Raw genomic sequence first — 144,179 nt, forward strand, 5'->3', positions numbered from 1 at the left:
AACCGATTCCAAAACTCGAAACCACAACTGATGAAAAAATTCATCACAATTTTAATTAAACTTGGAAATAGTGAAAAAACCAGCAATGGTAATGAACGGGTCATAATGCAGCACATGCACTGCAGAAAATCGTCACCCTAAAAGACTGCAGAGCGGTCGGTAGTTGATCGTGCATTCTGCTCGATAGCTATCCACAAACTGCCGAAAATGGAGGCTTTCTTCCTCCCTCCCTTCATCCCTCCCTTTCTCTATTCACCTACTGTGGGGGGGGGGGGGGAGGGGGGGAGGACAAAGGCTTCTTGAAATGGCCTGCTGCTTCGCCAATATCTCATAGTTTCTCTGCACCATCGCTGCCTGCCTTTGCTGACATCCTCTGCGGTCACTGACTGTACTCGGCTTTCCACCATCTGGCCACCATCTTGGGACAAAGCTCTTACACCAACTCAACAAAGTGCAACTTGTTCATCTAAAATATAGCGACAGAGCCCCCACGCACCACCCTTAGGCAGAGAGCAGCTGTGTCGACTGTCGCTCACAGCAGACACGCCCCCGCTGCCGCCCCCTTTGAGCCACTCACGATACGTGGCATGCCTTCTGGAAAGGCCCTTGACAACACAAAAGGGAACTTAAGTAGCACAACCCAGCACATCCAGAGAACATACGAAATGGCATGCAGCACTCCGCTTTCCACCATCTGGCCAACGCCTTAAACCTTAAAGCAACGCTTCTACGCCAACACAGTAGTATGTATAGTCAACTAAAAAATAGGGGAGAAAAGGATGGCTGCCTCAAGTGCAACTAGTTTGTCTAAAGTATAGTGACACAGTCGCTCCTGATGGTCAGCGAGCGCTCTTGTGGCGGTGACTTGACACAGACTCTCATTCTGCGATGGAAAACACTTTCATTTTACGTCAACACATCTATAATCAGGCATGTATTAAAAAAAGGAAAACACATTTCCGACAATAATAATGTCCTCCCTCCACGAAAATATACAAAGTCCATTTTGTTTTAGTTTTATGAGCAAATTCGACATAGATTTCAGGTTATAGTGCAGAAAAAAAATCGATATTAAGCAATATCTTTCAGCTTGTTGAACAAATTACATGATCTGCGAGCGTCTCTCGTGTTCAGTGTCTGTAAATAAACTGTCATGCATGTGGCTATTACAACATTTCATACAATCTTTCATGCCATATGCACACGTCAGAAAAAAACACATTGATTTTAGGGTTGACAACAAGAAGCTATAATTCAAGAGAACATAACTGTTTTGTACACTACGACAGGTCCCCTTACTAAACAAATCGTGAGAACCTGTCTCGTCCAGTGTCGGTGGGAGATTTCGTTAAAAGGTATCGCCGCAACGAAAAAAAAGAAACGGTTGTCAAGAATCATTCCGTGGCACCCTAGCCGTCTTTTCCACCCGCCAGGCGGCACGTCATTGATATCAATCTGATGGGCTAATTAATTAAATTGATCAAATGGTTAAATGGCTCTGAGCACTATGGGACTTAACTTCTGAGGTCATCAGTCCCCTAGGACTTGTTGTTGTTGTTGTGGTCTTCAGTCCTGAGACTGGTTTGATGCAGCTCTCCATGCTACTCTATCCTGTGCAAGCTTTTTCATCTCCCGGTACCTACTGCAACCTACATCCTTCTGAATCTGCTTAGTGTATTCATCTCTTGGTCTCCCCCTACGACTTTTACCCTCCACGCTGCCCTCCAATACTAAATTGGTGATCCCTTGATGCCTCAGAACATGTCCTACCAGCCGATCCCTTCTTCTGGTCAAGTTGTGCCACAAACTTCTCTTCTCCCCAATCCTATTCAATACTTCCTCATTAGTTATGTGAACTACCCATCTAATCTTCTGCATTCTTCTGTAGCACCACATTTCGAAAGCTTCTATTCTCTTCTTGTCCAAACTATTTATCGTCCATGTTTCACTTCCATACATGGCTACACTCCATACGAATACTTTCAGAAATGACTTCCTGACACTTAAATCAATACTGGATGTTAACAAATTTCTCTTCTTCAGAAACGCTTTCCTTGCCATTGCCAGCCTACATTTTATATCCTCTCTACTTCGACCATCATCAGTTATTTTGCTCCCCAAATAGCAAACCCCCTTTACTACTTTAAGTGCCTCATTTCCTAATCTAATTCCCTCAGCATCACCCGACTTAATTAGACTAAATTCCATTATCCTTGTTTTGCTTTTGTTGATGTTCATCTTATATCCTCCTTTCAAGACACTGTCCATTCCATTCAACTGCTCTTCCAAGTCCTTTGCTGTCTCTGACAGAATTACAATGTCATCGGCGAACCTCAAAGTTTTTATTTCTTCTCCATGAATTTTAATACCTACTCCGAATTTTTCTTTTGTTTCCTTTACTGCTTGCTCAATATACAGATTGAACAACATCGGGGACAGGCTACAACCCTGTCTTACTCCCTTCCCAACCACTGCTTCCCTTTCATGTCCCTCGACTCTTGTAACTGCCATCTGGTTTCTGTACAAATTGTAAATAGCCTTTCGCTCCCTGTATTTTACCCCTGCCACCTTTAGAATTTGAAAGAGAGTATTCCAGTCAACATTGTCAAAAGCTTTCTCTAAGTCTACAAATGCTAGAAACGTAGGTTTGCCTTTCCTTAATCTTTCTTCTAAGATAAGTCGTAAGGTCAGTGTTTCTACGGAATCCAAACTGTTCTTCCCCGAGGTTGGCTTCTACTAGTTTTTCCATTCGTCTGTAAAGAATTCGTGTTAGTATTTTGCAGCTGTGACTTATTAAGCTGATAGTTCGGTAATTTTCACATCTGTCAACACCTGCTTTCTTTGGGATTGGAATTATTATATTCTTCTTGAAGTCTGAGGGTATTTCGCTTGTTTCATACATCTTGTTCACCAGATGGTAGAGTTTTGTCAGGACTGGCTCTCCCACGGCCGTCAGTAGTTCCAATGGAATATTGTCTTCTCCGGAGGCCTTGTTTCGACTCAGGTCTTTCAGTGCTCTGTCAAACTCTTCACGCAGTATCGTATCTCCCATTTCATCTTCATCTACATCCTCTTCCATTTCCATAATATTGTCCTCAAGTACATCGCCCTTGTATAGACCCTCTATATACTCCTTCCACCTTTCTGCTTTCCCTTCTTTGCTTAGAACTGGGTTTCCATCTGAGCTCTTGATATTCATACAAGTCGTTCTCTTATCTCCAAAGGTCTCTTTAATTTTCCTGTAGGCGATATCTATCTTACCCCTAGTGAGATAGGCCTCTACATCCTTACATTTGTCCTCTAGCCATCCCTGCTTAGGCATTTTGCACTTCCTGTCGATCTCATTTTTGAGACGTTTGTATTCCTTTTTGCCTGCTTCATTTACTGCATTTTTATATTTTCTCCTTTCATCAATTAAATTCAATATTTCTTCTGTTACCCAAGGATTTCTACTAGCCCTCGTCTTTTTACCTACTTGATCCTCTGCTGCCTTCACTACTTCATCCCTCAAAGCTACCCATTCTTCTTCTACTGTATTTATTTCCCCCATTCCTGTCAATTGCTCCCTTATGCTCTCCCTGAATCTCTGTACAACCTCTGGTTCTTTTAGTTTATCCAGGTCCCATCTCCTTAAATTCCCACCTTTTTGCAGTTTCTTCAGTTTTAATCTACAGGTCATAACCAATAGATTGTGGTCAGAGTCCACATCTGCCCCTGGAAATGTCTTACAATTTAAAACCTGGTTCCTAAATCTCTGTCTTACCATTATATAATCTATCTGAAACCTTTTAGTATCTCCAGGGTTCTTCCATGTATACAACCTTCTTTCATGATTTTTAAACCAAGTGTTAGTTATGATTATGTTGTGCTCTGTGCAAAATTCTACCAGGCGGCTTCCTCTTTCATTTCTGTCCCCCAATCCATATTCACCTACTATGTTTCCTTCTCTCCCTTTTCCTACACTCGAATTCCAGTCACCCATGACTATTAAATTTTCGTCTCCCTTCACAATCTGAATAATTTCTTTTATTTCATCATACATTTCTTCAATTTCTTCCTCATCTGCAGAGCTAGTTGGCATATAAACTTGTACTACTGTAGTAGGTGTGGGCTTCGTATCTATCTTGGCCACAATAATGCGTTCACTATGCTGTTTGTAGTAGCTTACCCGCATTCCTATTTTCCTATTCATTATTAAACCTACTCCTGCATTACCCCTATTTGATTTTGTGTTTATAACCCTGTAGTCACCTGACCAGAAGTCTTGTTCCTCCTGCCACCGAGCTTCACTAATTCCCACTATATCTAACTTCAACCTATCCATTTCCCTTTTTAAATTTTCTAACCTACCTGCCCGATTAAGGGATCTGACATTCCACGCTCCGATCCGTAGAACGCCAGTTTTCTTTCTCTTGATAATGACATCCTCTTGAGTAGTCCCCGCCCGGAGATCCGAATGGGGGACTATTTTACCTCCGGAATATTTTACCCAAGAGGACGCCATCATCATGTAATCATACAGTAAAGCTGCATGCCCTCGGGAAAAATTACGGCTGTAGTTTCCCCTTGCTTTCAGCCGTTCGCAGTACCAGCACAGCAAGGCCGTTTTGGTTATTGTTACAAGGCCAGATCAGTCAATCATCCAGACTGTTGCCCTTGCAACTACTGAAAAGGCTGCTGCCCCTCTTCAGGAACCACACGTTTGTCTGGCCTCTCAACAGGTACCCCTCCGTTGTGGTTGCACCTACGGTACGGCTATCTGTATCGCTGAGGCACGCAAGCCTCCCCACCAACGGCAAGGTCCATGGTTCATGGGGGGGGGGGGGGGGCCCTAGGACTTAGAACTACGTAAACCTAACTAACCTAAGGACATCACACACATCCATCCCCAGGCAGGATTCGAACCTGCGACCGTAGCAGCTGCGTGGTTCCGGACTGAAGCCCCTAGAACCGTTCGGCCACAGCGGCCGGCTGCACGTTTGATGAGTCTACAGCGTAAGATAAGCAAGTCAATAACAGTTTTTCCTGTTTCCATAGTGCTAAAAATGGTTCAAATGGCTCTGAGCACTATGGGACGTAACTTCTGAGGTCATCAGTCCCCTAGAACTTTAGAACTACTTAAACCTAACTAACCTAAGGACATCACACACATCCATGCCCTAGGCAGGATTCGAACCTGAGACCGTAGCGGTCGCGCGGTTCCAGACAGTAGCGCCTAGAACAGCTCGGCCACTCCGACCGGCTAAATTGATCATGAGAGTCACTTTGTGTGGTGAGTAATTTTTTTTTTTCAGCAGTCGGATTACACCCGCCAAGTAGGACAACTGGAAATCCATGGAGGGAACACGATGTTCTTTTCGAAGAACACTGTTGAGAAATGACATCTGAAGTTGACCACAGAGGGATTCCACAATGCACAACATACATTTCATGTAAGGACTCGCTATTAAAAACACGATCATAACGCCATGTTACCATCAACCTACATAAAAGGTGGTCTTGAGTCTACAGGCACACACGGCCGCTAATAGTGTTATGCTTTCAGGCCGAAATGTTGCCCGAAATCCTGTCTGTAATTTGGAATCAAGTCTATCCTTACAACCACGTACCTGTGTTGGATCTTGTGCAGACGTCTTTTAATGATTCCAGCCACTGGTGAATCATATTCGTGCCACTCTCGTATCTGATGAAGATCACCTACACCAAAAACTCCAGCGCTGTTTTTAGACAGTCCCTCTGCATCTTGTAACTGCTCCTAAGCATCTGCCCTGCCCTCCCTGCAGCTTAGTCTATGTGACTGTCCCAATTTAAGTTTGACCTGTATGGAAGTCGGAGAGCGCAATATCTAAGAGATTCTGCTTCGTGTAGGGAAACGGGACGAGCTAAGTTAATGCGACACGAGCGCGTTTTGACCACTCGGAGAAAATGGGAACATGGTGTCATAGCTCCACCAACCATGTACAGTATGTTAGGCCAGCGCCAAACGAAGCTTTTCCCTGCAACACGAGGTAGTAGAAGAGATGGTGTTTCTTGTTGAGAAAATTAGGAAGGACGAAGATTTTGCTACTGCATTGCGACACACTCCAAACTACATACAGGCAGTTCAAAGGAGATCTATATCTTTCACGGTGCATTGATCTCTATCACCCATACATACGTGGGGGTCCTATTAAATATACAGGTATTGGTTCATTGGAGCGGGTGGTTCATGGTCGAAGTCGCTTCCACTGTCTGGTGTGAAGTTTCACCACTTGTACTGTAGGATGACCATATCCAACAAACTATCAATCACACGAAAGGGTTCATGTATTGTTCCTTCATAAGCTGTTTAATAGAGCGTTTTTCGGTTGTAAGATACCCAATCAGTGTACACACACTTTGCTTATTCTACCATAACTTACAGAGCTGTGTCAGCTGCTGCTAAATCTAAATTAACATGTTTCGATTCTCTGGCTCTCACATAAAACTGAACATCACATGGCGTAAACTACACAGCTACCACAACACAGGGTGGTAGAAATAAAACACAGAGGCGATGTTTCTCATTGGCAAAAATGTAGAAGACATCGCACCATATGGAAACTGGAAGAGTTTGCGGTATTGTAGAGTGCTTCCAATGTGATGACCTGTACTTCGACAGGGTAGCGGATGTCTCAGTGCTCCGTTTAGAAAAGCATTGTTCCTTCATTTTGCAGTCATATACGTGATTACTATTCCGATGTTCACCATCGCCAGACGGTGCTGTTCACAACACGCAAGAGGTAGCACAAATAAAAATAGGTAGTGTTATCTTATTGGTGAAAAAAATAAAATAAAAAATAAAAATAAAAACATGTGGAAGGCATTGCAGCATATGTAAATAGGATAAGTCTGTAGCAATGAGGAACGCTTCCAATCAACTGTATTAAGGTGATGACCTCTACATCTAATCCAGTGTTTCACAGCGACAAGTGGAAGATATCGAGTGTTCCTCCAAGGTTCCATCTCAGCGGAATGGTGCCAGTCAATCATTATGCAGTAATCAGCAGTGCATGCAGTATACAGTCGGGATGGGAATGACACCATTGATATGGAGTGATGTACAGTAATACACACCGCAGTTGATTGCGAGATCAATTTTAGCAATTTTACCCAGAAGTATGAGAGAGCAATGTCTACCACATTCTGCCACTTGTAAAGAAACAGTGAGTGGGAACATGTTGTTATAGCCCTGACACCCGTGTGCGATGTGTGACGTCAGCGCCAAATGAATCCTGCTCCTGCAACACGACATAGTAAAAAAGCTGAAAGAAATTGCTTAATATAGATTTTTTTCTGCTGCCGAACCTAAAAACTATACCGAGTTCGCTAATAAAGCTAAGAGATAATGGACTTTGCCTATTTTCGTGAAAGGAGGACATTTATCATTGGCGCAAGTGTGTTTTCCTTTTCTTAATACGTGCCTGATTATAGATGTATCGACGTCAAATGAAAGTGTTTTCCCACACAGAACGAGAGTTGGGCGGCCGTCTTTTTATCTCCTATTGTTGACTGTACACGCTACTGTCTTGGCGTAGGAGTGTCGCCTTATGCCTGCGGCCAGTTGATGGAAAGCTGAGTGCTGCGTGCCATCTGGTCCCTTCTCCAGATGGGCAGGGTTATGCTACTTAATTTCCATTTTGTGTTGTCTGTTACCGCCACCTGAGGGCATGCCACGTATTGTGAGTGGCTCATAGGTGGTGGCAGCGGGTGCGTGTCAGCTGTGAGTGACAGTGGACACTGCCGTTCTCTGCCTAGGGGCGGTGCATAGGGCACCGTCGCTATATTTTAGACGAACAGGTAGCACTTTATTGTGTTGGTGTAAGAGCATCGTCCCAAGATGGTGGCCAGATAGTTGAAAGCCGAGTGCGGCCAGCGACTGTGGAGGAGGTTCGAAATGGCTCTGAGCGGTATGGGACTTAACTTCTGAGGTCATCAGTCCCCTAGAACTTAGAACTACTTAAACCTAACTAACCTAAGGACATCACACACATCCATGCCCGAGGCAGGATTCGAACCTGCGACTGGTGCGGAGCGCCTAGAACCGCTCGGCCACCCCAGCCGGCTGTGGAGGAGGGGAGGATAGGGCAGGCAGTGAGGGCGAAGCAGCTGGCCGTTTCAGGAAGCCTGTGTTTCGCCCCGTAGTTGGATGGAGGGAGGGAGTCGTGGAGGGAGGGAGGGAGGGAGGAAGAGGGCCTCGATTTTCCACAGAACGCATGTACAACTACTGACCCCTCTGCAGTCTTTTAGGATGATTACTTTCGGTAGTGCATGAGCTGCATTATGACCCGTTCATTAAGAGTGCTGGTTTTTTCACAATTTCGAAGTTTAATTAAAACTATGACTCATTTTGTTTCCATCAGTTGTGGTACCGTGTTTAGGAATTGTTTACCTGGACTGTAGGTAGTTTTTGAGCAGGTGGCTGTGTAGAACTCTGACGTCAAACAATGATAGAAACTGTGTGTTACGTAATTACTATCGATCTTTGCGTCAGTTTCCCGACCAAATTAAATAAAGTACACTAACCTAAGCTTCCACTCCCACAACTGGACAGTTTCCATGTGTAAGGGGCTGCACTTGGGCATTACATCCAGTAGAATCAGGGTTCGAGTCCCGAAAAGGGCACAGCGATTTTTAATTTCCCAATAATTCCAAGCGTCTCTGGTGGTTTGTGTGAGGGGCTTACATGGGCTCTTTCTGCCCATGAGGAAGAGGGTTCGATTCCCGGAGAGGGTAAAAAATGGTTCAAATGGCTCTGAGCACTATGGGACTTAACATCTATGGTCATCAGTCTCCTAGAACTTAGAACTACTTAAACCGAACTAACCTGAGGACATCACATAACACCCAGCCATCACGAGGCAGAGAAAATCCCTGACCCCCCCCGGAGAGGGTACTGCCCCCATCAGCTCCGGGGCAGGTGGGGGTGCGGGGGGGGGGTGGGGTGGAGTGGGATTTTAGCACAGCCCTAGGACAAAGAAATTCCCGCCAAAATTCAAAATTCCCACCAAAATTCCCAATTCCCCCTAAAATTCAGAATTTCTACCAATAGTGTAGGATGGTGGAGGGGAAGGGTCGGGAGAAGGGAGGAGGTGGGGCTAGGGCATACGTTCAGCTGAGAAAAACACATGACGTCATCTGTGGGCAGGCGTGGGCGTGGTCGGGGGTGGGGATGGGGGTGGTAGGCGAGGGCGGGATTAATTAATTGATCAATTTAATTAATTTGCATATCAATTTGATATCAAAATTGCTGTCGTAACCGCACTATTCAACTACTAGCGTATTCTGTGTGACAGATTAGATATGTGGAGACACAAAAATGGTGAGCGTATAGATCTGTATAGAGACTTTAAATTCGTTGGAATAAAATGAATACGACCCAGACATGTTCCCAAATAATCTTCAGCTCGCAAATCATAAAAAGTTGTTTTTAACTGCTCTCGGCTTGTCAGCGTCACAGAAATATTGCAACATTTCGCGGGTATACCTTTTTTTTCTTATAGCAGCGAGACTTCTCATTGCTTAATGAGCAGTGGAAAGACACGTGTTGGGAATTACTAGAACAGACGTGAAAACAAATGAACCAGGGAACAGACTGAAGGGGAAGACGTAATTATGACAGTAAACTGAAGCTGGGTGGTTTACACAGTGAGGCGGCAGAATGACGCATGGAGCAAGGAAGTTCTTCACTGGACTTCCAGAGTTACGCAATACACAAGATGACGACCCAATTAAGTGTCCGTACATGACCTTACAAACAGGTAGAGGAACTCGTCGATTTTTGGATGTCGAATGGCTTATAAAATGTAAGCTATAATTAAGGTTTCAACAGACAATTTTTACTTCCCCGCCTCCCGAAAGGGCATTTATTTGTTCCACAAGCATTTGCAGCAAAATCAAGGCGTACTTTGTATTTCAGTTAACTGCTAAAAGCCTGAATGCTAATAACATTGCATAATGAGGTCATATTAACATACAATTGACACCAGAAAGGAACAAAGAACGTTCATACTCTAGTTCTCTTTCTGTAAATTAGAAAAATTTTGCGATTGTAAACGAATTCAACACTTTATTGTCTTAAGCGGGTTACAAATATTGAAGCAATGTAATATTCAGCAGAGATGAATTGGGTAACAGGAACTAGTGTTGGCTGATTTAGACGGCAAAGAGTGTTTTAACATAACGGATAACGCAGACTGATCACACGTTCACTTTGTATTACCTGACATATCAGAATGGTTGTAATATCAACAAAAGAAGAATTAAAAATCATTCAAGGCTCTGTGGCTCGGCGTCTTAGTGAGACACGTAAAATAACTTATTGCATAAACAAAATATCCATATATATATATATATATATATATATATATATATATATATATATATATATATATATATATATGTGTGTGTGTGTGTGTGTGTGTGGGGGGGGGGGGGGGGGGGTTGTTGGGTGCATATTACAACAGTCCTCCTCAGAGACAAGACCGATTTAAGCCAAACTTTATACACATACCGTGTTTTACGGACTATAACAGTCTGCGGACTATAAGCCAAACTTTAGTTTTTAAGTATTTTTTAAAATAACATTTTATCCATTTTATTATCAGACTAAAAATATTTTTAGTTTATAAAATCGAACTGACCCTTAAAATCCTTTAACATCGTCATCGTCTAATTTTGGCCTATTTGAATTCAGTCCTTTATTTCCATTTTTAGTCTTCCTCTTTTTTACAGTTATTCTTTACTAGTCCACCAATCGCGAATGGTTTTTTCTCTTACTATAGAGCAGAAATGCCGTTCAGCTGCTCTGTTTCCATGTTCTTCTGCAAATGTTATTACTTTCACTTTATAGCCCGCATCATATGAATACCATTTATTTTTTATCATCACAAAGCTAGCTACTAACAACAATATTGTACTGTTACCGATAACACAAATCACTTTGAGTCCAAGTTCACAGGCACCGTAGACTGCAATGATGCATCATATGCTAGACAGTTTTCTGTTTTTGTTATGGCGGGGTGGGAGGGAGACAGTGTTAGGAGGCTTCTGAATACCTTCATTTTCGTCGCATCAACGCAATGCTGCTGCCAGTTGAATCCAATGTCGACAGATTGAAATATGTTTCCCGTGGCATCGAATGTGAGACCATTTTTCAGACCAGCTTAATTTAGACTATAAGATGCACTGAATTTTGGAGACAATTTTCCGAAGAAAAAAGTGCGTCTTATATTCCGTAAAATACGATATCCCTTTCTGTCAGGTAATAATCACTGTGAGGAGAAGAACCACCTAACTATCATAGTTAAAAGATACACTATGTAATCAAAGGTATCCGAACACCTGGCAGAAAATGACTTACAAGTTCGTGGGGCCCTCCATAGGTAATGCTGGAATTCAATATGGTGTTGGCCCACCCTTAGCCTTGATGACAGCTTCCACTCTCGCAGGCATACGTTCAATCAGGTACTGGAATTTCTCTTGGTGAATGGCAGCCCGTTCTCCACGGAGTGCTCCACTGAGGAGAGGTGCCGGCCGCGGTTGCCGAGCGGTTCTGGGCGCTATAGTCTGGAACCGAGCGACCGCTACGGTCGCAGGTTCGAATCCTGCCTCGGGCATGACGTGTGTGACGTCCTTAGGTTAGTTAAGTTTCAGTAGTTCTAAGTTTTAGGGGACTAATGACCTCAGCAGTTAAGTCCCATAGTGCTCAGAGCCATTTGAACCATTTTGAGGAGAGGTATCGATGTTGGTCGGTGAGGCCTGGCACGAAGCCGGCGTTCCAAAACATCCAAAGGTGCTCGGTAGGACTCAGGTCAGGACTCTGCAGCCCAGTCTGTTACAGGGGTATTATTGTCGTGTAACCACTCCGCCATTGGCCGTGCATTATGAACAGGTCCTCGATCCTGTTGAAAGATGCAGTCGCCATCCCAGAATTCCTCTTCAACGATGGGAAGCAAGAAGGTGCTTGAAGGCTCAATTTAGGCCTGTGCTGTGAAAGTGCTACGCAAAACAACAAGGGGTGAAAGCCCCCTCCATGAAAAACACGTCCACAACATAACACCATCGCCTCCGAATTTTACTGTAGTATCTACACACGCTGACAGAAGACGTTCACCGGACATTCGCCAATCCCACACACTGTCATCGGATCACCACATTGTGTAGCGTGATTCGTCTGTCCACATAAAGTTTTTCCACTGTTCAATCGTATTGATGTGGGCTTATGAGCAACCGCACTACCATGAAATCCAGTTTTCTCACATCCCGCCTAACTATCATAGTACTTGCAGTGGATCTTGATGGAGTTTGGCATTCCTGTATGATGGCCTAGATACATGTCTATCTATTACACATTGCAACCTTCTTCAACTGTCGGCGATCTCTGTCAGTCAGCAGACGACGTCGGCCTGTACACTTTTGTGCTGTACGTGTCCCTTCACGTTTACACTTCTCTATCACACCGGGAACAGTGGGCCTAGGGATGTTTAGATTTGTGGAGATCTAGCGTACAGACGTATGGAACAAGTGACACCCAATCACCTGACCACGTTTGATGTCCATGAATTCGGCAGAGCGCCCCATTCTGCCCTCTCACGATATCTAATGATTACTGAGGTCGCTGATATGGAGTACCTGGCAGTAGGTGACAGCACAATATACCTAATATGAAAAACGTAAGTTTTTGGGGGTGTCCGGAAACATTTGATTACATAGCGTATGATGCCAAAAACAATAAAATGAGTGAAAAAACGCTGCATCGGGCGTAACATTTAAATTTGTTACTGCTGTGCTACTAACTGTATTCGCAACAAATTTTGCGTACATATCAAATATGCCGCTAAATGCGTCTACAAAATTATATTGTGGTAGCACGCATTGTCCATATGAAATGACGGCATTGACACTGAGATGCAAGAAAAACTGCCGTATTGCGCGTGACATTTAAATTCATTACGTCTTTGCTCATAACTATATTCTCAACATACTTACCAGACAGTTCGTGCGCAAATATATCATTATTGAGGCGATACGACGTCATAAGCACTGAGATACGGGAAAAAATGTTGAATCAAGCATGAAGTTTTAATACATTTATTCTTTACTACTAAGACACTCCTACATTCGAGTCAACTTACGAAAAATCGAGATGTCTGGCAGTGCTTTTAACAGTTTTCGTCTGCTAAGCACAAACAGCTGTAGGCGGAAACGATTTTATGATAAATACGTTTACTAAATCGTGCTGCAGTTTTGCGAAGCAGCTGTACCCAGCATACAGAAACTGTACGTTTCTAACTGGAAACCTGGAAAGTAAATGTTTGCTAAATGCTGTGTTGGTTAGCTAGTAACTTGTATGAAAATGAAATGTTATCTCAAATTTCAATGTGACGAAACCACCTCCAAGTAGGTAATATGCGTAATATATCATATAACCTTCGTACATGTATATGCATTGAGAGAGCGTTTTCCTTTTGATTTTTATGTAAGCTTAACATACGGATAAAAAAGCTTTAAGGATGTGTCATAACATTGAAAACTAAGACATATCTAGGTAAGTGGAATGTAAATAAGACAAGAACACATCAACACAGGAATGTGCAAGATATCTGCACATCTGCACAAAGGGTAGTACCATGCGTGTCATTTAGAAATGTAAGGGACCCCTTAGCTTTACGTATAGATATGATTATTTGCCGAAATGAAGCATGCTACAGACGAGTTTCTTCGTCCCGCTCTTCGGAGGGCTGATCGTCCAATGTCGGGTTCTCTGCAGCAAAACATTCCATATAAGCAGAATCAGTGTCCAATACGAGTGATTGGCAGAGCCAGAGCAAGTGTGCCGGCTTATTTATAGTTCTGTTTGAACCAAGTGGGAGACACACATCCTTCATTTTGAAATACGACGGTATTTACATCAAGATGATGACGTCTACAGCATAAAATGCACTTGGTATTCTAAAGTGTCCATATTATGCTGATAGGCCATTCTCCAAGAATAAGAACAGAACCAGCAGAGTGCTAGGGAACTACGACCTTCAATATCGTAATTCATCATTAGGAAGCAGCAAGCCTGGGTTGTAAGTATCCTTGGTCATCACTAATAAGGTATGGTTATAGTCCTCGAGAGCGATAACGATTTGGAAATTTCTATAGCTTTCTCGAGTCATATGGAATGCATAAATTCGTGTGGCTTCAAAATGAAATACTTTCCTTCCCCATCATTGTCCAACTGAGGTCCTATTCGACTCGAATGGCCGTTACATCGGTGGGAAATTGAGCTACAGCTTTCCTTCCTTCTCTTCTACTGGTAAACACAAGTCCCTGACACACTACCTTTCATACTTTCCAAACCACGGCGCTCCAATCACTTGACGTTGCAAACGAGAAGAACATTCCATTATTTTAGTTTACTTTCGTCTGAGCTACTTACTGTGTGCTGCCCACATTGCCCGTGAATACGTTCCTATGCTGCAATATATGAGTAGGTAGTTCGTGGATGGTGCTATTGCAGTAACAGAAGTCACAGCGCTAGGAAACTGTAGCAAAAACTACAAAACCAGCGGCAAACCGAAGCTTGGAGCAGGAATTGTTAGTCGACTATCGTTATAAACAAATGTAGCGTACAGTGCGTAAATATTCTGAAAATCCTTTATTTTTGAATTGACGATCACTTACTGCACACAACCTGAACAGTTGAATATGTTGACATATGCGTTCAAAAAATGGCTCTGAGCACTATGGGACTTAACATCTGAGGCCATCAGTCCCCTAGAACTTAGAACTACTTAAACCTAACTAACCTAAGGACATCATACACATTCATGCCCGAGGCAGGATTCGAACCTGCGACCGTAGCAGCAGCGCGGTTCCGGACTGCAGCGCCTAGAACCGCGTGGCCACCGCGGTCGGCGACATATGCGTCCAGAGAGGCTTAACGGGGAAGTGCTTCCGAAAAATTCACTTGATGCGGCTTACTGTAGTTAAGCCATGGTCTCTCTCTACAGTTTTAACCCCTCCCTTCACTTCCCTCCATCAATAAACCAACCATATCTTGATACCTCAGGATGTGCCCGATCAGTAAATCCTTGTTTTGCTTAATCTGTGCCATAAATATTGTTTCTCCTCTGGTCGATTTTCTTGTTCTTCAATCGTTGTCCCCTCTACTGATATAGTCTCCAGCATTATTCTGTGACGCATTTCAAAAGAATCTAGTCACTTGTCTGTACAGATTATCGTCCATGTTTTACTTCCGTACAAGGCTACACTCTAAATAGCTTTGTAAGAGACTTCCTAACTCTTTCATGTCAACACATTTCTCTTTTTCAGTAAAACTTTTCTTTTTATTGCCAGCCTGCATTTTATGTTTCTGTGTTTCTGCCATCACAGTTTAATTTTTTTTACAGGTAGCAAACTTCATGATTTAGTTCAGCTAAACTCAGTGATTCTTGTTTTACTTTTGTTGACGTTCATCTTTAAACCCCTTTTCACGAGGCCATTCTGTTCTCGTCTTGATTGTCCAAGTATGTTGCTGTCTCTGACAAAGTTCTAGTATCAATGAAAAATTTCAAATTCTTACCACTGTAAGGTGCAATATTTGTGGTTTACTTATTCTAGGGTTGAAGACAACTGTGTAAGTGTAAATGACGTGTTTAATGTCGAAATACTAGCACAAAAATACACGCTTTTACACGGTTTTCAATGTGACAATAAAAAACCAATTGTAAGGATAATGCATCTCGTCAACATCAAAAAGTGAAATAATGCTAAACACAACTATATTAAATATTAACTCTCAGAAGGTTAAATTATCCTAAACACTACAATATTAAAGTGTAACTAGAAGTTTCTACACTTACGTTATGATGTTGATCGGTGCTAGGAAAATCGTCCGATTCCGGTTCAAAGTTCGGTGCTATTTTTAAGATGACAGTTAAGTCTACGGTGGATAGTTAGATACGTGACAAATTGAGCAAAAGATTAACCAAGGTCACTCGAGTTTACATTGGATGCAAGCTGGTGAACCAACACGTTCACACCTCTGCACACGGTATTTACCTTAAGCTGCGATGAGCTGTCCTCTGATAGGCCGCTCCCTTCTGCTGAAATTCCTATACAACTAATCACACCTTTGCTGAATTTTTCCAGCAGAAATTTTCCCTATGTTTCTCGTTATGCGAGAGAACATATACACATCCCTAGTCTTAGATAATGGCGATATATACACGTGTGGTTGGAGCAGTAAGCATATTATAATGCCCCCTCAGTTCTCACAAGAACAATTAACTAATTGGCTGGTTCGTTTCTCCACAGTTGGAGCTAAGCGATGCTACAGCTGATTTCTAGCTGGATGTCAGCCGCTGTGAATGCAGTGTTCACACAAATCACTCCTCTTGTGTCGTACAGAGCTTTATGCGCTCCATCCTCCACTTGACGCCCATTCAGAGAGGAGTTCATGAAAATTTCCGTCTTGTCTTACTCATAGTCAAACTGTGTCCCCACGTGGGTTCTTTTGTTCTTTACGTCACGGCTTTTCTCGACCAATAGAAGCGTTCCTCTTACTTTGTGGAAACTGTATCTACCAATCACAAGGTCCCTACCATTAAATTTCGTCGAAACTTTCGCTCTTTTCTCTTTCCTAGCGCATTTCCACCAATCGGACGTTTTGTACCCGTTCCAGACGCCTAAATGCATACATTGATTCTCTCATGTGTGTAACACTCACTGGACACATCATCGAAAAAGCGTCACTGGTCTTGTTTAATATCCATTTGGAATTCTGAAATACAGTTTTTTAAAAGCTTTCTTTCCTGTCCTCCCTCAGGTAGGCCATTATACTCGCTCTCCCCATCTGATTCACCTGGTCGGTCATTGACTTTCCACCTGGGACACCCCTTTAAGTGGTTTCGGTGTTACCCCCAGTAGTGCAGCCTTTCCTCTGCCCTCGTTCCTCTGAATTCCAAACTAAAACGCCTCTCACTGCTTGTTTCACCTTTCACTCAAACATGTATTATAGGAACGGTGTGTTAATTGCTGTCGATTGCGTGTCATCCCTTTTTTGCATTACATACTGATAGGTAAATTTTCTCATTACTGCCGAGATAAATTAGGTGTCATATTCACCTTCCCATTGCGATGTATAAAGCTCTCATGTAAGTTGGGAATCTGTCCTTCATTTATTCTGCCACCTTACACCACATACGATTAATAAGAAAGAAAGTGAACATTTAAAGCATAGATCCACGTTTAATTTACTAAGAGTATTACTCTTGGTCAGTATCTGATTGTGGTACTTCTCACAAATCATATATGCTTCACTTATTCCCCAAAATATCTCCTCAATTATTTGTTCACCGTCCTCGACGGAACAAATTAAAAATGCCTATCTCCTTCCCACCTAATTAACTATTTCCCTTCTACTTCTTCACCTCGTTTCATCTACAAAAATCAACTTCATCCTCCTTCACACTAAATCTTTAAGAAGCAATCTACTACTACTATTTCGTCAAACTATGTTGATCTCTATTTTTCTCCTTACTTTAAACTCTTTCCTCAGAACACATTTAGTTTGTGGAAGAGTTACTTTAGTTCTTATTTTCCTGTCACTTCTTCATCATTCTCCATTTACCTTCCTAACAACTTTTATTTTATTTATTTAATTGAGATAAGTTCAAGTTAAAAGTTTTATCTGTGTGCATTTTGCTATCTTTCATACTCTTTGATTTCTGGGCATTTAATACCACTAAATTCTCGTGTGGATTTACTCTTTTTTCTTTTGTTTAACGTTTGTATACTCTTAAATGACTCACATGGTGCGAACCTAATGATTTCCCTGTTTTTGGATTAATCAATTCGACTGCATTATCATGGACTACTTTACTTACTTCCATGGGGCCTTTGTAAACAGAAAACAATTTATAGATCTGGTGTTTTTTCTTGCTAGAGAGATAGTGGGTTTTTACTAGTACCTTTTGTCCTAGTGAAAATACTAGTGTGCTTGCCGTTCTGTCTGTTCGGTTCTTTCTCTTTAATGTTGCAGCTTTTAAATGGTTCAGTGCTGATTTTACAAAATGTCGATGTTTTACTTTAGGTACTGGAGGGGCTTCACTTCTAACTTGCGTATTACTAATGGTCTTCGTACCGTTCATATCGTCTATTCTGTCTTTTACCTGGGTTTGATGGCCTCAACTCGACTTCTCCTACCGGTTCATTTCGCGTGTTTTGTCCCAATGAAGCTTGATTTCCCAACCTTTCTGTATTCTGGTCATGGCATTACCAACTGAATAACCTGGATTTTGCTGCTGAAAACCTCTAAACCCTTTGCCTTCGTTCGCACGGGGATTGTACTCAGGTCATAGTTACCACTATAGTTTCTAGGACCAAATCCACCATTGTAATTCCGCGGCCCACCAAAACCATAATTGTTATTTGCTCTCTGTGCGTTTCCAAAAGCATAATTATTATTTGTTATCCCTTGGGCGATTACCACTCCTTCCAAAACCATTACCTTTTCCTACGTTATTACTGGCATTGGAATTATTATTATTAAATCTAATTGGTTGCTGTTATGCCCCCTATTATTGTTTTCTCTGGTTGTACGATTTTTCTTTGCGTCATCTTCATTGAATATGAATTGAAGTTCTCTTAACATTCCTTCAAATGCTTGCATATTATCTCCTGCCCTACCAACCAATGGCTACTGATAGCGTAACGGTAACTTCATTGTGCACATTCGTATCAGTTCCCCATCACTGTATGGATTATCTAAACACTGATTCTTTTTTGTCATTTCCTCGAAAAATCTAACGGGTTTCTTTTCTCCTGAATTTTCGAACGACTCTTTCTGTAATAACTCATACTTTATTCTGTTTTGTGTTTCTGTGGACCAGTATCGCTCCAAGAATGCCGATTGAAATTGCTCATACGATTGACAGTTTACAGCTACTCTTTGCATGGATTCCGCTATTGCACCGTCCATATACTCACAAATGAAGTCACGTTTATGGCTAAGTGGTCAATGCTCTGGTAAACCGATCTGAAATTGATTTATAAATGTGCGTGGATGTAAGCCGTTCCCAGTTTCTTTGTAATGTTGGAATTTTCTGACTGTCAAAAAGTGATCATCGTCAAATATTTCTCTTTCACCATACGGCGTTTCTGTTTTGACAACATTACTCGTTCTCTTCGAAGTATCATGTTCTCTTGTACTCGTTGGGTCTAGGTATGACGTATTTATGTCTCATCTAGTATCTACGCAGTGGTGTGCAGTTATCTACACCGTACCGATCCTCGTTTATCGGACTGAAAGATTCGTTCACATTTCCCGTTACTGGTTCAGTGTTTTGCCTTTCCATTAGATTCGTATTAACTTGCTGTCTACAACCTGTTGTATTGTAACTTGGAAATTGCGGAATTTGTCGCCGTAACTTGCTCTGCTGTCGCGTCACACACGTACGTTGGGGCGGTCGGCTGCCGCTCTGTTGGAATGCGCGTATTTACCGTTTCTCGCTCCATTGTCTGCTGTGACCGTACTTTTCATGATTCGCTCAGCTGTGTTAACTGTTCTTTTCCTATCTGCCTTTGTTTCGCTTCCGTAATTATGGACGCAACCTCTTGTGAATATACGACTAGAATTTCATGACGTTTTTGTGTTTCCGCTACTGCTACGGAAGAATGCGGTACTGACTTATTTATTTCTGGATATCTGTCCATCACTATATCGGATGATACTACCGATTCCGTCACCTCGCTGCTGTTTTCTGTAAGATTTTCGATACACTGTTTCAGTTCTGTACGAAGGTCTTCATACTGTTTCTGATTTTTCGAAACCATGTTCTCAATGCGTGTGTCGAATCGTTTTCCTGCGGCTGGCGTGACACGTTTTCTGACATTGAGCTTTTCCATGTTTTGTTGCGCCTTAGCAGACGTCTTACGGGCTAACTTATCCACTCATTGATTAACATTAGACACTGCATCCTGCACCTGGTCAACGTCAGAACGCTTCTTTTTCTGGTCAGCCATTAACGATTGTATAAGCTCACGTGAGTCTCTCGCCTCTCTCCTGATTTCAGTAAACTGTTCATTGACTTCTGTTCGTAGTTTTTGCTGATCTTCACAGACTTTTTCGAACCCAGAATAATTTTCAAGTTGGAGACTATTTAATGCAGCATTTGTCTCTGTTTTTAAATTTGCTAACCCTGCATTTGTTTCTGCTTTTAAGTCTGCTAATCCAGCATCTGTTGCTATCTTTAAAATCGTTAACCCTGCATTTGTTTCAAATTTTAAATCTGCTGTTTCTGTTTTTAAGTCTGCTAACCCTGCACTTGTCTGCTTTACGACCAGCGTAAGTTGCTTCAGTATTGCGACCACACTGTCTGATTCTTCGCCATCGTCATCTGTCACCATTTGATGAAAATTTAGCCATTCGCGCCTTTCCCGTGGTGTCTCACCGACTTTTGTACACCGTGCGGACGCACTTACATTCTTCGTGTTGGAAACTCTCCCGTTTGGTTCAAAATTACTATATTTGGTTCAACATACATATGTTTCTCGCCCTCTGACTCTATTTCTGACCCACTACGTCCGTTATTTGTTTGTTCTCGTGCATTCTCTGACTGTGATACCAATCGTGAAGGTACTACCATTCCCTCTGCACTATCACTACGTTGTGTTCCGGGAGTCGCACTCGATGCTTTTTGTTCCACATCCATTTCTATCTTGTCAAGATCTTCAGTTTGACCTATCTGCGGCACTCTCCGTTCTTCCGCCATCTGTGATCGTCTCACTAAGCTACGCCTTTCTCGAACTCCGCGAGCTTGCGCTCTCGTCAACATCAAGTTATATGACCTTACATGTTCCCAGAATATCATAGAAAGTTTCCTAGATTATGTACGCATTATTAGCAACACTGTTCACTGTGTGTGGATTTTCCAACCCAATCCAACAACGCCGTGATTTGCACACAAGCTACTTTTACACAATGACAAATGTTCTTCTACTTGCTAATACAACTTTTCTACACTTTGGATCAAACATTTACTCTATTTTGTCCACTGTACATTTACATACATTGGCTAACCTCATCACAAAACAACACAATTTTTTTTTCAGAATTAAACATTTTTATTTTTCTTTCTAATCTGACTAATTGCCATCCAGGCAGACCAATTGCCATCCTAGCAGGATCGCCATTTGTAAGGTGCCATATTTGTGGTATACTTATTCTAAGTTGGTTGGTTGGTTTGGGGTAGGAGACCAGACAGCGTGGTCATCGGTCTCATCGGATTAGGGGAGGATTGGGGAGGAAGTCGGCCGTGCCCTTTCAGAGGAACCATCCCGGCATTTGCCTGGAGTGATTTAGGGAACTCACGGAAAACCTAAATCAGGATGGCCGGACGCGGGATTGAACCGTCGTCCTCCCGAATGCGAGTCCAGTGTCTAACCACTGCGCCACCCCGCTCGGTAAACTTATTCTAGGATTGAAGACAACTGTGTAAGTTGAAATGACTTGTTTAATGTTGCAATATTAGCACAAAAATACACGCTTTTACACAGTTTTCAATGTGACAACAAAAAAAAGTTGTCAGGGTAACGCATTTCGTCAATATCAAAAAGTGAAATAATCCTGAACATAACAATATTAAATATTAACTCTCAGATGCTGAAATTATCCTAAACATGACAATATCGAAGTTTGACTAGAAGTTTCTTTACAAAATTGTTCCTATACTTACGTTATGATGTGGGTCAGTACTACGAAAACCGTCCGATTCCGGTTCAAAGTTCGGTACTATTTTTAGGGTGACAATCGAGTCTATGGTGGATGGTTAGCTATGTGACAAATTGAGCAAAAGATTACCCATGTTCCCTCGAGTATACAGTGGACGCAAGCTGGTGAAACAACAAGTTTAGACCTCTGGATGCGATATTTACCTTAAGCTGTGATGACCTGTCGTCTACTAGGCTGCGCTCTTCCGTTGAAATTCCTATAAAACGAATTACACCTCTGCTGAATTTTCCTGCAGAAACTTTCCCTATGTTCCTCATTATGCGAAAGAACATGTACTCATCCCTAGTCTTAGCATGTGGCGATATACACTGTCTCCCCATGTGGGTTCTTTCGTTCTTCACATCACGGCTTTTTTCGACCAATAGGAGCGTTCCTATTATTTGGTGGAAACTCTCTCTACCAATCACAAGGGCTCTACCATTAAATTGCATTGAAACTTTGGGTCTTTTCTCCTTTCAAACGTGTTTCCGCCAATTGGACGTTTTGTGCCTGTTCCAGCACCCTAAATGCCTACATTGACTCTATGTGTACCACTTGCTGGACACATGATCGAAAATGCGTGACCGGTCTTGTTTCGTACCCATTTGGAATTCTGAAACGCAGTTTTCTAGAAGCTTTCGTTCCTGTCCTCCCTCAGATGGGCTGTTGTACACGCTTTCCCCGTCTGAGTCACCTGGTCGGTCATTGACTTTCCGCCTGGGACACCCCTGTAAGTGGTTTCGGTGGTACCACCTGTAGTGCGCCCTTACCTCTGCCCTTGTCCCTCTGAATTCCAAACTAAAGTGCCTCTCACTGCTTGTTTCACTTTTCACTCAAACATGTATTATAGGATCGATTGAGTGTCATCCTTTTTTGCATTAAAAACTGATAGGCAAATTTGCTCATTACCGCCGAATTAAGTTAGGTATCATATTCACCTTCCCGTTGCAATGTATAAAGCTCTCATGTAAGGTGCGAATCTGACCCTCATTTGTTCTGCCACCTTATATCACATCCGATTAATAAGAAAGAAAGTGAACATTCAAAGCATAGATTCACGTTTAATTTTCTAAGAGTATTACGAAGGCTCTTATTTGCTCTTGCAGCAATCGCTAGAGGAGAGGCTTTCTCGTGGAGAAACATGTCCTCGAAATTGATAGAGAGAGCATTCCAGAAAATTTAGAGTTTCAGTCATATGTAATGTACGCATTACCACAGATATTATGATGGGTTCCGAAAAATTCATGTGTGATGTAACGATTATTTATGTTGCAGATGTGTTTCGTTTTTATGTCAAGGACATCTAAAGCGGTTTTTGTTTCACACTTGTTACTAACCAATTAAATACTGTTCACACTACAGTTTTTACTTGAATGAAGTATTGTTTACAGTTACTCATCTGTTCTGCGTATCTCACATCTGCTCGTATGTTAGAGGGTGGACTTGACTTACAATAATTAGGCACATATTTGTGGGAAGTTCGTTTGGTTTTATTATTTCAACAACTCGTTTTCCACCAGCTAAATGACGTGTAACACTACTAATGTGGGACGAATTTCAGATTAAACTACGATGACGCGAAGATTTTTGATTTTTGTCATAACACTGTTCACTGTGTCATAACCCTGTTCAAGTCTTGTTTCTGTTTATAAGTGTTGGCAACCTATAGTCCGTTTCTGCATATCCTTTCTATCTCTTCGTGTGTGTGTTTGTGTGTGTGTGTGTGTGTGTGTGTGTGTGTGTGTGTGTGTTCTGCGAGCGCCTGTATGCGTGCGAGTCTAACATTAGAAAGGTAATGAAATGTTTTGTGTTGTATGTCACAGGGATATTAACATCACGCTAAGATACTTGAAAAATGGGATAGTCGATATCGTACGATAAGGGTTGAATTCCATTAAAAAATCAGAGTTCCGGTACTATTATCTGAAGTACTTGCTACATCAGAAGTATTTGACATAATGTAGCTAAAGACGAAGGAATTGTGGAAACAAGGAAATTGAGCGATCCCTACGCAGACATGTCCTGATTTTTCGTAAGTGAAGTTCTCTGTATTATTTGAGAAGAAAATCATTGGAATATGCCTATAACTTTAGAGCACGAAAAGCAACTGGGAAAAAAATATGTTGCTACAAGATAAAGGTCTTGGAATCTACTGCCAAAAATGACCTCTCCAACAAACTTATCATATTTCTGGAAAGCTAACATACTGACTGTGGACTGCACTGTTTATTACCATTTCCACAAGTGAAATTTCGATATTTAATTCATTTTCAGGAGGTTAAGCTGTAATTGGTAACGAATACTGAAGTTAGACGTTCCAGAGTGAAAAGCATACTTCTTCCACAGAAGAAACGTGTCAGTTATCAGTGTGGATTATTTCACAGCAAGAACATTGGCGCAGTGATAGCGCCGATTTCCGTTAGAACACACAGATAAGCGCTGGTGGGCTTGGCTCGCACTTGGATGGGTGACCGTCCGAGTCTAAGGTGTGCTGTTGGCGTGGGGACTGAACCCAGCCCTTGTAAAGCCAGCTGAGGAGCTACTCTAATGAGAAGCAGCGGCTTTGGTCACGAAACCTAACAACGACCGGGAGAGCGGTATTCTGACGACATATGTCTCCAGATCTGTGTCTGGTAACGCCTGTCGCCGGAGGATGAGACGGCGGTCGGTCGGTAGCATTGAGCCTTCCGACGCTTGTTCGGACGAAATTTGTTTGAGTTTGTTATTTCATGTGAGTTGAGTGAAACAAGTGTGTGTTCAGATTGGGGAATACCTAACTTGAGTCTTCTTCTTCTTGTGCTACTGCCGTTATCCCGCAGTGTGCGCAGGGTCGGCAGGGTTAAGTATGGAGTTGGCATGGCTAATTTTAAGGGGTGGTTGGATGTCCTTCCTGCCGCCATCCCATACCCTCTGGGATGGAAGTAGTGTACCCTAGCTGCCTGCGTCTAGTGTAAATCGTGAAATAGTGTGAATGAGTTGCAAATGCTTGCGAGTCGTGTAACTGAGGCGGGACGTGGGGACCAGCCCGGTATTCACCTAGTAGGACGTCGGTTTGCAGTAGGGTTTTGGAGCATATACTGTATTCAAACATTATGAATCACCTGGAAGGGAACGATCTATTGATATGTAATCAGCATGGTTTCAGAAAACATCGTTCTTGTGCAACGCAGCTAGCTCTTTATTCGCACGAAGTAATGGCCGCTATCGACAGGGGATCTCAAGTTGATTCCGTATTTCTAGATTTCCGGAAGGCTTTTGACACCGTTCCTCACAAGCGACTTCTAATCAAGCTGCGGGCCTATAGGATATCGTCTCAGTTGTGCGACTGGAGTCGTGATTTCCTGTCAGGAAGGTCGCAGTTCGTAGTAATAGACGAAAAATCATCGAGTAAAACTGAAGTGATATCAGGTGTTCCCCAGGGAAGCGTCCTGGGACCTCTGCTGTTCCTGATCTATATAAATGACCTGGGTGACAATCTGAGCAGTTCTCTTAGGTTGTTCGCAGATGATGCTGTAATTTACCGTCTAGTAAGGTCATCCGAAGACCAGTGTCAGTTGCAAAGCGATTTAGAAAAGATTGCTGTATGGTGTGGCAGGTGGCAGTTGACGCAAAATAACGAAAAGTGTGAGGTGATCCACATGAGTTCCAAAAGAAATCCGTTGGAATTGGATTACTCGAAAAATAGTACAATTCTCAAGGCTGTCAATTCAACTAAGTACCTGGGTGTTAAAATTACGAACAACTTCAGTTGGAAAGACCACATAGGTAATATTGTGGGGAAGGCGAGCCAAAGGTTGCGCTACGGTCGCAGGTTCGAATCCTGCCTCGGGCATGGATGTGTGTGATGTCCTTAGGTTAGTTAGGTTTAAGTAGTTCTAAGTTCTAGGGGACTGATGACCACAGATGTTAAGTTCCATAGTGCTCAGAGCCATTTGAGCCAAAGGTTGCGTTTCATTGGCAGGTCACTTAGAAGATGCAACAAGTCCACTAAAGAGACAGCTTACACTACACTCGTTCGTCCTCTGTTAGAATATTGCTGCGCGGTGTGGGATCCTTACCAGGTGAGATTGACGGAGGACATCGAAAGGGTGCAAAAAAGGGCAGCTCGTTTTGTATTATCACGTAAGAGGGGAGAGAGTGTGGCAGATATGATACGCGAGTTGGGATGGAAGTCATTAAAGCAAAGACGTTTTTCGTCGCGGCGAGATCTATTTATTCAGTCACCAACTTCCTCTTCCGAATGCGAAAATATTTTGTTGAGCCCAGCCTACATAGGTAGGAATGATCATCAAAATAAAAAAAGAGAAATCAGAGCTCGAACAGAAAGGTTTAGGTGTTCGTTTTTCCCGGGCGCTGTTCGGGAGTGGAATGGTAGAGAGATAGTATGATTGTGGTTCGATGAACCCTCTGCCAAGCACTTAAATGTGAACTGCAGAGTAATCATGTAGATGTATATGTAGATGTAGATGTGGAAAACCGCCTAAAGGCCACATCCAGGCTGGCCGGCACACCGGCTGTCGTCGTTAATCCGCCTGGCGGATTCGATCCGGGGCCGGCGCGCCTGCCCGAGTCCAGGAAGCAGCGGATTAGCGCTGTCGACTACCCTGGCGGGTGAATACCTAACTTGAGTATCTGTTAGTAACTGCAACTTCAGCACTTGAGAATGATTACAAGTCGCAACTGCTAGTGTAGAAATTATAACAAATGGTGCAGTCGACGGCGCAATTGCTGTTATGTTAAAATTTCAATAAGACTGTGAACCCGTAGCAAATACAATTCTGCAAACTGATCTTAAGTTCTTCGTATCACAGCAGGAGAAACAGGACGTGTTCCATTATTTTGACTCGTATTGTAACGTGAGTTTGTGGAGTGCACCGCGCCGCTGTCCGCAGGGGTATCCTCCACGCAAGGCGAGGAGCAGGACGAGGAGTCGGCGGAGGCGGCGGCGCGCGCCGTGATGGAGGCCATGGAGATGGCGCGTGGCAAGGGGCTGCTGCCCTCGCCCACCGAGCTCCACCTGGACACGGCCAAGACGTGCGCCACTCTGCCGCCGCTGCGCTGGCACCACTGGGGACACCAGCCCCACAAGATGAGGCTCACAAACACCGGCTGCACAGGTGCGACCGCCCCGACCTCCTCCCCCTATGCCAACCTCTTCAGCTCAGAGTAGCACTCATGCCCAGCGTTCTCGTTTATTTGTTGCATATATTCCAGTCGTAACCCTTATGGTCCTTGTTGCGCTTGGGTGACCTGCTTGCCTCAACGACACTGTTACTCGAAGCGTAGGTGCAACCACAACAGATGGGTGTTTGTGCAGTGGCCAGTAGAAAATTTGGTTCCTCGAGAGGGCCAGCCGCCTTTTTAGTAGCTGCAATGACAGCACTTCGGATGACTGACTGACTGAGCTTGTAACATTAGCCAAGATGACCTTGCTGTCCCAGTACTGCGAACGCCAGAATCAACAGAAAACTGCAGTCGTTACTTTAGTAACTAAGGGAAGACAGATGTCGCCAAATAGACCTTCGGAGGATGGGAAAACAGCTATATGAATATCAAGAGTTCAGATCGCAAACCAGGAGTAAGCAACGAAGGGAAAGCTGAGAGGGGGATGAATATATAGAATGCCTACACAAGAGAAATGAAGTTGAAGGCAAAATTATAAAAGCCAAGAGCAATTAGACAAAAATGGACTGATAGATACGATACTGCGAGAAGAATTTGACAGGGCGCTGAAAGACGTAAGTCAGATGAGGCCCCTGGAGGAGACGACATTCTCCTAGAAATATAGTGATGCTTGGGAGAGCCAGCCACGACTAAACAAATCCACCTAGTGTGCAAGATACATGAGACAGGCGAAATATCCTAAGACTTCAAGAAGAATGTAATAGTTCCAATTACAAATAGTGCAGTTTCTGATAGTTGTGAATATTAACGAACTACTGGTTTCATAAGTAAATTTATAAAATAATGGTACGATTTTAGTAAAGAAGAATGGAAAAAGAGGTAGAAGCTGAAGGGAAGGTCACTCTGGGTTCCGGAGGAATGTAGGAACACGCGAGGCAATAGTGACTCTGCAGCTAATCTTAGCAGATGTGTTAAAGTAAGGTAACGCTGCGCACTGTGAGCCTTCGGTCTAACGCACTGCTTTCCGGGCGGGAAGACGTGCCGGTCCCCGGCACGAATCCTCCCGGTGGATTAGTATCGAGGTCCGGTATGCCCACTAGTTTGTGGATGGTTTTTAAGGCGGTTTTCCATCAGCCTCGGCTAATGCGGGCTGGTTCCCCTTATTCCGCCTCTGTTACACTATGTAGGCAATTGCTGCGCAAACACTTTCTCCACGCACGCGTACACGGTAAGTACTCTACCACGCGAACATTGGTGTTACACTCGTCTGGTGTGAGATGTTCTCGGGGGGCCGAACCGCACAATAACCCTGGGTTCGATGTGGGGCGGCGGTGGGGTGAGTGGACTGCTGTAGCCTGTTGTGGGGTTGTGAACCACTGAGGGCTACGGCGGGTACAAAGCCGCTAGCCTCTCCGTCGTTTCTAGGTCTCCAGTTCGACACTAGTACAAATATAAGGTGATGTTACGTTTATAGCATTTTTTGATTGAGAGAGAAGCTTTTGACAAAATTGTATAGGCTAAACTCTTTGGAATTTTGAAATTAACCGAAATAAAACACAGGAAACGAAAGTTTATTTACAACGTCTGCACAAGCAACCTCATAGTTTTAAGAATCGAAGGAAATAAGAGGGAAACAGTGATTTAGAATGGAGTGATGCTGGCTTGCAGCCTGTTCCCAATGTTACTGTTTACTGAGGAAGCATTGTAGAAAACCAAGGAGGTATTTGAAGACGGAATTTAAATGCAGAAGGAAGATACAAAAAATTTGAGGTTTGCCGATGATATTGTAATTTCGTCAAAGACAACAAAGGACTTGGAAGTGCAGTTCAGTGCATTAGCTATTCTCTCGAAAAGAGTAAAACAAGGGTTATGAAATTAAATCAGGCAATGCTGAATGTATTATTTTATGAAATGACAAAGTAAAAGTAATAGCCTAGTTTTGATATTTCGATAGTAAAATAAATAATGGCATAAAATGCAGACGTGCGATGACAAGAAAGAAATTTCTGAAGAAGAGAAATTCATCTACATCGAATACAAATTTAAATGTTCCCTGAATGTGTTTGTCTGGAGAAAAAAAGTCAAACGTCGACTGTAAATAGATCAGACAATAAGAGAATTTAAGCTTTCGAAATGTGGTGCCACGGAAGAATACTGAAGATGACAGGGGTAGCTCGAGTAACTAAAGAGGAGGCACTGAATCAAATTGGGGAGAAAAGGTATTTCTGGCACCATTTTCCTAAAAGAAGGAACTGGTTAATAAGACGCTCCTTGAAGTATGTAGGAACCGTCAGTTTATAACTGTGTGGGGTAAAATTTGTAAAGGGTCCCAAGAGGTGAGAGTAGTAGATAGATTCAAATGGATGTTATTTTCAGTAGTTATTCGGAGGTGAAGAGACTCTCACAGGATAGAGTAGCGTGAAGAGTTGCGTCAAACGAGTCTTCGGACAGAAGACTACAACAACATATTCCAATTTTTGTCTTCCCGTACAGTTTTACCCTCTACGGCTCCTCGTACAATATAAGTCATTTCATAATGTCTTAACACATGTTCTATCAATCTGTCTCATTTCCTCATTTCTTACCATTTCAGTGAACTTGATTTTCAGTTTTCTTCAATAACAGCAAATTTCAAACGACTATATTTTCTTCTTTTTCAGTTTTCCTACATTCCATGATTCATTTCCATACAGTGCAGTGTTCAATACGTACATTCTCAGACATCTTACCCTTGAACTGAGGCACATGTTTGATACTAGTGGACTTCTTTCAATGATGAAAGCCTCCTTTCCGAGTGCTAATCTGCTTCTTACGTGTCTGCTTACATTTCGTAAATCAAATTAGACGTCTGAGTGGCCTCTTCTGAGTGGCCTCTTCTTCTCACAGCGGGACAACGTTTTGCGACGCTGTTATTTTGATCGAGTTCCACACGTGCTAATTCGTTGAAGTGAGATCCTAAGTATCTTTCTAAAGCCACACACACACACACGCACACACACTCACACACACACACACACACACACACACATATGGTGTGTAGTGGAAGATGTTTCAGGTAGGAATATCTGTCCTTTGCTGTGAGTGTGATGGTTATTCTGGGCTGAGCAGTTGTTTAAGAACAGACGATGGTCGGTGTATTCTTATGGTATATCTTTTCTATTTACACTTATACATGAGCATGCTTCAAATGGACTTTCTTTCCTTCACCCTCATGGTAGACACATATCGTGTTTGTATCAGTGTTTATAATGTATATGCAAGATAGATTGACAGGGGGGGGGGGGGACATAGGAAGTATTAAATGATATGCTGCATCATCGTCAGTGCTGCTGTCTATAGTTACGACTGATGCCTTTTTACTTTTAAAATGGCATGTGTCCTTGACTGAGGTCCCTATGAAAATAATATCGTTTTACAGAATCCAATAGAATGTACACGAAGTGACGGACTAATATCCCTCTGGCATCACTTTGCACTGTTAACTATGTAGTATCTAAAGCAATAGCAAAGTCGAATCACGAAAGCACGGATTGATTTCATTTTAAAAATATGAGATTAAGTTATGTATATGATGCTTTCCAACTGTCTGTGATGTAACCGTAGAAACAGGTTTCGCATGAAATGTGGAAAAAAATACTTTGTGCCTCATACTGAAATTGTTAATAGGCAGATTCATATTACTCATTAAATAAATTTCATAACATACCTCAAGGAAATCGCGGATGCTCGCCTCCAGTATGTTGCTGATGTGTCTGCAGTGATGGTGAGTGCTAAGTGGCGAGCGAAGGTGCGGGCCCATTTGACCGGCGGCCCCCTGCTGGGCCGCTACGTGTTCTCCCAGCTGCACTTCCACTGGGGACAGCAGGACACCGAGGGCAGCGAGCACACGCTGCAGGGCGACAGGTGAGTCGAGCGCGCGCCACTCCTTGTAGCCACAACTGTACGCGGGCTAGTCAGTAACTCGTAACTACCACTTCCAAGACAACAAGATGATCTTGTTACTCGTTCTCGGCATATTCACCCTGGAATGCAATACATTTTCCACAACGATGGATAGCTTGGCAAAGTCCTTGATTGTAGAAGTCTGCATTATGGCTGTTGAAGAAACATTTCATCCTGGAAACACCTCGTCGTCATTCTAGCAACGCCTTCCATACAGTGGTTGTTTCATCTGAGGACAGAGGATAACCTGCTCCTGGGTTCCCGGGTTCGATTCCCGCCGGGGTCAAGGATTTTCTCTGCCTCGTGATGACTGGGTGTTGTGTGATGTCCTTAGGTTAGTTAGGTTTAAGTAGTTCTAAGTTCTAGGGGACTGATTATCATAGATGTTAAGTCCCATAGTGCTCAGAGCCATTTGAACAGAGGAAGATGTCACTTTGTAGAAGCGAGAATATGTGGCATAAGACAAAATCTGATGGGCCAAAGAAGCGATATGTGTGACTGTTGCCTGTGCAGAATGAACTAGCGTTTCGTTGTGAAGCAAAAATACCCCGTTGGACAGCTTCTTGTGATGCTTCTTCGTCTTAACATCGTCCAATATCACCTATGGAGATTAAGAAATATGCTCTTTCGACATGCCCTTTCGACATGCTCTTTCGACAGCTTTTCACTTATTAGCGTAATGTGTCAGCACTACAACATGCCAGGGCCAAAAAATACTCACCATGACTTTGCCCGATGATGGTCGGGCCTTCACTTTTCTCGGAATTGACTAATCCTCGTGGCTTCACTATTTGATTTTTCCCTTTGTCTTGCAGTCATAGCGGCACACTTAGTTCTCGCCCATGGTGATGAGGCTGATAAGGAAGTACCATGTATGACTTGACCAAAAGGTAACGTAACATTCACTTTTCTCACTTACTGCGAAAGCAGTGCTCCAATCGGCCAGCAAGCTAGGCTTCTGAATGCGATATCGGATGAGAGGGAACAGTATCATTTAAATTGACTTCTAGCATAGTTCTTAGAGTAGGTCGTTTACACTGATTTCTAACATATTTCTTTCAAAAAAATGGTTCAAATGGCTCTGAGCACTATGGGACTCGTCTGCTGAGGTCATTAGTCCCCTAGAACTTAGAACTAGTTAAAGGTAACTAACCTAAGGACATCACAAACATCCATGCCAGAGGCAGGATTCGAACCTGCGACGTAGCGGTTATGCGGTTCCAGACTGCAGCGCCTTTAAGCGCACGGCTACTTCGACCGGCATAGTTCTTTCAATAGGGAGTGTGTGAAGTACCATAAAAAGCGATAATAACTAAAAAGTGACGCCATAATTGTCTTTCTTTAGTTCTCAAAGGGCTCCGTAAGGTTGGAAACAGTGCATGACAGCGTAGTCCCTTTACAGTTCACTTGTAATGTAGAGATATTTATTGAAGAATGTTGTTTTCTTTTAAGAACGAAAAATTGCTACTAAACGCTGGAGATCCTCAATTCGATTTTGAAGCAAAAGTAATGACATTTGCAAAAATATTCTTATATTAGAAAGTCGAGTCAAGTGTAAGAATGGGCGTATCATTAGACACTATAAATTTCTTTTACATGTCAAGAAAAGTGCCTATCATAATATGAACAACCAACAATAAAAATATATGCTTCCTATGCATGAAATGAAATGCTTCTTTGTATTTTATTGGTTTCAGCAGACTAAGCTGCAAGTATGCACATAGTCGGAAGTATTTCTTCATGAATATGTTATAGCTTAACGGTATGGTACTCAGTCAGTGATATTCCGCTGTCTTTACATTTATTTCACAGTAATCCATGTCTCTTGGTAATTTGGTAATGCATGAAACACAAGAATATAATAACTATTTTGTTGATTAAGTGGAAAAGTAATAAAGAACATACGCTATCCTTAAGACTCATGTCACTGCTTTCTCGCCGCTTGGAGCGCTAGTGTCGAGCCAACTGTCAAACGGAAACCACTTCCACAACAGAGTGGCGCGGCTTACGAATTTGTATGTATGAGACTGTGACTTGATACATTTGCAGCATCTCCACAGAAGCTTCGCTTCAGTGGTCTTACTGAATGGATATGGGCAATCACGGAACCCAGCGGGCGCTGACTAGTGTCATGATCAAAATGTAATGTAAAACGTTGAAAACTGATGCATGACTTGACTTACACATGACTTGATCTTCAATTTTTGTACTATTGCCTCGAGTGTAATACGCTGGTCTTCGAGAACAGAGATCTCTAACTCTCTTAAGATTCGCTGTTCTTCATAGAAGGGCAGTTGCCATTTCGTTCTTCTTGATTTACACTAGTTTGACTCTGGTGGAAGCGTTTGCTCCGTCTAACCACTGTGTCATAAGGTGGTGCATTTTAGCGTATACCTCCACCAACGCAGTTTAGATTGCTCCAGCGTTACTCCCCTTCAAATGCGGAAAACGATTTACCGCACGATACCCGACTTTATAAACAGGCTACGTTACCTACGTCACTATGCTTTTGCTTCACCAGCCGTCTGACATCGTACTGTGTGCCATTACTTCTTTCATGTAACTCGAAACAAACGCAAAAAATAATTGTGTAACTTTTACTTTTTTCGAGGTGGTTATTGAAACTTATGATTATCCTTGCTACACACACGCCGCTACAGGTTTACCTGTCAAGTCTGCCGCATGATTCTACTGTTGACAGACACACACAAGTCGAGTCAAGTGCAGTAAGCCCCAACCGTACTAAACCTCAAAAAATGGTTCAAATGGCTCTGAGCACTATGGGACTCAACTGCTGTGGTCATAAGTCCCCTAGAACTTAGAACTACTTAAACCTAACTAACCTAAGGACAGCACACAACACCCAGCCATCACGAGGCAGAGAAAATCCCTGACCCCGCCGGGAATCGAACCCGGGAACCCGGGCGTGGGAAGCGAGAACGCTACCGCACGACCACGAGATGCGGGCTACTAAACCTCAAGAAGCGTCTCAGATTAGCCGGTGAGTTCGTAGATGATGGTATAAGGGGCGTACCGTATAACTGGCAACGTTTTCACACCCGAGTTTTGTGGTAATGGAGCCAGTCCGACCATGAACTGACTCTCTGATCCGCCGTGTAGAAATTCTTCCTGCCTGTTACCTGCTCGCATAGTCTTACGTCCCATTTCAGAGTCGTAGTAGTGCCGTCGGATTCTGAAAGTGCAATACTACAGGCTGTGTTTTACTTAATGAAGCTGGAAGAATTTGTTTGTGCAAATAATTTTTGCACTGAATGACATTATCGTGCGTTTATTTAAGAAACACCGTAAAATGAATTTGTTCACACTGACTATAAACTAACTAATAACGGCACAAGAGCATGGTCTACCGCATGACTAGATCGAAAGGCATCCTATCGACGACTGCCGACTTTGGCGCACTGTCTGCAACTTGAGTGTACAATCGTTATTGTTCGTATAAGATCGTACATCTTCAGTTATGCGTTTATTTATTGATGTCAGGATTTCTTGGCATTGTAAAATTGCTTAAAGGAAGGTTTTATGACCCGTAGACTACTCCTAATGTCTCAGTAGCAAAAGACAACTTTTGTTACAAACATGTATTAATAAGTCACTTGATTCGTGCCAGAATAAAAGTACTTCCTCTGCGTATCTCTTTGCTGACGTTGCGAGCGGTTTCTGTATCGGTTCCTCGTCCCACTGGCTCTGAACGCGCCAGATGGCCAACCGCCTCTGCTAGCCAGCTCCTTATTCCATACATACTGCAGCGCCGATACATTCACTTCACTTCTCGTATGTGAAATAGCAAAACTGGAAATTACGTAAAATGCGCTGTTACCTGCAAATTAGGTTTACCTTACAAACGTGACAGTTTACCGGTTATCATGACTACAACAGACAGTGTTCTAGTCGCTGTAGGAGTAGTAATGATGAACGAAGAATCTTATAAGCGTCGGAAAAACGTTAAGTTCATCAGAAAAAAATGATAATCACCAGCTTAAAAGAGCACGTAGCTCGTTGTGAAGCGCTTCACTTGATGCGTAGTTGATAACAGGTGGTTGTGTGACCACTCACCATTGTCCTATCTCATAGCTGTCGAGTGGTGTTTACATTTCAGACGGTTGTAAAGAATCGAGCAATATGATCGATCGATGTGAAGAGGTGACAGAATAACAAGAAGGAGCTGCTATGTTTGGATGTGCCCATGGCCACTCAGTGAATGATTTTTCCCGACTTCTTAGTGTATCAATGCATGCTTCCCCAAGAACGATGTAGCTCCAGCAGCCATCTAACACAGTGTAAAAACAGTGCTCGTAAAAAGGTAATAATAGACTGGGACCAGAGAGGAGTGTCACGCTTTGTCAGTAACAGTCCGTTTGGTACCCGATAGAAATGACTGCAGTTAGTAATTATGGGGCCCATCTACCCAGTTTCTGAGCAAATATTGCGAAGGGAACTGCATGCTATGGACATTTGTTGTCGGATTTCTCACTGATCACTGCGGCACCGGAAACTCCACATCAGTGGGCCAAATACACTGATGCTGGTGACTAGAATCATTTAGGAGGTCGATGAGTTGCTGTTTTCCGTCCTTCAGAATGATGCAGGGCATCGAGTGCAGCGATGCCCATTGAGCATTTTAAACTGATGCATGTAGAAGGTGTTGTTCAAGCAGTAGGTGGCTCTTTGATATTTCCGGTGTTGCTTTCGCACAGTGTCGTGGCGTCTCAACTGCTGAGGTCATTAGTCCCCTAGAACTTAGAACTACTTAAACCTAACTAACCTAAGGACATCGTTCTCGCTTCCCGCGCCCGGGTTCGATTCCCGGCGGGGTCAGGGATTTTCTCTGCCTCGTGATGACTGGGTGTTGTGTGATGTCCTTAGGTTAGTTAGGTTTAAGTAGTTCTGAGTTCTAGGGGACTGATGCCCATAGCTGTTAAGTCCCATAGTGCTCAGAGCCATTTGAACCTAAGGACATCACACACATCCATGCCCGAGGCAGGACCGTAGCGGTCGTGCGGTTCCAGACTGAAGCGCCTAGAATCGCTCGGCCACAACGGCCGACTTTATTTGCGAATTCTAGTTCAACAAGTGTAGCTCTTTCTTGTATATTTTCATTATGAATATACTGTAGATACATTCGTCTTCTAAGGTGACCACAGCAGTGTTCAGAGCTGCTCGCAAAGCTTCCGGGCTCGACGAACACTCAACTCAGGCGGACCATCACATTTCGACTGGCCCACTAAAGTGGGGTAGTACATCATATTCACACAGATTAGACTAACCGGCCAATGATCTTCTTCAGTGCAGATGCACTCACATTACTCGAACTCTTACGGGAATCGGTGGATTGACTGCCGCGAGTGTGCAGGGGCACTATAAATGTAATGTGTGGACAGTAAATTGGGAATGTGGGTCTCACGGGGAGCGTGCCAGAGATAAGTCTCTGCAGTCACACTATGCTCTGTGTCCTCGGTAGCTCAGACGGATAGAGCGTCTGGCCTGTAAGCGGGAATTCCAGGTGCGAGTCCCGGTCGGCTAACACATTTTCAACTGTCCTTGTTGATATTTATCAACGCCTGTGAGCAGCTAAAAGTCTGGATTTCATTGTAATTTCAGGTCAAACAAATGGGAAAGGCATAATGTTGATTTTATTATTAACCGCCGCATAGACAGTTTGGTCAGCGTGAGTACCGGAGGCGTCGACGAGATGCTGCATCTGCAATATTAGCTCTGGCGTTTTCATATGCTTGGGCACCATTTCGCGGAGCACTTTTCAGTTCTTAGTCCAGCGTGTGTCGAATATTTCGGAATACGTAGCTAGTTGCCCAAACCTTTCTTTCAAAATTTTTGATACTGTGTCAACGACAGCGTAGAAAATATCAGCTTTGTATTCCTCATCTGGAAGTTGTGTCCCGCAACTCACGTCGTCACTTTCATAATCAAAATATTTCGTCGTCTTGCCAATTCTGTTTTCATGAAATTCTGGCTCGATCTGTAAACTTTCAACTATCTATTTCACAGTTGTCTGCACATTAACAAAACCTTCAACATTGAAATTATCAATAAACTTCAAGAAATTTACTTACGACTTTCCGTCCATGTTTTCTGTTTGAAGTGCCATACTTACCGCATTAAAATCGAAGAGAAGATCATGCCTTATGACAATGCCTACAGTAGACCCGAAGATTTCTAATTCGTTCACAGCAAGCGTGTGTGATTCGCTCTTTGTTTTCGATTCATCAGTGCTACTGCTCTCCTCAAGATGGGACATCTCTTACTTGTGTTGCTTGGTACGCTATAGTACTGACGCTCACTACCCTACTTTCTCGAATATCTGAAAGCTTCTTCACTATTAAAGCAGGTACCCCGTTCAATAAGATTTCCCATCTGTATCTGAGTGGATACACAAAAAATTATGTACGTTCTTTGAATTATACCAAAAAATGTCACTGCTTTTGCTGTAGGTTTTGCCGCATCTCATAAGATAACATTAAGACTGTGGTAGTATATGGTGTATAAAATGCTTTTGGATTAGACTTACGATTTGGGCTTGAACACATCTTCCATGACCTTTTATATTTGCGCCTTATCGGAGGCCTGGCGTCTGCAGTCATGAATATAGAGATGTAGTTGATATAGTTTCAACAAAAAGGTTTCAGTCAAACTTTCTCCTGTAGTTGAAGTGGCGTTCAGAATTCGAGAAAGTGTCCTTCTACAGTCATTGTGTCTTGTGATAAGTTTACAGGTCTAACAATCGGTGTCATTTGTTCATTATATTTACTTTCCTCTACAGGATTAACAATGCCGTACTTTACTCTTTGGCAAGGATTTTTATGAGTTTATTTTGGATGTTTCTTCCAAGATAATGGTCATGAAGTTGTTGAGTTTTTACCCGACTTAAATGCTCCTGCGGAACAAGGCCAAATTTCGATATCATTTCAACCAAAGCAAGAAATTACCTTCATCACCTTGATAGAGGGTGTCACTGGTTTCTCTATATTTCGAATACAGAACCCATTTTCGACCCATTTTTTCTACATTAGGTAAAGTTATTATATAAAAATGAGTTCGAAATTTTCTTCTGTTTTTATTGAAAGGTTAACCAAAACCTGCCTTTCTGCACAATTTCATCCATAATGGACGATGTTAACGCATAGGCCAAATGCTTGGGTCTAGATCTGTGTTTATGTCACGACCGTTATTAGTAGGCCTACGTGCAGTTGAAACTTCCTGACAGATTAAAACTGTGTGCCCGACCGAGACTCGAACTCGGTACCTTTGCTTTTCCCGAGCAAATGCTCTATCAACTTTTTTCTTTTTTTTATCTTCTGTTTATGTGAAAAAGAGAGGGTTTGTCTGCTTTATGGCAAAAACGATTACCGCATTGCTTCTACCTCTTGTATTCGGAATAAATTAAAAAGAAATGGATTGTTTTAGTACCACAGTCAGCGGCAGGCTGGAGGAGGCATGGCGGGGAGGGCTCGAATTCCGAGGCCTAGCCACGATGTCTCTCTCCTCCTACCACTTAAGCGAACTATCATCTTTTTCTTATAAGAAGCAACAAAAACAAGGGAGCCATACTCCAAAAAATATGCCGATAATGTGAACTAAAAAAGGGAATCTTGCCCGCTGGGCTCGCCTTACCGATGCGGGTGGCCAGTACGAGGCGGTAGTCATTGCAATGGATGTCAGCAGTCATCAGCCGTCGGAGCGTCCGGGGCCGCTGCACACAGTCAGAGACTGTTTCTGTTATCATAGGGGATACGTGGAGACACCACGTCTACAAGACAATATCTGCTCACACCCGGCACACCGCAGCTGGGCAGTGAGTGTATGAATGACGACCGAAAGTAGTTAGTTAACGTTCCGGTACTTCGTTCGGTTCGTTAAGACCAGGAACTCGTCGATCATGCATTGCCACAAATCGAGAACTTCATTTTCGCCGTCGCGGTAAATGTAGTGTATCGCTGTTCCTTGGACCCAACTGACCGCTTTCATACGGGTCATCTGTAAATAGCATCGGGATAAAAGGGGTGCAGGGGAGCAATCGAAACATAGGAGCGGTGTAGCAGGAAAGCCAGTATCTGGCGGATCAGTTTCCAGCACTCGCGTGCTGAGTCACATTCAGTCTGTGTTCGTCCGTATGTACCGTCGCGCAGCGAGAGCACTTAGGATCGTCATTTAGGTAAATATGTAGCCTTCGTCGGGTCGGAAATTTCTCGTATGTGACCACATACCACGTCGATCGCACTAAAGTTGACAGGAAGGGCGCGTGAATGGCTCAACCCGCGTCCAGTCGACCGTGGAGTGCCAACTGAGCTACCCAAGCAACACTCATGACCCGCCCTTACAGCTTTACTTCCGCCACTACTTCGTCTCCTACCTTCTAAACTTCACTTCTTCCTCCTGCAGCTATTTCGTGTTTTATACAGTATCTCGTACTACAAACACGGTTTTCCTGGCACTGAGTAACTGATGTAACATTAGGTAGTGATTGGAAAATTCATGCAGTAAGATCGGGAACAAATAAACAACTGACCGATCTGATGAGCACTTACTGAAAAGCTGAGGTGATGTCAGTGAGACATCTGCGGATATTCATGCTCGGTCGAGTTGCAGAACTTCGGTCGCAACAAAATTTTGTACAGGCATGTTAGTCATTGAAAAAATGTTGGAGGGTGAGGGCTCAAAAATACTGAAGTCGGCAAATAAGGGACACCCTACTGTACATAATTTCTGGCAGCGGTGGTCATGGGAATGTACGATCGCAAGAAACCCGGGCTCCGGACGGCCAAGTGGCACTACCGAAACGGAAGATATCGTGTTCGGCGTATGGCTCCAACGCATCGAACTGCATCTGCAGCAGCTATTCGAGCAGCAGTTGGCACTGTAGTACCACAACAAACTGTTACAAATCGATTACTTCAAGGATGCTCCGAGCAAGACCCTCTGTAGCGTGCGTTCCACTGACCCCAAACGACTGCCCTTTGCGACTTCCGTGGTGTCAAGCGAGAGCTCATTAGGTGGCTGGGTGGAGGTCTCTCGTGTTTACTGATGAAAGATGGTTCTGCCTCGGTGCCAGTGATGCCCTTGTGTTGGTTAGGAGGAGACCAGACGCACTGTACCTACACCTGCAGTATTGTCTGGGGTGCCCTCCGTGGTTATCACACGCATCCTGACTGCAAATTTTTACGTCAGTCCGGTGAATCTACCTGTTGTGCTGCCATTCATGAGCAGCCTTCCAGGGGGTGTTTTCAACAGGGTAACGTTAGCCCTCATACGTCTGTTGTAACCCAACACGCCCTACGGTGTGTCAGCAAGCTGCTTTGGCCTGCTCGATCACCAGATCTGTTTCCAACCGAGCACATATGGAACATCGTCTTATGATAACTCCAGTGTCATTCACAAGTAGAAGTAACCATCACTGTATCGAGCGGCCAAGTGTAACAAGCATGGAACTCCATCCCACAAACTGACATTAGGCACCTGTACAACACAATGTATTCACGTTTGCAAGCTTGCATTCAACATTTTGGCGGCCACACTAGCTGTTAATTTCCCAGCATTTCACATTTGCAGTGGCATATCTCGCGCTTACATTAACCTGTGATCTTGCAAAGTTAAGTACTTACATATGTCACCTAGACAGATTTATTCCCGAAATTATGTTACCCTACATTAATTAGTTTTTGGTGTTACGTTTTTTTTTTTTTTTTTTTTTTTCGTCAGCGTACGTTGATTATGAAGTGCAGCAGTATTATGTTTTCTGTAACTATGCTGGTTGTGATACATTGGTGTCCTGTCTGCTTGTAGTTTCCCGCTGGAGATGCATATGGTGCTCTTCAAGAGTCGCTACCTCACCCAGGAGGCCGCTCTCAAGGAGATGGACGGAGTTGTCGAAGTTGCCTACTTCTTTCAGGTGAGCGCAAGTTGACCATTCCGCATTCACATACGTTTCAGCATGTATTACACGCAACTGTCTGCATGGTCAAGCTTACCTTAAAAATGAAGAGATATTTTTGAGTGTATGATAAATATGATGAATAGCGCGGGAACTGTGTCCATGTGTTGGCTTTTCAATCCGCCTTCGGACAAAAGCGAATCGAAGCAAATACAAGGGAATGTGCATTCAAAGAAAATTCACCAGTGTTCTGTACCGCCTCGCGGGATTAGCCGAGCGGTCTGGGGCGCTGCAGTCATGGACTGTGCGGCTGGTCTCGGCGGAGGTTCGAGTCCTCTCTCGGGCATGGGTGTGTGTGTGTTTGTCCTTAGGATAATTTAGGTTAACTAGTGTGTAAGCTTAGGGACTGATGACCTTAGCAGTTGAGTCCAATAGATTTCACACACATTTGAACATTTTGTTCTGTACCATTCGATTGTATCTTGAACAAGCGTTTATGCTAGAGGCAACGGAAGAGACCACGAGATAACGAGCATAGCCCATGAACGCTACTTTGCTATTTTTTGGCGTTAACAAACGGCACCGAGCTACATGGCACAATAGTTAGCACACTGGAATCGGATTCAAACCTGCGTCCGGTCATCCTGATTTAGGTTTTCCGTGATTTTCCTAAATCACTTCCTACAAACGCCGGAATGGTTCCTTTGAAAAGGACACAGCCGACTTTCTTCCCCATCCTTGCCTAATCCGATGGGAACAATGACCTCGCTTTTTGGTCCCCTCCCCCAAATCCACCAACCAACCTAATAAACGGCACACAGAATACAGCACTGTATAGCCACGATGAAAAAGTTCAATATTCAGAGAGCATATTTTTGTATGTTTTTGGATTGGATTGGATTGTTTGGGGGAAGAGACCAAACTGCGAGGTCATCGGTCTCATCGGACTAGGGAAGGATGGGGAAGGAAGTCGGCCGTGCCCTTTCAAAGGAACCATCCCAGCATTTGCCTGGAGCGATTTAGGGAAATCACGGAAAACCTAAATCAGGATGGCCGGACGCGGGATTGAACCGTCGTCCTCCCGAATGCGAGTCCAGTGTGCTACCACTGCGCCACCTCGCTCGGTTTGTATGTTTTTGACGAAGATAATTTTTGGTGTCGGAATTTGTACGTATGTTTTAAATACGTGGAAGTGTAGTGCTTAACATTGTAGTGCAACTGCAGCTTCCGTAAACATCATTCCAAAACTTTTAACATTCTTGGTTGACTACTTTCTCTGGCTTCCCATTACAGGTGAGAAGGAAGGTTAAGAGTCGGTCACTGACTACTGACGACTAATTCAACCTGAAGAACTACGCTATGTGTATTAGTAATCGAAGACACGTTAATAATTGTTTCGTATTTCAGTAGCTGCTATATATCAGGAAGTTTCTAACGTCTGCAACAGCACATACGAAGCACTTAAGAGTTTTGTTAGTACGTATGAAGCCAGTAACACACGATTAATGAAATGTGAAATATGTATATGAGATGTCATATACGCTACTTGGTAAAATCTAATATATAGTTTGCTAGAGGGCAGGGAGCGTGTTCCCGGGTAAACCATTCTTTTGTCATAAAAAATCTTTTAACATTAAAGTGATGCATCAATTATGTGATTACAGCTACTATGTACGTAAGCATTGAGAATGATCAGGTCTTTCATATACTTTTAATTTTAATCAGCGAAATACGTACCTATCGGTTCGCTATTGTTTACCTTAAAGGAAATTTATTGTACATTATAAAGCTTGTTCTTAACCACTCCGTTCTCGACTCATGCTAGAATTTACTGAATTCATCGTCCCCAGTACCACCATCGAGTGCTTAGGCAATTTTCTACCAATCAACACTTCTTTTTATGTGGTATTTTTGCAGTGGGTCCTTTGGATCCCAGAAGCACGTACGGTATCTATATTTCTCTGTCAGCAATATTACACACTGTTTTGACCACCCTATCGCTCACGCAACTCATTTCAACGACAACAAAAGTGAACAAGACAGCAGACGAAAGCTGTTGGTGCCGACGTGAACATCCATTAATGGTTCGCTAAACGATCGTCAACCACGAGCTATAACAAGCGATTGCGAACCAAACGCGATTGAAGGCCGTCTGCCCGTAGTGTCTGAGCCAGAGAATTCTCGTTCGCTGTTGTGCTTTCGCTTGCGTTCCCTAGGACGCCCATGCTTTGTTTTCTAACTTGGATGCCTAAGGGGGGGGGGGGGAGGGGGGTTCGGCGAGCCCACAGGTATTAAATAAGTTTACTGACGAAAAATTACAACTTTAAAAGTGGTTTATGTATTTTATTAAGGCATCGGTTTATAAATGTTGTTAATTGTTATAAATATTGGATCGAGTGAATAAAAATGACATATTACAATACAAAATACAGATGTGTTCATATACAGTAGACTACTCTGAGTCCTCAACTTCAAGGCAAGAGACACACTTCACAGTTTTTTCTGAATGTGTGTTACACACATGTTTATGACACTGTCCACTATACTGTTTTGGTTTACTTAGATTGTTGTACTTCTGCTTCTTTGTTTTAGCTTCTCTTACACAAATATGGCACCGACCTTTCCCTGCGGGCGGCTGACGTGCTTCTGTTGTCACTTCTTTGATTTTCTTTTGTAGAATAGTTTCCATTGATTGAACAATTTGGTTAGATAACCCTCTTGCATTGGCACTTCTTTCTTCTACCTGCAATTTCACTAGTTCCATCCCAGCTTGCAGAAGATAAAATTTCCGTTTCTTTTCATTCCATCTTGGATGTTGCTGGATGAATATGGTGGTTGCATTGATAGCACAAATGTCGATGACAGAGTAAAATACAGACAGAGGCCATCTCTTTGTTCCCCTCTTGCAGGTGTACATACGCGCCATTTGATCAATGGTATCAATTCCACCTTTAGTGGAATTATAGTATGCATTTAGCTCGGTTTTATTCTTCTCTCCTCCAACAGTGCCATTATCTTGATGCATTGTTGACAACATCAGTAAGTTTTTAATTGGTTTCGTTTTCGCTATGTAGGACACAACGATGTTACTGGAGGCCTACCTGTTGATGGGTCTGTGAACAAGAACACTGATGAATATAGCTCTCGATTTGACGTGTTCTTCATTATGTCTGGAATATGCTTCCTGTTTGTCTGGAGAGTTCCTACTGTAGTAACTTTGTAGTCTTGGTATAACTCTTCCGCCAAATCCACCGATGTGTAGTATCGGTCTGTAGTAACATTTCGACCAGTATTTTTCACAGGTGCTGCCAGACGTTTGACGACAGCTGCTGAACCCCGCTCTTCTTTCGACAAATTCTGAACATTACCGCATAGGGATCCATATTCAAGACGTATCTGTCAACTGCAGCGGACATCATGCGTATAAGAATGCCATACTTGCCCTGTTTATCCTTCATAAATACTTTCAAGGGCCAGCGCCCTCTAAACAAGCTGAGCATCTCATCAATGGTGAGGTGAACCCCTGGTTTACACAGTAGTGGAAACCTATCATTCACTTTGTTGAAAACATCACGGATTGCTGCGAACGTGTCTGGTTCCCTTCTTAGCTGGCGGGTACTTTTGGCATCAAACCATATGAAATGCAATAAGTTCCTTGAAACGTTCTCTTGCCATAATACCCTTGTAAACTGGCCGACACATTAGGTCTGACCAAAGATCGTGTACACTGAGAGAATTGTCCTTATTTGCCCCCACAAGTATCAGGGTTCCTATAAAGGCATACAATTCTTTCTCATTAGTCAAAGTAACATTTTGCCTAGCTGCCTCCTCATTTGAATGTTTTACTATAACATCCATGATGTCAGGCGTAAGAAGTAACTTCAAGGCTTCTCCAGGTGAATGGAAAACACCAGCTGGAGTTACTACTGCCTGCTCTCTTACTAAATTAGCAACAGACCTCCGAGGAATTCTAGGCTGTGTGGCAGCTGGAGTTACTCCTGCCTGCTCTCTTACTAAATTAGCAACAGACCTCCGAGGAATTCTAGGCTGTGTGGTTACGTACCTTCTTCCAGACTTGGCCACAATAACATCCTGATGGTCACTGCCTGAAGCTGCGCTGTCTTCATCTTTTCTAACATCCACATCACTTTCCCGATCTGAATCATACTCCATAACATCATCCTCATATTCACTTTCACTCCCCGAGTCAGAATCTTCATCTAAAATTTCATTCAGAACTCATTTTAAAGACGAGTCACGTATTCTTTTAGTCATTTCTAAGTCTGGTTATGAACAGTAGGGAACTGCACTAACTCTCTGCAATTTTACAAGATAAATAATAGCTGACTGACATCAACAATCACTTCCTCTGAAAGTAAATCGATTGTTGTGAATATCAAGAATACCAACCAACAAGAAACTAACTTGCATTGTTGTAAAAATACGAAATCCTACTAAGGGAAGTTTTCTATACCATGGAAGCCTAAGGGGAGGGGTGTTTGTTGGACCCATAATAAGTTTATTTATTTTGTCTTTCAAAGCAGGAATTTTCTATAAAAGATATTGACACTAACGTTTCATAAAATAGCCAACAAACAATAACTTAAGGCAATATGTAGTATGAAAGTTACTTGGGCAAAAGCAGGGGACATAAAATAATTGTGGATTCAACGAACCCCTCCCCCCCCCCCCCCCCCCTTAGGCGTCCTAGGGTTAAAGGAGGCTTAAGCGGCCCAAGGGTTAAAACATATGGGGTTATACCTTTACCAACTTGTCTAAATACAAGGATCGCTCACTTAATACAGGCATGCTGATCGGAATAATTTAATGGCCGTGTGAATTGGCCGCACATACCATTTTCTCCTAGAGTTTATCTTCTGAGTGCTACAACCACCAACTTAGTTCTGTCATTGTATGTTACAGTTGTTTCGGATTTGCGGAACACGCACACAGTGAGGATCGCAAATATATGGTAAAGATCCTCGTAATACAACCAGTAGAGCACATTCATATTGGTTGCTCGGTTCATCCACTGATTCAAGTTGTAATCGGTATTTCTCCCCTAGTGATGTACACTGATCAGCCAGAATACTGTGATCACCTACCTAATAGCCGGCATGTCCATCTTTGGGGCGGATAACAGTGGCGACGCGTCATGGCATGGAAGCAGTGAGGCCTTGGTAGTTCGCTAGAGGGAGTTGACACCACACCCGCGCATCCAAGTCACCTAATTACTGCAGAAACCGGGGATCCAGGAGAAGAGCTCCGACCCCTCGTTCAATCACATCCCAGAAGTATTCGATCTGGTTCAGATCTGGCGAGTTGGGAGCCCAGCACATCAATTGCAACTCCTCACTTTGTTACACGAACCACTCCGTCACACTCTTACTCTTGGGCCTTTGACATCGCGCATTATCTTGTTAAAAACTGCCACTGCCGCCGGGAAATTTGATCGCCATGAATGGATGTTCGTGGCCTGCAACCCGTGTACGATAATCCTTGGCCATTGTGGTGCCATGCACGAGCTCCATTAGACCCATGGGTCCCCTCATGAATGTTACCCAGAGCATAATGCAGCCGCCGCCAGCTTGTCTCTGTCCAGCAGTAGAGGTGTCAAGGAACTGTTTCCCTGGAAGACGACGGATTCGCGCCCTCAGATCGGCATGATGTAGAAGGTATTGGGATTCATCAGACCATGCAACGCTCTGATATTGCGCCAACGCCCAGTAGTAATTGCTGGTGTCATGGGTCGTTGGCTGCGGAGGTCCGTCATTGGGAATGTTCGGTGCACTAGGTGTTATTCACATTTGTACTCCGCCCAGCATTAATGACTGATGACAGTTCGCCGCCTGTCCTGTTTCACCAGTCTGCCCAGCCTATGACGCCGAAATGTGTAATGATTGGTGGTCGTCCAACATCACGACGTCTAGACGTGGTTTCACCTTGGTTTCGCCACATACTGAACACGCGCACCACAGCACACCCGACAACTCATGCTGTTTCCAAAATGCTCGTGCCTAGCCTCCTGACCGTAACAATCTGTCCTCGGTAATACTCAGATAGCGTGCGTTCCCCATTCTGCACGCGAACAGCACGGTCACTGACACGGCATGCACCTTACTTGTGTCTGACGCGCAATCATTCCTCGCCAGGTGATGATGCTGTCGCCTGGACGGGTTTATATCGATAGTAGGTCGTTATTAATAATGCTCTGGCTGATAGGTGTATTTGCGATGCATCACAATCTAATGCCGTAGATTTCAGTTACGTTGTTCGTCTACTAGCACCTTTGCTATTTGAAAGTAACTGTTCCGATATTTCGTTCTGTTGTTGGTATTTCTGGCTGTTTATAGTAATCAACGTTAGTTCGTCTTAAGAGGATATGGAATCGGATTTTGGTCGAAAAAATCGATTGCGTTTTATTAACTTATTAGATTTCTCCAAGTTCCTCGTTAAATGACATATCATGTACGGCTCTATTAGAATTATAACTATCTTATTTTTATAGATTTGTGACATCGGGACTGAACTTTTTTGAAACACTTCTGCCGTAGCTGATCATAAACATTTTGGCAGAATATTCATGTGAGACAAATATCCCGCTTTCTAGCGACTCTTTTTACACTATTTGTCCTAAAATGTTTGTCTCCGGTTTTATGAAGTTACTCTTTGTTTTTTGACTATGTATTGTTGGTAACAATTTGCTACACGAAATCTGTTGTGTCGAGTTTTTTCGTATTAAGTGCTTCATTCCCAGCAGCGAACATGGCTACAGCTAGAGGAAAAGTGCTTACAAAGCAAGTGAACCGGTAAAAGAAAAGAAAAGATGATTCACTAGCAAAGCGAAACATTTCTTTATCATAATTGTTGGAAAATATTGGTCCTCTTCTGATTTGCAGACAAACGAAAACAGTGCTTCTCATAAAAAATTCAGAGATTTGGAAGAGGAATATACTTGATTTGAGAAAGGGAAGGAAGTTTTTGAACTCATTGATAGGAGTATACTGCACAAAGCTCTTGAAAACAGTGTGTGATGCAAAAAATATCAAGGAAACGTTTCCTCTGAAAGTGGAATCCCATGTTGGCCTGGCTTCCCAGTTTAATTTAATATGCCGTGTTTGTAAATACAGCTGTAAATTTCTGTTTCATTAACTGTGAATGATGGATACATGAAACCTGAACTTTATAGTGTAGCAATTCGGTTAGTCTGTGGGTTGCGAGCAACTGGTAAGGGCAAAGTAGCAGGTGATATGCTATGTGGTGTTCAAATCTTCCCAATGTACCTTCAACGTTTGATGCTTACAACTATATACTAGAGTCTGTAGTTGAAGATGTAACACAGAAGTCAATGCAGCAAGATGTAGAAGAAGCAGTGAAAGAAAATGATGACAACCGTGACCTCACAGTGGTTTAGATGGCACATGGCAAAAACGGGTCACGTCTCCAACAATGGTGTGGTCACAGCAACTAGAGATGACACTGGTAAGGTTATTGATGCTGCAATAACATTCCAATAATGTACAAGCATAGACAGGCTAATAAATGAACATGGTGATGACTTTGTTGCTAATTATTTTGACACTAATGGAGGTTACTTGGATGAAAAAAAAAATTTCATCGCTCTTTGTGAGTGGTATAATGTTCGCTGTGTCCAGTATTTGGCAGATGGTGATTCCAAAGCGTTCAAAGAAGTTTTGGAAAGTAAATTGTATGGGAAAAGTGTAAATATAAGCAAACTTGAATGTGTAGGATATGCGCAGAAGAGCATGGGTGCCAGGCTGAGAAGGTTCAAATCAATTCTGAAAGGAAAAGAAAAAACTAGATGATGGGAGAACCTTGGATGGGAAAGGAAGGTTACCTGATTCCATGACAGACCATATTCAGAACTACTATGGCCTAGCAGTCAGGTAAAATACACGCAATCTTGAAGAAATGAGGACAGGTATGTGGGCTTTCCACACCGCATCTACAGATGATTATCTGGAACACAATTTGTACACGAAAAGTGAAAAGAGCGGATGTAAATAAAACAGGGCCTAATAACTGGGGGATAAATAGTCATCACCACAGTCTACCAGTATCCATCATGGAAGAAATAATGCCCATATTCAGAGATCTGGGTGACAGAAATCTCATGGTGAAATGTCAATTATTATCCGCAAAATAGTTATAAAATTTTATGGTAATCAAATAGGAAACTTACAAGAACATAATTTATCGACATAGTCTCCTTGCGTTTCAATCAACTTGATCCATTGTTGTACAAGCTTTCTGATGCTCTCATAAAAGAAGGTTCTCGGTTGAGCTGCGAGACATGAATGCATCAATTCTTTCACTGCTTCGTCCTAGGCAAATCGACGACCCCTTAATGTCTGTTTGAGTGGACCAAACAAGTGATAGACAGAAGGGCCAAGTTCGGGACTATATGGAGGATGATCCAGTACTTCAAATTTGAGTTACTGGAGCGTTTCAGCACTGCAGGTAGCACTATGCGGACAGGCATTGTCGTGCAACAACACACCACCTTTTGAGAGCAATCCTCGCCGTTTGCTTCGAATTACAGGCTTTAGCCGGGCAGTAAGCATCTCACTGTAACGTACACAGTTTATTGTTGTGTCTCTTTCCCATAATGTTCCAGTACTGGACCTTGCGCGTCCCAAAAAACCGTAAGCATCAGTTTTCTGCGGACGGTTGGGTCTTGAACTTTTTCTTCCACGGCGAATTTGGATGTTTCCATTCCCTAATCTGCAGTTTGCTCTCCGGCTTGTAATGGTGGGTCCATGTTTGGTCACCAGTAATGATCCTGTCTAAGAAGTTGTCCCCTTCGTTACCGACCCAAATGTTTTTTGCGGATGTCCAAGCGCGTTTGTTTATGCAACTGTGTGAGTTGTTTTGGGACCCGTCTTGCACAGACTTTATGAAACCTAAGTCTGTTGTGGATGATTTCGTAGACAGAGCCGTGACTAATTTGTAGACGATGTGCCACTTCGTCAATAGTTAATCGTCTAAGAGAATCATTTCACATTAACGCTCAATAGGTTCTTCATTTGTGGCGGTAGACGGCCGTCCGGCTCCTTCATCGTGCGTAACACTTGTGCGACCATTCGGAATTTTTCAGTGCATTCGTAACACTTCGTTGTGGAAAAACACTGTTCCCGTACTGTACCGAAAGTCTTCGATGAATTTCGGTCCCTGATACGCCTTCAGACCACAAAAAAAGGATCACTGGACGTTGCTCTTCTTTGGTGCAAACAGACAGCGGAGCAGCCATGATTAACAGCACGGCAGAGAGAACGAAACTAACCCAGCAGCTAGAAAATTGCAAAGATATAACAACAAATAAACAAAGCATGTATCATCAATTTAAAACGACAGTAGTACCAAAATAAACAAAAATCTAACTAAATTGCGGATAATAATTGACTTACCTTCGTACTTCAGCAACGCCTCACCATCAGATTACAACAGCAGTAGTAGTTTCTTCGAAAGGCGGATTGAGTTCCGCCATCTTTTTGACCACCTTACAAGTTAGCACTATTCTTATTTGTGCAAACTGTACTCGATATTCGATCCTACCGATCACTGTGGCCTGAACATTTAATTCGTGTTTGCACCTCTTTCGTGATGCTTTGCCGTGGGTAGAGGACATCACCATGCACTGGGAGACCGTTGCTGTCGGTTTATCTGAGCCATCACTTGTTTTCCAGAGCTCTAGTAAACTGGACAGACTGCTGACCACAAACTACAGCGAATAAATTAGTAGAAATATTTCATCCTCGTATCTGGTGTTTTAACTTACCTTAACACTGACATTATCTATTCTTCATTTTCTTTCCTTGTACTATAACACTGTTGCAGCTATTCGTTTGCTTCCAGTTCATCTGTTATCGCTGTGATATTGTATTCATTTGAAATGAAGTGGGCGTTAAACAGACATCCAACAGTGGTATCGAGAACAGTATGACAGGGGCTGCATGAACCAAATATTTTCATAGAGTTGGTATTGCTAAACCTTTGTAGCGGAGGTAAATGCTTTAGTGGTGCACGGAGAACTGAAATATAATTACACACCTGTTTAAATTTGTGATATGGTCAGACGAGTAAAAATTTATATTATTCTATGCAGAAAGGTGTTTTTGCTATTGATGGATCCCGAGGGAAGTGTACTAACGATTAATTTCTTCCCACGGTCAAGTGAAACATGGAGAAGGGTCTGTAATGGTTTTTGAGCATAATGACACCTGCATAGTACCAAATTCCAAATGTTAAAAGCTTGATGCCTGGATACTATACGTTAAAAAGTGACCAGCTTTAGTGAACCTAGATTGTTTAATGTTAGGCTGACGTCCATATGTCCACACATTGAAATTTCCTGTACTCGAGTAACAATATATTCTCCAGTTACACAGTGATTGTGTTTCCTTGTCAAAGAATGAATATGTTCTGGGTTTTACACTTCGAAGTTAGTTTCCCAGTCACTGTTGTTGCGGTCCAGAGGCTGTTTTTATGTAGCTATCCATGCTAGGCAGTCTTATGTAAACATCTATGTCACTTCACAATTATTGCTGTTATCGTCCACTCCAACGTGTTTATCATAGTGACGCTTTGGCCTCCCTCTACAGTTTTTGCCCATTAAGCATCACTCTCTTACCATAACTACTCATTAATGCCTCAGGATATGTTCTATCAACCGATCCTTTCGCACAGTCAAGTTGTGCCATAAATTTGTTTTCTTCCTGATTCGATTCAGTCCTCCTCATTAGTTATCAGGTCTACCCGTGAAATCATCAGCATTGACATTAAAAACTTCAACTCTTTTCTTGTCTGATCTGTTTATCGTCCTCTTTGTTTCACTGCCGTGTAAGTGACAAATAATTTCAGAAGCAAAAATTCCTAACACGTAAATACATAATCATTGTCAACATATCTCTTTGTGTCAGAAAATCTAGTCCTGCTGTTGCAAGTCAGCGTTTTACATTCTCTTGACTCCTGCTATCGTTCGTTATTTCACTGGCCAAATAGTGTAACTCATGTATTACTTACAGCGTCTCATTTCCTAGTCTAATTCCATCGGAATCACACGATTCACCTCTACCTTTGTTTCACCTAAATTTTATGTTTTTGTCATAACCTCTTTTCAAGGGACTATCCATTTCATTTAGTTGTTCTTCCTAGTCATTTGCTGTCTCTGAAGGAATCACTATTTCATCGCCGAACCTTAACGTTTATTTTTCTTTTTTACGAATCATCATTTCCATTACATATTTCTCCTGTGTTTCTGTTACGCTTGTTCAGTGTAGATTTGGTTATAGTTTTGCTTTGCTTTAGGGCACAAAAAACAAATGAGATCATACGCGCCCAAGTCAAAGCTACAGAACTCGAAGACAGAAAGGAGTTTAAAAACGACTGTCAGTCCCTGTTGACATAATAGAAGACATTTAAAAACAGGCATGTGGGAAAAGGGCTAAAAAAAGACACCATACTGAAACGGAGGTCCTAAACTAAAAATTAAATGGCCTTCGTCATATTGCTTTGGCGGATAAAAAGTATAACGCGGTCGAGAGCCCGTGCGTCATTTGCTAAAACGGCCGAAAACTCAGACAGCAAACCCAAGCGGGAACATAAACGGTTAAAAAATGGGCAATCCATCAGGAAGTGGCGGACAATTAAAACTTGGGCGCAATTTGTACAAAGTGGTGGGGTAGCGCCTCTTATCAAATGACGATGCCTAAAAAGGCAGTGCCCAATACGCAGCCTAGTTAAAATGACTTCGCCGGACAGTGTGGTGGCTGATCGGTTCAGTCTGGAACAGCGTGACCGCTACGGTCGCAGGTTCGAATCCTGCCAAGTCATGGATGTGTGTGATGTCCTTAGGTTAGTTAGGTTTAAGTAGCTCTAAGTTCTAGGGGACTGATGACATCAGATGTTAAGTCCCATAGTGCTCAGAGCCATTTGAACCATTTTGAAAATGACTTCCTTCCGGCGGGATGGCCGAGAGGAGGTCGTCCAAGCCGCTGGGAGATGCTTAATAATCCTGGGCTTATTTCCATGAAGGGAGGACCATTGGCGATGCCAGTGGGTCACCACCACCTGACAGATAGCAACACAGAGGTCATCGGAGGGATCATAGGAACTCGCGGGTTGAGGTACGAGGACTGCAGCCTTGACAGCAGCGTCAGCAGCCTCGTTTCCTGGCAGACCGACATGACCAGGAACCCACAGAAGCATCACACTGGCTCCACCAAGAGTGAGCAAGTGACTGTTTCCCTGGAGCCGCTGCACTAAGGGATGGGAGGTGTACAGCGTACATAGACTCTGAAGGGTGCTGAGTGAGTCTGAACAGAGGACACAATTGAAAAGGCTGGGTCGCCGGATGTACTCCGTGGCCTGATTCAATAAACTGGGTTAGGTTACAACCTTGCCTTACGCCTTTCTGCTGCTTACCTTCCATGTCCTTGGACTCTTATGATTACAATCTGCTTTCTGCACAAGTTGTAGGTAACGTTTCACAACTTGTATTGCAGCCCTCCTACTTGCAGATTTTCAAAAAGGCCAGCCACGTGTAAAGGTAAAAATTTTCCGTATCTGAGATAGCTTAAATTAATAAGTACGTGAATAACCTTTTTGTCTTTATAATATCACGATACTGTGTTGTAGTGATACGTGTACTTGGCTTGCAGCTGGTCAAGAAGGACAACCCACACCTGGAGCCGATGATACAAGCACTGCCGAAGGTGGCGTGCGCAATGAAGTCCACCCGCTTCGGGCCGCTACCGCTGTCTGAGCTGGTGCCGAGTTTTCCCACGGACTACCTCCTGTACATGGGCTCGCTACTCACCGGCAAGTGTGCGCACGCACTCACCTGGATCGTCCGCTACCAGCCCCTCTCCATCTCCAAGCGACAGGTCAGCTGAAACCCTTTCTTTGGTTAGCTGTCAGGGTACTCAAAGAGTTGGTGGTCATATAGCATAATGCGCGTTTAATTTGTAGTGGCCATTGGCCAGTATTATTGCTTTCAACCCCATCTGAAAGACACTGTAGTTGGCTTTTTATCATTTTTCTTTCAGAGCAGTTGGAAATTGGTTGGGTCTGTGCTTATTATACTCGTCTGCCCAGTGTTGATAATACATCTTAACAAACACGAGTCGCCTCGGCTGACTGGCCAGTAGCCAATTTTCACAACAAATCTGGACAAACACAGAGGCAGTTTGTTGGTCATTGGGAGCTCCAACGCTAGATAGTAAAAGAGTTCTCAGGCAAACAGCCACCAAACTAGAAAATGAGATCAGGGTACACTGTCTATGTCTGCTGGGAGATCTCATCCGAATTTTGAAAGTAAATCTGTCAAATCGTGCATCATGTCAGCAAGATTGACAGTTTCCGCCTTGGTGCTGTAGCCACACTCGGTCCGTCTAGCCTGTTGAATGAACTGATGACTGCTAGCCCGGTATGCAAGGTGGAAGCACGTCGCACTATTAGTGCAACGTTGTATACAAAATCGACCAGGGTCTTCCGGTTTGGAGGAAAGGTCTATACAAGAGGCTCCGCACATTCTGTGACGATGACGGAAGAGCATTTCTCGGCCTTTACTGTCAGGTGCAGAATTCTAGGGCTCTCAGTAGGCCAAGCCAGCACTACAAAAAGCAAGTTATTATCCTGGCAGCAAAGCGCGTTTGGTGTGCAGGTGGAATTTCAAAGTTTGAGGAATTCCTCCATAGGGTCGCTGATGCAGTCATTGGGGAATCTGTAACTATATAAGCTTTCGTCCTCGTTGAGCAGAAACAGAAAAAGTGAACGTGATTTTAGAATACTCCTGGAGTGTCCATAGTAAGGTCTCGGAATGGGTGTCATGTATTAAAGGTATTAATGCTCGCGTAATATTAGGAATTGAAAGGTGACTGCACCCAGAAGTCCTAAATTCAGATGGGAAAGTACATCGCAAGCATTGGCTAGACACCAGTGGTGGCGGCATTTATTACCATAAAGAGCAAGATAATATCGAATGAGTTTATTACAGATTCTGTGACTGAAAATAGGTTGGGTGAAGGTAACCATTAAACGTGGCAATCAGTTGCTTTTTATGTATTACGTTCCTCACGAACTGCAGTGGTAGAGCGTCTCAGAGGAAACTTAGGGTATATTGCGAGTAATTTGCCTGATCATGCGATAGTACGCGGGGGAGACAGCATTTGGCCAGCTATAGAATGGGAGAGTGTCATTAAATCCTCTCTCCGACTCAAGAATTTGTGTGGGATTGTTCTAAAGGTTTCTTCTGAAAAATATTTCGAACACAGTTATATAACCGAGTCATAAGGACAAATTATAAAACCACATAGGAATTATCAGATGCTAACTTTTATAATCAACTAACGTAGAGGAGAGAACCAATGGTCACAAGCAGCGATTACTGCAGATATTACAACAAATGTTAACAAAGATAGAAAAATATTTTTTTAGCAAGTTAATTATTCAGCTCTGGGGGCGAAAACATGAAGCGCAAATAGATGGTGATCAAAAGAATTATAGAATAGACTAGAGACGTGTATATGCCACGTAGAGATGTCAGTACTGGGAAAGACTCGCTGTGATTTCAATAGAAATGTTAGAAACTTGCGGTGAAAGCACTGTCAAAATAAATTTAAAACAAGTAAAAGCCTAGTCAACACACAGAAGCTGATCTAATCCTAAATGAGGGTTGGAAGAGCAATTCTAGAACCAATCAATGAATTGGAAAGTATAATTTTGCCAAGAATTCCAATGTTTCGTCTTACGGAAATACAATAAGCGGATCATCTGATCATTCGATCATTAATCATAATACCAGCATTTAAGCGGATGATGACAGTGGTAAGGCTGAAATAGCGAATTCAGTCTTCCGAAATTTTTTTGTATGAACGACCGTAATACGGTTTCTCCTTATCGACGCACGAAATCCGAAATCACAGCTACTGAAGTTAGTGATCGTCTACTAAAATTAGTGATTGTCAAATAGAAAATCAGTAGTGGAAAGACATCTGATGTGTTACATGTTAAATCATAAAGTGATTAAATGAAAGAACTTGCTCCAGTTTTTCTAACAGTTATCATGGTTAATTGATGATGGCGTCCTCTTGGGTAAAATATTCCAGAGGTGAAATAGTCCCCCATTCGGATCTCCGGGCGGGGACTACTCAGGAGGACGTCGTTATCAGAAGAAATAAAACTGGCATTCTACGGTTCGGAGTGTGGAATGTCAGATCCCTTAATCGGGAAGGTAGATTAGAAAATTTAAAATGGGAAATGGATAGGTTAAAGTTAGATAAAGTAGGAATTTATGAAGTTCGGTGGCAGGAGGAACAAGACTTCTGCTCAGGTAAATATAGGGTTATAAATAAAAAATCGAATAGGTGCAATGCAGGACTAGGTTTAATAGTGAATAAAAAATAGGAGCGCGGGTAAGGTACTACGAACAGCAAAGTGAACGCATTATTGTAACTAAAATAGACAGTAAGCCCACGCCTACCACAGTAGTACAAGTTTATACGCCAACTAGCTCCGCAGATAACGGAGAGACTGAAGACATGTGTGATGAGATAAAAGAAATTATTGAGGTAGGGAACGATTCACAAGAACGGGAGGAAAAAAAAAAAGCAGTAGGAGAAGAATGGGTAGCTGTGAGAGATGAAATAGTGAAGGCAGCAGAGGATCAGGTAGATAAAAAGACGAAGGCTAGTAGAAATCCTCAGGTAACATAAGAGATATTGAATTTAGTTGATGAAAGGAGGAAATATAAAAATGCAGTAAATGAAGCAGGCAGAAAGGAATACGAACGTCTCAAAAATGAGATCGACAGGAAGAGCAAATTGACTAAGCAGGAATGGCTAGAGGACAAATGTGAGAATGTAGATGCCTATATCGCTAGGGGTAAGATAAACGCTGCCTGCAGGAAAATTACAGAGACCTTTGGAGAAAAGAGAACCATACTGTGAATATCAGGCGCTCAGATGGAAAACCAGTTGTAAGTAAAGAAGGGAAAGCAGAATGGTGGAAGGAGTATATAGAGGGTCTATACAAGGGAGATGTCTTTGAAGGCAATAGTTGGGATATGGAAGAGAACGTAGTTGAGGATGAAATGGTAGCTGTGATACTGCGTGAAGAATGTGACAGAGCACTGAAAGACCCAAGTCGATACATGGCCCCAGAAGTAGACACCATTCCATTAGAACTACTGAAAGCCTTGGGAGAGCCAGCTCCGACAAAAATCCACCGTCTGGTGATCAAGATGTATGAGACAGGTGCAATATGCTCAGACTTCAAGAAGGATATAATAATTCCAATGCCAAAGAACGCAGGTGAAGACAGGTGTGAAATTTTCCGAACTATCAGTGTAATAAGTCACTACTGCAAAATACTGATAAGAATTGATTACAGACGGATGGAAGAACTGGTAGAAGCCGACCTTGGAGAAGATCAGTTTGGATTCCGTAGAAATGTTGGAACACGTGAGGCAGTACTCACCTTACGACTTATCTTAGAAGACAGATTAAGAAAATGCAAACCTACGTTTCTAGAATTTGTAGACATAGAGAAAGCTTTTGACACTGTTGACTGGAATACTCCCTTTCAAATTCTGAAGGTGGCAGGGGTCAAATACAGAAAGCGAAAGACTATTTACAATTTGTATAGAAACCAGAAGGGAGTTGAGGGGTATGAAAGAGAAGCAGTGGTTGGGAAGGGAGTGATACAGAGTTGTAGCCTATCCCCGATGTTATTCAATCTATTTATCGAGCAAGTAGTAAAGGAAACAAAAGAAAAATTTGGAGTAGGAATTAAAATGCATAGAGAAGAAATGTAAACTTTGAGGTTCCGATGACATTGTAACTGTGTCAGAAACAGCAAAGAACCTGGAAGAGCAGCTGAACGGAATGGGCAGTGTCTTGAAAGCAGGCTAAAAGATGAACATCAACAAAAGCAAAACGAGGATAATGGAATGTAGTAGAATTAAATCAGGTGATGCTAAGGATGTTAGATTAGGAAATGAGGCACTTACGTAGTTAATGAGTTTTGCTCTTTGGGGAGTAAAATAACTAAGGATGGTCGAAGTAGAGAAGATATAAAATGTAGACTGGCAATGCCTAGGACAGCGTTTCTGAAGAAGAGAAATTTGTTAACAGCGAGTATAGATTTAAGTGTCAGGAAGTCTTTCCTGAAAGTATTTGTATGGAGTGAAGCCGTGTATGGAAGTGAAACATGGACGATAAATAGTTTAGACAAGAAGAGAATAGAAGCCTTCGAAATGCTGAGTATTAGATGGGTAGATCACGTAACTAATGAGGAGGTACTGAATGGCATTGAGGAGAAGTGGAATTTGTGGCAGAACTTGACTAGAAGAAGGGATCGGTTGGTAGTACATTTTCTGAGGCAGCAGGGGATCTCCAATTTAGTACTGGAGGGCAACGTGGGGGTAAGAATCGTAGAGGGAGACCTAGAGATGAATATAGCAAGCAGATTCAGAAGGATGTAGGCTGCATTAGTTACTTGGAGATGAAGGAGAGCTGCATCAAACCAGTCTCTGGACTGAAGACCACAACAACAACATCATAGGTCACAGGAACAAAGGAAGGTACCAGTCTATTCGAAGAAAAACATTCAATCTCGTGGAATCATAATTAAAGTGATACACGTACGAGGGCATGCTGAAAAGAAATGCCTACGAATTATTTTATGTTCATACTCTTAAATTTTTAAATAAATCAAATGTTATCATCAGTTTATTCTTCTTGTATACATATTTGCAACCCTCTGCCGCTAGAGGGCTCCAAATTGTAGCGTGTAACATGGCAGCGAGTAACGTAACTATGGCGATGTCTGAGACACATTATGGTACTGTAATCGAGTTATGAATTCGGACACTGGCTCCACACTTGGAGCACCCTCTCCTTTAGCTTGACAATGTCAGATCACACTCCCCCTCTGCCAACAGTCGGACGCCTTGGATTCACTGTCATCGACTATCCTCATAAAGTCACGCCTTAGTCCCACCTGATTTTCATCTGTTTCCAAAACTTGAAGTACACTTTTGAGGGCTTCACTTTGACAATGATGAAGCGCTGCAAGCTGAAGTGAAACTTCCTGGCAGATTAAAACTGTGTGCCGTGCCAAGACTCGAGCTCGGGGCTTTTGCCTTTTGCGGGCAAGTGCTCTACCGACTGAGCTAGCCAAGCACGAATAAGGACTCGTTTTCACAGCTTCAATTCTGCCCGTACCTCGTTTCGCAGAAGAGCTTCTGTGAAGTTTGGAAGGTAGGAGACGAGGTACTGGCAGAATTGAGGCTTTGAGGACTGGTTGTGAGTCGTGGCTGGGTAGCTCATACGATGCCAGCACGGTAGCTTAGCGTGTTCGGTCAGAGGATTAACCGTCCTCTATAATAAAGACTGAGATAATGGAGCGACGATGAACTTGAATAAGCGTTATGGGACGTCCGCACCTAATAAACAGAACGAACAATCACGAACAAAATGAGATCAAGGAAAAGAAAAAAAAGGTTGGTAGAGAACTTGCCCGCGAAAGGCAAAAGTCCCGATTTCGAGTCTCGAGCTGGCCCAAAGTTTTAATCTAGCAGGAAGTTTCATATCAGCGTACACTCCCCTGAAGAGTGAAAATCTCATTCTGGAAGCTGAAGTGAGGTTGTGACTCCGTCGATATGATCACACATTATACAGCGAAGATGTCAACAAACTGGTCCGTCGTTGGAGGTGAGTGTGTTCGGAAATGAATGGGTAGACACGAAGAACAATTATGTAGAATGATAATAATGTATGTTTTGTTTAATAAATCTTAAGAGTTGTCACATAAAAAAATTCGAAGACATTACTCTTCATCACGCCTTCGTAATTGTGTACCTGCATCACGGACATCAATCTGCAGCGGATTGTGGAAGAAGTTCTGTGCTTACGCAATATGATGTTTTTGGAGAACTAAAAGCACATATACTGAGATTAATCTGTGAGACGCCGCCGTATATGTTCGTCTATGGTATACAGAGCGGCTTTCAGTTTGAGGCTGTAATCTTCGGCTTCCGGAAGGCATTCAGCACACTTCCACACTGCTGTTCAGTGAACAAAATACGAATTTATTGGGTATCGCAGCAGATTTTTAACTGAATTCAGGACTCCTAGTAGATATAAATCAACAAGTATTTTTAATGGACAAAAACGACAGATGTTATGTAAATTTTGGGATTAGGTCAGTGAAGTACTGTACTGCCACGAAAGTTCAAAATTTATATAAATGCATTTCAAACGGCAGCTGCGGCTATCAGCAAAATTGGTAGGAGATGAACTGTAGATTGAATCTGAAGCATATTCCAGAGCGGTGGGAAGTTGTTGTTGTTGTGGTCTTCAGTCCTGAGACTGGTTTGATGCAGCTCTCCATGCTACTCTATCCTGTGCAAGCTTCTTCATCTCCCAGTACCTACTGCAGCCTACATCCTTCTGAATCTGTTTAGTGTATTCATCTCTTGGTCTCCCTCTACGATTTTTACCCTCCACGCTGCCCTCCAATACTAAATTGGTGATCCCTCGATGTCTCAGAACATGTCCTACCAGCCGATCCCTTCTTCTAGTCAAGTTGTGCCACAAACTTCTCTTCTCCCCAATCCTATTCAATACCTCCTCATTAGTTACGTGATCTACCCACCTTATCTTCAGCACCACATTTCGAAAGCTTCTATTATCTTCTTGTCCAAACTATTTATCGTCCATGTTTCACTTCCATACATAGCTACACTCCATACAAATACTTTCAGAAACGACTTCCTGACACTTAAATCTATACTCGATGTTAACAAATTTCTCTTCTTGAGAAACGCTTTCCTTGCCATTGCCAGTCTACATTCTATATCCTCTCTACTTCGACCATCATCAGTCATTTTACTCCCTAAATAGCAAAACTCCTTTACTACTTTAAGTGTCTCATTTCCTAATCTAATTCCCTCAGCATCACCCGACTTAATTTGACTATATTCCATTATCCTCGTTTTGCCTTTGTTGATGTTCATCTTATATCCTCCTTTCAAGACACTGTCCATTCCGTTCAACTGCTCTTCCAAGTCCTTTGCTGTCTCTGACAGAATTACAATGTCATTGGCGAACCTCAAAGTTTTTATTTCTTCTCCATGGATTTTAGTACCTACTCCGAACTTTTCTTTTGTTTCCTTTATTGCTTGCTCAATATACAGATTGATTAGCATAGGGGATAGGCTACAACCCTGTCTCACTCCCTTCCCAACCACTGCTTCCCTTTCATACCCCTCGACTCTTATAACTACCATCTGGTTTCTGTACAAATTGTAAATAGCCTTTTCCTCCCTGTATTTTACCCCTGCCACCTTTATAATTTCAAAGAGAGTATTCCAATCAACATTGTCAAAAGCTTTCTTTAAGTCTACAAATGCTTCAAATGTAGGTTTGTCTTTCCATAATCTTTCTTCTAAGATAAGTCCTATAGTCAGTATTGCCTCACTTGTTCCGACATTTCTACAGAATCCAAACTGACCTTCGGTGGGAAGTTAAGGAGATAAATTGAAAGAACGAGAAATTTAGGAAATTTAAAGTGAGCATGTATACAATGATTGACTGAAAAACAAGAAAATAAAATAATAGAAGACGAACAGATAGCTTTGAGAGATTAAATAATTTGAGAGTCAGGATATCAAATTGGAAAAAAAGCATAAGGTGCAGTACTTGAATAAGACACGAGATATTGATTTCAATTTACGACAGGAGAAAATTTAAAGTACAGCAAAGGAACACATAAAAATCAGTGAAAAGTTTAAAAAAATTGAGACTGACAGAATGTCTAAGTATCATAGCAAGAATAATTAAAGGTGCAGTGATAAGCTGTAGCAGCATACGTGACTATGGGTTACGTAGATGCCGCCTAGAGGAAACTTCAATAAAATTAGAGCAAGGGGAACCATTTGTATGAAGAAGAGTGGTTTAAAAAGCAGAAGCATTATACAGAAGCGTATACAAGATAAACTAACTTGAAGAGAATTGTATAAAAATGTAAAAGGAACAAGACAAAGGTGCGATGTGAAATATGAGATTTCCACAAAAATTTGTCCCAGCTCTGAAACATCGAACTCCAAACAAATTCCAGGAATCAGACGATGTTCCCTCAGAATTAGTATAGAAATCCTTGGGACAACGGGCTATGTCAAAACTATTCCACCTGGCGTGAAAGATATGTGAGGTAGACGAGAAGTCTTCAGACGTCAAGAAGAATTTAATAATTAGGGCACTAAATAAGGGAGATGGAGACAGGTGTCAGTTACAGGATCAGTCCAGATAAATATCTTATCTTAAAATTAGTATTTAACTTGATACCCTGCTAACGCCTCTTGACCAACTGCACGAGATATATTCAAGTTCAGCATGTAACCTGATATCTGTCACGTGTTAAGGTAATCTGTTTTTGGGCACCAACACCTGTAGGGCAACTTTGAGTTTAAAAAAATGAAGGTAGGACATCCGCTGGCTGGTTCTTGCTCAGATAATGATCTAAGAGAAGGTCATCCTCCCACCAATGATCTAGGCCAATAGACTGACTTAAAATGATGGGAAAACAATTACACCCTTTCCCTCTTCTCTCTACGTCAATTGCGCTGTAGTGAGAGGATCTTCAGAGAAATCAGCCACTGCCCCCCCCCCTCTCCTCCAAGAAAAAAAATATTAAGAGGAACGTGACATTCGAATATAATTAGACCGTCCATCTCTCTCCACCCGCTCCTCAAGGCGAATTGTGAGACACAGTGTTGTTGCGGCAAATATTACGTTAATTACCATAATTAATGCTGCCAAATGGCTGAATTACAGTTACTTATTTTAATTAGCACAACTAGAAGCCAGAATATCTGGCATTTTCTGTAAGTACTCCAATGCACGACCACCTACCGTCGCTATTTACAATTTTAGACTAGATAATGAAGCAAAACACACACAAATACCAGACTTCATATGTTCAACAACTGCCAAAGTATGACATTTTAACGAGTACACCAGTATCTCATATTAATCACTCGGCAGAGATATTCGACTTTAAACAATTAGTTCAGCGTGATGTTTTAACAAATACACTTATATACCGCGTTAAACAATAACCACACTGCAACAAATACACTCTTACTCCATGTCAAGTCTACAAAGAGCTTATCCATGCATTTTTACTGGGTTAAAACAATGGCGTTACTGTCAACCTGCTTAGACGATGCTGACACAATAGGTTTATAGCAGACTTTTAAATAACGATGGAAGGAATCCAAGTATGAATAGACACAACACACTGCTAAATGTACACCATAAACATTTATCCCCACCTTCATAGCTTAGGAAGAGGGTAGACATGCACTTTATCTAAAACAAACAATAAAAGTGCGAGAAACAGTCCCACGTGCAATCATCTCCATAGTCCTGCAAAAGTTTTCAGATAGTTGGAAAAGTTTCTACTACCGCCACTGCAGCCTTGTGTATATCATAACAGGATCTGTCTGGAGAAATAACTGCCTTGACAGCTTTCTCCCGCCATGTGCTGACTGCCAGACGCGCCAGAAGATGCAGCGGGCAGGCCTCAACTCGCAGATTGCGGGCATCACACACCGACCAGGACCAGTTAGAATGGCTCACAAATCTGATAGATGAAAGCGAGTGATTTGGAGAATGAATCTACTGTGTCGCACCAGTCACCACAAAATCGCTCACACAACATAGACATTGCTACTGGAGAGAGAACGAGTGAGAAGAGGAATAGCCTCTCGGGCATCATCATGCTGGCCAAGAATGGCTCTGTGTCCCACACACTCGAGTTAGGACCGGCAGAACACAAGCAACGAGATTTAGGTATCACGGTATCAGCAGAGACTGTCAGGATGCTACTCACAGATCGAGGAGACACCAACAGCCTGCCTTGAAACGATCTAAGACTGAAACGTCCTCTTTGGAAAATTTATAAATGACAGTGCTGGAAAACCTCTACATTATTTGATTTTCAAACAGCTGAACAAAACAGAACGTACTGACATTTCTCTCTTTACTTATTCTGATCATCACTAAACTGACACACAATATCTTTAGCGCAACGCAATGTGACTTTCAATAATCCCTACAAAAGAATGGCCCTGACTAACAATAACCTACACCTTTCATGAGTCACTTACCTCACAAAAATCTTCGTAACTCGAACTACTGCAATACAGCGAGCGCCAATACTGCGAGCTAACTCAAAGATTCTAACTACGGAAGGCACTAACTACTGATAGGCATAGTTAGCAAATGAAAGATTTTGATAGAGGACAAACAATGTATTTTCCTTAATAGTGTTCAAAAGTCATAATATATGTATCAGTTCATGACGTCCTGTCTTACAAAGTTCCTTTTTCTGACGGACACACGTCCAGATCGTCCGCTTTCAAAATTCTGCCACCTCTCTCCCCACATCCACCACTGCTGGCAACTCACCTCAAACTGCACAACGCTACGCGCTGTTCACATCCACCTGCCCACCACTAAAATAGGAAATATTCCAACAACGCAAACCAGGCAGAGACTGCACACAGCACAGACAGATTTTCATACAGAGCGCTATGTGGTGTTACCAACATAAAAACCTAAACAGCCAACTTACAAGACAACATGTTAATTATATGTCTGTGTCTAATTCTCAAGGACATGTCCAGCAACGAGTTATTATTAACATTCAGTCAACTTGAAAAAATACTGCTATTACTAGCAAAGCTATCTTTTCCAGTAACATTTGTTTTTATTAAAGTCGACTGTGCTCAAGAAACGTTATGGGACATTAGCAATGACAATTGTACAATGAGTTGTTTCCTGGTGACAGCCTGACTAAAACTTGCAACTGTGAGGGAATCATTAAATTTGCATTTTGTTTATGTATATAGTGGAAAATTAAGATCGCCGTATGAGAATACCACTGATCGTGTATCACAGGTCACTGCGCAAAATGCGTCCTAAGGTTTGTTCCTACAAGGCATCATCAAACTTCTTTACCTACGACAGTTCTCTATGAAGAAAACGGAAGCCGAATTAAATATTAAAATTTTGTGATCTTCCTATTACGAATGAAATGATCTGAAATCTGAATTTGACGTTGTCATCCAATGCAGCGGTCCGAAATAGTTAAGTATTATTTTATGGGTATGTATTAGCAGGGACATTAAAAACGCAAGAAGCCAGTACCCTCAGCGTAACAAAGCACTAATCTGTTCATGTCAGCTTCGCAATTCCATCATCCTTATACAGCACTGCCATTCATCATTTATAATATTAGAATTTATTAGTGCATCATCTAAAAACGCTTCAATTTCATTATTTAATAGATTACTTTCATATAATTACTCGGATGTTACGTCAACCACGGTGCTGTGTGGAGTTTTGAGATATCAAGTACCATCTGTCACGTACGGGATGGATGCACTGTTGGACGAGCTCCAAGTTGTGATGTAACTGTTACAGAAACGTAAGTGCTGTATATCTTGAGGACAATAGTTTTTTAATGGTGAGAATATGTGGGGAGACATACTACTGTTAAAGCTTCTCCAGAGGAGTGGTCAACTGAGCCTGACTGCTGCACCTTTAATTATAAATTGCTAGTTTCCAGTGATGTCGTGTTCCTGAGAGATGAATCAGACAATGGCACTTGGTTCTGAGAACTAACATTACACTATTTTTCGTGCATCCTGTAATACAGTATAAATCCGTTGATCCATTGGCTCCTGTGAATGACTCAATTTACGACCATTTGCCGTTGATGTTTACAGTAAATGCATGTATTTTGTATACCCCACTCATAACCAGACACTTCTGTACACTGTGTTTAAAATAATATGTGAGCCTTGCCTACATATCTGCAATAGCTTCTTATTTATCTAACAACAATCTTTATTGCTCCATCATGGCAAGTGTTTCCGCCATACACTCCAGTACCATTCGTTTTGTTTATTCGATCTTATAATTACAGCTTTTATTTTCATAAACGCAACACATTAACTGTAGCCAGGAATATAATTTATTAACAGGATATGTTTTACGAGTGTTTGAAACATTTATTCTTCCTTAGGAGTAGTTGAATAACATTATTTGTGAGAATCAGTCCTAATTCGCCAATATCTATATTTGATGGTGTTGTGGAGAGCAAGATCCTAGATTGAGAAACTTACGTTTCCTCCAGCTTAAATATAATAGTTATGTATAGTATGGATGTTATTATCTTCGTAGTAGTCTGTATTAACAAATTAGACTTAGTTTACAGGTAGAGGATGAAAACGATAGGCAGACAGAACGTAGCTTTCAGTATTTCTTGGTCTTCACTGTCTGGAAGGTGTACTAGTCTATGCCATCCTGCTTACATTTGTCTGTAGTAACCTCCCCCTACGACCAGTAGACAATATGAAGAAGAAAATCTTAAATAGGGTTGGCTCAAGTATGTATAATGGGATTTAAGTTTGCTCAATTCATTGGTTCCTTTAGGTATCTTCCATATCAACGTATAGAAATTCTATGTATGGTGTATTACTTTAACAAAGTCCTAAAATGAGAAAAAATGTTCCGCAGCTAAAATATAATACTTGCATATAATATCTATGTCATCTGTGTTGAACTCTGTGTAAACGAAGATTGTCTGCAATAGGCAAGTCTGCCCCCTATTTTTGTAGCTCATCCTACAAGTTGCATTATGTATGGCTCTCAGTCCTCTTTTTTAAGCAGAGTAAAGTATGGTATTGCCTCCTACAGTCTTCTGCGGCATACACATCCCTTCCTCATTTATAAATGCAATTTGCGTATGACAAATAGCCAGTACTGCTGCAGATAAAGGGAATCAGATACATAACATCGATTTCCACCAACAGATAGTCTTTTTTGTAGTTATTGATGTTTTGTGACGCATCCCACCATTAACAAATGTCCCATTAAAAACTAAGTCATTTACGACATATATATCCTCTCCTGATTTTAGAATGCAATTTGCTTATGAAGAATAGCCAAAACTCCAGCGGATCAATGGAATAGATGTGTATCATTGGTTTCCACCAACATATAGTATAAAATACGCCTGACAGTTTCCCTTTATACTAGAGCACTGCTGTGTGTCTCTGCATACCTCCCTTTACAAAATGTTTCATTAAGACGCTAGTCTTCCTGGCCATACACATTTCAACTTCCATCTTTCTGGTTTTGAAATGCAACTTTCTTATGCTGAAAAACCATTACTCCTGCAAAGCAGTGAAATCGAATGCGTAACGTACATTTCCGTATATTTACAGGCAAATAATTAAAAACTGTACAGAACACAGTTTATAACCTTTTCTCAGTCATGATTGTCTGGAGACTGTACCTCCCCATAGATACACCTTCGCGTGTTCTTATTACCCAATTAGATAAATTTCAGAGCGGCAGTAATGCTAGAATTAGGTGTCAATCTTGAAAGTATGTAATTCTAATCAGTAATACCCAACATTTTGGTAGTATTGTGAAGAACAGCATCCTTAATTGGAAAGAAATGATGTCAAGCTGTAATAATGTGGCACTCATGCATAATACTGTTCTTGTTCAAAGCGACAGCAGCTGTTGCAGCAGTCTTTGGGGTCGATCCGTTAGCACACCCATTTTTAACATCATGCAGCTCCACTTTCAATAATAGTTTGTTTGTGTAAAACTGCACTGCAGTAATTGTTACTGTTTAAATCATGGGATGCAAACAGGCAGTTGCTGGCTGTTATTTAGCATTGCTGCTCTGACAAGTCAACAGTGGCAGTATTGACTTAACACATAGTGGCGTGGTTAGGCGGTCACAGTTCCATCTCCAAGGAAATGAGTTTAGAATCTATGAATGTGTATCTCAAATGGGATGCAAAACTATGCAGAGTATCAAAACTCAGCATCTCATGTTTTAAAATTATGATAATTGACTTAAAATTAAGTGAGCAGCGACCAGTATTATTAATTGCTGATCGAAGTAATGGAGATGCATGTTGACAAAATGTATGCAGTCATTACAATTTAGTTGTTTAGGGGTTGGCCACCAATTTTTTTGTATGAATTGTTTTGAATCTATTACCAACAGTTGTGGAACTGTAATGGAGGTCACCAATTATACAGGATGCGTTTTATCTCTCTCCTGTTGGGTAGTGACCTAAGAGGAAAGCGAGTGCTATGTAGATATCAGCAACAAATTCCGTTATTCGCTCATCAACCTTACCACCATATTTTTCAATGTTTCTCATATTCTCCATATTTCTTCCACATTTGTGTATTTTTGCATGTTTTCAATGCTTTCCATATTTTTTCCCATATACTTCGTGTAAATGTTGAAGAATAGTTCTCACTTGTTGCTTGCCCTACCAGGTTTCTGTAGCATTGAACAGTGATTCGGATTTCCCACAGCGCCAGAGACAATCTTCGAAGTGTCCGCAAGATCACTGGTAACTCTTATTGCAAACATCAACCCAGAAAAAGTTACATCAACATCAATGCTTAGTGTTAAAGCCAAACCTTATATACACGAAAACGCATATGTATTGTGAATAACATAACCAGTTCCCTGGAATTCTTTCTCTTGTACACAGAGGTCATGGTTCCATGTTAGGTAAACACAAATGTCCATTTTGTTAAAAATCCGAGCGATGTCTTGCATTACATCCGCTTCCATAAAGTGATAAAATATCATGTATACGAACCTGATGCAATAGTCCAGGCATTTGATCCATTAGAACATGTGTTTTAATCTTGGGCAAATCCACTTGATATGACACAGTCATAGGTTTTTTGTTCTTCTTACTTCCTCGAAATCGCTTCCAGCGGTTCTGTGCTAATTTTTTCCCCATTTACGTATTGCTGATGCAGTATTGGCCATGTGTAGAGGAATATGGCAGATTCGTCTTGACATCATGTCCCTAGAATAGCCCAACTTTCCACTATTAAAGCATATACTTGTGGTATCATCAGCCTATTACCTAGTGCTTACAGTAAAGTCCTGCAGCTGATGATGCAAATTTCGATTTCTCCTTGTGTATAAGTACATATATCTAGTGATGTCTTGTATACCCATTCTGTATCCGCTTTCTTCCACATATTACATGTTCTTCGAAATTCTCTATATTTTTCCATAATCTCCATAGTTTTCATATTTTTCTCGTTCCATACGTAGATTGACAATAATATTTCTGCTCTTATTGGTTATCCTATTTTGTTTCATTAGCATCCATCAGTGATTCGGATTCAACATCAAGCGAAAGAGAATCTGCAAAGTTTTTGCTGAATCACTTGTTCCTCTTCCCCCAACGTCACACACAATGCTAACTGAGAGAATCAACCCTACTATATACTAAAACACGAATATATTGCGGAGGAGATGGAGTGCTGATGTTATCTATCTTAAGTATATCATTACATTTAATGATTCTTACAATTTCTACCTACAGCATATGACCAACTTATAATTATGACAAGCATTTCTAGTTTTTTCTATTTTAATAACACAGATTACTGTCCAGCTAAGGATGTCATAACTTCGTACACGCTCTAAGGATACGAGACGTAGGTAAGAGATGAAAATAATGTTCAACTGTGCACTATAAACATCTTTCTCTTTCATCATATCCAAAAAGACGTATGGGTTTATAAATAGACGTTTTCTATATACCTAATGTAGTAAACGCTGTCGAATCATCAGTTTTCTGCAAGTGCAACAATGTGTGACCACTTTGAATTAGAATATACAGTAAATCCAGATATATTGTCTTCGCCTTTCACATAAAGATTTTTTCCGAGCAGTATTAATGATATGTGACTAGCAGTTGAGCAGTCGTGCTTCCTTTAGCAGTAGAGCACTTCTAGTGTTTTAATGGCTTCCTGATCACTGCCGATACCAAAATCACTTATGCCTTAACTACGTCAAATGGTTTTTTCTTTCGCATTGCTGTGTGGTCTACATTGCAGCATTTGGACCCAAAGGGAACTAAGACAACGCTTAAAAAGCGGGAACTCGTCGTATTGCAGCAGGCGAATATTCGCAGTAATGGAAATACTGCAAGTTTGCCAAATACATCCAGAAGTACTATATTATAAGATGATTTTAAGAGGATCGCAGAGAATATGTGTCTCTAAAGTGGCAGTTAAGGAAGTTAAATGAAAGAGAAGGGCATTTAATTATGAGAAATATTACACGTAATCCTCGGTGAGCATGCATTTAATCAGCTGCCCGGAGAGTTATCTGGGAAGAAGTGTCCAACAGAAGAGTGGTACGAAAAACACCATACGTGAACACAGTGGACTGAGGCAAAAGGCTGAAATTCGCTAGGTACCTGGATGACAAAGGTTCAGACTGGGGTAATGATGTTATATTTATCAATGATGAAAAATTAAACGAATAACTATGATGTGGCTATAGCCTGATGACGAGTTGCAGTGCAGACATGTGTAATTATCTGTAAAAATTGTGGGTGAGTGCTTTAGGGTGGCGGTGTTAACTGTTATCTGGGTTTGGAGAGATTCTTTTCATTGACAGCACGTCATACGAGGAGGGACACCTAAATATCATGAAGCAAACTATGAGTAGGAGTGTAGTGAAACTAGGGATGAGATTGACGTTCAAATTATTACAATGAAACGACTCAAACCATGCGAAAGAAAAGTTTGTTTATAATTATCTCAGAGTTATTCAGACAATATCACAGTCGACGAACGTTACACCATAGAGAATTTATGGAACGATTTGTGTGCAAGTAATACGAGGATTACAGCCAAACTGCAAAAGACAGTAAAAAAGAAACTGAAGAAAGAAAGTAAACTAACTAGGCCTGAGCGCACTGAAACAAATTGTTGGGAACGCGAAGGAGCATTTGTAAGTGTTTATAGAACTGAAGCAGTATGCCACAAAACACTGAGATCTAATATTATTCCTGGATTGAGGAACATTTATGTCATGACTGAATACTGAAGACACGATAGTACTCCATCGTGAAATATTATTTATGAAAGTATTCTGATATATTGTTTAAGAAATTATTTACAATATTTTACATACAGGATGATTGTTAGTAACGTTTAAAAACCTCTGAAGTGACGTAGGTAACGCTGAGACAAGTAATTTAATACAGGACAGATGCGGCCGCAAATGTCGCGAAATACCCTGAAAGTGGATGAGACTGTAGAGCATGTGACGTCAGCAGATGACGTACGGCGCCGCATTTGCAGCTGTTGAGCCATCAGTCTATCACATCTGATCATCCCAACACTTGTCCTGTATTTACATCGCTGTGGCACCGGGCCCATGTGCGCGACTTCTGCGGGTCTGGCTCAGGGTTTGAGTTTTGCACCTGGCGGGCAGTATTTTGTTCACTGAGTTAGACAGGTACGTGTTTACATTGAGGAAAGATTTATTATTTTATTTACAGGTCTCGCGGTCTTTGCTGGTCCGTTGCAAAATACAGTACAACAAAAACCAATGGTATTGGGTCACAAGTAAATGAGAACAGGGTTCACAACTGCGTTGTTACCAGTAAATGAACCACCTTTTCCTTATTAAATAATCTCAGTAAACAAGAAAAGAAGAAGCAGAAGGGCAGAAACACAAAGCAAGAACAGCTTTTCATTGGTACAATAATTTTGTAACTCCCGTGTTTAAAACAGATCACATTTACGTAAAGTGTTGGAAATTGCAGCGTTGTCTGAATGCAAGTAGAGCATGGCTCAAGCGCCTGTTCGCGCTGAAGTCCAACTCTGCACGTGTGGTGATATAAGTCATCTACTGACGTCAAATGTACAACATTTCTCATCCACTTTCTGGCTATTTCCTGATATTTCCCGCCCCATGTGTCTTACATTAAAGCAGTCGTCCCAGAGTCATATACGTTACTTCTTGGGTTTTTAAACATTAGTATTAATCACTCTGTATATTAAGAGAGAGAGAAATGTTCATTTATTGAGATTTAATAACGTGAAAAAAGGGAATATTGTACTAGAAACAGTTGAAGCGACTAAGTATTAATAGCAGCCTCTGCAACTAAGTAAGGTGGTTGGGACTGTTGCAGTTGGAGGCTCTGCGCAGTGTGTACGGCCTGGACGGGAATCCGCTGCTGAGGAACTGGCGGAAGGCGCACCCTCCCATGGGCCGCACTGTACTGCACGTCGTCCCTCCTGGCACCAAGAAATCCATCAAAGGCGACCAGTTCAGGTACCGTGCGCTTCGTGGCTGGTCGCAGAATTTTAGTCACCAGCTGTCTTTTATATAAAATAGAGAATAGAGAGAGAAAGGAAAGGGATGTGTGGGAATTGGTGACTTCTGGATGCACAGGGAATTGTGGTAATGCAACACCTAAAATTTAAAATTTGTACCAGAGCGGGACACGAACCCGGAATTATCGCTTCTCGGAAGACGTTGCCTTAATCGCTTTGGTCACCTGGACACGGTCCCTTACAACCTCAAATTTCGAACTCACCCCACGCTGCAATACAGCATTCCTTGTTCATTAACCTCCTGCTCACAAATTACTGATTCCCACAGGAGTTCGGACGTTATTAGTGCGTCTGCACTAAAACAAACGTCAAGGAGCTGATGCACTCTTACTGACGTGTATGTATTTGAGTGGTACCTGTTCTGTTGGACATGCACAGCTCGCTAAGTTTAATGAACGAGGGACGCTGGATTGCAGTGTGCGATTAGTTGGAAATCTGAGTCAGTCTGGGACCACGTCTGAGGAAAGTAGATGAGGCAATCGTTCATGAGAAGCGGCTAATCCGGATTCGAGTCCCGATCCAGCACAATTTCTCAACTTCTGCTATTGCATTACCACAATGCACTGTGCAGCTGTAAGTCACGAATTATCACCTGTGACTTCTCTGTCTTACCCCATTCTCTATCTCAGATAATTGTATGCACAACCCGCATCATCACGAGTGCTGCCTACTCTTCTGGACACGTGTCTGACAGGAGACTGTCAAATACATACATTTCTCCTGTTATCATCTATCGTTGTCACACTGGAGGGCGTCTGAAATAATAACTGGAGCCTCTTATCATTCCACATTATACCATACCCATAACATATTAACTGGAAGAATTTAGACTGTCATGGGATAACATCCAAATAATTTAGAACTTTTGAATGTTGGGCTCCATAAGGTTTCCTTTCCGTGCAGCGACCGTGGAACATATAATTATAAAAAAAAGTAGTAACCAGTTACGGAAACATAATTTATTTATCATGTTGCAAATCGATTGATATCTGTCATCAGCAGTGCTAAAACAAATACAAGAGACATGGCATGAAGAACAACTGCTTTAACAAACGAAAAATTGACAATAAAACATAGTTACATCAATTACACCATACACATATGTCTAAAATTAAAATTCAGAGTCATAACAAACCATTTTTCTAACTGATACGTGACATAAGTAGAAGTACTGCCCTTGGCAGATTTTATCGTGAATTCACTCACCATAGGTCAACACAACAACAATACAAAATGAGGTGGCGCCACTTTGCAATAAGCACTCTCTATGCACAATACAAAAGTAATGCAAAATACAAGCAATAAAGAATATATCAAATTACAAAAAAATTGTACAGTGATAGTAATTGGTAATACCAATTTAAATAATTACTACAAGTGAAAATGTCTGAACATTGTTTGTCAGATGATAATAACAAATTAAATATATATGTCAAACCTATGACCATTAAAATTGTAAGAAGAGATAAATTCGCTAAAAACATGATTCCATTCACACAAATTTCGGAAATGTGACTTATTTGTCATAATGACGAAACCGAATACTGGTATCAATTGTCATCTACCATTCTACGTAACTACAAAAGCATCAAAAGACACATTTATGTTACTTCCAATAGATGATGCTATGTTACTGAATGCACAAATTAAAAGTTGACAGAGTTCAGGTAAAAATTACAGTATGAGATAAACAATCATATTCCTTAAATAATGCGATTAACAATGTGTTGCACATATAAATAACCATATATGTTGATAACAACTTTAGATCTACTATGCAAACTATAGCCTCATGAACAAACGTAACATGCACTCTTATATTTCTCATGAGTATGGTGGTAACCAATACAGGGTTTGCCATATCACTGCTGACCATGGGTGATAAAATAGGAGATAAAATATCAACCACAAAACAAGAGCAGCACGCTCAAAATATGTAAAACCAACTTTAAACACTGAAAACCATTTACCATCTACCACTTTTTGAATAAGGAGGAGGAGGAGGAGGAGGAGGAGGAGGATATTAGTGTTTAACGTCCCGTCGACAACGAGGTCATTAGAGACGGAGCGCAAGCTCAGGTGAGGGAAGGATGGTGAAGGAACTCGGCCGTGCCCTTTCAAAGGAACCATCCCGGCATTTGCCTGAAGCGATTTAGGGAAATCACGGAAAACCTAAATCAGGATGGCCGGAGACGGGATTGAACCGTCGTCCTCCCGAATGCGAGTCCAGTGTGCTAACCACTGCGCCACCTCGCTCGGTTTTGAATAAGGCTGACTCAGTTTAGGTGCAAAAATTATCAGTTGCATCAGATTTCACAAAAATAAATATCTTTTTCTTTAAAAGTTGCTACATATAAGGAGGTACAAAACCATTTAGAAAACAAAAGGCTAAAAATGTAGAATAAATAGGTGTCACTCAATGTCAGGTGACATAAACAATCATCAGGAAGAGAAAAACACAACATACTGCATTATATTGTTCTAATGTGATCAAATCTGAACAACCTTGTGATCACTGATTGTCTGCCCAATGCAGCAAACTTACATTCTAATGGCCTAAAATATTTGTTGAAGCAACGAATAGCTATGTAAGTTTGCCCAAAAAATATAAAAGCTGCCGTATATCGAGTAAGGTGATACTGATAACGATATTTCAAATATTAGTAGATGGAAAAGCAGTAACAACAAATCAGTTAATGTAATCTTTCATCGAACTAGATCGAACAACTGAGGGAAAAACATAGTTATTGGTGAGTACACATCATTTCCATAACGGTAGATGGCGCTGCAAAGGAATAGAACAATCAAGTATGGTGTGCATTTTTTACCTAGCTAAACAGATATAAAGCTATTATTTTTTATCGCTGGTAGAATGGATAAAATCATACTTGATTACATAAGCTCGATAAGGGAAAAAACACCACTATTTGTGAAGAAACAGCGAAAAGGGACCTGCAATGAACAGAGTAATTATCAAGGTTAAATGACAGGAGGACCTCATAAATGTTATTCATATTACAAACCCACAGCATCCCCAAGCAAACGTTTGAACAACAGCCCAACACCTCTCAAAAATGCACACCACTCACCGTCACCTGCTCATTGAGAAGGCAAACATCAGGCAATCTCAGATGGAAAAAACTCCATATGCTCAAGAAGATCAAGATAACCTCCCTTTTCAGCTTTATGCAACAACTTCACATGTGTTCCAATCGCAGGAAGCTGATGTCCACTGTTAATAATGTGAGGAGCAAAATTAGATCTTTCTGCCACGTCTCTTCTATTGACAGCGACATGTTCTGCAAATCTTCTTTCAATTTTTGTCCTGTTTGACCCACAAAACACGCTTTACAGCTGGGAGAAAATATTTTTTGTATAAACCCCAAAATGGTGTACATGATTGACTTTATCCACCCCATGATTTAAAATAAGTCCCAAATTATTCTTAGTAGAGAAAGATATCTATACCTTGAGTTTGTCATTATGAAAATAAATTTCATTTCCTAAATGGAATCATATTTCTCGCGAATTTATCTCTTCTTACAATTTTGATGATCGTACGAGTATTTCTGATTTATAGAAACAACGACAAACAATGTTCAAATGTGTCCACTTGTTGTAATTATTTCAATTGTTATTATCAATTACTATCACTGTATAATTTTTTGTAATGTGATATGTTCCTTGTTGTTTGTATTTTACATTATTTTTTGTGTTCTACATACAGGGCACATATTGCAAAGTGGTGCCACCTCACATTGTCTATTTGTAGTGTTGACCTATGATAGGTCATGACAGAAATCTGCCAAAGACAGTACTGCTACTTATGTTGTGTATAAGTTAGAAAAATGATATGTTACGACTTTGTATTTTATTTTCAAACACCTGTGTATGTTGTAATTGGTGTAACTATGATGTAATTGATGTTATCCCAACCAAGTGTATAGAACGTTCTGAGATGGCGTTTGCTGTACAAGTCCTACCAATTACAACTTATGCAGGCCTTCAACCTCAATGACAAAGAGAAGTGCCTCAAATTTTTTAGCTGTGTGGTACAAAAGATGGAGGATGACACATTTCTACAGTTGTAATTTTTAGTGATGAATCAATGTTCCCTCTCAGTGGAAAAGCCATCAGACATAATGTTCGCATTTGGGGTTTGGAAAATCCACATTCACCATTGCAACATGAAAGAAACTCATCAAAGATCAACTTATTTTGTGCCATATTCCATACAAAGATCTATGCACGATTTGAAGAAAAAACTATAATAGGAATGATGTACCTGGATGTGTAGAAACAATGACTGTTCCCTAAAGGGAATCAACAGGTTGGGTGCTCCATGCCATTAGCACTGTGATGTACAAAGGGTTTTGAATGACTCCCTTCCTCAGCTCTGGATCAGTCACAGGAGCTTGAGGACCTCTGCACTTCTAGCCACCGAATTCTAGTGAAGGAAACTGTTTACATCCCACCTCTACCAACTACTCTGAATGATCTCCAGAACTAGATCACTGCTGCAAACAATAACAGCAGATACAACTTCACTTGTTGGGAATGAGTTTAGCTACCACATCGATATTTGCCATGCAGCTGGCAATGGCCACCTTGAACATTTATGACATTTGTAATTATTGAATAATTATTAAAACCTAAATAATAATATCTTATTAACTTTATTAAATTGGTATGAAACATTATTAAAAGAACTTTTGAACTTCTTCATTTCATTGGTATTAAGCTTGTTCATTTTGGATTTGTACATTGTTAAATATGAAGTTTTGAAAATGAGTCCATCATGTACAGTAACCCTGTAGATTCATTAAATCACAAACAACTAGATACAAACCAAAAATTTATCCTTGTGATAGATGTTCAAGATATTCTTATTCACAAGAAAAATTAGACGATCAGGAAATGATCATAAAGGGCATAAAGATCTAAAAATAGATATGTCTGTAGCAGGTGAAAATATTAAATTTAAAAATTATAATCATTACAAGCACCTTTTGTGATTTATTGAGCTTTGCAAAGTCTTCTAAAAGATGTTATCACTATTCACCCACACCCTGAAAAAATTTACATCAATAAATATCAGAAACATTTAACAATTTCATTTATTTATTATGTTGAATGTTCTGGTGGTGTATATAAAAATCATGTTATGTATATTGATAAAGACACAGTGAAAAAAATCTTAGAAATACTAAAATAAGAATCCATAGAAATTAAAGAAATATTTGGTCAGAATGTAACAAAGATAATGAGAGAAACAAAAATGAAATTAATGTTCACAATTAAAAAATTTGTTTTTACGTAGAAAAGAATTTACTGTTGATGAGAAAGGTAAGAATTCAGTGCCATTTAACAGGAACATTTGAGGAAGTACATTGTAATTAATAAAATTCTAATGTAATTCCAGTTTATATTCATGTACAATTAACTGTGTTCTTTTGTTTATTAAATCATTAGCAATAGATAAAGAGGATATTAAAGGTATTCCAAATAATGGTAAAAAATGAAATTCACTCATTAAAAAAGCAGAAGATGGGTTAACATCAAGGTTTTAAAATACGCTTAACTTTACGGCTTCAAGTATTGGTAAAATAGCCTCTAATCTAACAAAAGAACAATATAGAGAAACAGCAAAATATTTTAAAGGTCAACAATTAATTTTAATAATTAAAAAAGGTATCCTTGTGAAAATATGGATTACAAAGAAAAATTACAAGGAACAAAATTAACTAAAAAAGAATGTTTTTATTCAAGGCTTAAGAAAGAAAATTTAATTGTTAAGGATTATATTCATGCTAAATTAGTATGGAAGAATTTTGTATAAGAAATTTAAACTATATGTTAAATATGATATTTTAATTATAGCAGATATTTTCGAAAATTTTAGCAATAAATGAATGAAATATTATAAACTCGATCCATATTGCAATTTTACCCTTGTTTATGTTGGGATTCTGTGTTAAAAATGACAAAAGTTGAAATTGATTTATTAGACAATTATGACATGATTTTATTTATTGAAAAGTGAATTCGAGGTGGAATTTATGAAACTATTAAAAGTTGAGCTAAATCAAACAATAAAAAATAGAAAGATTTTTAGAAAGGAAAATAATGAAATAAATGGCATATTCAATTGAGAATAATTTATATTTTTAAAAATTAAAAATATTGAGTGGTTAGAACCAAAATGTTTTAATTCTGCAGAGATACTTAAAATATCAGATTATAATGAACATGCTCATATTGTAGAACTTAATTTCAAACATCTAAGAATTTAGATGATTTCCATGAAGATTTACTATTAGCTGTAGAAAGAGGAAGTAAGTTATTAACAACATTCAATAATAAAGAAAACTGTGATTTATGTTGTACAGGTCATAAACAGTTTTTAAAATATGGATGAAAATTTAGTAATATTAATATCAGTTCAGCAATCAGTTTGGTTGGAAAAAACATTGAATTTCATCCAACATGAGAAAAAATGATAATAATTAATTTTTAAGAAGATTTCAATAAATTAATGAATAATTAACTATATGGAAAAAACATGGAAAATATTAGAAATAGACAAATTATTAAAATAAAGGCAAATCCACATCAGTATGTAACAAATACTTCGGAACTAGATACTACTGTATTTTCAAAAAATCTAGCTGCAGTTCACATGAAAAAACAGAAAGAAACCGGCTACCAATTTATAATGGAATAAGTATTGTAGATACTTCGAAAATAAAAGTATGTGATTAACATTATGATGTAATATGCGAACTTATGGTGAAGATATTGTTTTTAATTGTATGGATACAGATTCGATTATTTGTGGTATAAGAACTGAAAATATTTATAAAGAAATGAAATCGATGATAAACGAGTTTGACACAAATGATTACTCCAATCATTATATATGGGGAATTCCACATCTGGACAAGAAAGTTACAAGACAAATGAAAGATGAAAACTATGAAAAAATTTTCTTCTGGCACATTAGTTTAAAATAGAAAATGTATACTTCTAAAGTTGTTGTTGACGAAGTGAAAGAACCTAAAGGCTTTAAAAATCTTTTGTAAAATAGTGAAATAGAAATAAAAATTGTTTAGTTAACTAAACAAAACAACATATGAAAAAGAAATTAATTAAATCATTTAAACATGAATTGTATACATTGTAATGTAATAAAATTGTTTAAAGTTCTGACAATGATATTACAAGATGGAATTAATGCATTATTCTATGGATAAACCATACTAAGTCAAACAAAATAATAGATTACCATAAATGATTTATTATATGAATTACACAGTTGTATGGGAGATTAACAAAAACAATCAAACAAAAATGAATCGGATTTTATTATTTTTGTGATATGTTAATCTTTGATGTGTTTTCAATATAAATTACAAACCAATTTTCCACAAAAACATACAAGTATTTGATAATATGATTCTTTATGTTTTTGAGTTTTTGATTTTTTATATATATATATATATATATATATATATATATATATATATATATATATAGATTCTTAAATCCATTTTTCAAGAAAATGTGCGTTTATTCCAATTATTAATACGTTCTGTGATACGTTCATATTTATTTTATGTATATTCCTTTTGTTTATTTTTTGTGCAGACCCTGTAACCCATTTTTTAGGTGTATTGATATCTGTAATTTTTGTTTCATTATGTATTTCTTTATCTTGTTTCACAATGAATTATTGATTTTGATATCTCATTCCACTTTTTGAAGAAAGAAATTATATTCAAATTTATGAAATTAAATGTATAAATGTGTGTTATTTCAAAATTTTTTGAACAAAAATAAACTAACTAAATATATTTATAACGATAACAAGTTTGTGATAATTATTGATGAAAACAGGTAATCCATGGTTTAATGTCAAACTTTAAGTATTAGAATATAAAAAGTAGGCAAAGCATTCAAACATTTCGATGATGAGGATAGTATTACATTAGAAAAGTTAACGCCCTATTTTGGAGGTACTGATGGGATATAAAAAATTAACTATGATCATCAATGAAGGAAGTTATTTTTTAATTTTAATCTAAGAAAGGAAAAAACATATATTACCAACGATATTGAATGATACATTCAAAAACATACTGAATATGAAATAAATATTAATGTGTGTAACTTTATGAATCAGTGAGTCATTAAAAGATTTAAATAAAATGTTAATATTATAAAAAATTGACTTGAGACAAGATATAAAATTGTAGAAATCTTACATTAAACGAATGAGCAAATAACTAATTTATTATCACTTGTTTCAGTATTACCTGATTAAATCTTAATAGCTTCTTTTTTTGTTATTTTGTATTTGACAATAATAATGTTAATTATGATTATTATATTATTCCAACACAGTTTCAAAATGTTGAAAAATAAAAAATTGTAGTAATACACATACAAATTGTGATGAATTTGTAAGAATTAATTATGGGCGAATTTGATTAAATTTGTATGAACGAATCTAAGAAGCTTTAAGCATTTATGATGATATGGCTGATCAAGTTAAGTTTTCTTAGAATATAAAGCAAAATTTCCAAGCACATAATATATTTTAAATACAACCATAACAATTAATCTATCATATAATAAACAAGTTGTATGAAATAAATTGATTACAAAATTTAAATTGTTCCAATAATTCATACATCAATACTTTTTTGTTGACCTCTATATAAATATGAATATGATTGTGAATAAAAAATACAAAAATGAATCCAATATTGACTATAAAACATCTTTAAATTTCAATACACAACTCCAATTTTTGTGAATCTAATTCATCCTTAAATCTCATATAGAATCTTTAGATAATTTTTGATAATTATAGATATCTAACCTATCAAATTCATAATGAAGTTCACAAAGAAAATCTCCAACTAATTCTTGACCATACAATATAATATGGCTATGCATTCTATTGTGATCTTCTCTTATAAAACCTTCCATTATTTCTTTCTAAATTAATATTTGTCTCAGTCAATTTAATTATGTGAAAAAATTTTCACATAATTGATGTTTTCCTTAAGTTTGTTCCAATTTAACTTTATCATTAGATTCTCTAATGGAAATTTCATTTAATTCATACTAATATCATATTTGATCCAACAGAAATATATTGAATGGAATACCCTGCCTGCCATTTTCACTTCTATTTTCAATATGTTTTAGTTGTTGAATCAATTCGATATATTTTCAAAATAGTAATTAATCAATGTAATAGGTTTTCCGTTTTTTCGGTTAGAATAACATTTTATTTCTAGTTGTTTTGCTTTTCCTTTTAGACTGTGCATTTATATATAAAAATGTGTAGAATATTTTTTTTACTTGTCCAACTATTATGTAAATTATCATATCCTAACATATACTTGATTACCTTCCATACTTAAAATGATGAATAGGATCTCAAATTCAAAAATTTATGTAGAAATATTTGATATATATCTTTATTCAAAAATTTCTTTTAACTACCTTACTCTTACTTTATCATCTTTTTAAAATTTTGTTTAAGTTACAGGCACAAATTGTGCTTTTCTTTGCTAGCATCTTTTGATCTTATTTTTATTGTTGAATGTTCTGTGTTGTTGTGCCCATTATCTAATTTCGAAATTAGTTCAACATATTTGTAATTTTCTAGTAAGTCAAATTTTTTTTGATATTTTATCTTTTAATAATATATTAAGACTTTGAAGAATATAAGCTCTTACTTCACTAGAAGTTAGATTGAATAATGATTAACATTACATTAATTTATTAATTCCAGAAACTCTTTGGTGGAAGATTATTTTTTATTATCGGTTTCTAAATGTTTTGATTCCACTTAACTTGAATAATTTTTAAAACAAATCAACACTATTTTGCAGTAATAACTTTATGTGAAGTAGATCAAGCAGATTTTAATTATAACGATTAATAGATATTAATATAGTTAATTTATCAAATCCATTTTAAATTTCCATAATCCATTTTGACTAAATCAGCTTGCCATAAATTATCTATTCCAAAGAAATTACAGTTTTTAAACTTCTTCTCACTGGATTCTGTAATTAAGTAGCAATTTTTTTAACATGTATGCTCTTTTTCCTTATACAAATTGAACAAATACCTTCAGTTCTCTGATTTGAATTTTTAGTTGTTCCTTTATGAGGTTTCTGTGTTTCGAGACAGTAGAAGTGATTATGAATCTCTGATTATATAGAATAAAAAAATTAATTATCATCAAATATAATTAATTTAAATCAACTGGAACTGTTCTAGCAGAATCTTTTAATCCTATGGTTAGAAAATTTTACATGCACAACATTTTTATTGATTGAGTGTTAAGAATTATTTTATAAAGGTTGTCAAAAACACTCATCGAATGAGCAATAACATTAGTTTTTAAGCAACTGTTTATATTTTTCTGAAAGACAACAATTTTTTATGGATAAAAATCATGTACATTGAAATTGTGGATTTTTTCTTCTCCTCCAGTAGAAAATGTAAATTCGATTATTTAATTGTCAGATACATTATCTGTAAGATTATTTAAACTGTTCAAGTATGGAAGTAAATCTGTTTTTGACAAATAATATGAAAAATATTTTTCTGTTGTTTTGTAAAGTAAGATTGTTTTATTAAGCTGATTAAAATCTTTTCAAATCCACCTTCATGTTTTGTTTCTTTTTGTTCATTAAATATTCAGTATTTTTTTGCAAGAGTATTACCAAATGTGATGAGCAACATTCCACCAGGTTTTGTGTATTTCTTCTTTCTTGGGAATCCGTTATAAATGGTTAATTGTGCATTAATTAATTTAAATTTAATTGACTTTGGTTTCCAAACGCCATTTATAAATTTAATATAATCAATACTATGGTTTACTGGTATAGGTTAAAAATTAATAAATTCTTTTATAAACACCATCCATTTTACCAACATTTAATGCAAGACCTAATTTTCGTTTTCCATATCTTATTCTCTACCTGCAGTTGCATGTAATTTTCCGCCAATTTAATCATCTGAAGCATATATTCCACATATTTGAAGTTATTTATCGGCTTCATGTCTTTTTTTAATTCTCTACTACTTGTGTAAAAAACACAATGCATCATCTAATGGTTTTATTGCTTGATCTCCAGTTTCTAATCTTTCATTTTATATTGTCCCAGGGCCACACCAATTAGTAGCAGGTAAATGCATTTCAAATGGTAAATTAACTGCATCAGTAACTAAGCCTTTCCATATTAACTTTGCCAAAATATATGTCATAAATTATTCATAATTCTTATAATATATGGATTTCCTTTGGGATAGTAAATTATAAAATCAATAAATCTGTTACTAAACAGTTTTATTAATGCAACTATTTCATTATAAAAAATTTTATTTCCAGCTTATTTTTCTCTATAGATTTCTTTTCATCTGTCAATTAATTGATGAACATCATTCATCCAAATACATTCAGCTGGTTTTTCAGAACATTACTTTACTAAACCTTCACCAGCACTTTCGAATGAATCATTAAGTTTTATTTATGGAAAACTAGGAAAACATTCATCTAGCATTGTTTTGTCATATTATAATATTTAGTTCCTTTCTGTGATTTAATTTGAAATGAATAAGTAACATAATATAAATCATTAAAATCGAATGAAATTATAGCATAGATCATCTGAAGTAATAATTTTAAATAATTATAAGATCCATTAGTCCACTACTGCCTTCATATTCTTTTTCATCAATTTGTAGTTTACCACTGTTGAATTCAACTGGATTGTCACCAACATATTATAAGGACCAAGAGGTCTTAATCCAAAAACTGTCTCTTCACTATCACTGATAAATTGATATGATGATCACTTACATATTTCTTCAGTAGTGTTCAAAACATTATCACCTGAATCGTCAATTCCTTGTTTAACTTCTTCAACGACATCGACAACTAGGTGACCTTCTTTTTTAAAATTTATTACAATCTGTTCTCGTTTCATTTAACCATTTTTCAAACTCTTTTTTTAATTCTCTTTTTATCTTTCTGTTTTGTTTAGCTTTCTGTATCGACTTTTGATATGAACCTTGCAAACATTTATTAAGGACAAAAATACAATAATTATTTTTATTTTACATTTATACTGTTTTTGTTGATCATTTAATATTTAATATTTTTATGTTCATCGTTTTTATTTTCAATGTTTCATGTTCAAAGTTTTTATAATCAATGTTTATATGTTCAACATCTTTATGTTTAACATTTAAAGTTTAAAAAATTGTTAATTCTTTTTCTATATTTAGCAATATTAATATTACTTGTCATATCAAATCCCATCATTTAGTACACAATGCTCTAAAATCTTAAAATATTAAATTACCCCCAACAAATTCATATTAAATGTGATATAAATTTGTGACAGCTAGTCTGACAATATTTAAAAAGTTAGGGTATCTATAATTAATTATCTTTGTATTTTTTAATATTGTTGACCTAAGTAAATACAATCTATTCTATTTGTCTACACATAGTAATACATTCTCTAACTATATCTTGATTTTCATTAAAGAAATCATCAAAACAACAACTGAATTATTTCTAACATATGAATTTTGACCTTCCTAATAAAATTTTTATTAAACATAGTTATCATTTTTATAAAGGAACTGGTATTATTTCTACATTTAAACCAAATACTGAATTTGCATGGTTAATAATTTATGAACCAAATGATCCTATAAATATTCCAAATTTAGATAATGTTCAGAACATAATAATTACTATCACTGATGAAAATGATAATTTGTTTGTCTTCAATGGTGCTTGTGTTGTAGAAATTTTAAAAATGACTTAATAAATTTTTCATTAATAAATCGAGAAAATAATTGAGAGTTATCAATTGTACACATTAATCATTAATGAGAAATAACTTAAATTTGCTAACAGTGAAAGGGAAATTAATATTGACAGTAGATGGATTCATCCATATTTGTTCCCAACTATATGTGACATTTGATGTTATTCACAGATGGTAGAGCCTTTTCAGCATGTAATTGTCAATCGAATGTTAAGCTAATTGATAATTGTGTTGGAATTGTGTGATGTTATTACAATTATAAGAGAAACTGTTTTCAGTAGGATAGTACATCCATATAATTCTTCATCAACTTTTATTTGATTAACATCATTCTTCTCAAATGAAATAACAATAGGATACATCCTACACAATTAAAAACACCAAAATGATTTACTTTATTCATTAGAAAAATTTTGTTGATTATTTTTAGGATTTTAATAAAACAATTTGGGTAGACTATTTAACAGTAATTTTCACTTGAGGTTCAAGAAAAGATCATGAAGATTCTATTCTGTGATAACACTAGTACACTTTCAATACAAGGTGAAATTATTGTAAATATTATTGCAGTTTGTGTTCCTATTGTAAAATAGGAAACACAATATTCGCTGGAACTAGAACAAGAAGAACAAAAAATCCAAAGAATGGAATTTGGTAGATTATGTTGGAAAAGATATTTTGAACTAGAGATTACTACTTATTATAATTGTGGAGAACTTGATATCCTTAACTTTATTTTCGTTATTTTTCAGACTAATCGAAAAAATTGTCAGTTAAATCATTCTTGTTTACTTGATCATGTTAAACTGCAAAATATCTATGTAGAAATAGAAGAAATGAAGTTTTTCCTCAACAATTATATACTCATACCCCAAATAAAATATTAAAAGTTTATGATCGCTTCAGAGATTTAAAAAATAACAATTAAATAACGATGTAAATACATATCAATTTAATTTTGTTGAAAATTACCCTATTTATATCATGAATATGAGTAGAAGAATTAATGTTTGAACCACACAAAAGCAACAATGAAATTCAATGCGTTGTAATGAAAATATATCTAATGATAATGTATGTATAATTGTGTATGGAAAAAATAATTTAAGTTGTGGGTCACAAAATAGAATTTTGACTAAAATTTTTTAATTAAATAAACAAATAAAAAATTAAAAAGTTTTTAAAGTGTTATCTTCATTTTTAAATGTCCTTTTCAGATGTCTTCAGAAATATAGAGAAAATAAAAAATGGAAAATTCTTGATATTCAGAAATTATAATGTATAAGTTTCTAAATCTATTTTTTGATAAGTTTGAAAATCTAATTTATTTCTGTATACATAAAACAGAAGCAAAATGGGGATTTCATTAAAAATCTAGTAAGTGAGCGTAACAAGTATATTAGTAATGGTTTTGGTGAGGTGTTCACTTAATTGTCAGAGCAAAAAATATTAAATCTTACACTATTTGATAAATTTTGATAACAGAATATGGTGAAAAATTTTTTTGCTTTTAGATGATAAATATAAAATTACTCTACCTAATCATTTCAAAAGATGAAGATAAGATACTGAAAATTATTCGATTAAATTTTATTTATAAAGGTGAAAAACAAAATAATGGTAAATCAACTCATGTTATTGAATTTTTACTAAATTTTTGGAATTCTTGGGTTTTTTAAATTTATTTTCTTACATAATAAACTTTAATTGAATGAAAGTTTCATTTACAGATATAGATAAGCTTTTAAATAGGGAAAGAATAAAACTAAAATCTTGTTGTATGTATGGCTTATTTTAAAAAAATGTTGTCTTTGGTCCAGGAACCATATATACATATACTACTCTGTTTGAACAAAGAAGGCAGTCTACTTTCTTATTGTCACAAAGCTTTAGAATGAATGGTAATGTCAGAGGAGAGGGATGAGATTTCTCAACTTGCATCAGAGGCAGATACTGTATGTATGCTATGAAATGGTAGTACAATACAACATAGAAGGAAATTAAATATTTACTTGACAACGAAAGAGCAAAACATGACAATGATTGGCAGTTGGGATTCATTGTCCTGCATATCAAGATGCTCTTCATGCTAAGTTTGTATGCACGGAGCATGTGAATTAATTTGTGGTAAAGATAGTAAATTTTCTCTAGGGGCATCAATTACTACTTTGTTATTTGCAACAGCTTTCAATGGAACTCAATAAAGAATATGGTCTCCATATAACTGCAAAGTACATTGGCTAAGTCAAGAGGCTAGCTTAAAACGATTTTTAGAATAAAAATTCGCTAACGTTGTATTTATGAAGGAAAAAGTGGTGCACATACGAAAACTGGGACATCTGATTCAAATTGCAGACATTGCATTTTAAGTGGACTTGTCACTGTCCACAGTGACATATTTCAAGGTAACTTGGATTCTGGTTTGATTAGGGATGCATTTAAATAGAAAATCGGATTGTTCACCTGGTGTATTCTAACAAAAACACTCTAGTTCCCTAATCTCACTAACATCAAAGAAGATACGAAGTTTGCAGAATTCATTTTGGCCTTGAAAGAATAACAAGGATAGTTTTATAACGGCTTTGAGGACACTCTAAATCTTGTGTCTGTTTAAAGCTGATATCAAGATCATTTGCCACGTCAATTGAAAGCACCCTGTGTATGTGAAAATGTAACTGACTGACCTGCCAACTAATTCCAGTTAAATGTTAAGTCGTTTCACGATAAAACTGTTTAGCATGTCTGCATTGCTCTACTCAGGTAGAGTGCCCACGATGAGGTTGCAAAAGTGCTACAATACTTCGATCAACATAATTATGTCAAAGATCTTTTTTCGATTATGAAACTAATTAAGTCATGATTTCATGGCGACTTGAATGAGAAGCACTCTGAAATTTTCTGCATCTGCCCATATACTGACAGTTTGTGTGCCAAATAAGAACTATATTATGCCTTCAGTGTATCAAACATAACAAAATAATACCAAAAACTTGTTTTGTTTGTGATCTGTGTTGCTCAGAAATGTGAAATATAAAACGAAGTTGTATGCAGTGGACTGCACTCCCTTTAAATGCGGCGCATTCTCAGATTCCTCTCCTTCCCCTCCACACACAAGATAGTGTGGCGTGGCCAGCCAGTCAAGCTGAGCGCTTTGGTACTCAACCTCAGGTACGGCCAGCTAGCCCAAATCTTGTCCACCCCTGATGAGCAGTGTGAAAACTGCTTTCCGGCTAATTTTCCCAAGCGGTTGAAAAGCCAAAGGAGTTGCCAATAAGATCGCAGCGCTGTCGGCACCTGCTGCTGCACAGTGCAATGTCCATGCACTGCGCCCTATCGAGATGAGTAATCGATTTCACCTCCATATCGCTGTCCACAGATGGGATATCATTCGGACTGGTTGGCGAAGATACGGCAGCCTTGAGACAACCAGTAAAGAAAAAAAGAAAATTATTAGGGACTAACATTTGCTGATGACATCGTTGGAGACGCAAGTCAAGTCCAATATGGAGAGGAACGTGACAGGAAATCGGCCACAGGTACTTCAAAGCAGTACTCACGACATTCATGTTAATCGGTCTATTGGAATCCCAGAAATTGGGATGTTGGATGGATATTTGAAACCCCCTCATATAGTAGAGAATCAATAATTCCAAAAGAGTCGAAGATAACGGACTAACGAGGCGATATGAGTACAATAAACTAGAATTTTGCCTTAGGTAAATGGGTAGTGAATTTTAATCACAATTGCTGAGGATTTATTTGATGTATACAAATGAAGTGAACAAAATATTTACCGGTTAAATATGTCGACTAAGCATACCAACCGAGGTGGCGCAGTGGATAGCACAGTGGACTCGCATTCGGAAAGACGATGGTTGAAACCCATATCCGGGCATCCAGATTTAGGTTTGCTGTAATTTCCGTAAATGGCTCCAGGCCACTGGTTCCTTTGAAAGGGCACAGCTGATTTCCTTCCACATCCTTGACATGATCCGCACTTGTGCTCTGTCTCTCATGAGCGCAATGTCAACGTACGTTGAATGCAATCTTCTTTTTGATTAAGCAAGAAACCAAGTTCATCAGAAGTACTTGGGATGTTTATTGTAGTTGTGTCAAAAGTCACAATGTTGAAGGGTACAGTGAGGAATCTTCAACAATTTAAGGGCCAAAGAAGAAGTTCACTAAAGTAGGTCTAGGATAAATCGGTTAGCATGACAGTGATGCTGCGCACATCCATACTTGTAGGTGGGCTATTTTATTAACAATTTGAAGGCTGTGGTTGCAACTGTGGAACAGTCTGGATGACGGGCCTGAAAGCAAAGAACACAGTGCGGTTTTCAAAATTATGGTTAACGGCAGTGTATAGAAAGGAAGGAAGATTGCACGTGCAGTTTTCGTCGACAGCAGTATATCAGGTGAACAAGTTCCTGTTAATAAAAATAGCAGTTGCAGTTTAGCATGAAGTTATTCAGTAGGATCACAGAGTATCAGTTATCTCTGCTAGAAAAGAAGATATTTTCTGGCTGTTAAAATAAATACCTGGTGTCCTATGAGAAATAAATTACATAGAAATACAAAGAAGAAAAATTGAGGATCATTACACATCCGTTGATAATCATAATAATTTACAAGCACACCTAAAGGAGAAGTTCAGAGATAATGACGTCAAATGTGAAAATGTACTGATTGAATAGGGAAGAAGACGTTGTAATTTGGCATGGAGAAATGAAATGTATGTGGAACGCCGATTTCAAATAGAAAAACCAATGTAAGTGGACGTTGCAATCAATCCCTTGCACAGAGATGCTAGGAATTCAGAAACGATGTCTGAGAAGGAAACCATAACACATGTTAATCACAGATTTTGATGAGTGTTAGGTATGTTTGTAGGCAGACCTGTCCTGAGCATCATTCTAGTGCATTTTCTTGCCGCGATCCCTAGTTTCAAAGAAAATAGATGTTGAAGTTTAAGGCGCACTTCCTACATCCACAACGTTAAAGGTAATTCGACTGACCAAGTGTAGTGAAAGTGCTAAGATTCGTAGCTATCACATCAATGGTACGGTTTTAAACCCTAGCTGTGTAATTTTGTTTTCCTTCCAATTTCATCGTAGAGGATATCTTTAAAAAACAAACATTGTGAAGGTTTTTTCCAGAAGAGGTACTGTCGCCATAGGAATTTTGTCACTAAATCATTACAGAACGCTTTCTTAAAATGTGTATCCTGGTTGTGATTCTGAATTAATATTCCACATATTTAGTCAGCCGCAAAGGGTTCTCAGTGACAGACAAAGTATTAGCAGCTGCAGAAGTATTCCATATACATATGTTCCATATACATATACAGATGTTCCATATACATATATTCCATATACATATACATATACATATACATATACATATACATATATTCCATATACATATATTCCATATACATATATTCCATATACATATTATGAAGTTCGGTGGCAGAAAAAAAAAGACTTCTGGTCAGGTGAATACAGGGTTATAAATACAAAATCAAATAGGGGTAATGCAGGAGTAGGTTTAATAATGAATAGGAAAATAGGAAGGCAAGTAAGCTACTACAAACAGCATAGCGAATGCATTATTGTGCCCAAGATAGATACGAAGCCCACACCTACCACGGTAGTACATGTTTATATGCCAACTGGCTTGGCAGATGATGAAGAAATTGAAGAAATGTATGATGAGATAAAAGAAATTATTAAGATAGTGAAGGGAAATGAAAATTTAATAGTCATGGCTGACTGGAATTCGGTAGTAGGAAAAGGAAGAGAAGGAAACATAGTGGCTGAATATGGATTGGGGGCAAGAAATGAAAGAGGAAGTCGCCTAGTGGAATTTTGCGCAGAGCCCAACTTAATCATAGGTAACACTTGGTTCAAGAATCATAAAAGAAGGTTGTATCCGTGGAAGAAGCCTGGAGATACTGACAAGTTTCAGATAGATTATATAATGGTAAGACAGAGATTTAGGGACCAGGTTTTAAATTGTAAGACATTTCCGAGGACAGATGTGGACTCTGACCATAATCTATTGGTTATGAACTGTAGATTAAAACTGAAGAAACTGCAAAAAGGTGGGAATTTATGGAGATGGGACCTGGATAAACTGACTAAACCAGAGGTTGTACAGAGCTTCAGGGAGAGCATAAGGGAACAATTGACAAGAATGGGGGAAACAAATACAGTAGAAGAAGAATGGGTAGCTTTGAGGGATGAAGTAGTGAAGGCAGCAGACGATCAAGTAGGTAAAAAGATGAGGGCTAGTAGAAATGCTTGGATGACAGAAGAAATATTGAATTTAATTGACGAAAGTAGAAAATACAAATATGCAGTAAATGAAGCAGGCAAACAGGAATACAAACGTCTCAAAAATGAGATCGACAGGAGGCGCAAAATGGCTAAGCAGGCATGGCTAGAGGACAAATGTAAAGATGTAGACGCTTATCTCACTAGGGGTAAGATAGATACTGCCTACAGGAAAATTAGAGAGACCTTTGGAGGAAAGAGAACCACTTGTATGAATATCAAGCGCTCAGATGGAAACCCAGTTCTAAGCAAAGAAGGGAAAGCCGAAAGGTGGAAGGAGTATATAGAGGGTCTATACAAGGGCGATGTACTTGAGGGCAATGTTATAGAAGTGGAAGTGAATGTAGATGAAGATGAAATGGAAGATATGATACTGCGTGAAGAGTTTGATAGAGCACTGAAAGACCTGAGTCGAAACAAGGCCCCAGGAGCAGACAACATTCCATTAGAACTATTGACAGCCTTCCGAGAGCCAGTCCTAACAAAACCCTATCTTCTGGTGAACAAAATGTATGAGACAGGCTAAATACCCTCAGACTTAAAGAAGAATATAATTATTCCAATCCCAAAGAAAGCAGGCCTTGAAAAATGTGAAAATTACCGAACTATCAGTTTAATAAGTCACGGCTGCAAAATACTAAAGCAAATTCTTTACAGACGAATGGAAAAACTGGCTAAAGCTGACCTCGGGGAAGATCAATTTGGATTCCGTAGAAATATGGGAACACATGAGGCAATACTGACCGTACGACTTATTTTAGAAGCTATATTAAGAAAAGGCAAACCTACATTTCTAGCATTTGCAGACTTAGAGAAAGCTTTTGACAATGTTGACTGGAATACCCTCTTTCAAATTCTGAAGGTGGCAGGGGTAAAATACAGGGAGCGAAAGGATATTTATAATTTGTACAGAAACCAGATGGCAGTTATAAGAGTCGAGGGACATGAAAGGGAAGCAGTGGTTGGGAAGGGAGTGAGACAAGTTTGTAGCCTCTATCCAACGTTAATCAATCAGTATATTGAGCAAGCAGTAAAGGAAACAAAAAAAAAAATCGGAGTGGGAATTAAAATCCATGGAGAAGAAATAAAAACTTTAAGGTTCGCCGATGACATTGTAATTCTGTCAGAGGCAGCAAAGGACTTGGAAGAGCAGTTGAACGGAATGGACAATGTCTTGAAAGGAGGATATAAGATGAACATCAACAAAAGCAAAGCGGAGATAATGGAATGTAGTCGAATTAATTCGGGTGATGCTGAGGGAATTAGATTAGGAAATGAGACACTTAAAGTAGTAAAGGAGTTTTGCTATTTGGGGAGCAAAATAACTCATGATGGTCGAAGTACACTCGCAATGGCAAGGAACGCCATTCTGAAGATGAGAAATTTGTTAACATCGAGTATAGATTTAAGTGTCAGGAAGTCGCTTCTGAAAGAATTTGTATGGAATGTAGCCATGTATGGAAGTGAAACGTGGACGATAAATAGTTTAGACAAGAAGAGAATAGAAGCTTTTGAAATGTGGTGCTACAGAAGAATGCTGAAGATTAGATGGGTAGATCACATAACTAATGAGGAGTAACTGAATAGGGTTGGGGAGAAGAGGAGTTTGTGTCGCAACTTGACTAGAAGAAGGGATCGGTTGGTAGGACGTATTCTGAGGCATCAAGGGATCACCAATTTAGTACTGGAGGGCAGTGTGGAGGGTAAAAATCGTAGAGGGAGACCGAGAGATGAATACACTAAGCATATTCAGAAGGATGTAGGCTGCAGTACGTACTTGGAGATGATGAAGCTTGCACAGGATAGAGTAGCATGGAGAGCTGCATCAAACCAGTCTCAGGACTGAAGACAACAACAACAACAACATGTCAGTACTCATTTCTGATTTTGCCAGCAAAAACCCATGCAATACATCCCTTGTGGAACAAGGAGCGAAAATCGATCCGAACAAGCGCTTCTTCACAGCGTTGCGTCATGGAACCTATTTCCTTGCGCTACCTTGTGTGTGAAATAACTACTTGGGAATTCGATCAGATTGTTGACAACGCACAAATAAAAAAAAGTGACCTTGTTGTGCGCGTGGTTAGGGAACTGTTATACCAAGATTTATGAAATCTATCTATCTTACTGACGAGGGACATGAAAAAGTTCTTTACATTATTGATTCATGGTCAGGGCAGAATGAGCAGACACTTTACACTCAAATTTTTGTAGATGAAAGATAACCATGCATCTGCGGCATAAAAATAATCCGATACAAATTTACAACATTTGACCAACCCTGTGATTTTGTAAAAACAGGCGTGTCAAAATTTTCACGAAAAAAAAAGAAATAAAAAATGCCCCCTATTTGCTAAAGAGTAATAGAGAACCGCTTGAGGGGAATATTCAATAAAAATGCGTTCTTTAATTCTGAATCAATTTAGTGCACCAGCTGTAACAAGAATTATCAGATATGTCTGATCCGCATCAAAGTTGATGGAGGGAAGAACAGTCTTTATCAGTTCAAATGAACTGTGTTGCCCGACACCCCTCTTAAGAACTCCGTGTGCCTGCAAGGCTTTAGTTTTCCTTAAATTTGCGTGGTCGTCATCAAATCTGTGTTGCGTTTGATTATGCAGCACAGTAAGTGATATCGAACAAGATGATTGTTCAATCTACTCTGAAACAAACGATTACACATCTGAAGAAGGTTCAGTACGATGATTGATTTCATTAGGAACTAGTATGGCAAAAATGGGTGTTTTTGAATAATTTTGCGTGATACATACTGTATAATGATATTCTGAATGATGAAACTGGAAAAAAATCTGCACGGGCATATTCTGAACGCAATAAATCAGTGTGGTAGCTATGGGCCTTACCCCTGCACTACGCATGGCTGGGCGAAATACATGTAACAATACGGATTATAGGAAGTACGCATAGAACTTCAACATCGAGTTTCTCAGAAACTAGTCACATACTCAGGACAAGTCTCTCCATAACATACCTAAGACTCTTCAGAATCAGTGATTAACACTTCAGACTCCCCCCTTATGAAGTTGGCAGAAGACTGAGCTCAAGACATGGGACAGAGATGTATGCAAAGTTTCGAAACCAATGTGAAGAGGGTGTGGAATGTAATCGTATTCTCAAGAAGCATGTGCGAACTAAATCTATTATTCTCTAGAATCTCTAGTATTGGCACAGATAACGACAGGTCGGTTAATTCATGGCTCGAAGACTAGATCATGTAAGGAAGAATGAAGATTATTGTCTAACGTTCCGTCGACGTTGATGTTATTCGAAACAGTGGTAAAGCTGGGAGACAGTGCATGAGGGCTTAATCATATATTATGCAAATAATTTTTTAATTTTTTTAGTAGCTGACTGTCCCGTTACAAAGTCTCGTAAACGGTTGAACCTGACTAGTTTTTGTACGCAATCTGACTGCATAGAATAACAACAAAGAACGAAAGAAAATTTTCGTTAACACAATTAATTAATTAAGTCCCCAGCAACTATAAAACCTACGAAACCAAAACACAAGTGTAATTGTTCTGTGTGTGGGAGTGTGATTCAACGTACACATCTGGCACGGTTCTTCTTCAACAAGACAAGAAATTTTAAATACCATTTATACTGAAGTAATTAAAAAAAAGAAATACTATAATTGCGTAAGGAAACCAGAATTACACTCTAATACAAGAACACAAGCCAGGTGCTTTGTTGACTGAACCTGTAATGACGCATTATTTAAGACACTGAAATAATGAAAAAACAGGGAATATTTTACCTTCATATATATTGACGAAAAGCACTCTGATCATTACAATATCTCCATTAGAACAACATCTGCTTTCTATCCCATCAAACAACTGCATAAAACATGGAACAAGCACTCCCTACTACAACATCTCAACACCGACTCGCTACCACCTCTCAACAAGCACTCTCCACTACCACTTCTCGACAAGAATTTTTTACTACGACATCTCTGCAAGCACTGACTACTACGAGTTCTCGACAAGCACTGCCAGTGGAGGCGGCGGAATAATACTCTTAGGCGCAATCTCTGGCGCTGTGGCTCGGTGTAGCCACCTTTCATATGCCCCTCCTCCACGGGCCAGAATTTGATGGTATTTTTGCCAGCATTGGTGGTGAAAATACCACCAAATTCGTCCACAAAAAAATGGCAAATATAAAAGATAATATTAATACGTAAATATCACATAATTAGATAAAATTTTTGGCTTTGCACTGACCTTTCAATAATCTAATATACAAAATACAGTAAGCAATACAAATTCTTTCATACATGTGACTTTACATAATAGTTTACACAATACACAGAAAATCAGTTTATACAAATGTTCACATAAAATGCTTTCAATGATTTAAAAAAAACAAGTAGTTGATAGTTCCAGCAGTAGCACCCAGCAATGGTCAACAGGTGCAAATACCAACAAGTGACATCATTTTAGTAGAAGCAGTCCATCATTGGCACCTAGTAATGTTGAACAGGTGCAGACAGCAACAAGTGACATCATTTCAGGATAAGCAGTCCATCAGTGGCACTCAGTAATGTTGAGCAGGTGCAGACACCAACAAGTGACATCATTTCAATAGAAGCAGTTCCATCAGTTGCACCCGGCAATGTTGAACAGGTGCAGACACCAACAAGTGACATTATCTCAGTAAAAGCAGTCCATCACTGGCACCCAGCAATGTTGAACAGGTGCAGACACCAACAAGTGACATCATTTCATTAGAAGCAGTTCCAATAGTGGCACCCAGCAATGTTGAGCAGGTGCAGACACCAACAAGTGACATCATTTCAATAGAAGCAGTTCCATCAGTTGCACCCGGCAATGTTGAACAGGTGCAGACACCAACAAGTGACATTATCACAGTAAAAGCAGTCCATCAGTCGCACCCAGCAATGTTGAACAGGTGCAGACAGCAGTCCATAATATTCACAATCACTAATCACACTGTTCATCAGAGTTTATAAGCAGAATTTAAACATGTCCTAGTGGCACCAATCATGTAGAAAAAGTACAAGTAACAGTCCATAATATTCACTATCACTGATCACACAGTTCATCAGCAGAAATTAAACATTTCTAAGTGGCACGCATTATGTTGAACAAGTGCAGGTAACAGTCCATAATATTCACCATCACTAATCAGACAGTTCAGGCATGAACAATAGTTTGAATGCATACACAATTGCTTTTACAAAATTATTCTCAATGCTCTTACACTAAACATACAAATTATAACAAACACACAAATAATATCAGATAATTGTCATATTAAATATTACAAATACACAAATATCAGTAAACCTATAATATTTATGGGTGTCAGTGCAAGCCACAACAAACAAGTAAAATAATATTTAGGAGGTAAGTCGGTGCCACTTTTCTGGGATTAGGAAGGGAAAACACACTAAACACACTCACCCATCTTTCATCCACATTAGTGCTACTGTGTAATTGAATAGTGTTAACTGTGTGAATGCAATTCTGTCAAAGATTTGATGTTCATCATGTGTATCAAGTAGTAGTGGCATAGTGTATAACAGTCAATAATAGTTAGTCAACATCATAGTCATCATGTCAAGACCAATGCTTGCCAAGCCAAATCAAATGTACGGTTGCTGAACAACTGTCAGTGAGCCAAGATATGCAAATGCTTCCTCTCTCAAAAAAAAGTATATACTGCTTAGTGATTTAGCAAAGTGTGTGTGTAGACAATCTTCCTTCTACTTGAGTGTTCTAGTCTGCCATCTTCATCCTCCTTGTTCCATACAAACCAACAAAGAAATATGCTCCTCACTTACTTTACCTCTTATCCACCAAAACTCCAATAATCATCAGCATCAGATAATCTCAATACTTCAATAATACCTCTTATGTCGATACATATAAACTTATCATCAATAGCATTTACCTTACCTCTTGTCCACCAAAACTTCAATAATCATCAACTTCACATAATCTCAATACCTCCATAATACCTCTTCAATATGTCGATACATATAAACCTTAGCACCAATATCATTTCACTTCCATAACAACTCTTTCCTCTAGTCAGTCTCCTCGAACAAGTACAGATAAAATCCTAGTGCAAACTTCAATTCATCATCCCATACAATCCGAAGACACAATGTCCACACACAACCTCTGTGTAGTCCACCTGAGCCAAATCTTCTACTTATTATGAATTATTAAATACATTTTGGTTACCTTGTCCATCATTAAACAAAAGAAATGCATACATGACCTCTAACAGCCTTTAGTTTGAATAACTCTCAGTAATTAAGTACGATTACGGAGCGTGAATGATCATAATATTTCACAGTGTGTACACCACTTCAAGAATCATGGCAGAAGCAAACATGTGGAGTATTTTTTGTGTCAAGTGTCACTTGCTATTTCAATTGCTCACGAAGAATTCAGTGTAATAACTGTCAATGGTCTAACCCTAGTGTTGGTATGTCATGTCGTTAGCTTCCTTCCTATTAGCATAAATTTATACAGCTTCCATAAAACCTCAGCTCATGTGACTTCTATGAAGTTTCTTGTACTAATTTCGTTTGTCGAATTATAGCAGTTCATTTTCTTATCTTAAAAATATAAGGCACTGAGCGTAAGCAATACATGCAATAGCGAGTAAATATACCAGTGGAGAACAGAATGTCAACAAGTGGATGCTGCACAATTCTTACAACGAGGCTCTGCCAAGCGAATAATCTATAATTAATACAATAGTGTGACCTACACTCTATGTTTGTACACAGTACATCAGCATTTTTATTTACCAAATTAAAGAGTAGTTATGACAACAAAACAGAAATGTGTAAATTTGCAATCCATAAGCAAGGCAGCAAATATGTTATCTAACATAATAAACAGGTCATTAGCATCATATCAGCATAAGCAAATAAATGTTCATATGTAATCTTAATAAGTAAACATGAAGGCGTAAGCAGATATATCACAAAGTATAACCTACATACATAATCACAGTCAGCACAATTAATCAGGTGACAATTATAATTTAGATAAATAAGCACAGCAGGCACATAATAAAAAAATATGACATCAGTGAAAAAGCATAGCAGCCAAGCGATGCATAATATACAAAAGTAACAACCCTATTCATTAATCAATCATTGTCAAATCAGTTAATGTACGCAAGCACGTTGCTTCACAAGTAAATTCATAGAACATGAAATTTAGCACAAAGTATGAATCACGTAATCGCGAGCAGCAAATTACGTCTAAAGTACGTACCTAAGTGGAAATATGTTACCTGAAAAATAAACTCAATCAATCGTTACCTTTTTAGTTTATTAGTTTCTTCTTGGAAATTACATTCTTCCTGAAATTTTCTTGATAGCAAGTCCTCTTAACGTCGGACACACACAGAATTTACCTGAAGTTCTTAAATATTTTATACAACCGTATCCTGAAAAATACTGAATGTTAATAACATAATTCATCAAGTCACTAGAGCTTTATACTGAATTTAGTCAGAGAAATTAGACTGTGTATTTGTATACGACTGTCAGTGCATTCGCACTGAGCGCTTGATCAGCTGTAGGTACGCGGGATGTAGGAAGTAATTGTTTGCGGTCAATGACTGCCTTGTGTGGCGTGCAGACTTGACTGTTGCTTTGAGTATGTGCCGCCGCTGGAACACAGCGCGGTATCCTTGTACTCTCCGCATGTTTACATGTAGCTGTTAGTTTCTCTAAAGTATGTCATTCCACAAAAATTTTAACGTTTGATATATGATGTATTCCCTTAGAGCGTCGAGATTTAAGCGTTTCTACTTTGACAATGTTATCATGAATAATTTTGCAAATTCTATGTGGACCGTTATAAAGCAAAAATAATTTGCGACACAAGCCTTTTCCTTTGTGAGACAAATGATGAGACTTAATTAGCACCTTTTGACCAACTGAAAAAGTTTTTAAACAACCAGGACGCTTAGCTGATTTCTCTTTTCTAGCAGCCGCAGACATAATATTTTGTAGAGCCAGGTTCACAACTTCAGAATGCCGCAGTTTCCATGTAGGTGGAAAAGGAACGATTTCAGAAATGTGATTTGTCGGTGCTTTGTTTTTTAATATCAGTATATGCGGTAAAGAAGTTGAGTCATTAGGAAGTTCATTCAGGATGTTTTGAAAAATATGAAGATACTGATCCCAAGTTCTGTGATTCTGATGACAATAAAGACGAATTGATTTCCTTCATCCATCTCTCTTAAGCGTTAGATTGAGGGTGAAAAAGTGAAATGAAGATTGGTTTAATCTTACGACGCCGTAGAGTACGAAGCCAAATTTTAGAGTGAAACTGTGATCCATTATCTGATATAACCTTATCAACATGACCCACTTCTTTAAGAAAATGTTTGATGAAAGCGTTAGATACTGAACGAGCTGTTGCTTTGCGTAAAGGTGTAAAACACACATATTTTGATGTCAATTCCACTGCTACCAAAATGTACGCAAAACCATTAGTAGAACTAACCACTGGAAGGAACAAATCGACTGCAGCCATCTCCTTTAATTTCGCTGGAATGATAGGAAACAACGGTGCTCTGGGAGAAATAGTTGGCGGCTTAGCCTTTTGAAATAATTTGCATTTGGCAAGAACAGATCGAATACATTTTTCCATATCACTGAAGTAGCAATTTTCTCGTAATTTATGAAAGCATTTTCTGGGACCAAAGTGTGCGTAACTGAAATGTGTGTACCAAATCAATTTATTGACCCACTCATCAGGAATACAAACTAACCAAACAGAGTTGTCGACCGATTTTCATTTAAAAAGAACTTTCCAGATAGTTTGCAAACACGAGGTGTGCTAAATCGTCCAATCTAACAAAGCGTCTAAGAAAATTACAGACACCAAGGAAACTACGAACATCACGTTTTGTGGTAGGAACAGCATAATTACGAATAGCGTCTAATTTCGCTGGATCAGGAAGAATACATTCTGTAGAAATAATGTGACCAAGAAATTTCGCCTGAGAACGACCAAATTCAGATTTTTCCAAGTTCACTGTAATGCCAACTCTTGCAAAAATACGTAATAATGAATCCAAAATTTTGTTGTGCTCACTCCAAGAACGTTTAGCAATAAGAATGTCGTCAACATATTAAGTAATATTGTCACGAAGATAAACAGGTAAAATTTCGTTTAAACTACGAATGAATGCCACTGAAGGTTATACTGTAAGTCCAAATGGTAATTTCCGAAAACACTTTTGGGTAAAATAGTCATATCCGGTTATTGTTTACTTACTCTCTAGATAGATTGATAGTCGAAGAGTTGTTTTGACAGATGCAAAGAATAGTAAAAGAGTAGGCAGCGGTGCAGAAAAATAAAAGGGAAATAGCACCACTACAGCTCGGGGCCCCAATGCACGCTATGGCACATATTCACTTAGTGTAGTGAATCCCCTGAGGACTTTAATAGCCGCACATAATTTCCAGTTTGTGACTTAGTGGCCAATTTGGCGGAAGTGCGTACGTAAATGGATCTAACCATGCACATGGATGTATGTCATTCTTAGAATTACGAAAGATCTTAAATTTCCGAACAGTCAAAAAGTGTTTATAGTCAAAGTTTTCACCTCGTGGCGACAAAGACCTACCGCGTCTGTCCCAGTCCCAATGACGATTATTGTCAAGTTCACGCGCCTGGCGCTGTCTTGTTGCTTCCTGTAAATGAAACAAGTTGCTTTCTTTAAACCCCTCTGCTCTCTGTGATTCTAAATTTCTATTGCTGTCTTTTCCTACGATTTCGCCTTCGATTTGTTTAACTTGCTTTTGTAATGCCTCAAATTCCCTTTTAACGCGTTCATTAAATTTTCCCTGTTTTTCAACATGCTTATTAATGTTCTGGTACTCTTCGGTTTCTGCAAATGGTAATGGAGCTGTATCATCCGAGTCTCTGTTCCTATGTAAACTAAGATTTGTCAATTTATCTGAAATCTCCTCCACTCTTTCTGATAAATCACTTATTTGTTCTTTCTGTTTATTTACGTCTTCTGTAAGTGTCGCGACTCGAGTTTCAGTATTGACACAATTATTAGTTAACTGTTCATACTGTTGTGTTAGGTTATTTTATCTGTCATTTGGTATGGATTCCTTGATTCTTTCAAATATTTCCTCCTTATCGTGTGCACATTGTAAATTTAACTCTGAAGATTTTTGTACTATCACGCGATCTCTTTCTTCCTGTTCTCTATCCTGTTCCTTTTGTTTGATTTCTATTGAAATTAATCTATTATTGTGAGCATTCAAAATCGGTTGTACTTCTTCTCCAATTTCTTTCTTTAATTCATCTTTCATGTTTTTGAAACACTTCCCTATTCGTGAATCTAACCGTGTTTCCATTGTTTCCATCTCTGTTTTAATTGTTCCTATTTGTGAGTCTAACCGTGTTTCCATTGTTCCCGTTTGTGATCCCTGTGTGTTTAACCGTGTTTTTAATAACCGTGTTTTTAATTCAGATACCAAATTATATATTGCACTCATCAACTACTCCACATTAACTGGTTCAAAATTCTTTTCGCCCCTAACATTTCCCGCAAAACTAGTTTCCTTCGTCATAGCTGTAAAGCTATCTGTGTTGGATACTATTCCAGAATCTTCTGTCATTAATCTCGTATTCTGAAAATTTTTTGATTGTGAAAAAATTTGAATTGGTTCCGGACTATTTTCCCGACTTATTAAATCGTTTTCAACTTCATTATTCATCATACTGTTGTCCTGTGTTGGTGAGTTCGCCATGGCAACAATTTCGTCATTCTCACTATTCATCATTTTCGCCTTTTTCATCGATTGCGTAATCATTTACAAAACATACTAAACTCGTCACAATACGAAAATTACAGAGAATATAACACGTTATCACCAACAATACCATTCACACGAAATGCTTCCCTCAAACACGATTAACGAACAATCGAAATAATTGCACTAAATTATCAAACCCGTAGACAAGACAACAAAAAAATAAATTTTGCGAAATACCATTAGAAGAATGCCAATTACCAAATCTACACATGCAATATAGACTACAATTACTAAACTACAAATTACTACAACAATACTACTGTCTACTATTTTTACAATCAGAAGAATTCCAAGGGACAAGCCTGGCAGGGTCGCCACGTGCATGAGGGCTTAATTATATATTATGCAAATAATTTTTTAATTTTTTTAGTAGCTGACTGTCCCGTTACAAAGTCTCGTAAACGGTTGGCCCTGACTAGTTTTTGTACGCAATCTGACTGCATAGGATAACAACAAAGAATGAAAGAAAATTTTCGTTAACACAATTAATTAATTAAGTCCCTAGCAACTATAAAACCTATGAAACCAAAAAACAAGTGTAATTGTTCTGTGTGTGGGAGTGTGATTCAACGTACACATCTGGCACGGTTCTTCTTCAACAAGACAAGAAATTTTAAATACCATTTATACTGAAGTAATAAAAAAAAAGAAATACTATAATTACGTAAGGAAACCAGAATTACACTCTAATACAAGAACACAAGCCAGGTGCTTTGTTGACTGAACCTGTAATGACGCATTATTTAAGACACTGAAATGATGAAAAAACAGGGAATATTTTACCTTCATATATATTGACGAAAAGCACTCTGATCATTACAATATCTCCATTGGAACAACATCTGCTGTCTATCCCATCAAACAACTGCATAAAACATGGAACAAGCACTCCCTACTACAACATCTCAACACCGACTCGCTACCACCTCTCAACAAGCACTCTCCACTACCACTTCTCGACAAGAATTTCTTACTACGACATCTCTGCAAGCACTGACTACTACGAGTTCTCGACAAGCACTGCCAGTGGAGGCGGCGGAATAATTCTCTTAGGCGCAATCTCTGGCGCTGTGACTCAGTGTAGCCACCTTTCAACAGATGGCAAGTGAAATTTGCTGTGTCCATTAAAAAGGACTCGTTCCCTGATTTGCGATAAGAAATTTTGAAGTGGTAAAGCTGGGAGACAGATGGCAAGTGAAATTTGCTGTGTCCATTGAAAAGGACTTGTTCCCTGATTTGCGATAAGAAATTTTGTGAAACCATGGAAAACTAACACAAGATGACCAGAAGATGGATTGAACCGCCATCCTTCTGGAAACTGTCTCACGCCGTTGTATTCTCGATCGTGATCAAACCGATCATGTCTGGGACATAATATTAATGAATGATTAACTATTCTAAAACGCAAACACTGGATGCCTTTCGCATAAGCGGAAATAATACGATTTAGTAAGATACCTCGTAGGCATTTCATTCCATGAAACTGTGCGAGTGAGTTACTACCATAATTATATTGTAAATTTGTACTATATAGGTTAAGAAGTTGGCGTATGTTGCGTCGTAGTCTTTCTGCTAGCACATCGCTCGTCGCGCGGACTTTTCGCCTTCCTCAGGGAATTTTCTCCCCGCGGTTGTTCAAATCGCTATTTAAGTGGGTTAGTTACCAGGTGTGAAGCAAAAACGATATTCTATGCATTACATGACGACAGTGATAGTGATTCGTTCATCAGAAAAACATATTCATTGACAAAGAGAAAGATGAAAATGTGTGAATCCACCGGTTGAATGAAGACCTCCCAATATGCAGATACTTCCACCAGTTCTAACAACAACTCGGAAATTATCCAGAGCTCTTTTTCAGGCATTTAGGAAGGTTTATGTTAAATATATTTGACACACAAATGCGTAAGCATATGAAGATTCGGCATGCAATATTAATAATGCAATTTCACTACAAGATTCGTAGCACTAATCACTCTGAGGTGTCGTTTTGTCAGTTTTTATCCAAATATATTTCTGCCACTTGTTCATTTCGTCCTGTTATTTTTCCGAAGAACAGAAAACGATAAATTAGGAGAAAGAGAGGAACTAATTTCCCAAAATTATTACACCTAATATTATCCATCGTTAACTGATTGTGATGGCGTGTAATATTCTATCTCTAGATAACTATGAGTGAATATTTGGAACGAGTGCCTGTTTAAAATCTTCACTTGCAGTTCTCACTCATGAAATTATCTCTCAAACTCACAACAAACACTGCGATCTGCCTATGGTGGTATCTTTGGTAGGATAAGGGAAGTGGTAAAATGAGGTCAGTCTGTGGCAGAGATTGCTTACAAAATATTCTTGCTACCCATCGTACAATACTGCCGAAGTATGTGCAATCCATACGAAACAGGATTGTCAGCACGTAATAAACGCATACAAAGAAGCGCATCACGAGTGATAACATTTCTGTTTAATCCACGAGAGAGGGCCAAGAAAATGTAAAGAATCTGAGCTGGCAGTCACGAATCTAGGAATATACTACAGCCTCATAACACTCTTGCAGGGATCGCGAAGACAAGATCAATTACAGCTTGCAGAGAGGCACTTAAGCAGTCATTTGACCGCTCTCTGTGTGTGAATGGGACCGGGGAAACCTTAATGTATGGTACAATGGGAAATACCTGTGCCACGAAGTTCATAGTAGTTCGCAGAATATGCCTTTGAATGATGATGTAACTGGATTGAGCACTTTCATCTAGACCGGAACATGAAACCGCTAAACATGCAAAGTTCAGTTCTAAGAATAAAATAGAAAGTTAGCTAACCTGCAGCTTTCAACGTCAGTTAAAATATCCAGTTACCATGTTTCATGTTTTCGAATTAATTCAATTCGGAGATGTTAGTTGAAACAACACTTGTTTAATCTACAACATTTCAACGTACAAAAGACATATTATATACAGAACTTGAGACTATGTAATGTCTGTAGCGCGATGAAAGCGAAAATGTGAATGTCAGTATGCATATTCGACCGGAGGTTATACAATATTAGAGCATCACCGAGTTCGACCGGTGCAAAGTGGCGGATGTCCACGACATGTCTCTATCATCGTAATAATTTGGTTCGTGCAATGCATTTTCCTTCGACGGAAACCCATTTCTGTAAACTGTGGTTATAAGATGGCCATGTACAGTAAGGAGCGGTTACTGGATTTCCCAAGGCGTCTACTGCAAGGCATGACCATGCTCTCCTGGTGCAACAGACGCACAGCTTCGTCCTCAGTCTTGACTCAATGTTGCTGCATTGCAACAGGTATGAACCTATCTATATTGGAGGCTCGATGCCATGTGCGGCGGCGTAGGCAGGTGTAATGCATTACGTTGCATCGGTATCGAGTTTTTAGAAACAAAAAACAAAACAATGACCATCCGAACACGCCTCGAAGGCTCAACGGTACCGACCGGCTGACGTGTCGTTCTCAGTCCTGAGGCGTCACCGGACCACTACTTTATAAGTGTGATTAGCACGTCAGCTATGTTTTTGAATCTCTGACTGAAAAATGTTGTATTTTAGGACGACTCCCACTTCAGTGTACCCTATAATAATGTCTACAAACATCAAACGTAACATAATGACCGCAGTGTTACAGCCTGCTTATTGGGAGATTAACGAAGGAGTGTAATGATTCGGATATTGTTGCATTCAACACAGTATCTTGACTCATCCATATAAAGGAAAACCTCAACAGCATCCACATCATTGCGAATGTTTACGAACCTGAGCTGCTGCTAGTCAGTCGCATTTCCACGTTAAAGCAAGAAACCTCGCGACCACGCAGCGCCAACAATGCGGAGTTCTTCTGCTGCGAATCACAGGCACTGCTGCGTCTCTGAACTGTGCATTCCCTGTCGCTAGTGCTACTTGAAAATGGTTGAGTGGCAACTTTTTCGACCTTGTGGCCAATGTCTCATTGACACGGTTGTGTCCTCGTATTACTCCATGTATCGGCGGAGAAATTCACACATTTCGTGTATACAGAGCAACCTCTGGTTGCGCCGTTCCTAAATAACAGTGGGAAACGTCTGTGGCAGTGAGACTTTGAAATCAGCCTGGCGTGCAGGCGCGCTAAAATAACTTAAGAGTTGGGCGAATGCTCGCGATAACCATGAGTCCGGTTTCAAGTCCCTTTGACCCATACGTTTTTTTTAGTCAGGATCTATACGTTTCACTGGAGTATAGCATTTCCTTACGAAATTCACTAATATTGAATTACGTCGTTAAGCTTCGTTCTATTCGTCATCGTCGATTTCATATCGGAGTGTGTAAATCAATTGCTTTCCATCCTGCATTGTCTTACATTTTAAGTTTGATGTAAAGTTAATCTCGGTCGTATTTATTCTTCTTAGTGTTGAAAATTGCAGCAAGCTGTGTGACAGAACTAAAACTGCTGTATCTTGATAGGAGGTAATGGTCGTGCAAAACAGATCTCTCCAAGTATTGACACTATGGAAAAAAACTGAATTTCCTCAATCGGGTGTGTGTATTAGGCTGAAAGCCCAAAATTATTGAGTCAAAACAGAGAAGAGGACTAGCTTCCGTTTGATTTCCAGTAACGCCAGATCCGAGCAAAATCTTGTGACCATGAAACTCATTGCTAAATTTGGTGTGAATGTCCTATCGCAGTTCTGATTTATGACTTTCAGGCTTCACTTGGATCTCTAACGTTTAAAACGTTTTTGCAGTGAGGGGGTGCCAGCCGAGAAGCGGCAAACCCGTTTCTCTCCTGACTGGACAGAGAACGAACAAGAAGCCCCTCCAGATGCAGAACCTGATCGTCCCAAGAGTGGCCGACGCTTTCTCGGTAAGTGGCAACAGACTGCAGGCGGCTACAGAACTGAAACTTCTATATCTTTATAGGGGGTAATGGTCGTTTAAAACAGGTCTCTCCAAGAATTTACACCATGGAAAACAGAAACTAAATTTCCTCAGTCGAGGGTGTCTAATTAGACTGCAAGCCCAGATTTATCGAGTCAACTCAGATAAGAAGACAAGCTGCCGTTAGCTTCTCGATAAATTCAAATACCAGAGCAGTTTTGCGATCATGAAACTCATTGCTTAATTTGGTGGAATGTCCTACCACCATTCTCATGTATCACTTTCAGGCTTCGTTTGGCTCTCTTAGGCCCTATAAAAGATCGACAATTTGTTGAACATTTCTCAGCGATAATACTGTAGTCAATGCTGTAAGGCAGCTACGTCAGGATTTTAGGAGCGCAGCATACTGTCCTTTGTTCAACCTTAGCAGAAGTGCATAATGGATGGTGATTACTACGTAAGTAAATGACAGTACGCTGTTGAAATCTGGGTTTGTTTAACTATGTTATCGCCCTTCCTGCTGCTGTTCTACTGTACATGAAAATATGCAAGTGTTGTAAGTTTCGGAATGACCCCCAACAGTGAAATGTGTTCCTGGTTCCGTCGCTTGGTACCTCAACTGAACAAGGGGACGTTACCAAGAATGCTGCCTGCACCAGCTATAGGCATACACTTCCTCCCACATGTTCAGTGGAGCACCAGTGTGGTGCTTAGGGTCGCTATGCTAAGCGAGAACATCTTCGAGAGTTCGTTGGCCTAAATGAGACGTATGTGCACGCATATTTTCCTCCTGGGATAGCACATCTCATTGACGGTTTAGGAACTGCAACAGAGTTTACTGTATGATGTATTATTTACTGTGTTTCCCCAGTGAACAACAGAGACGAACGTTCATTGGAGGACACCAGCAGTTATACTAGTATACACATTGCCTGGTACATTTCACTAGCTATCGCAGATGTTAAGGTACCATTAGATTTCATAATTAAATATTAGCTCTTCATCAATCGCGTGGATTCATCCACTGGATCATGGATCTAAACATATTAAGAACAGACCAGACCCACCTTGTTTTAATAATAACATCCGAAAAATGCTGAGGAAGCGGATATTGGCGCATTGTCGGGCCAAAAAAGAAGGTGAAGTTGTCGACAATCAAAAGCTACAACCACATACGGTGTCCTCGATAGTGGTTGTTCATCAGAGACAAGGGTATAGTCACGAGTGCCTCGGGGAAGCGTGACAGGACCACACTTGCTCTCTATGTACATAAATAATCTCACAGATAGGGTCAACAGCTATTTGCGACTTTTTACTGATGGTGCTGTAGTATATCGGAAAGTATTGTTGTTGACTGACTGTTTAAGGGTACAGGACAATGTCAAGAGAATTTCTGTTTGGTGTGATGGATGGCAGCTTGCTCTAAATGTAGAAAAATGTAAGTTGATACAGGTAGTAGGAAACACAATCCTGTAATGTTCGAATGCAGTTGATGGTGTGCTGCTTTGACACTGTCGTGTCCATTAAATATCTAGGCGTAACACTGCAAAGCGATAAAAGCGATATGAACTGGAACTAGCTCGTAAGGACAGTAGTAGGGAAGGCGAATGGTCGACTTCGGTTTATTCGGAGACCACGTGTAAAACACCTGTGCGACCCATTTGAGTTAGTACTGCTCAAGTGTTTGGTATCCCCACTACGTCGGTTTAAAGGAACACTTGTAAGCAATTCGGAATCGAGCAGCTAGATCTGTTACCGGTAGTTTCGATCAACATGCGAGTGTTACAGAGATGCTCTGCGATCTCAAATTGGAGTCGCTGAAGACAAGTTGACATTATTTTCGCGAAACAGTGTTGGGGAAGATTAGAGAACCGGAATTTGCAGCTGACCGCAGAACCCATTTGAGTTAGTACTGCTCAAGTGTTTGGTATCCCCACTACGTCGGTTTAAAGGAACACTTGTAAGCAATTCGGAATCGAGCAGCTAGATCTGTTACCGGTAGTTTCGATCAACATGCGAGTGTTACAGAGATGCTCTACGATCTCAAATTGGAGTCGCTGAAGACAAGTTGACATTATTTTCGCAAAACAGTGTTGAGGAAGATTAGAGAACCGGAATTTGCAGCTGACCGCAGAACGATACGACTACCACCAGCGTGCATTTCGCTTATGGAGCAGGAAGGCAAGACAGACAGTTGTTTACCATTCACTCCATTTGTGAGAGGAATAGGAAAGAAAATGACTACTAGTGGTACATAGTTCTCTCGGCCATACACTATATGGTGGTTTTCGGATAATATGGGGATTATATATGTAGACGTAGATGGTATTAACGCTCTATACTCGATAGAGCAGCGAGATGTGTGCTCGTTCCGGTGATCAGAGGCTCTAGCACCGATAGCGGTCGCCGCTGGAGATGCGTAATGTGGCTACAGGTGGACCAGGCTCATGCTGCCTACGATATTGATGTCTTGACTGGGGATTGACAGTCACAGGTTACTTTGTAATAAACGAGTAACCTGCAGCAAAATGTCAGAGATACTGATCAGACACGTTCAGCTTTTCAGGAAGAACATGATTACAATCCATATGGTTGTTAACAGATCTTAAAGTAATTGTAGCTATTGAAACTAGATAAGTGCAACTGGATAATGTACCTACGAAATAAATGAGTAATCAAATACGACTAAATCCTGTAATAAATAATTACTGTGCTGCAGTGAGAAAGTAAAACGTAATACGGACATACGTCATACAAAATCAGTGCATAATTGTCTTCTGTTATTTTATTCTTGATTTATTTGCTTGTCCATTCATAAGGAACCCGTCAAGTAGAGAAGCAGTTGTGGACACTATTAAAATACAATCTTTAATGAAGTCGCTTCTGAAAATGATATGAAATGGACAGCTATTTTACAAGAAATTTTCATTGAGATTTTCACAGCACACTATCTTCGTAGAAGATCCGTATCTTGCAAATAATGAGACATCCTTTTTGAAAATGTAAGAGCTACTTGAAAGCTCACCAAACTGAAATTACAATTATTGTTAAAGGCAGATGAATTTGTTTCATGCTTTTGTCATATTACAAAAAATTATGTATTTAGATCATCTGACAGTATGGCTTTTAGGTTAAGGTGTAGATCTACTGCCTTGCGCTCGTCATCAATGTTTTTATCGACATCTGGGAGGTGATTTACGGAGTAACGTCGCTGAAAATGGAATTTCTTTATATGGTTTGGTGCTTTATGGTCACTAAAGGGCTCCCACAGCCGGTGAAACAGATTGAGACAGGGGTTAGAAAAAAAAGAGGGTGGAAATCTTGTAGATATAGAATGCCTCTATATTAAAAATGCCATTTTGACAACAGCACATGAAATACTTGGGGAATCAGGGAGGCTTGAAAGTGGAGCTGGTATGATGATTAACCCTAGCATTACCAACGTATTTTTTGTTACATGTAATACCAACGGGGGGGCCTCAAAGGCCCATAAAGAATACCACAATTTATTTTATCATAAATCAAGTTTATTTACTTCTGATACCTCTAATAACAATTCAAAATGCTTGGACATTGTTTTTGTATACTGGATAATAAAAGATGTTATTATAATAGGAATAAAATGAACAAATCACGAGATTCAGTTTATATATTTTTTGGAATAATGTTTCAAAATAGTGTTTCCTTATAAAAACGACTTTTTTAATTCGATACACTACATGAAGCAAACAAAATTTACTGTCTCATTCTGCAACGCATTTTTCACACAACACTGTCTTCCTGCAGTGTTTCCCACAGACGTGTTTGTGGCACTGAGAGCAGGTAACAGTTGACTTTCCCAGCTTGTTGTACTTGATCTTTTTAGATGCAGCTTCTTGGCAGCATAGGTGGCACCGTCCACGTGTTCCTGGTTCTGCTGTTGAGGATGATGGTTCTACAGAACAGCTGAGCTTCCGCTGTGTGATGCTTTCCATTGCCATTATTACTGGCTTCTGAAGTCCATACAAATTTTGTGCCCGTTTATCTACTTGAGATCTTATTAGTTCGAGACCTAAGTTAGTGATAAAAACTCTTCTGCGGTTTAGCAAATTCTTTTTCCAATTCGGAAAGTTGAGGAGGAAGAGTGAATATGCATTTATTGCTGCTATGTCAATGAGTGTGTAGAAGAGGGACAAAGGCCATCTTCTTGTTCCTCTCTTTGTGCTGTAGTGTCTTGCCATCTGGTCTATGGTGTCCACGCCTCCCTTTGTAGAATTATAAAAAAGATTTATGTTAGTATTTTTTGAGTCTTCATTCAACACCCCTTCTGAGTGATAAGTTGAAAGCATCAACAGCAGTCGTTTTGGCTTCTCGCGGACTAGCGTTGATGCAAGAGTAACTGGTGGCCTCTGTGTCTGAGGGTCAGTATAAGCAAAGATGGAAGAGTGTAAACTGCGGCCAGTTGTAGTCTTCAGCTCTTCAGGTATGTGTCGTCTGTTAGACTGTAGGGTGCCAACAAGTGTGAGGTGAAAATCATTCCATAGAGTCTCAGCAAGCTCCACTGAAGTATAGTACCGATCTGTGGTAACATTACGGCCTAATTTTTCAATAGGTTTTATTAGTCTCTTTACAATTTCCATCGGTCCATTTGAATGCTGTGTATTTCCTGACTTGCCTGTATAGATGTCCATGCTGATCACATATCTAGTCTCAGAATCAGACAGCATTCGAATTAGAATGCCGTATTTTCCAGGTTTTTCTTTTAGAAACACCTTGAATGGACAGCGACCACGGAACAAAGACAACATCTCATCCACTGTTGTATGTAGACCAGGAATGAAATACAATGGAAGTGAAGAATTGAAGCTTTCAAAAATTTCCCTCATTGGAGCAAACTTGTCAGTCTGGCGACGAATTTCTCTTGTGTTCTTATCATCAAACCTCAATATTTTAGTCAATTCGAAAAATCGGGTCCGACTCATTGATCCATAGTACACTTGTCGGCCCTGAAGCAAAGACCATAAATCTTGGACAGGTATCTTATTGTCATGATTTGAACCCATGATTAGCAAGAGTCCTATATAACAAAATAACTCATCTTCATCTGTGTGCTGAATACCTAGTCGAGAAGCCTCTTCATTTGAGTGTAGTTTTATTAGATTCATAATTTGAGGTGTAAAAAAGAGCTCTATAACCTCTTTCGGAGACGCAATTCTTCCTTGTTGTCCTATCCCCATTCTTTCTCGCACTATATTTTGTACAGAACGCCGATATTGTCGAGATGGCTTCGTAATATACTCTCGTCCACTTTTTGCAATGAATTTATCACATTCCGTATCGTTATCATTGGTGGATTGGCTTCAACCTCATCTTCATTCTCAGACGATTAATCAGTTCTAATTTCTTCCACATCATCATCCACTTCACTTTCCTCTAAATATGATTCGTTCAAAACTTCTTCTAGCACTCTTTCAATGGAACTATCACGTAAACGATGTCTACTCATGTTGCTGGTTCAACAGCAGCAGAAACACTGAAAATAACAATGGTCCGCTTCATAATAATATGTCTGAAGGCAACAATGCCAAAATTCGTTTCATGGTAAGAATTTGAAACGAGAGACTCAACCTCGTAAATCTTTCCTTGCTATTACCAACGGGTGGGCTTCTAGGGCCCACAGAGAATTAAAACAAGTAAATAAATTTTAATTACATTTTTATTCCGAAATTCTGTAATGACTCAATAGTACATTCAATAACGAACAATTACCTTTGCTTTCAAGTTCATATATCAAAGGGTGTGGATACAACATAGAAAAACTGAGTCAGTGGGCCTACGAGGCCCCCCCGTTGGTAATGCTAGGGTTAATGTAGACAGGCAGTAGAATTGAAAAAGGAAGAAAGCCCGAAGAGCTTGCAGACAAATGAGAGATCAAACCAGGCATTATATAATGAAAAGAAAACCGAGGTAGCAAGTGTGTGTAGGAGGAAAAAAGGGGAAGCCATTCAAAGAAAGATGGAGAAGATGGAAAGGCATTACGAAAGGAATGAGAGTAGAAAGTTTTATAAAAAAATGAAAGATGGAACTCAAGACAGCAATCCGTAAATAACAACATGCAAGGACAAAGAAGGAAATTTGTTGACAGACAAACAAGATGCTGTGGATAGATGGAGATAACACTTCAGGTGAGTTCGGGAGGGCAGTTCTACCAGGAGGGAGCAGAAACTCTATTACTGTGCAGATCCAGAGATACACATTAAAGGAAGTACAGAAGGTATTTCACTATCTAAAAAATTACAGAGCACCAGCAACTGATGGAATACCTACAGAACTGTTGAAGAATGTAGATTTGGTCTCCATTGGTGAATCTGCAAACCTATTGATTTGACATCTAGAAAGAATTCCACAAGTGTGGACTGTGGACGTAATTCAGACAATACATAAGAAAGGAGACAAGATTTGTTCGAATTAATGAGGATTTGCTTGCTCAGTGTAGTCTGTAAGGTTCTCTATGATATTATACACAACAGGCTAGCTCACCCGTGGTCTAGGGGTAGCGTCTTTGATTCATAATCAAAACGTTTTCGGTCCCGGGTTCGATCCCCGCCACTGCCTAAATTTTGATAAATAATCAGCATTGGCGGCCGAAGACTTCCGGCATAAGAAGTCAGCCTCATTCTGCCAACGGCCTCGTCAAAGAGGGCGGAGGAGCGGATGGAGGTTCAGGGCACTCTCTTGTCCTAGGGGTGGGAAATTGCCCCTGAAGGTGGAAGAATCAGCAATGATCAACGACATGAGGATGCAGAAGGCAATGGAAACCACTGCATTAAAGACACGTAACGTGTATCCTCATGACATGTGGCCTAGAATTGAAGAAGTGTCATGATGATCTCTCCCCTATTCGGATTTCCGGGAGAGGACTGCCAAGGGGGAGGTTACCATGAGAAAAAGATTGAACAATCAACGAAAGGATAACGTTCTACGAGTTGGGGCGTGGGATGTCAGAAGTTTGAACGTGGTAGGGAAACTAGAAAATCTGAAAAGGGAAATGCAAAGGCTCAATCTAGATATACTAGGGGTCAGTGAAGTGAAATTGAAAGAAGACGAGGATTTCTGGTCAGATGAGTATAGGGAAACATCAATGGTATATCTGGAGTACGATTCGTTACTGTGAACAGTTCAGTGACCGGGTTGTTCTAATAAGAATCGACAGCAGACCAACACCGACAACGATAGTTCAGATATACATGCCGACGTCGCAAGCTGAAGATGAACAGATAGAGAAAGTGTATGAGGATATTGAAAGGGTAATGCAGTATGTAAAGGGGGACGAAAATCTAATAGTCATGGGCGACTGGAATGCAGTTGTAGGGGAAGGAGTAGAAGAAAAGGTTACAGGAGAATATGGGCTTGGGACGAGAAATAAAAGAGGAGAAAGACTAATTGAGTTCTGTAACAAGTTTCAGCTAGTAATAGCGAATATCCTGCTCAAGGATCACAAGAGGAGGAGGTATACTTGGAAAAGGCCGGGAGATACGGGAAGATTTCAATTAGATTACATCATGGTCAGACAGAGATTCCGAAATCAGATACTGGATTGTAAGGCATACCCAGGAGCAGATATAGACTCAGATCACAATATAGTAGTGATGAAGAGTAGGCTGAAGTTATAGACATTAGTCAGGAAGAATCAATACGCAAAGAAGTGGGATACTTCTAAGTACTAAGGAATGACGAGATACGTTTGAAGTTCTCTAACGCTATAAATACAGCAATAAGGAATAGCGCAGTAGGCAGTACAGTTGAAGAGGAATGGACATCTCTAAAAAGGGCCATCACAGGAGTTGGGAAGGAAAACATAGGTACAAAGAAGGTAACTGCGAAGAAACCATGGGTAACAGAAGAAATACTTCAGTTGATTGATGAAAGGAGGAAGTACAAACATGTTCCGGGAAAATCAGGAATACAGAAACAGAAGTCGCTGAGGAATGAAATAAATGGGAAGTGCAGGGAAGCTAAGACGAAATGGCTGCAGGAAGATTGTGAAGACATCGAAAAAGATATGATTGTCGGAAGGACAGACTCAGCATACAGGAAATTCAAAACAACCTTTGGTGACATTAAAAGCAACGGTGGTAACATTAGGAGTGCAATGGGAATTCCACTGTTAAATGCAGAGGAGAGAGCAGACAGGTGGAAAGAATACATTGAAAGCCTCTATGAGGGTGAAGATTTGTCTGATGTGATAGAAGAAACAACAGGGGTCGATTTAGAAGAGATAGGGGATCCAGTATTAGAATCGGGATTTAAAAGAGCTTTGGAGGACTTACGGTCAAATAAAGCAGGAGGGATAGATAACATTCCATCAGAATTTCTAAAATCATTGGGGGAAGTGGCAACAAAAAGACTATTCACGTTGGTGTGTAGAATATATGAGTCTGGCGATATACCATCTGACTTTCGGAAAAGCATCATCCACACAATTCCGAAGACGGCAAGAGCTGACAAGTGCGAGAAATATCGCACAATCAGCTTAACAGCTCATGCATCGAAGCTGCTTACAAGAATAATATACAGAAGAATGGAAAAGAAAATTGAGAATGCGCTAGGTGACGATCAGTTTGGCTTTAGGAAAAGTAATGGGACGAGAGAGGCAATTCTGACGTTACGGCTAATAATGGAAGCAAGGCTAAAGAAAAATCAAGACACTTTCATAGGATTTGTCGACCTGGAAAAAGCGCTCGACAATATAAAATGGTGCAAGCTGTTCGAGATTCTGAAAAAAGCAGGGGTAAGCTATAGGGAGAGACGGGTCATATAAAATATGTACAACAACCAAGAGGGGATAATAAGAGTGGACGATCAAGAACGAAGTGCTCGTATTAAGAAGGGTGTAAGACAAGGCTGTAGCCTTTCGCCCCTACTCTTCAATTTGTACATCGAGGAAGCAATGATGGAAATAAAAGAAAGGTTCAGGAGTGGAATTAAAATAGAAGGTGAAAGGATATCAATGATACGATTCGCTGATGACATTGCTATCTTGAGTGAAAGTGAAGAAGAATTAAATGATCTGCTGAACGGAATGAACAGTCTAATGAGTACACAGTATGGTTTGAGAGTAAATCTGAGAAAGACGAAGGTAATGAGAAGTAGTAGAAATGAGAACAGCGAGAAACTTAACATCAGGATTGATGGTCACGAAGTCAGTGAAGTTAAGGAATTCTGCTACCTAGGCAGTAAAATAACCAATGACGGACGGAGCAAGGAGGACATCAAAAGCAGACTCGTTATGGCAAGAAAGGCATTTCTGGCCAAGAGAAGTCTACTAATATCAAATACCCGCCTTAATTTGAGGAAGAAACTTCTGAGGATGTACGTCTGGAGTACAGCATTGTATGGTAGTGAAACATGGACTGTGGGAAAACCGGAAGAGAAGAGACTCGAAGCATTTGAGATGTGGTGCTATAGACGAATGTTGAAAATTAGGTGGACTGATAAGGTAAGGAATGGGGAGGTTCTACGCAGAATCGGAGAGGAAAGGAATATGTGGAAAACATTGATAACGAGAAGGGACAGGATGATAGGACATCTGCTAAGACACGAGGGAATGACTTCCATGGTACTAGAGGGAGCTGTAGAGGGCAAAAACTGTAGAGGAAGACAGAGATTGGAATACGTCAAGCAAATAATTGAGGACGTAGGTTGCAAGTGCTACTCTGAGATGAAGAGGTTAGCACAGGAAAGGAATTCGTGGCGGGCCGCATCAAACCAGTCAGTAGACTGATGACCAAAAAAAAAAGGCTAGCTCCAGATACAGAAAACATTCTGGGAGAACATCAGTGTCGATTTAGGCCTATTTGGAGAACGACAGATCAGATGTTTGTGCTGTGGCAAATACATGAAAAGGTTATATGAGCTTCATAATCTCTAGGTGGACTTAAAATCTTCATAGTCTTGATAGGGAAGAGATGGTGAATGAATTGGTATTTCTTGGTATACCATGTATGTTCCACTTACTCAAACAACGATAGCTGGTTCCAATACTGCAATGCGAGTGGATGGAGAACTGAGTAAATCGTTTGGAACTGCTAGAGGTGTTAACCTAGGGGGTGCGCACTCTACACGGCTTTTCAGTCTCTCTTGAAGCAGCCGTTTGGAATCTTTGATTATCTGTTTACATGGGCACAAAGTGAACTCAAGCATGTACATATGTTGATGATGTAGCAATTGTTAGCAGAAGAAGAGCTCGATTGGGGAGAACAGTAGGTAAGCTGAAAGAAGCCACACAACCTAGAGCCCTTGGTGTCAATGAAATGAAGACTAAGTACATGAATTGCACCTGGAAGGAAAATAACAAATTGGGTAAACATGTACATGCGCAGATCTTTGATTATCTGGGATGTAGCATTAACAGGACGAACTGCATGTCAAATGAAATAAAACGGCGCATGCTAACCTTTAATAGATGATTCCACACGCTTGAGAAATTGGTAGGTTCTAGGATGTTAAATAGGAAGCTGAAACTGCAACTATATATGGTCACGGTCAGGCCAGTTGGTAACCTACGGACATGAATCTAGGAGTCTAACGAATATTGATGTGCAGCAGCTCATGATATTTGAACACACCATTGTGCGCAAGATCTATGGAGCGATTCAGGATAACTATAGTTTCTGAAGATCTAGAAAGAACACTGAGCGGTATACCTCATACGAGCTGCATTCAATATGTTATGAGAGCAGGTTAATTTTATTCAGGATTCCAATACGCCGTATGTTCCCCACTATTTAGGCTATAAAACTCTGTTTTTCAACATAACCTCCGTTGAATGCAAACGCCACCTTATTGTGAGGGCCTGTATAGCAACGTGATACCATTCTACTGCTCCCCGACATCCACGTACAGCTGTCCGTGGAGTGCATCCTTCATTGGGTCAAACAGATGGAAGTCGGAAGATGCGAGATCCTGGCTGTAGAGTGCATGAGGAAGAACAGTCCAGTAAAGTTCTGTGAGCTCATATCGGGCGCGTCGACTTCGTATCAGATGCGTCGACTTGAGTAACCCCTTGAGTCGTCGTCGAGAAGGAGAAGTTCGTTTACATTTTTGTGGCGGCGAACACGCTTAAGTCTTTTCTTCAGTTTTCCGAGGTTAGCTAAACACACTTCCGAAATGATCGTTACACCGTGAGGGAGGACATCAAACAGAATAACACCTTCACAGTCCCAGACTTTGCCGGCTGAACTTTTTCTCCGGAGGAAACGTAGTGTGGCGCCACTCCATGGATTGCTGTTTTGTTTCCGGTTGAAAGTGTTGAACCCATGTTTCGATGCCTGTGGCCAGTTTGACAAAAACGTGTGCATGCATGTTCAAATTCAAATTCAAATGGCTCTGAGCGCTATGGGACTTAACATCTGTCGTCATCAGTCCCCTAGAACTTAGAACTACGTAAACCTAACTAACCTAATGACATCACACACATCCATGCCCGAGGCAGGATTCGAACCTGCGACCGTAGCAGTCGCGCGGTTCCGGACTGCGCGCCTAGAACCGCTAGACCACCGCGGCCGGCTGCATGCATGTTCGAAGGAACACTGCACAGTACTTTTTAACAACACAGGCACTGCAACTTTATATTTATCCGTCGATACCAGGCAGTGACTTTCAGTTGAAATGTCCTCCCCTTGTACTGGAATTACATATATGAGGGTTTAATAGTGGCAATTATTTATTTACAGCTCGTACAAAATAGATACGTGTTTCAAAGTTAACTGACGTTCAAAGTAGTCACCAGCATTGTGTATAACCCGTTGCCAGCGATGTGGAAGTCGTAAGATAATCATAGCAGTGCTGGTTGTGTTGACAGTTCGAGCGGCGCGGTCTATTACCCGATGAATCTGTAGCAGTTCTGAAGCGAATGCCGTGAAGTGTTTCCTTCAGTTTAGAAATCGAGTTGAATTCACGAGGGCTCAAGCCAGGGGAGTGCAGTAGGTGGTATAGCGCTTAGCAGCCCCCTCAGTCAAACAAATCAGTAACAGCTTGCATGGTACGTGCTTGAGCATCCGCTACAGGGCTAATAGACTTTCTTCACTCTCTAAATTGTACAACGTATGATGGTGAAACCTCTAAGATCATTGTCTTTAATAGTTATTGGTGTTAGTTAATAATTTAATAATGTATTGACGGCTTGGCACCTACATTCGTGACCGTTTTCCGACTTCTAAAAGTTAATTTTCATGTGTTTGTATTCCCCGGTCCACTGGCAGTTTAGGCTAGCCGACTGTCACTGGACTGAGCCACGTCCTCTCCTCTCACGTGTAAATGAGCAGTCTCTCTTTTAAAGAACAGTACTGCTGCAGTTGTTCAGTAATTCTATACACAGGTTGCCCCAGAAATATTGCGACCAGCTTATAGGGGAGATGACGCACATCATAAGGACTGAGACTTGCATAGGGAACCACAGCTGCGAACGTCGTCGTACGCCGCAAGGTGTTGTTGTACTGACAATACAGACATCAGCCACACCAAAGTTACTTTGCACGTCCTCATCGAAATTTGTTCGAGTACAGGTTATTAAGATGTTGCAGGGGTAATGAGGGCAGGCCATGATTGATGCATTCAGTCGATAGGGAAGAAAGCGTGTTGGATGCTATGGAGACTCTCAAGCACCGGCATACGTGCCGTTGCCTCTTGCTTCAGAATGTCTTGTAGCAGTGTCCAGCCTGTCTTGAACGCCGAGTCGTTACACACCTTTCATCTCCAAAGGGGACAATTATTGCACACCGAACACCATTCTGAACTTTTACATCTACATCTACATCTACATTGATACTCCGCAAGCCACCCAACGGTGTGTGGCGGAGGGCACTTTACGTGCCACTGTCATTACCTCCCTTTCCTGTTCCAGTCGCGTATGGTTCGCGGGAAGAACGACTGTCTGAAAGCCTCCGTGCGCGCTCTAATCTCTCTAATTTTACACTCGTGATCTCCTCGGGAAGTATAAGTGCGTTTCACACACTAGTTTCTGCAAAAAAGTGGCCGAGATGTGCGTTTCCAAGCTCACGTATTGTTCATTGATGAGGCCACATTTACGACGGATGGCGTATTCACTCACCACAATGAGCAAAAAACACCCATGGTGTGCGGCACCACTCGATACAATATCGCTTCACAGTTAATGAATGTATGGATGGATTTGGTCGGCAACTGCTTAGTCCGGCTGTACCTCTTACCATCTCGTTTGACCGCCACGAATTGTCAAACCTTTCTGGCACAAGTTCTTCCCAGATTGCTTGAAAATGTTCCCGCAAATATGAGACGCAGCATGTGGGTGCAGCATGATGGGACGCCTGTTCATTTTGGACTGGCTATTCGTAGGCATTTGGACAGGTCATTCCAGCGTCGATGGATTGGACGTGTTGGACTGGTTCTCTGGCTCCCACGCTCACCGGATTTATTGAGCCTTGATTTTTTTCTGTGGTGAACCATGAAATCACTCACGTATCCCGACCCTGTCGAGACTGAAATGGATCTTGTCGCAAGCACCGTCCATGTAGCTACTACAACCAAAGACTCTCCCAATGTGTTCGAGCTTGTCTGGTAGTCATTGCTCCATCGGTGTCAGGCATGCGTAGCGCCTGATGTTGCATACATCGTGGATCTCTTGTAATATAAGAACTGTATTCATGTCGTGCATCCTATTTTGTTGTTATGTCCAATAAATCTTTCAAATGAATCACTTTCTTGTTTTGTTTCCAATATCGACCACTGCTACCATTTACTCCTGACGTTAACGGCCATGGACTGCTGTGCAATTCTCAGTGCTTATGATGTGCCCCGCCTCTGCTTGATCTTTGTCGCAACATTTCTGATACTCCATGTGTGCCGCACATAAGGCGTGATGTTATGAGCTTCCTTAATATTGTATGTGCCGAATGAAGTAAAGAAACGAAACTAAGCTAGTTATGTAATGGAGATATCACTATAGATGTACCTATTTTATGGACGTGTGAAAGTTGCATGTCACACCTTTTGACATGTTCATTTTTTATGTTTCATTTTAAACTGGTAGAATAAATTTTCAAAAATCAAATCTGAGTAGGAAAGTAGAAAATTAGAAAAGTAAGTTATCATGACCTCAGTTCTTGGTGCACTTTATTCAGAGTTCCTTTCTTTCCTCGCGTAATTGATGTATGAAATAATCATCTTCTGGATGAATATTTCCGGTGTTTGCTAAGAAAAACTGGATAGGAGTTCTGCCTTATGCAAGACATCGCTTTATAATTTTGTCATTATCCAAACACGTTTCGGTACTTTGTATGCCATCTTTTTAGGGATTTTTTTGGTTACTTTTTTTTCTCATATGACGTTATTAGTTGTGTATGATGGTAGCTTTATATCTACCCGAGACTCTTCAGCTTCTCATTGTTTTTTGATGTTGTGGTCTTGCTTCCCCTTTTTATGACGGCACTTATTTCGTTCATAAGTAAAATGGTGGCATAAACGTTGTGCTTCGCTGATAAATTATATGAACTGGATGTGTAACAGCACGGAATGGCAACAACAAAAGATATGAATACTCTAACACGTCATAAACAAGGAAAAAAGATTGCAACATCAAAAAGCCGTGACAAGCTCTAGAATGTATGGTAGATATAAAGCTACCAGTACACCAGTAATAGTGTCTTGTGAGAAAGAAAATAAACAAAAGAAAATGTGCTAAAGATAGCACATAAAGTGCTGAAGCATGTTGGGGCACTAGCACTATAAAACGATGCCTTAGATAAGCCGGAATTTCTCTCCACTAATGTGTAACTTTTCTATGCCCAGTGATAAATCATGTCTTGGTGTTGTTTTTATCTTTATAGGTGAGGCGAAATTTTGTTACTATTTGCCGAATGTAGACTGAGTTGTTTATGTGTGAAATGTAGCATCATAATAGGTAACAAGTACTACGTTGAATGCAGAAGAAGAGGATGCAGCAGACAGATGGGTTCCAGTCCGATATCGAACTCTACTTTCTCTCTGCAATTTGATGCATTGTTGATTTACGTTTTTGATAATATGTTGTTACCAGTTAGTTGGATTCTATGTTGTGTTTTGCTACTACCGTTGTTGAATTAGTAATAATTCTCTCTACCATTTGAAGCATTGTTGATTTACGTTTGTGTTAATATGCTGTTACCAGCTAGATTGATTTTAAATTTTGTTGTGCTGCTATCGTTGTTTAGGTACTAATAATGTTTCAGTATGTCCCTTAACCATTTGAAGCATTGTTGATATACGTTTCTGTTGCTACGTTGTTACCAGTTAGACAGATATAATTGTATAGTGCTAGTGTTGCAGTTGTATTACTAATAACGTTTCCAAATATATGTAATATGGTAGCCTAAATAAAAACACTTTCATTTCTTCTACTTTTTCCTAAGGCCACTATCCACAATAAGATGTTTCTTCATTAATATCACAGGAATGCAGGCTGGTTCTTTTTAACACTAGTATATTCTGTGTTTACTAAACGAACCTAAAATAAGTATCTTAATAACAAATTTAGTAATCTATCTAGCTAACATGCAGTATCGAACAATTTATGCAGTTTGCTCGTAAATACAAAAACACGGTATTTTGGACACTGTTCATGCAATAACTGATCAGATGTATCAGGACACATCTATGTAATGCAGTATTGAACATTTGATGTTACGAGACTTAGCAGTGAAGTAAAAAGAATGACGTACAACGGGCGAGCCAGAGATTTATTTAAGAAGTACTAAGCGCCGCTTGTGGTGGTGAAAAGAATGAAGCCACTGGACATTGGACGACGTAAAGCGTGTGATTTGGTGTGATGAATCACACTATACTCTACGGTAATGTGATGGAAGCGTATGGGTTTGGTGAATACCTGCAGAACGTTAACCTACCATCATGTTTAATGCCAATAGTGCAGTAACAAAGCAGATGGTGTTACGGTGTGTGGGTGCTTTTCGGCGTTAGGGTGTGGTCCTCCTATTGCGGTTAAGAAAGCACCCACTGTGGAATCATAATAAGAGATTCTATAGCATTGTGTGTTACGAGGATCGAAACCCAGTGAAACACCATTGAGATGAGTTAGAATGTCGGCTCCAGCCCCCAGCGTCCAACATCATTACGTTCTCTGGTTCCGATTTCTGTGAAGGAATGCACTGCCATTCCTCTACAGACATTCAGACACCTCACTGAAAGAGGCACCAGCAGAGGTCAACCTGTCATAAAGTCGAAGGGTGCATACACCCAATATTGGTGTCGGTTATTAGGTGCTTGGTGCTTGGATACTTTTGATCAGTACTGCATGTCATGAGAACTGGTAAGCAATACTGGTTTTCAAGCAGCATAGCCTGGCAGAGGATTTATTTCCAGGACGGTAATAACCTGAAACCTGTTATTGTGGCATAGACGTTAGAGACCGAGATGTGTTTCGCTGAAGTCGGAAATATTTTAATTGTCAGTGGAGTCCAGCTGGATCCTGTTACTGAACTGGTATACTTGAGAAACTAACACAGATAAGTTAATGGGACCACTTATTACCATTTCTTATTGGGAACGGACTAACAGCTCATAATGTGTCAATTTACGCAAATTAACTTTTGTCGGTGGGCTGTGCCACTTTCAGAACAAAGATCACATTTGTTTCCTCGCAGTCTACGGTGACGACATGCAGGAATAAACTTGCCGTTTTACAAACCGTTCCTTTTCAAATAAAACATCTGAGCTTTCGATAGCTATCTCCGACATTGTCATCTGCTTCCCAATAGTAAACAGTAACAACTGGCTTGGTCCCTTATGCAAATAAACCATATATGTCTCCTCCTACAAATCTGAAAATCACATCATCTAAATGAACAAAGGGCTCACTTGTATAATACTCTTATATAAAGAATGGCATCACAAATCTAAACAAAATGTGCACTTGTGTTCTTATCATTTGTTTAACTTGGATATTTATCCATATGACCCCCCCCCACCCCACCACCTCCATGTTGCCACCTCCGCAGTCCTTCCTCCACCCCACTCCTCCTCTTCTTCTAGCGTAAAAGGGTGATGTAAGAGACGTAGCAGGCTGAATTACTTGATTTATGATGTCCAAGATTTTGGCATTACAGTGGAATTCAAAGGAAGGGTGTTTTATTGGTTGAATTATCTTAATAAATTATCGCCCAGTGTGATATTCCACGTCACTAAGTTAATATGACCACTATAAAACTACGAGTCCCACTGTATTAAATCACATATTAATTACTATGAATATGACCCAAGAAAGTACAGTGTATGTGTGAAAATTTTTGGGTCATTAACCTAGTAACTCAGTTACTATAATATCATGGCTGTCAAATAGCATTATCAGGAATATATGACTATCTTCATTTATCTTTAGAATTTTGTAGCTATTTGATACAATTTTTAATGATTTTTTCCTAGTATTCCGAAAACGTACTTTCCAAAATCAACATTCAAGGACACATATAAATATGAGATTTTAAGTGTTAATCATTTATGCAGTACATTATTTGAACAAATTATACTGATACCCCATGTGTAGAACTTCTGACATTGTTAATCAGAAAACGTATCCACCCCAGGTGTCACACGTGACACCGTTAAATTACATTAATATCCTATGTTTTACCAGTTCCCATTACCCATTTGTGCTGCTATCAACGCCACCACTCTGACAGGAACAGGACAGGCATGCCCTTTATTTAACACAAACAAAATGCAAGGAGGAGTGCCCTGGTCACTCGTGCCTCTGCCAGTGCTGCTGCTGCTTCCACTGTGATGTGCTCCCTCTGGGCTCTACAACGCCTCTCTTCGTCACACCGCAGCCACCAGTCCATGGCTGTGCTGCTACTGTCGTTATGGCTCAAGCTGCTATGAATGAGTGTGGGCGGTTAACTATATAGACATTTAACTACCACCTTTTGGTGGCGAGAATGGTGAACCTCTGTCTTGAGTCATCACACTGGCTGCTGGCCTATTTAGGGACCAGCCAGAGCCACCAATTTTAAACACACTCTGCAACTTTTATGTAACGTATCTCTTAGTCATTGAGAATATATCCAGAAATGAGATATTACAATCATTCCAGCATCATGACATACCATTTCTACCTGTATACAGCTATATACACAGTTTGGTCACGAACTTTACTGCAAAAACCACTGCCGACCTCGTTGGTATCCAGTAGAGATGCTACTTCGGCTTTCCATGAAACATTTCTGTTACCACCCAAAGCAAAAAAAAGGTATTTTATAATCATGTCCGTTGCTTACATTTCGTCTCAAAGACGCTGTCTTTTTTAGCAGAGCGTAATGCCATAAAGAGGACAGTTGTGTTTCGCTTCACAGAATACAATCCTCCAACACATGGAATAGACAATATTGAAACAGCTACGCGATTGCCTCTCTTTCAATAGCATTTAGAGCACTGTGTGATCTACTCTGTCCACACATTATGCGATCAAAAGTGTCTAGACATCCACTAGTGGACATTAAAATATGTTGTGCATTTACCAGCTGAAGCGTGCCTCGTATTTAGGTCAGTGGTGGAGAAGCACTCACGCGGCTTTGTACTATCTGGAGTTTCTGTAATGTTTGATATGAAATATACATGCGTCACTGTACTATTGTTTAAATAGCGATAATCACAAGCAAAATCTATACTTCCTCATTTTCTCTGATGATTTCTTTGTTACAATGGCAACAACAGCTCTCCTAGGACTAGTACTTTGCTGTACTAGACTATTGTTTAGTTGTAAGGTGATAATTTTTATAGTAACTTGTATGTCACATGGCACACTATACAGTTCTTGATACATAGGTGTTTTATCACCAGTCGGAATTTTGTCTCATGATAGTGTGGTACTATCAGCATGCCATGTTAATTACACAAGTTGTCGAATTCCGTAACGAACAATTTCTTAATAGCACCTCTCTCGGCTCCTTTGTATGCATGCACAATACACTGATGACTCAGAACTGTGACCACTTACCTATTAGCCGATATGTCCAGACATTGCACAGATAACAGTGGCGACCTGCCATGGAATGGAAGCAGTGAGATCTTGTTAGGCCGCTAGAGGGAGTTGGCACCACACCACACCAAGTCATCTAATTCCAATAAATTCCAAGGGGGGGGGGGGGAGGGGGTTGATGGACTCTGACGCCACGTTCAGTCACATCCAAGTTGTGTTCGAATGGGTTCAGACCCGACGAGTTAGACGGCTTGCACATCAATTTCCACGCGCCACTGAGTTTCTCGAACAACTCCATTACACTTCTGGCCTTGTGACATGGCGCATTATCTTGCTGAAAAATTCCACTGGTGTCAGGAAGCATGATCGTCAGGAAGTGGTGTACGTGGTCTGCAAGCAGTGTACAATACTGTTTTGCCATCATGGTGCCTTGCACGAGCTTCACTACACCCATGGATGCCTACATGACCCTAGAGCGTAATGGAGCCACTACCAGCCTGCCTTCTTCCCGCAGTATAAGTGTTAAGGTGAAAGACGATGGATTGGTATGGTGGAGAAGGTATCGGGATTCATTAGACCATGGAACGCTCCGGCACTGGCCAAGATCCAGTGTCGATGGTCACGTGCCCGTTTCAGTCGTTATTGCCGCTGTTATGATGTTAACATTGCCACATGCAGGGGTGGTCACCTGGTAGGTCCATCGTTAGGAGTGTTTGGTTCACTTTGTGTTCAGACTCACTTTTATTCTGCTCAGCAATGGAGTTTGATGTTAGTTCCACCATTTCGCCGCCTGTCTTGTTTTACCAGTCTGCCCATCCTACAACACCTGACACCTATAATAACGACTGGCTGCCCAGCCTCAAGCCATCAGGACGTGGTTTCACCTTTGTTTCGCAACGTGCTGATGACGCTTACCACAGCACTCATCAAACACCCAAGTCATGGAGTTTCCGAAATCCTCGTGCTGAGCCTCTGGGCCATCGCAATCTGTCTTCGGTCAAACTCAGATATATTACGCGCCTTCCCCATTCTACGCATGGACACCATGCTCACTGATACTACATGCGCCATGCGTGTGTCTGTCTAGCAGTCATTCCTTGGCGGGTGACTTTGCTATCGCCTGGACAGGTTTATATCGATAGTAGGTCGGTGGTCATAATGTTACATTTCTTTACATTCAGTCTATGTACAAATAATCACGTAGTATTTTGTAAATCTTTTTTTTCTTAAGTTTCCTTTCAGCCAGGCATCTACTTTAGTTCATCTAGCCATTCAACTTCAAGCCACTCTGGATGCTTATTCCCAGATCATGGCTGGCCCTAGCATGTCAAACAACGAGTGTGGTGTAGCTCAGCCTTTCTCGGCTTTGTTCGGTCCTTGTTGGAAGTATCTAGTACAGCACATCACTTCATTTAGTATTGCAGTGTGGTATTTTTTGGTGGGCACAAAACTCTTTACTTCGACAGATTAGCAGTGTCAACGTCGTTTACCTCCCTAGTTGTTTACAGTATGAGTGATGTTCACAGATATAGGGTTTGCTTGCACAAAAAGAGGCACTCTAGCGATCTGTCGTTAGGAGGCTTTAAAAGGAATGGGAATGACAGAAGAATGGGATGAAAATTCTCAATACCTGTTATGCAGTTGCATAGTCGACAGCTACCACAAAGTTACTCTGAATATTAGAACACACCCAGTAAGAATTTAAAGATGAAAGAGTACAAAATAATAACCATCGACAGACGGGATTCATTGTTCTATACGTCAAGAAGCAGTCTGACCTAAATTTGCAGGCATGTAGCACGTAAAGAAATTGGTGGTACCGAATAGTTACGCACGTTAATGCACTGTCATCCGCAATAGTTTTCAATGGAACTGAACGAAGGGTAAGGAAACTTTATATATTACTGGGAAGTACGTTCGTTTAAGTGAAACCGGCTGTTGTTGAATTTGTGGAGGAAAAAGGAGTGCAGAAACGAAAGGAAGAACCCCTGGAATGGATTGAAGACGGGTACTTTACGCCCACCTTTAAAAAGTTTGGATTGCAGACCTTGCATAACGCACATTACCAGGAGCGGGGATGGGGTTGGGGTACTGTATCATCATAAAAAAACAAAATTATTGACTTATATTAACAACAAGCCTTTTACAGATTTACCATTATCTAAGTAGGATCCAGAATATGAAAATATCTTTCAGCAGACATATTTCTCATTTAGTGGGGATAATTTAGAAAGAAAATCGCATTTGTAGAAGGAGCAATTTTTGTTAAAGACAGGCCAGTTTGGTACCTCTCTGCTGTTAAAGAAGTTTGAAGAATTCAACGAATCACAAGTAAAGTTTTCTAAACGTTTTGAGGACGCTGCCAAGCTTACGTCTACTTTCGAGCCGTTTTCTAAAGCATCCCAACGTATGTGCAGATGTAAGTAATCGATCTAAATGTATTTCCCGTACAAAGACCAGCTCTTTTACATTAAAACTGTCCAGGAAGTCTTCATCGTTTTTCTGAGGTAGAGTTTCCACGTCTTCATGATGACGTTGCAAAAGTGTTTACAATATTTCGGTCAACATACAGTATGTGCGTGAAATGCCTTTTCTCGATTATATAAGTGAATAACTCAAAATTACCTATCACCTGAGTGCGAAAATCTGTGAAATTGTCTGCGTCTGTTCGTAGGCCGACAGTTTGTATCAGATACAAATTATGCTTTCAACGCGCCAAAAATAATAAAATAATAATGAAAATTTGTTTCGTTTGTGATTTGTGTCGTTGAGAAATATGAAATATGAGACAAGGTCGTATGCAGCGCCACTGTTTTGCCATCTAAATACGGCGTGTTAGCAGTTTTCCCTGCTCCGCGTCCTCCATGGAGTGGCGGTGGGTGGAAATGCGAAGTGGGATGTTTCCAGCTGTATTTGACGAATGTTCAGAGGAGGAGGAACTTCGTGTAATAATTGCGATGCTGTGGTGTACGTATTTGCAATTAATGACTTGTTTCATCAGTGTACAATCCCCTCTCTGTATCTTCTTTCTTCTTTCCTTGGGGTCGTCTTCTGTGCAGTCTGGTCTGTGCGGAACGTAAAATTCGTGCATATCTAGGTCCCACAAGCTTCCAAATAACCTAAGCCTCTTTCTGAAGACATGCACATATTCCTCCAACATCCATATACAATTTCTGCAGTTTAGCTGTGACAGTTATATCGATTGTTAACAAAGTTATCAACAGTCAAAATCTGTATTGTAATAGGCTTTAGCGCAGATTCTCCAGTGAAACTCACTCTCCTTTTTTTCCCAGGACTTAGGCCTTTGCTAAGGCGTAGCGCGCATTAGGGCCGAGGGTACAGCTGGAAAATATTTAATTTCGCATAGTTTAAGTATTTTGGGAGTCATTTTAAATAAATCATGAAAAGACCACAAAAGCTGATCGTAATTTTGCGTATTACGCATCGGCTGAGTAACTGGACAATGAACTGAGTAGTGCTTTGTCAATAAATTTAAAATGCAGTGTTGAATTTGAGCATTTTGTTAATGTAGTTGATGATTTAAATCTACAGAAACTGCATTAATAAATAAATTATACAATCAAATATATGATTCTGAAGGTTTAGTTTCATTATCCATTGCACAAAAATGGTAACAAATCTTTAATAAGAGAAATGATGATTTTACAAATCTGTAGAAATTAATTTCATTTCTATTGGCGATTCCGGCAAGGCATTCACAGAGAATTTTTTTTCTGTGGAAAATACTTGGTGTATCAAAAGGTGTGTTCCATGGCGTCGTGATTGGTAGATAAGAACCTTTGAGCAAGATTTACTAATGTCTTCCGGAACCCTTGGAAAGCTACCTGGCGTATCGCAGATGGCTCCATCTGCTATTTGCATTCGTGGCGCAGAAACACCATGGCCCTGTCCTACACCAGGGTTTTCATGTACGTGCAAAAATGAAAATCGGAAAGTGTCACGTGTAGTGAGTGAGGAGGCCAAGCTGTAGGTCTTCCACGTCAAATACATGTGTTGGCAATTTTGCTGTTCAAATGGTGCTCACATTGAGCACATTCTCTAAGTTAGATTAGTGTTTACTGACAGTAATGTACAATTTCACCTTTACTCCCTGCCTCCTAGTGAGGGTGAAACTGCCAGCAGCGTCCTCCACATTTCACAGGTTAGCACGCAAATGAAGTATAGTCGAACATAACTTTAATAGCAACATATAATCACATGGTACTCACCTACTTGCCACAATGCTCTGTATTAAGAGGCGGGACGAAAAAAACAAAGTGTCTCTGAATTTAATAAAAAAGGGCATTATTTATTTATCTCAAATATAGACTGAAAGAGTTCTGTGAAGCTGCTTAGCAGGGACAGTTATTTATTAAGTACTTCTGAAAGCAACACTAAATACCTTTTAAACTAAAATAATTGAGCAAATAAATAATACTTTATTTTGTCATTCTTTCTGAAAACCTAAAAAATGCTGGAATACAAATCAATCTCTTAGAAGAAATAGCCAACAAAGCGGATTTAAGAATATCTGCAGAAAAAAACAAAATTTATGACAAATATAAAAAGTGCTCCGGAATCATTAGGAACAGATATTGGTCAAATAAAAAGGGGTAAGTAAATTTAAACGTCTGGGAGAAATTATCCAAGGAGGTGGCTTAGGAAAAGTCGCTGTAGAAGAAAGAGTACATAAAATGGAGAGAACTTATGGAATAACTAGGAATGCCTACAACAAAAGGTGTCTGTCTAAAAATTTGAAGATACAGCGCTACAACACAGTAGTAAAACCAGAATGCCTTTATCTAATTGAATATTTAGTACTCAACTACCAATTACACAAGCTTGAAGTCCTAGAAAGAAAATTGATTCGAAAAATACGTGGGTCACCAAAAAATTCAGAGATATGGCAATTAAGAAGTTTATCGCAAGATAGAAAACATAAATGAAACACTACGAAAGAGGTGACTGCTATTTTTTCGACGCTTATACAGAATGAACAGTGACAGGTTAACCAAACAGATTTTTAAATATTTTTGGGACAACAAGTCAACAATAGTTTGGATTCAAGAAGTTAGGAAACATTTGGAAAGAAACAACAGAAGTGAAAAGGATACAACAGAAAGACAGATTTTCAAGAGGAAAGTGTTAAAAATGGAAGGATTCCAAGGCTGGAGGGAGAAGAAGGCAGGGTCAAAATGGTATGAGAAGAGAAAAAGGATACATAGTGAAAGGATGAAAGAATACTGGAGGAAAAAGAAAGAACAATAAAGAAGGAAGCATTGAAATTGGTGCGTGGTCCTTAGATGACCCAAACGAAGAAAGAAAATTATTTTGATAAAAAAAGAAGTTGCACACCTCATATCCCTCTCCTTCGACGAATGATGTCCTGAACAGGTATCATTCATAAGAGAATAAAACATACTGTAGTGACCTGATGATCAACATATAACATGTGACTGAAACATTGAAGTGGGGTATATGTTTCAGGTAATCTCTTGTTCTCTATTTGTAGCACTTTTTGAGGTTGTGCAGTCTAATGTTTGTTTACATTATGGTGATTACTAGAGAAGTGTGTTCTATATTTGTTTATTTGGTCTACTGGATCTATCTCTCCACCTGACATACCTAAGATGGTGATCGGGTTTCGAACAGAAGAATTACGATTTCAGCAGGTAGCAGTGGGGTAAAACTGGAGTACTGAGGCAAAGCTCAATTTCCACTTCGAGGTGTGGGATCAGGTACTTCCGACGCCCTGCAGCCACAACTACAGTAGTCAGTAGTCTCGAGAACTAAGGAGGACTGCACAGCTTGTAAAACTCTTGGTGTTCTGGACGACAAAACACAACTTTGGTTCTTGTAGACGGAGAGCATTTTCCTCCAGAATAGTATTCACAATGACACCGTGCAATTCCATTGTCTCATAGCACACCTCAGCTCATCATAAACGTTTCTGACAGAAGTCTTACATTCTCGCAATTAAGCACCGCTTAGGAAGCCACACTGTCAGCTTCTGCGCGAACGTCGGCAGCTAGCAGGACTGGATATGCTTCCCGAACAGTCCTTACGCGTGCTTTGACCTAAGAGGGTACGAGAAAAATAAGGATAATTTTGGCCCTTCAAGTGTTGACAGAAATAGCTGAGGCTTGTCGACATGTCAGGAACTGAAACTGTCAGCGCTGTCAACGGCATTATTTCGGCTGGAGACACTCAAACAGAGCGTTTTGGAAACGGCCCCGATTCGAGATCAAGGGTGAAGCACTGGCCTCTGTTACAGAAGCATTCAGGTTCTGGCAGCATGTATCAGACGTTGGCAATGGCAGAACAGCAGACAATGTAACGAGAGGTTATGTAAAGATAAGAGTCACTGGTGCTGGCTCCATTAGAGGTTTGGAGACAAGGAGCGCAGTTTCATGACACCATGTCACTATCCTAACTAGTTCGGCGGTCTCTAAAGGGCAGCTCCCAGTCGTCACACAAAAATTCTGCACTCTATTCCTCTGCAGTGGCTATTGCGCTGAATCCACAGTGGTCGTTCGCAAGTGATGTTATCCGGGGTGCGCGTCAGAGTGCGCAACGCGCGATGTCTGCTGTGGAAACATCAGATCACCATTCTTCATTCACACACAACTGTTCATATTGGTACATGGTCCTGAGTTCAGTGACAGCAGCGCCAGGCTTAGGTGTATGTCTAGCACACAGGAAACGACATGCAGGCAGAACCGTAAATTGAAGCGCGTTCCTGGCACGGAGTTACCCGCACGCATGGCGACACATTAGACCCGCATCCGGCTATACGAATTTTAATTTCGAAGAGTTACAATTATACTGTCACAGCAACTCGGAACATGAAGGGCAACATCTTGAGAGTCGGATTTACAACTACCTCAGACTGTTCCAAACGACTGTTCGTGACGGACAGACGGTCAGGGAAGGACTTATCGGTTGACGCAGTTTCTGGTATTAGTGTGTTGCTGCGAGATTTGTCTCGCACAGACAGCATAGCAGCATTAACGGCTGCGATTAATTCAACAATTACAGCGTATGGCAGAAGGAATATGGTATGAGATATTAGTTTACAGGAACTAGTAAAGTGGAACGTCACCGAGCCCAGTCTGGGAGCTGATTCTTTGCACTATTTTGATCACGTCGTGAATATCGAGAGAGACTACCAAAAACAGCAACGGTTACGACGGCTAGTCACGACGAAGAATGGCGCCACATTCTCAACGAATTCCCAGGAATTTCTTCCAGACAGAATTTCATATCCATCACGCCAGGACAGCCGGTGGCGGTTAAACCCCGCCGCATCGGCTCTGAAGTTCACAGCAGAAAAAAAGAAGAACTGTAGATAGACAAATCACTGAGAGAGTGACGACGCCTTTAGAAAGTCAATGGGCTTCGCCATTACACATGATGCAGAAACGCGACGGAATGTGGAAAGTGTGCAGCTACCACTGGGTATTAAATTCAAGCACAAATATGGATCGGTACCCTAAACTATATTTTATGGAGATAAGCAATTCAGTGGCTGGCGCAACAATGTTCTCCGTCATTGACTGCACCCGCATATACTCCCAAATTCCCGTGGCACCATCTGACATAACCAAGACGGCATTCACTCCACCCGTCAGGCTATTTGAATACTTTTATATGTCATACGGATTGAAAAACGTTGCCCAAACGTGGCAGCGTTTTATTCAACAGGTACTCTGTTGGCTCGACTCCTTATTCTGTTGTATGGCTGACATTCTAGTCTTTTACAGTTATGAGATTGACAAGATTTTGCATGCTGACAAATGGAATGCTGGTGTCGTAGTTAACAAAAGACAAGCTCTTTTCCGACCAGGCCAGAGTTCAGCTCCTCGGCCTTTCAACAATGTTTCCATGCCAATAATATTCAAAAATCTAAGAAGGCTGCTCGGAATTTTAAGTTGTTATCAGTGTCACTTTCCCCAGGATGCGACATTTACAGGGCCATTAACAAAACTGCTAATAGGAAAATTCATGATGGCCTCAAATTAGGTACCTTGGAATCCAGAACAAACGACAGTGTTCGAGAAAGTGAAGGAATATGCTGAACATCGACTGCTTAAGGCGCCAATGGCTCTTATGGCTGACACAATTCGTCGAGCGTGCTTGGCAACCTTTAGCTTTCTTTTCCCGGCCACCCACAAACGAACAAACTTCATGATATACACTCCTGGAAATGGAAAAAAGAACACATTGACACCGGTGTGTCAGACCCACCATACTTGCTCCGGACAGTGCGAGAGGGCTGTACAAGCAATGATCACACGCACGGCACCGCGGACACACCAGGAACCGCGGTGTTGGCCGTCGAATGGCGCTAGCTGCGCAGCATTTGTGCACCGCCGCCGTCAGTGTCAGCCAGTTTGCCGTGGCATACGGAGCTCCATCGCAGTCTTTAACACTGGTAGCATGCCGCGACAGCGTGGACGTGAACCGTATGTGCAGTTGACGGATTTTGAGCGAGGGTGTATAGTGGGCATGCGGGAGGCCGGGTGGACGTACCGCCGAATTGCTCAACACGTGGGGCGTGAGGTCTCCACAGTACATCGATGTTGTCGCCAATGGTCGGCGGAAGGTGCACGTGCCCGTCGACCTGGGACCGGACCGCAGCGACGCACGGATGCACGCCAAGACCGTAGGATCCTACGCAGTGCCGTAGGGGACCGCACCGCCACTTCCCAGCAAATTAGGGACACTGTTGCTCCTGGGGTATCGGCGAGGACCATTCGCAACCGTCTCCATGAAGCTGGGCTACGGTCCCGCACACCGTTAGGCCGTCTTCCGCTCACGCCCCAACATCGTGCAGCCCGCCTCCAGTGGTGTCGCGACAGGCGTGAATAGAGGGACGAATGGAGACGTGTCGTCTTCAGCGATGAGAGTCGCTTCTGCCTTGGTGCCAATGATGGTCGTATGCGTGTTTGGCGCCGTGCAGGTGAGCGCCACAATTAGGATTGCATACGACCGAGGCACACAGGGCCAACACCCGGCATCGTGGTGTGGGGAGCGATCTCCTACACTGGCTGTACACCACTGGTGATCGTCGAGGGGACACTGAATAGTGCACGGTACATCCAAACCGTCATCGAACCCATCGTTCTACCATTCCTAGACCGGCAAGGGAACTTGCTGTTCCAACAGGACAATGCACGTCCGCATGTATCCCGTGCCACCCAACGTGCTCAAGAAGGTGTAAGTCAACTACCCTGGCCAGCAAGATCTCCGGATCTGTCCCCCATTGAGCATGTTTGGGACTGGATGAAGCGTCGTCTCACACAGTCTGCACGTCCAGCGCGAACGCTGGTCCAACTGAGGCGCCAGGTGCAAATGGCATGGCAAGCCGTTCCACAGGACTACATCCAGCATCTCTACGATCGTCTCCATGGGAGAATAGCAGCCTGCATTGCTACGAAAGGTGGATATACACTGTACTAGTGGCGACATTGTGCATGCTCTGTTGCCTGTGTCTATGTGCCTGTGGTTCTGGCAGTGTGATCATGTGATGTATCTGACCCCAGGAATGTGTCAATAAAGTTTTCCCTTCCTGGGACAATGAATTCACGGTGTTCTTATTTCAATTTCCAGGAGTGTATATGGAACAATCGCAAACCAGACCCCTAGTCCAGAAAGCAGGGCTGAACGGTTCTCACAGGTTGATTAGGCTTAATATCACAGCTCACAACAGACGTATGCCACTTCAACAGTAGCAAAGACATAGCCACCGATTGCCTGTCAACATGTTGCGCAGCCGTGAAGACTGTACAATGTGACAACACTGCCCACGCAGATGCACTACATTATTCAGGGGCAGGAACAATCCAGTTCGAGCCTGAAGCAAACGAAGACACCATCAGGCAGTTTAACTTTCTGGTGCAACTTTCACACGTCATGACATGGGTTTCCACACCTAGGCTTTTTCAGCATGTCATTTTTGCTGCCTTACATGTTCTGTTGACTCCAGGAGTACAGGCTACCATATAGCTGTTGACTAAGAAGATGATGTGGCCCAGAATAAAGAAAGACAGTCTGATCGCTGCCAGAAGTCCAAAGCGGGCAGGCGTGTGTCTGGACTGACAGCAACCATTGTCATTCCTACAGCATTGTTTGGGCAGATCCATGTGGATCTGGCTGGGCTGCTACCATACTTCAATGGCTACTGTTGGGTAGTTACCATCAAGAACCATTTCCTGAGATGACCTGAGGCCTTCCCTGCAGCTGCCATCACTGTTGCAACCATGGGATGAATACTAAACAGCAGTTCGATTGCAAGATTAGGTAACCTCAAACCAATTACAACCAACAGGGTCGACAATACGAGACCGCGTTGTCATTGGAGTTACTTCGCCTGACCAATTGAACTCTCATTCATACAACAGGCTAGCACCCAGCCAGTAACGGAATGATGAAAAGATTCCGCAATGCGCTGAATGTAGCACAGATGTGTAATGCAGGGGCGACCCATGGACTAATGATCGAGTAATGAGGGAGGCGACTCGGACTGAGCCTCTACCGATTACGTTGTTAGTGTTGCTGTTGGTCTTCAGGGAAGATGTGAAACATACGCCAGCATAGTTGATGTCTGGAAAAGCATTACATCTACGAGCTGAATTAATCTCGGACAAGCTGACAGATATCCCTTCAATGCTGTCGATTTCTGAGTCTTGAAGAAAGTTTTGCTCGACCCTGAGTCTTTTTAGACCAACTGCTCCCAAGACTCACAGGGACAAACCCATTTTTTTCCACAGATACCTGTTCATCTAGTTTCAAGTGCAGTTTCATGACGACTCACTTCGCCCTCCTTCCTTATGGGATCGTTTGAAGTGGTGCAATGGGGACCAAATACCTTCAGCATTCTCTGGAACCGATGAGAGAAGGTGATGTCAGTTAAAAGGCTTAAATTTGCTCATCTGGATAAGGAGGCAGGGGACACGACCGCTGGCGCCCACACACCTCCCGGCTGTGTTCTTCCAGCAGGATGACCACCATCGACAGTTAGTGTAGGTGACAGCAGCTCCAACATTGGGCCTGGGACTCAGCAGCCAGGCACACAGGAATTTCTGCTCACAAGGATGCAAGCCAGATGCGTGATCACACACCAGTTCCTAGGAATTCCCGGGGCTACAGGTGTCTTTTAGAAGTGGAGCTGGTGGCTGATATAGCGTCCCAGCGATTGACAAGTAACCACAGATTGCAACAGTGAAGCGTGGTATATCTTTTACATAATTTGTTAGTCTTTTCCTCGGTCGCTGTTTAAGGTGTGCAGTCGAATATTCGTTTATATGTTCGTGATTGTTAAATACGTGTTCCCTACATTCGTTTGACAGCCTACTAGAACTAACTTTCTACCTAGCGTTCCTACAACACTATTTCGCACAAACTCTTTGTAGATTTACATATTACACATTAACCCAATATTTTTATTAGATACTCTAATTCTTTCAGCTTTAAATAATAAAACTTCGAATCATGAACATATTTCGCTGGTACCAAGTACTCATTCGGTTTTCTTTCTAAGTCTTTTCTTCTTTTCCTATTAGGACTGCCATCAATTTGTTTGTAATCACCAAACGTAATATTCCTCACAATTGGATATTTTAGTTATTTGTCGAGTTTGTTAGCTGAATTATTATTGTAGCAATGACTTCAGCATGCATCCATTCCATACCATTCTTAGCACCGAGCGAGGTGGCGTAGTTATTAGCGCACTGGACTCGCATTCGGGAGGACGACGGTTCAAACCCATGTCCAGCCATCCTGATTTAGGTTTTCCATTATTTCCATAAATCGCTTCAGGCAAATGCCAGGATATTTAACCACTCGTTATCTAAATGGACATGGTGCTGAACTTGAGGACAGTAGTGTGGTTCAGCTAATTATCTCACAAGCAGCAGTAAGGAACTAGGTATTTACAATCAACGACAGTGACAAACATAAGTCATATCTACTCGCCAATTAATGTAATCTAATCTTTGTGATAGTTCACATCAATCTTACTAGGATAGGACAGTAGAAAACTTCACTGATAGGCGGTAGAAATGGAAAGAGATGTCTAAACAGCTACAGGGAAAATGAAACATGAAAGGCTAAAGCAGCTAACTCAGAACTCAGAGACTGTTAATCCGCCAAATCTGCGAAGATAGCAGATTTTCCTGAGACTTTAAATCTTTTCAGCATATGGACGCTACACAATCCTTTCTGTTGACCATCCTGGGATAAGTGATAGATAATGCTTTAGGATGGCGACTGCCGCTGTTTTATATGGTCCATTGTAATGTGGGAAGGACGTACTAGCTTGCTTTAACTAGATGGGACTTCCTGCGTAATACCAGCTCATCAACGGAAAATATGGGTGTAATTGCCCCACTATTATTTTTTTTTTCATACTGAATTGTGCTTGCTTGCTCAGATGTCCTCTCACAAGATTCTATACATCGACAGGTTGTACACTTCGGTTCTTTGGCCAAGCAAATGAATTTAATAGTGGTTCCCCAACAAATTTCTACTGGAGATAGCCTAATTGATAAGTGTGAGAAGTTGTTCCAAATAACCTGAAGCTCATAAATCATGTGTGTCCATGTAGTGTGTCTCGTAAAGCAGTATGTTCTAAGCAGTCTCTCTATTTCTTTCATGATCCTCGCACAGGGGTTCGATTGTGGACGGTATTTCGAAGTGGTCACCTGCTAAATGCCTTTCCAAACTCTGAACTGCTTGAAGTTATTACTAGTGATCCATGAGTCATTATCTGGTAATATCCATTAGGTTTTCATACACCTGTAAAATAATCTCTCAAGTAATGTATTACAGTTGTTGTACCTGCTAATTTTATAGAGTTAAGTTGTTCATCCTTTGATCGACAGTCTATTAATTCTAGCATATACATAACTCCTCCTCTGCCTTTCAGCAGAGGACCATAGACGTTGACAGTGGCTATGTTATTTAATGCCTTAAGTGCAGGTTGATGTGATTTATATAATGAATGACTGTTGTCGTCTTCTACCTTTTGACAGACTCCACACTTTGTTAGTGCACTTATAATCGTCCCCCCTAGATTATTAAAATAATAAAATTGATGTGCGAGGGTTGTTTTTTAGGTAAGTGCCGTTCGCGCGTATAGTCCCGTAGTTCGTGCGGACGCCGCAAGCCACCGCGCCACTTGCCGGCATCCTTCCCGTTCACACTGATGCAAGTTGCAGCTCTGTAGCTGACGTGTACGCATCGCTGTGCTACTTTATAATGTTTACGATTATTGAATCGGCCGCCGCGAGTGAGATACGGTCAGTGATACGTTTTTTGACCGCGAGAAGCCTATCAGCTGCAGAAATTCATCGTCAGTTAACAGAAGTTTAAGGCTTGAATGCAATGAGTGAAGGTAAAGTGCGTCAATGGGTTAGAGAGTTTAAAAATGGCCGTCAAAACGTCCATGACGAAGAACGCTCAGGCCGGCCCTCTGTGATCACTGATGATTTGGTGGCTGCAGTCGAAACAAAGATTCGTGAGGACAGAAGATTCACAATTTCCACTCTTTCTTTGGAATTTCCACAAGTTTCAAGATCGGTTTTGTACAAAATTGTGTCTGAAAACCTAAACTTTAAGAAACTGTGTTCTCGGTGGGTACCCAGACCTCACAGAGGACTACAAAGAGAAGAGATTTGCCACTTCATTGGCCTTTTTGATTCGTTACAAGGAAGAAGGGGATGACATGTTGAGTCAAGTTGTCACTGGAGATGAAACATGGCTATCACATATCACTCCCGAAAGCAAGCGACAATCGATGGAATGGCGACACACCTCACCTGTCAAGGTCAAAGCCAAACATACGCTGTCAAAGCGCAAGATTATGGCAACTGTGTTCTGGGACCGGCGCGGTGTTTTGCTAGTGGACTTTATGCCACGAGGAACGACAATCAACTCAGATGCCTACTGTGCAACTCTAAAGAAGCACCGCAGAGCAATTCAAAACAAAAGGCGCAACATGCTGACAAAAGGAGTTTTGCTCCTGCACGATAACGCTAGGCCTCACACCTCTCAAAACACTCGGGATTTGATTGATTCTTTTGGCTGAGAAGTTTTGGACCGTGCACCATACAGCCCCGACCTTGCTCCTAGTGATTTTCACCTTTTCCGGTACCTGAAACACCATCTTGGCGGGCAGCGCTTCAATGACGACGATGAAGTGAAAGCGGCCGTGAACTCTTGGCTGTCGGAGCAGGCGGCCGAATTCTTTGAGGAGGGAATTAAAAACTTAGTTGTACGGTATGACAAGTGCTTAAATAAACAAGGCAACTATGTAGAAAAATAGGTAAAAGTGTGTAGAATCTGAAAATAAAAGTTTTTTTACAAAAGTTTTTGTATCTTTTTTTAAAAATAAAAACGGCCCTTACTTAAAAAACAACCTTCGTATATGCTTAATGCACTTGTGAATGCCAAATCAGCTGTAACCTTTATCTAACGGCTGGTTACAATTAAAGTGCAACTACTCACATAGGTCAAGTGTTGTATCACAACGAAACTTTGCACATATTCTAATGCATTAACGCGGAACAGGTTTATACTGGAAAAAAATTACTTCCAGTTTTGTCCACCAGGTGCAAATCTGTGAATCCAAGGAAGATATATAGAAACGTTTCCATATGTAATGGTTTAGGAATGGGACAAGGGCAAATGAGAAAGGCATCATTTTGATTTTATTATCAACTACTGCTTCTACCATTTATTCAGTCTGAGCACCGGGGATGTCAAGAAGATGCTGCATGTTTAAAGGTACCTTCACACTGAAAAGCAGTTCCAACTAATCGGTTGTTGTAAGTTGTAAGTTTTGTAAACTTGCAACTGTTGTGAATTCGACAAACCTACAACTGCTGCCAACAGTTACAAAATGTTGACAATAGTTTCAAACTTCTGAACTCAACCCAAAAGAAGACGCTAATGGCCCAGAAAGCCTTTGTTACAAAGCGGAATCCATGGAGCTTACAATTCTGTATAGGGGAATCTCTATACTGAAGACAGGTAAGGTTTCAAGAATGTAGTTAGAATGACATATGGGCAGTTCTAAGAACTCTTGAGGCTACTAGCACAACATATTCAACGGAAAGTCACATATTTTAGAGCTACAGTATCACCATCAGAAAAACTGCTTGTACCTCTTAGATTTTTGGCAACAGATGACAGTTATACAAGTTAAATACACACTCATCGTATTAAACTGTGCCTAGAGTGCGCTGGGGTATCATGAATGTACTCGAGGAATTTGTGGAAGCAGGTATTGTTATTCAACTTTCTATACGTTCTTAACGCATTAGTGCATGCATTATCGGCACATACTACAGTCCATATTCAGTTCCTTCCAAATATCCCGCATCTGAAGGCAAGGAACTGAAAGTTTTGGTTAAGGTCTGGAAACACTTTAAATATATGCACTTACACTCAGATATAACTCATCTTGGCAGCATTTCCCTCAGAAAGCAACCGTCCAAAATATTTTTGGATTCAAAACCAACATACTAGATGTCACTGCCTTAAGATTAAAATTAAAAATGGCTAAAATTAAAGTAGAAAAGGTACTTAAATTGAAACTAACGATAAAATTTTTTTAATTTCTAATAAAAGCTGAATAACTACTTCAGTAAACCACACAGGAGTCCCCACTGTATAAACACAAAAAGGAAATAAAGGAGACGACACAGCAATATGCAAGCGCCAGTCATCCAGCTGTGCTGTGTTGTTGCTCACTGACTATAAACTACAAACTCGACACAAAACTTCCCTCTAATAGTTTTAGAAACTCACGATTTCAAACAACTGTCGACAGCAGTTGAAAATTATGTCAAACTTCGAGCTGAAAACAGTTGTCAACCGAGTTAGTTGGAGTTGGTTTACGATGTGCTCATCAACAGTTGCTCGAAAACAATTCTGGTGGAATCTGAGGAACGTGTCCGTGTATACTGGACTTCAAATCATGTAGAGACCGAATAGGTCTCCGGTAAATGCATGTCTTTTAGATATCCCAAGAGCGAAAAGTCATTTGGATTCAGATCAGGTGATCTTGCAGGGCATACGTGTGGAAAACCTTGGAAGGACACGTTCATGGAAAGAGGCACTAACCAGATCTTTCACTGGACGAGCCACATGAGGTGTTGCCCCCTCTTAGAAGAAAGCAATCGTTTCCACACATCTGCGCTCTTTCAAAACAGGAATCTTATTCTGTATAAGGAGGCCTCGATAATGTGGAGACGTCAAGTTGCACCTGGTTGGTACTCTGGGTGTATTATTTTCAGAGAAGAACCGACTGCAGAACTTTCCGTATTACTGAACATGGAATGGACAGTTCTCGAGATATTGCTTGAGCACTAACACTATCTGGGGCATGTGCTGCGTGGTCAGTCACAGCAACAGCGACCTCGTAAATAAATTCGACCAGGATAGGACGCCTTCCTCTTTCAAGCGTCACACCCAGTTTACGCGTGTTTTCAAATTTCATTATCATTTTCGTTAAATCAGTTAGTGACATCGGGCCTCTGCTCAGCTTTTTCAGTCGGCGATACTCTCTCAGCGTAGCACTGTACTTGCTGCCGTTCGTATAAAACTGTTTCACTAACAGCATAGCTCTCTGTTCTCAATACCCGTAGTGTTACCTTCACGTTATGGCTTTGTCAAACGATAACGTGTATGTCGTACCATCATAAAAACGATGTACAGCATCTGATTTGCACCTGATGGCCACAACTGGAACTAATATTTTTCCTCAGCTTTAATCGGTTCTGTATTAACTTATTAGCATATCTACCAAGTTTCGCAGCCATACGATAATTACAGCTCACATTGGGCCTGCATTTTACTATAACCACTCGGTATTCAATTTGTCAGTTCTATTTCGACTGGTTGGTGGATACACGTTAGCCAATGTACTGAATTTCCTTTCGGTCAACTAAATGAGGTATCCTCATATATAATCCACAAATATTTACATTAGGAGGAAAAATAGCTCACTTACATAATTGTAGATTTTCCTCAAAATAGCTGTTTGTACATGGTTCTTGCTTCATATTGAAAGTTAGTCGTTAGTGTAACTTATAGATAGAAGCTTATCATGAAAATAACTCCTTGTTTTTCTATTTACATCATTTCGTTCATTCCTAATGGGAGTCTTGACAAAGGAACTAGGACTGTATTTTGTGGTCCTTTTATATAGTTTACCTCTGTTTCTAATTCTTGAAAGTATAAAACCTATCATATTAATTTACTATACAACAGTCAGCTTTCATAATGCAGCTATATAACAAAAACCCTTCTTTAGCTTATTTTCTAGTACTGTCCAGATTTTTTGACATTCTCATTCATTTTTCACTAAATCTTTTGCAGAATTAGGTGTACTTACAATTAAGGCAGTTCTCTTCTCGACCACCTTCTCGACAAATTCATTTTAATTCAACTAGTAAAACTAGTTTCAGGGTTACCTGTTACACACAGATTCCTTGTCTGCTCTATTACGTTCTATCGTACCTGGGTGTCTGAGATACGATTATTAACGTTGATAAACTCTTGCTTCAGAAATTCTTTCATGTAAGTCTTTAATAAATTCATGTAATTGCTCATTAACCTCATTTCATACTATCACACTGCTTGTTCACTGCAGTATGTATCTCACCTTTTGAAGTATTTGTAGCTGTCTGTAATTCTGAAGTCTTAGCTTAATTTCCTTCTCTTCCTTTCTAAACTCCCTGGACTATTCGTCTCCACTTTTTCTGTTTTATTACTTAGCTCATACCTTAATTCATCAGTTGTGGTCTTAAATTCAGCTTTTATTTGCGTTTTAAAGTCAGTTTTTAATTCATCATTAGAGGTTTTAAAATCATTTCTTAACTCATCACTATATAGCATCAAATTTCAAAATCCGATTTTCACTGAAACTTAAATCCATTTGAGATGTTGGCATTTAGGTTCCTGGTCACAAAAGAAATGCAATGACAAAAACAATAACGTATAACTAGTCATAATCACTTATTCAGTATTACAATGTCAAATGCCCTACAATAATGCAATACCAATAAATTGATTGTACAATTACTCGATATGTCCACACTACACACAACAGTAACACAATTTTCACATAAAGAACATGAATGAAAACAATATATTTTATATATTTCTTTATTTAACCGGATATAATTAGGGCCATCAGGCCTTCTCTTA

General features: G+C 40.1%; 1 protein-coding gene across 1 annotated transcript; it reads left to right on the plus strand.

Annotated features, from left to right (window-relative positions):
* Positions 1–30,665: 30,665 nt before the first annotated feature.
* On the plus strand, positions 30,666–110,977 carry LOC124618570 (carbonic anhydrase 4-like). The gene is made up of 5 exons (XM_047145364.1): positions 30,666–30,808; positions 40,664–40,769; positions 71,839–71,981; positions 106,849–106,967; positions 110,847–110,977. The coding sequence occupies exons 1-5, from the start codon at positions 30,666–30,668 to the stop codon at positions 110,975–110,977; spliced, it is 642 nt and encodes a 213-aa protein (XP_047001320.1).
* The last annotated feature ends 33,202 nt before the right edge of the window (positions 110,978–144,179 follow it).

This window comes from Schistocerca americana, chromosome 1, assembly GCF_021461395.2.
Source record: "Schistocerca americana isolate TAMUIC-IGC-003095 chromosome 1, iqSchAmer2.1, whole genome shotgun sequence".
Lineage (NCBI taxonomy): Eukaryota > Metazoa > Arthropoda > Insecta > Orthoptera > Acrididae > Schistocerca > Schistocerca americana.

Coding starts and splice junctions, on each gene's coding strand:
- LOC124618570 (XM_047145364.1), top strand. CDS start 30,666: ATGGTGAGTGCTAAGTGGCGAGCGAAGGTGCGGGCCCATTTGACCGGC. Junction 30,809..40,663: donor CACACGCTGCAGGGCGACAG/GTGAGTCGAGCG, acceptor GTCTGCTTGTAG/TTTCCCGCTGGAGATGCATA. Junction 71,982..106,848: donor ATCAAAGGCGACCAGTTCAG/GTACCGTGCGCT, acceptor ACGTTTTTGCAG/TGAGGGGGTGCCAGCCGAGA.